The sequence below is a fragment of the Pseudopipra pipra genome, chromosome 2 (assembly GCF_036250125.1).
Source record: "Pseudopipra pipra isolate bDixPip1 chromosome 2, bDixPip1.hap1, whole genome shotgun sequence".
NCBI lineage: Eukaryota > Metazoa > Chordata > Aves > Passeriformes > Pipridae > Pseudopipra > Pseudopipra pipra.
This window is the reverse complement of record NC_087550.1, coordinates 47650440-47794197: the sequence shown is the minus strand read 5'-3', so window position 1 is coordinate 47794197 and position 143758 is coordinate 47650440. Positions and strand designations below refer to the sequence as shown.

General features: G+C 42.2%; 4 protein-coding genes, 1 long non-coding RNA gene and 1 other non-coding gene across 10 annotated transcripts in view; 1 reads left to right on the top strand and 5 right to left on the bottom strand.

The window, feature by feature from the left end:
* Positions 1-3022, bottom strand: part of GTF3A (general transcription factor IIIA) — a 5044-nt gene extending 2022 nt beyond the window's left edge. The window contains exons 1-5 of one of the 2 annotated variants that reach the window (XM_064645420.1): positions 2773-3022; positions 2412-2512; positions 1795-1891; positions 1519-1607; positions 552-625 (exon numbers count right to left, since the gene is read on the bottom strand). In XM_064645420.1, the coding sequence (XP_064501490.1) occupies positions 552-625; positions 1519-1607; positions 1795-1891; positions 2412-2512; positions 2773-2988 (577 nt within the window). In that variant the 5' untranslated portion in view covers positions 2989-3022. The remainder of the gene's footprint in view (positions 1-551; positions 626-1518; positions 1608-1794; positions 1892-2411; positions 2513-2772) is intronic. The other variant, XM_064645419.1, reaches the window with a different exon arrangement.
* A 62496-nt stretch (positions 3023-65518) lies between these two features.
* RASL11A (RAS like family 11 member A) lies at positions 65519-68138 on the bottom strand. 2 transcript variants are annotated; one of them, XM_064645417.1, is made up of 4 exons: positions 68120-68138; positions 67308-67364; positions 67156-67235; positions 65519-66953 (listed from the first exon to the last, which is right to left on the bottom strand). In XM_064645417.1, the coding sequence occupies exons 2-4, from the start codon at positions 67360-67362 to the stop codon at positions 66501-66503; spliced, it is 588 nt and encodes a 195-aa protein (XP_064501487.1). In that variant the 5' UTR covers positions 67363-67364; positions 68120-68138; the 3' UTR covers positions 65519-66500. The 2 variants fall into 2 exon arrangements, with proteins under 2 accessions (XP_064501487.1, XP_064501486.1); XM_064645416.1 differs by lacking the exon at positions 68120-68138 and adding an exon at positions 67453-67638.
* A 5722-nt stretch (positions 68139-73860) lies between these two features.
* RPL21 (ribosomal protein L21) lies at positions 73861-78778 on the bottom strand. The gene is made up of 6 exons (XM_064645418.1): positions 78645-78778; positions 77184-77262; positions 76579-76640; positions 75431-75543; positions 74624-74774; positions 73861-73992 (listed from the first exon to the last, which is right to left on the bottom strand). Exons 2-6 carry the CDS (start codon positions 77248-77250, stop codon positions 73903-73905), a joined length of 483 nt encoding a protein of 160 aa, XP_064501488.1. The 5' UTR covers positions 77251-77262; positions 78645-78778; the 3' UTR covers positions 73861-73902.
* LOC135410555 (small nucleolar RNA SNORA27) lies at positions 75240-75371 on the bottom strand. Its single transcript, XR_010428744.1, has one exon. It is a non-coding gene; the product is annotated as a small nucleolar RNA SNORA27 (small nucleolar RNA).
* A 13262-nt stretch (positions 78779-92040) lies between the features above and the next one.
* On the bottom strand, positions 92041-94817 carry LOC135409614 (uncharacterized). The gene is made up of 2 exons (XR_010428278.1): positions 94728-94817; positions 92041-93095 (listed from the first exon to the last, which is right to left on the bottom strand). It is a non-coding gene; the product is annotated as an uncharacterized LOC135409614 (long non-coding RNA).
* Positions 94745-129564, top strand: USP12 (ubiquitin specific peptidase 12). 3 transcript variants are annotated; one of them, XM_064645411.1, is made up of 9 exons: positions 94745-94879; positions 105229-105309; positions 110862-111075; positions 114851-115077; positions 120132-120208; positions 120391-120474; positions 122885-123082; positions 124826-124904; positions 126911-129564. In XM_064645411.1, exons 1-9 carry the CDS (start codon positions 94832-94834, stop codon positions 127010-127012), a joined length of 1110 nt encoding a protein of 369 aa, XP_064501481.1. In that variant the 5' UTR covers positions 94745-94831; the 3' UTR covers positions 127013-129564. The 3 variants fall into 3 exon arrangements, with proteins under 3 accessions (XP_064501481.1, XP_064501482.1, XP_064501483.1); XM_064645412.1 differs by lacking the exon at positions 94745-94879 and adding an exon at positions 106644-106728; XM_064645413.1 differs by lacking the exon at positions 94745-94879 and adding an exon at positions 107856-107923 and having other exon boundaries at positions 105233-105309.
* Positions 129565-143758: the final 14194 nt, after the last annotated feature.

Genomic DNA, 143758 nt, shown 5'->3' with positions numbered 1-143758 from the left:
CTGTTGAGTTGATTCGATTTGGGTTTTTTCTATCTCTAGAAAGCTGGTTAGCTGTCAACAGTACTGAAAGAATGGACAGGAGTGTAGCAAGATTAGCTCAAACATACACGGCCATGTCATGATGATTTCACTTAAAAACCTTTCACATAGGTTCATTAATAACTAAAAATGCACATGGTTTTGCCAAGGCTCTGTATGAAATTTGTGGCAGAACTGGCAATTGATCCTAAGCTCTGGAGGTCCAGGCTAGCCCCTTAACCAGTAGCCCATCTCCAAAGATGGATTATTGATAAGGAAGCACCTCAGGAGAAGAAATAACTGAAGGAATCATGAGCTCTGTTCAGTCTGCCACAAGTGCACTGAAACTGAACAATGCCTTGCAGTTGTATCCCATTTGACTATTCAAAACAGGTGTTCTTGTTTTTTCTGTCTAGATCACTAGGCCCAGAATACTTCCACATGTGTCACACATACTTGCATACTCTCTGCTGGAAGAAGCCCTTTTTCCTTTTCTGAAACGTGACTGAAGCAAGAAGAAAAAGCTATTATACCTTCATGTGTCTTCTCATGCCGCTTTAGTCGACTTGGAGTAGAAAAGCCCTTTCCACATCCTTCTTTATTACATCTAGGTATAAAATACAGTGGTTTAATTTCTTTCACTGTATCCACATATTTTTATATCTTTAAGTCAAGAACAATCAAAGTGAAGAAAATAATCCAAGTTTCCCCTTGCCTAGAGATCTGTGTATGTCCCCACCCTGTAAAAGAAAATCCTATAATATTTTTCTAACAGAGGACTCTTAACGCTTTTGAGAGTTAGAACTATAGAGTCAAGTCTTCTACCATCCCTACACAGTAGGCTCTTCAAACATAAAAGAGAGAGAGAAAGTGGAAAGTTTAACTGGCTTGTGCAGATCCAGCAGTCAGAGCAACAGCAGAGCACTGATTATTTTTGTGTCTGTCACCCAGCCATACTCACAAACTTCACTTAAGTGGAATGAACACTCATGTTAAGTGTGTTCCACCTGTAAGAAATACAAAACTAAACTTTGCTTTCATCAGATCTATACTGATGTGTTATCTCTATGGAGTTGCAGTGCACAGCTTCTAAGACTGGTGTCCAAGTCTCTCATCTTTTTGAAGGTACTGCTCACTTCAATGTTAGCCAAGTCACTGTTTTTTACTGGGTAGCTGCATTTTTCATTACTGTGCAAGCTCTTATGCTTGATTTCAGACTTCGTGAACTAAAAGCTGGGAGGAGTTATTTTTCCTGTGAACCTGTAATAAACCATAAGAATGCTGGAATTGCTGGAATGCCAAAGTTACAGACCACCGACTGTTGCTCAAAACAGACTACTGAGCAAAGGACTAGTACAAGAAATATACTTGCAGCCATGACTACAAATTGATTCCATTTTTTAATGCCACATTAACAAAAAGGCTAAGAAAAGGCACCTGTTTTTATCTAGAGTGTTTAAATGGAATTGTTGAATTTCATTATTAAAATTATCCACCTACTTGAAGGGAGGTTCATTGGTGTGGTGACACTGATGAACTTTAAGTTGTTGATGCTTCCTGAAAGACTTGTTACAGCCTTCAAAGTTGCACTATTGAGGAAATTAAGTTATCATTAGAAGCCAAATAATGACAGCTCAGTTCACGTGTTTGCTGAAATCCCAGTCACAGTCTTTGAACTTATACATGTACCACATAATAACAAGTTGAAGTATTTCACTAGATACACAAAAAGGAGCTTGTTTACCTCCACTATACAGTACAAAGGTAATTACTCACCACATATTGCTTTTGCTGATTTTGATGCTTGCGCTCAATGTGCTTCTTTAAGTTTGATTTTGTTCCAAATTTCTCATTGCATCCTTCAGCTGTGCACCTGTAGATGAACTGCATTTTTTATTACAGCTCTCAAACAGTGGTTTGTTCCCTAGGCAGATACAGAAATCATTGCACAAGAGGAACGCATGAGGAATAACTGAAACTCAAACCCCAAATATACAAGTTTGCTTTAAAGTCATGAAAAGCCAGAGGCTGTTACAATCAACAATCACATGAAACATATCAGAAGATACTTTTAATAAAACACCTAGGAATTTCTAGCTCCTAATCCATGACATGCAGCTATTAAGGGCTTGATAATAGGAGATAACCTCCCTTACTCCTTTAATAATGTATTCTAGGAAAAGACCTGCCTATGCCTTTAAGCATCTATTATAGATCACTGCCAGACAGGAGGTTTTTGGGCTAAGGAGATCTCCATGTCCCGTGTGCACATGTTCTGGCAGCGCTCACGATACAAAAGCTAAGCATGCATGCCCTGTGCCACCCTCAGTTATAATTCCCTTTCCGTACGGACAAGTGCACTGCCGCTTAAGGAGTAAAAACTTGGGCCTTACTCAAAGGGTTTTTCCCCGGTGTGCGTGAGGAGGTGTCGGGCGCGGTGGAAGTCTCTCGTGAAGCCTTTGCCACAGCCTTCATAATCGCAAACGTACGGCCTCTGAAACACAGGGGCTCTTGAGAGGAGCTGTCCCAAGGGGGCTCGGCTGCTCCCGGGATTCCGCCGTCAGCGGGATGCCCCGGCGGCACCGGTCCCGGCCGCGGACACAGCCCCGCAGCCCCCGCGGTGTCCTGCGACTCCGAGGCGGTGAAGGGCTGCCCGGTGCCCACGCGGGGGCCAATGCCGCCCGTCTGCGGGGCCCCAGCGCGGTGCCCCCACTTCGGTCACACAGCCCCCCGTCCCCAGCCGGGGGGGCTCACCTCGCCCGTGTGCCGGCAGAGGTGGGCCGACAGCCGCCAGGCCTTGTTGAAGGTGGCGTCGCAGCCGGGGAAGGAGCAGATGTACGGGCGGGCGAGGAGGGCGCTCCCGCTCCCCTTGCCAGCGTTTCCCTTCCCGGAGCTGCCGTTCCCGCAGCCGTTCCCGTCGTTCCCGCCGCCGCCCCCCTGTGCGGTGCCCGCCGCCCGCTGCCCGGCCATGCCGGAGCGCACGTGACCGGCCCCAGCCGGGGGGAGGAGGGGGGGGCGGCGCGTGCGCGGTGTGGCGGGTCTGAGGTACCCGGAGGGAGTGAGGGAGCGGAGCCGGCCCCGACGTGGAGCGGCGCATGGAGTCCTCACAGTGCTGCACGGAGTCACGGAAACACGGAGTCAGCTGGGTTGGAAAAGACCTCCGCGATCACTGAGTCCAACCTATGACCGAACACCACCATGGCAACTAGACCATGGCACTGAGTGCCACGTCCAGTCTTCCCTTAAACACCTCCAGGTACGGTGACTCCACCACCTCCCTGGGCAGCCCATTCCAATATCTAATCACCCTTTCTGTGAAGAATTTCTTCCTGATGTCCAACCTAAACATCCCGTGGCACAGCTTGAGACTACGTCCTCTTGTCCCATCACTAGTTACCTGGGAGAAGAAACCCACTCCCACCTGGATACAACCTCCTCTCAGGGAGTTGTAGAGAGTGATAAGATCATCCCTAAGCCTCCTCCAGGCTAAATAACCCCAACTCCCTCAGCCACTCCTCATAGGACTTGTGCTCCAGCCCCTTCACCAGCCTCATTGCCCTTCTCTGGACACAGTTATGCAGAGGTCCACAAGCCTAATTCTGTGTTGCTGCACATCCAACAAGTCTCCCACTGTTTTAGGGACATAGGAGCTCTGCTGCCTCCCTTGAGAAGCACTTCATCATTCTTGAAGGTGCCAGGTGATGTCCTGCAACAAGGGATCGCCAAACGCGTTTGTTTTGGCTCCCTGCCTTGCCTGAAGATGGGTCTGCGTGATGCCGGTCAGCCTCTGGTCCAGACCAGGGCAATCTCATGGACTGACACCAGCCTCTGCTGCGTGCTGCCTACCACCTGCCCCAAAACTCAGGTATTTGCAATCCAAGTTGAGGTGTCCCTGCTGTTGGGGATCCTATGGCAGATGGCCTGTCACCTGTGGTCCTGCTGTGTCCCCAAGCCACCTGAGATCACAGCTAGAGGAAGAAGACATGGGTCTGAGCTGAGCTGAGGGACTGTGATACCTTGTGCAGCTCCTCCCTGGTACGTGACTTGCAGCTGAGGGAGCTGGGGTTGTTTAACCTGAAGAAAAGGAGGTTCAGGTAGGACCTTATCGCTCTCTGCAACTGAAAGGAGGTTGTAGTGAGGTGGGAGGTCGACCTCTTCTCCCAGGTAACAAGTGACAGGACCAGAGGAAATGGCCTCAAGTTGTGCCATGGGAGGTTTAGGTTGGATATTATGAAAAAATTCTTCAGGAAAGGGTGGTCAGGCATTGGACCAGGCTACCCACGGAAGTGGTAGAGTCACCATCCCTGGAGGTATTTAAAAGACATGTAGATGTGGCACTTGTGGATGTGGTTTAGTGGTGGGCTTCACAGTGCTGGGTAAATGGTTGGACTCAATGATCTTAGAGGTCTTTCCAACCTAAATGATTCTATGATCACATTGTCTGCTTTGTTTTGCACTATTTGAGTTGTAACCCAAGCTTTATTTTAGGTGACATCCTCCATCTGCTGCAATTCTCCCCACAGAGTGAGTGTGAGGGACAGGGTAAGAACATGATTGTGACAAGGGAACCATCCTATCGAGAAAAACTCCCAATCCTTCTTCCTTGTTTGTGTCCCCTGAGCTTTAAAACCTGAGCAGATGGTGGTGCTTGGAAATCAGGCTAGGAAAATGGGGGAGGAAAGACAGGAGGAATAAGGATCAGGAATCAAGTATGTGGGGGCTGGATCGGAGAAGGGACACATGAAGTGAGGTGGCATAAGTGCCAAAGGACAGAGTGCCTAATGGCTGTGCAGAGCACACTCTGAGGAGGGAAACTGCTGGTAAGAGGGAGGAGTTCCTGTCTGCCAGAAGCAGATCCCCATGGCCCTGGGCAATGTCTCTTATCTCACTCATCTGTAGGAGGATTAAGGGGAGGGCTGAATCGGTCAAACTCTCACAAAGAGGGAAAGAAATCACCTTCTTTTTGGCAGGGAAGTCAGTTTAAAAAAGGTCTCAGCTTTTAACAAATGTTAACCAAAACACATAGAAGAAAAAGCTGCTGTATTTTTTGGTTGGTTTTTATTCGGGGGTTGTGGGGGTTTTTTGTTTGTTTGTTTGGGGTTTTTTTTGTCTTAGAACTGCAATAAAAAACAAACCTGAAATTTAAAAAAGAAGTTATAAATATTGCTTTTTCAAACATTGCCTGTGACAACATGATATTGCCTCAGGCCTCTCCAAAACAGTTAAGGAAATAGCATGCAGGGGAGAAAACTTTTGGAAAATGTTATTACTAGCTACACAGAGAACAAATATTCTTCACATTGGGTTTTGTGCTATGCCATGCCATTTAAAAATTTCAGCAGAATTATCTGGAAATTTTAATCCCATTTTGGAAGTATATAAATAGAAGATGACTCAAGGCCAAAGAAATTCTCTTGTGTTGTGCTTTAGATGTCTCCTGAGTTGACTACAGAGGGAGGATTTTGAAGAGTCCTCTACTAGAGCTGGAAAGAGAGTGGATTCACTTTCAGAGCTGATAGTATCGTTTTCCACTGTGGGAGGTGGAAGGTAAACCTTCAAACAGGTAGGCATATGCAATGGAGAAAAATTAAGTCTGAAGATCTGCATTTCCAACACAAGGTCTACACTTCAACTGATAAATGTTAATAATGTGTAAACTGAAGGGGAGCAAAAACCCAGGAAAATGAGGTAGTTCATTCCCTCAGGAAAAAAACAACACAGAACTCCCTCACACACACATGAAATCCCCACAGGGTAGTAAATCCCTCAGACTCTGATTAAAATGATTTCTTTAAGCTAGCAGGATCTACTCAGAATTAAGTATCAATCAAGGAAAGGCTTCACATGGTGCTGTGAATACTCATATTCCTCTGAAGAACTACTGAGTGAATGGGCCACGTATCTTCTACGACAGGCTGTTTCATTTTCGCATCCCAGTGTTCTGCTGTAAGTAGTGGTATTTGCTTCATCTCCAAACAGGAGTAAGTATTTTCTCTTCGTGCAACACTATTGAAGTCCAAAGTTCTTGTGTTTATGAACATTACATAAAAATTATTTGAATGTGTACTAAAATGCAGATAAATATGTTTAAATGTGCCTCCATAGTAACTGTGTGATTGCAGAAATTATTCCCCTGCATGAGAATATTTGGAAACTGAAAGATACTTCTTCCTATGAGCCCTGTAAGGCCATCCATCTAGAGAAGTCAATCCATCCATTTAGAGAAGGTCACTCTAAATAAACCTACATCCTGAGGACCTCGCTGCCACCATCCAAGCCCCGGCAGATGAACCTTAGGATTAAAGAGTGGGCTCAGTTCAGCACATACTGTGTCTCACCTAAAAAAATCCATTGCTCAGGCTCGAAGGCCTTACCCGCATTTGCAAAGCCCTGTATCACCAGTGCACTTGAAACAAATGTAGGTGGAGACCTTTCCCAAATCTTCATTTGCGAAGACTGGCCATGATGATGATGATGTTGCAAGTTGGATATTATCTGCTTGAGGCACCATGTCTAAGGTCTCTTGACCTGGTCCAGTGGAGGTGGGATGCAGAGAGACTGTAGCTTAAGAATGACACTAACTGCTATTTATGTATTTTGGACTATTCCCTACAAGTTTTGGGCGCCTGACTGCAATGGTGGTTCAACAGTCCTGCAACAAGACTAAACACATGTCTAAAAAAACAAAAAGGCTTTCTGTTTTCCAGAGTAAGTGGAGAAATGACCCTGAGATTAGCTCAGTTGGTTAGAGTATGGTGCTAATAACACCAAGGTTCTGGATTTGATCCCCATATGGCCCTTTTTCAACTTAAGAGTTGGACTCAGTGGTCTTTGTGGGTCCCCTTCCAACTCAGAATATTCTTCAATTTCTGTGAAATTGTGTTAAAAAGCTCCGTGAAGTTGGCAGTAGTTGTCAGGAAACTTCCTGCAGTTTGTGGAGAAGTCCCTCAGTTATGCATGGTAAACTATCACATGTAAGGTAGGGTGGCAGTGAAATGTAGCAAAGAAGTACTTTTAGCATTTTTTATATAGGTGAATCCACGAATGTGGATGAGAAGAGCAGGGTTTGGGAGAAGGGCCCTGCTGGTTGTTCGTATCGAGAAGAGTCAGCGCAGCCAAACTGAAAGTACTTCCTGCATCTTTGGTATTACTGCTCTAATCTTCTCTGCCATTTCCCCCTGCTCCAGTTTACTGACCTCTTTTCCTCCTCCCGACAACGGCTTTATTCCTTCCTTCATCCAAGTTTGGGCTCTTCCTTTTTTCCTAAATCACAAGCTTGTCCCACAGCTAAGGGAGGGTAGATGAAGTACATGTGAATTATGCAACCTGCATGCTGGAGATGAACTGCAGTCAGGATAATGCTTTCTTCATCTCTCTGTTTACTGAATTATAGCTAGCTTGTAATGGTGCCAGTGTCCTCAGGAGCCCTTTCTAGGGATTTCTGGGAACCACAAAAACATGTTAGGAAGGGGATGGAATTAATCAGTTGGGCTTTCCTGCTGCTATATTCAGCCCAGCAAGCCGCCTCCGACAGATGTTTCTGCTTTTAGGCCACAAGGAATGTTATTGACTGGCTTTCCCTGCATTCAAGGAGCATGTAAAGCTATAAAAACTTGTTTTCTATAAGAGCATTTTCTTGTCAGGTGATGTTTTTCTATCTCAGGCACAGTGGATTTTAATGAATTTCTCCATAGACTGATCCCTGAAGAGAAGAAACAGGAAATCTGCATTACCTGATTCCCTCCTGTCAGTGGGAGGCAAGGGATGTAAGCAGTGGTGAAGTTGCATAGCAGATCTGTGGGGAGCAGCACCCAGAGCCCGCTGCTTCCCATCAACCCTCCCATCAATTATCCTGACCTGCTTAGTTTGAATAAATCTTCTGTATGTTCTGTGGTCATACAGACCAAATTAGAGCCAAGTCCCAGGTGTTTCTTGGAGAGTTTGAGGCCAGTCAGTTCATATTGCTGCCTGGGTCTTGGATCTCTGCCTATTTTCCATGGCTTGCATGAAAAGAAGGGAAAACTCCGACTTCGTTTGCTGGCTCACCATGAGCTCTTTCCAGGTGGGGTGGGGGAAGGGAGGACTTGAGCACAGCTTCTCGGTGGCCTATGGGGTAATGGAGGAACCCTCTTCTAGAAAACACCTCTTTCCACCCCATTCCTGTCCCTGTCTCACTGCATTCACCCTGAAGGATTTGCTTACCTGTGCATTCAGCTCACACAGGTAACTCATTAGACAGGATCAGACAGGATTAGGTTAAAACAAAATGGTCCCGGTTTCCCATATCACCGTTGTAGTCCCCTGAAGTGAGCAGAATTACTCCTCAGTCCCCCAGCTCAACTCTGGGAAGGAGCTGCCTATTAGGAGGACATTGTGCCAAGCAATAGGATAAGAGGCAAGGGGCAGAAACTGATGCAGAGGAAGTTCCACCTGAACATGAGGAAGAACTTCTTTACTGCACATGTGACTTAGCACTGGAACAGATTGCCCAGAGAGGTTGTGGAGTCTCCCTCTCTGCAGATATTCAGAAACTGTCTGGATGCAATCCTGTGCCATGTGCTCTAGGATGGCCCTGCCTGAGCAGGGAGATTGGACCAGTTGGTCCCTTCCAACCTTATCCGTTTTGTGATTCTATGATTGATGGGGTTATCCTCCCTGACTCATGGCACAGCCAACTTTCAGAAGGGACATAACGCCCAGCATAATGTCTCCCCTGAAAATGGTGCCTTTCCTAAGGCACACAACTATGTGTGCTTGCAGCCCTGGCCTCTCAAGGCATCATGTGACATGGGTCAATAAGGACTGCAGTTATCCTTCTGACCAAAACTGCAGATGCAAAATTATGCCTGCAGCTGTCTGAGGCCATAAAAGCAAGGCATCCTCCGAAGGTCAGTTGCAACAGAAGCTGCCACACAGTAGATCCTTCCTCTCTCAGTCAGGCCCCACGGGATGCTTCTCTGGCTCGTAGTCTATTCACTCAGAAGGAGAAACACAGTCATACCCATCCTCTCCTGATAGCAGTGGCTAGGAGGGATGGTTGTTTTAGTGAACCGTAACATTACTGTAATAATTTTTTGATGCTTCATCAGACGGAATTATTAGTCTGTCTGTAATGTGTTAGACAGCAACACTTGTCTCAAATGCCTGTTAATTATCTAAATAAGCAAATTTGCTTCTTTTCCCACCCTGGTCATGAGTGCCTTGTATCATTTGTGCAGCTGAAGCTGTGATCTTTCAAAGACCCCTGCAAGAAGTTGTTATTACAAGGGTTGTGTTCTCAAAGCACAGCAGCTGCCCATGTAAGGAAGAGATGCCAGACTAGTTCCTCAGGACCTGATTCAAATTCTTTCGAAATCAGTAGAGAAATGCTCCCAGTGTTTCTTGGCCTTGGATTCTATCCTCAGATAGTAACTTTTTCCAGGCAGGAATTTTGCTTCAAACATCCCTTGAATATGCTTGAGAGATCCGGCAGTTGATAAAATACTCAGCCTGAAGCCAATACAGCCAGTGAAGGCCCTGAATATATTGTATCTTTTTTCAACAGTACGGTCTTTTTCCTGGGGAAAGCAACAACTTGATCTGCTTGCTTGTCCAGAGTCAGACCTGCAGTAAGTTTTTAGTTACTTGGAGACATCCAAAACATGAAAATGTGGCTTTTAGTGTAAGGGTTTGAGGTGGCAGACATCCACAGGGCTTCAATGCATGTCCTCTGCCTGCCACACAGCCAGGGTTCAGTGTCCTCTCCTTTAGAGACCAACACGCTGCTCCAGCAGGCAGGGCTGCCTGCCTGCCCTACCTTACGGAAGCCAAAATCCCAGGAGAGCGTCCCACCACCACTGATGGGATGACTTCCCTGCGACCCACTGCCCCCATTGCCCCAGACCTTTCCCCAGGCTGCTGTGCAGGGACTGTGGCAGCCAGCTCCCTGTCCCTGAAGAAGAGCATCTTCAGAAGGTAAATTTGTACCTTGAAGCTGCAGCCCTCAGGAGGATGCAGCACAGAAGCAGGTGCCAGGGGGTGAGCATGGGACAGGATGGCAGTTGTTGGCATAGGTGCAGAATCCCCTGGGCAGGGGCCAGGTGACTGGGGGTGGCTGGTAGTGCACAAGGAACCTGCAAAGCATCATTCCCACTGCTTTGTGTCATCTCAAGAGTGTGCTGGGAGACAGCCTCTCTGTCTCCCACCTAATGAAGGACCTAAGAAGGGAAGTTCCTGTCTCTCCACCAGCATGCACCTGAGTGAAATGCCCGGCAGCCACCCAAATTCCCCCCTTTTTGGTTTAAATCTGCACAGAAGCTGAAGTGCAATAGCTGCTGGAGGAGTCTGAGATATGGAAAACCCCCAACTTCTCCCCAAGGGTACCATTTCATACAAATCTCAAAGCATGAAGTTTCTTGCAACAGTGTCCATTATATTCAGGGAAATTACCAAGAACATAATGAAAATCATCATCAAAACCCAGGTGAATTTTTCCACCCCACAGTGATTTCTCTTCCCAGCTGTGGCTGGGTGACCCTGCAAGTACAGAGCTGCAAGGATGTTGCTAACTTGGGGCTGTAAAAAGAAAACCGCGTGCGTTTAGTGAAAGCAGATAGGGCCATCTAGTGACAAGAGAAACGCGTCTTTCATTCTGTGCTGTGAAAGCCTGTGCTGACCACCAAGACTGGCACAGGCAGCCCCTCTCCCAGGGATGTGCATGGCTGAGCCTCATGACGTTCACACTGCCAGAGCTTTGCACGGTCCTTAGCAAAGCTTTTGGGAGCAGGGATAGCAGTGCCAAGTAAAAAGAGTGCTTGGGTCACTAACAAGGTTTGGGGTTGGGAAGAGCTTGTGGTGCCTCGCAGACAGTGCAGGGGATTAGGCGCAGGCAGAGCTTGACCCCAGCTAGACAGTGGGCAGGTGGGACTATTGTGTCTGTTGGGAGATGGTTTCTCCAAGCTGTTTTTGAACTGCTTTTAGCCAAACAAGTTAAAATTCAGGACAGGGGAGATGCTTCTTAGGAAAAAAATTTAAAAAATCAAAGTACTTTGTTTCAAAATATGCGTGAATTTTATTTTTAAAAAATAATTAAAGGATTCTAGAAATTGTGTCCTTTCTAATTAAGAAAATTCTTGTGTATGGCATTCCCTCTGACCAAAACAAAACTCTTCCATAATTTTATATCACTAACGTATTGAAAAAATTTAATTTCTTGGCAAAGGAAGCATTACTTTTTTCTTCCTCCTCTTTGTCTAACAAGTTCCTCCTCTCCTCTGAAGAATTCACACAACTCAGCTTGTTATCAGTCTAGCTAATTATATTACTACACTTCCCAGCAAATTAAGATCCAAAGCCTGCCTATTTACAGTAAACTCCCCAAAGAAAGGGATAATGAGGTTACTTAGCAGATGTTACTCCATGGGTAATTTCCATACACTTCTTAGTTTATAAAGTGGGAGATAAGGTAGCTGGCATAGCTTTTATGTAAGCCTTCCCAAGCATTGTCCAGGTCTCCTAGCGCTTAAAGAATTCTCTTGCTGGAGGCCCAGAGGTGAGGCCATTTACCCCAGGATAGAGAGAGATCGTATCTGTACTGCAAGCAGAGAGCAGACACGGATCATTTGGGTGCCTTAGACTATATCCACACTGCTCAGGGATGGACCCCAGGGCAAAGTAGTCGTGTCCCAACCACAGAGCCCTCAAACTCAGGTCTTCTTCTTATGCCATGAGGTTACCCCGTGGTCAAAAGACAGAGTTGTCACCTTGTACCAGGAGCAGAAACCACTTCCAAGAACCTGAGATGGGTGTGGGGTGCACAGCAGCCTATCAGAGTGCTGCTTTCATAGCATGAGGGTGGAGGTACCTGGGGAGAGTGGCATGAGGCTGTCTGAAGATGTGGGGCTGGAACCACCACACCAGGTCTGCACTGAACCAGCTGACTGCTGCCAGCAGCACCCTAGCTAAAAGCAAGTAGAGACAGACTAAAGCGTACCCAAGCTGTGCTCAGAGGGGAAAGGACTTGACCTCCAGTTTTGCCGGGAAGTTCCAGCTGCGAAGTTTGGTTTGACTCAGAATGGAAACAAACCCAGCACTATCTGAACCACAAAACACCCCAAAGCAAAACAATCTATTTGGGGTCGATCTACATGTTTGGATTAGCCTCTGAGTTTCTTTTAACAATAGAGGCCAAAATTTTCCTTTTGTTGTTCCCACAGAACAATTTCTTTCTGTCAGATGATGTAGTTCTTTGGGCATTTTCTACTTGATGATTTGTTCATACTGACAGTCCCATCCAGGAACTCACCATTAGCATCCTGGTTGTTTCACATATCCCTAATGAAGCTAAGGTGACATGAGCAGATGTACCACAGAGAAGGGCGACATGGAAGGAGTACAAGGATAATGCAGTCATGAAAGAAACAAAAATGCTTTGTGTAGGCCTATAATTTAAACCAAGAATTCCCTACAATTGTTATCTGATTATGGTCAATCTCTACCACACATAGCTTTATTCATTTTGTTATGTGTTCCTCTTCCCAGATTCTCTCAGCTCCCTTTGGCCATTTATGGGTGAAAAATTCACCCACATTTTGTGCCTATTCATAAATTTACATACTAGAATCTGGGACAAGAGGCTGTTCTACTCATGCAGCCCTTGGTACTGTAGGGATTCCAGTCTTTCACTGGTCTGTTACAAACACAGTGCAAGTGCCTTAGCAGAGCGTGGATCTCCCTTACCCTCTCATCTGAAGGTGTTACTCTGGTCACAGCTAATCTATTGTGACCCTGGGAGTGACAAGTTAGTTCACTCAAGTGAACTTTAATCACTTTAGAGCTGAGTCCAAAGCCTGTGGCTGGCTCACAGTGCTGGCTGTGACACATAACCAGGCTCAACATTTAATTTAAAGAACTAATTCTGAATGTATTGAAACAGAAAGCTCTCTGTGAAGATGTAGTCCATCATACCCTCCAATTGCTGGAAGCCGAGCAAACATGCACTGTGCTTTCTTCAAAGAACTCAAAAAAACCCAGTTTTCTGCTTAATTTGAAAAGTCTTGATCTCTCTCCATCACAGTAGAGAGAAAAATGAAGTCCTTCCTCAACTCTGCATCAAGGCAGCAAAATGAAATGTTTTTCACAATTCTGCCTCATATATCTATTAATAAGTCTGTGACTACAAGAAACTTGGATGACAATTTGTCAGTCAGATTTACTCATCGGGCTCTCTGGCTCTCTACTTTCTGCTCCATCTTCTCTACCCACCTGCAAGCTGTTGCTCTGCCCCACAGGGAACAACTGCAATCCCTCTGATGGGTGTTGTGCCAGCTCTCTTAAATACACCATCTGCCTCAGAGGATGCTGCTTTTCCCTGCTGTAACAGATTTTGGGGGAGTGCAGGGCTGCATTATTCAGCTCAGGCTTTGGAGAGAAGTCTTCTCTCCTCATTAAGAGAACTAGCTCTCTTTATAGCTTTTAATTGTGATTAGCACATCTGGACCACATCCTTTCTCTCTTGCATCTCTCCTGTTAGCCATGCTGCCCCTCAGTCCTGACTACTGCCTTTGCTTGTGCCATCCCTGGAAGTGTTCAAGGCCAGGTTGGATGGGACTTTCAGCAACCTAATCTAGTGGAAGGTATCCCTGCCCATGGCAGGGGGAGTTGGAATTAGATGATCTTTAAGGTCCCTTCCAACCCAGGCCATTCTAAGATTCTATGATTCTGTGATCTGAAAACACACATATCTGTGGCACTTGGGTGTCCATCAGAACAGACCAATGTTCACTGCAGGTCCAGTGTCAAGTGTCAAACACCTGCTAAGTTGCATGCTACCCAGGACGGATGGCACTGCGACAGGGATGGGAGCTGCAGTCAGGTTGGGGGTGGTTTGCAGGCAGAAGGACAGATTGCATCAATTAGCTGATGATAAGCAGGGAGGCCAGTTGAATCGTTAAGCATTCATTCAGAGGCACATTTACGTATTTGCCATAGTTCAAAAGCACCATGTCAAGTATGCATGCACAGTGATGTGTTGAGACTGAAGTAGCCCTTGTCAAAGTTCATATTGGTTGTGTTCATCTGTTTGTTTTCTGTATTTCAGTCCATTGGTTGGCCAGCAGCTCTGCCTCCCACTTGAAACAGTCCTGCTAAATAGATGCCTGGTCCCTAACGAGAGGGATGAAAGACCAAGGCTTTGGAGGCCAACACAGACTACCTTTTTCAAAAATTGTCTTAGCAGCATCATCTGTTTTCAAGGAAGAAAATGATGATTAATTAATACCTGGGATCTGACTTGTTGACCATCGCACTGAGCCCAGCGAAGCCGTAGCAGTGCAAGCTAGTTTAAGCAGAAGAGGATCTACAGGCTCTAACAATGGGCTCTGTATGTATACCCCCTCCCCCACACAACTTCTGAAGCTTGTAGGTGGTTTCACTGAAGTTTTATGACAACAACTCAGAAAAAAAACTTTGGGAACTAACATTGCCCAGCAAGACACAGCCTGCAGCATGCTTTTTATGGCCAAGAACTCTTAGTGTTCCTGGCTTCATTTCCTCACCACTCACAGCATTCCCCCTTTATGGCCAGACTGTGCCCCTCCCCCGAGGTGCAAGGCCTCATCCTGGGCTCAGACATAGTGAAGGAAATGACTGGAGCCGCAGAGAGCTGGTATTCAAAAACCTACACAAATTAAAATGATGATGATCAGGGCAAGATAACATTGCTGGCTTGCTCTTACAGCCAGCATCGTCAGGTCTCATGCTCATTGTCTGGGCAGGGCACCAGTGACTTTGAGTGGCTGGTGGGAAGGGGTCCATGGTCAAACAAAGAAACACCATGGTCTTAATGGCTTTTAGTGCTTGAGCTGACGTACTGCAGACTAGCTTGGTTATTTCTGCCAAGCTCTGCCCTTTGTGGTATCCTCCTTGCAAATATATAACCAGCAGATTCACGAAAAGCTGCTGTCATTGATATCACTAGTGTCAGGTTTCCTGGGCTGATGGCCAGGGCTTTTCCTTATCAGAAGGTACTTTATAATGTAGCACTGCTGCTCACATCAAAAGGAACGAAATACAGAAATACATTCTCAAATAAACAGATTTGTTCCTAAAAAGTCAATTAAGTTGCTACCGGACCTAACAGCAGGATCTGGCCTGCAAAGCATGTGGTGAGAATGGTTGGTAATGAAAATGCAGCATTTTTGAGGATGAGGTAAGACCCTACCATTCAAGAAAAAATGCAAGAACCTTGGAAACCAGAAACATGTGTCAGACCTTATTTTCTCCCAAGGCAGTTGAACATTAACAAAACTTACATTAAGCAGCAGTGCTGTGTGGCTGGCAGGAGGAAGTCTGATTCTCACTGCAATGGCCCTTCCCCTCCTTCCAGGTCCACTGGTGTCTCACTTCAGCTACACGTGGCATGGAGACTGCAAACTGTTCTTGCCCTCACTGCTCAGATGGTAAATGTCAGGACAGCATGGATGCCCACCATCCGTGCCAGAGAAAATCTGGATGGAGCACACCTGAGTTCTCCAGAGAGAGGAGATTGCTGTGACTGAGCTTACCTTCCCCTGCACAGGGATTTCTGTGAGTCATAACATTTTCTTTACTCCAGCTTGTAGTAAAGTTGGCTGTTCCCCAGTCATTTTAGCCCGGATTTTTCTAGCAAGTGAGATTTGGCTTTTGCAGACATGCCATCTACCCTGTGAGCTTTTTACCTTGCTCATTTATAGGCAAAGAAAGTACCATTTGTTGTATGAGCATATGAGACAAGCAGCAGCTTGTAGTTTCATTATTAATTATTTACCCGAGAAAGAAAACTTCTCCATCTGGGAACATTATATTTCCCCAGGGTAATGAATTGCACACTGCAGGAAATCAGTCTGACAGGTACAGTCACCCTGATGACACTGCCCAAATAATGGCAGTTCAGCTCTTAATTATAACAAGCTGGACATTTGAAAAATATCCACTCCTAACTTGAGCCTATCCTGCCTGGGATTTAAGTTCATAGATAACTTGGTAAAAGTGTGATCCAGTCCCAATGAAACCCTCCTTAGCTCAGTTATGCTGCAAACCCCCAGGCCAGCTGGAAATATTTCTGTTTGAGCACAAAAGGAGGTGCACAAGTTCCTTGATGATCTCATGCTGCTAGTCTTTCCCATTTCTTCTGTGTGTGGAGGACTTTGTCCTCAGTCCATGTCAGTCTTGATCCATCAGATGACAGTGGGAGGATGGCAGATGCAGCTGGGATGAGCTGCATTTCTCTGCTGGCATCTCACTGCACAGCTGCTTTATGGACAAGATTTTTGGCATAAGACTTCTTAGGAAATGTCTGTTTCTGTCACAGGAACAGAGAGGAATGAGAGATGGTGGCTTCGGCCAGATCTTCCACTGCTGTAAATAGTCACAAGCTCATTTCACCACCTGAGATGCATATTTCCTTCTGTACACTCACCTTAAACCTCTTGTCACCTCACAGGAGCTCACATCAGAGAGTGAAACCAGCCAGCCCCAGGCAGAAGCATCATGTATCCAAGTATCCTCTGGCTGCTGTTAGAATAACATAGCAATTTGCCATCTTCCTTCTCCTCTCTTGCCTGTAATTATGCTTTAGTCGCTGGTCATCTGTTCTCTTCAGACCTATAATCCAGCAACCTTTCCGGTCCTAAAAGTCACCTAAAAGTACTTATTTGTTTGCACATTTAGGAAGAGTTAAGCTTCTTTTTCTGCTGTTTTGGGAAGACACAAACTGCAGCTGTCGACATAACACCAATAATGTGCCTTGCTTAGAAAAAAATCAGTAGGTGCTTTAAGTGTTAACCATATGGGCATGACAGTAAACATGCTCTGAAAGCCTCAGGAAATGTTAAATGAAAGGAGAGCTGCAGTAGGGAAGGCAGCAAGGCAGCCATGACTCGGTGCAGACAGATTCCCCTTCATGTTGCATATGTAGTGATGTCCATCTCCAACATATTTAACAAGATATAAAGTTGTAGTGTCCTGTATGGCCACTAAATTGTCTTCTGTAAGCAACTATGCGTATTTGACTTTGGCACCTTTCTAGCAGTGTGGAAAGTGTTTGTAAGGAACCATAAAAAGTCATTACAAATGCAGAACAATTGAACCTCCTCAGCATCTGTGGTAGGAAACACATCTGTCTTCTGTCCCTTTCTTTCCTAAGTGTCTCCCTGAATCAACTTTTATGGGAGGGTCGTAAATATCCCTTTCTATTCGGATCCAGGAGTTAACAATACCCCCTGTGACCATAAACACAAGATGTTTCATTGAGGAAAGAGGTGCACTCAAGTAAGCAGAGATCTTTGTGACAGTTGCTGCCAGTATGGTCCCCATGCACCGCTAATCACATTAGTGGGAGAGCACAGAGGTGGCCAGCAGACAGCAGAAGAAAGAAGGAGAGAAAAGCAAGACTAATCTTGTTAAAAGGGAAGCAAAGATAGACGCTACTTTTACACAGAAGCTTATAACGTCCCCATTTTCCCAGGGCTGGAATCACCTGGATGCTCTCTGGGCAGCGCGGCTGCTGCCGTTGTGGAAGCAAACAGCCCAACATCTTGGGGTTGGTTTTCCTTGCAGCTCTTTGCCATCCGTGGTCTCTTGGTTTCTGCACAGGCAACCTTCAATCTTTACTGAAGTAGAGGTTTATTTGCCTTCAAATGACTTTAAAAGCAGTAGGACTGTTTTTAATCCCCTGCATGAGATCCTTTTCCACCGGAGGAAGACCCACAATTTTCAACAGATGAAACAAGTGCCTGATCTAAAATATCGCTGTGTTTCCTAATTCTCCCCTGGAGAGGCAATGTCAGATGTTTGAATGTACCTTCTCCCTGAATAAAGTCTTTTGCTCTCTGGCTGTATGACGGTGATGCATGAATTCCAGACGTGTGCTTTTTTTACTTGATGAGGCCCAAAGCACCCGCCCGCCAAGCTGGAAGATAAGGATTAGGCAAGCAGTCACAACATGGCCTCTGACAGTGCCCCCAGTAGGGTTTCATCCTCTGGTCAGGGCACACAACCTTGCCATGCTGTGAGCCATGATGCAGAGATGTTGTCCCAGGGCTCAGGTGCTCTCTGCCCACTCCCTCCTCCCATATTTGGTGGAGATGGGATGAGGGAAAAGGATGGATGCAGGAGGAGAGGTGCTCTTGACCAGACACTTACTGAAGCGTAGGCACCAACACATGCATTAACCTACATGTGCAGTTTGATGAGCAGGATGCTGATGCAGTGTCAGGGCTTTCCAGCCAGCTGGGAGCCCAGAGCAGGCGGTACCCAAGACATTGAGCTTCCAATTCCACTAAGCAAGACATGCATTTGAGGAAAAACTTTCCCCTTTTGGGGAACTAGCGCCTGGAGAGGCAGCACAACAGAGAGGCAGCCTGGCAAGAGGCACGTCAGGGTGACTGCCCAAGCCAGTGCTGGAGAGCTGATGGACACAGCCTTTCGAGTACTTTGCCAGCACCTTGAGAGCAAGACAGGCCATTCTCCCACCATCGATGACTGTATACCTCACAGGATTGTGTCAGTGAGCCCCTTCCCACAGGGTTTAATATTGGAGGGGAAAAGAGCATCTTGATATCTGAAAGAAGCCTTAACCCTGTTTTGTACTCAACCTGTTTAATCAGTACCATACTACAGAGCTGAGGATGGAAAAACAAAGCACTTTTTCAGCGGATGTGGTGTCTGCTGCTACATGTGCTGGTGCCTTGCCAGTTAATCAAATGGGGCAGGGGAAGGAGGACCTGACAGGCAAGCAGGAGAAACCCTTGATGGAAAATCTGATTTGCTGTCGCATAGGGTGGCAAGGGTGGGAGGGGGCAGAAAATGAAGAAACAGCTGGAAATCTGGAAGGACAGTGGTGATGACTTCATAGCTGGGAGTCTATGCCCAGCCAAATGGTGATCAGCCACTTGTTGCCTTGATACTTCATCAAGTTCTTAAATGCGAAACACAAAACATAGACCCTTTTGGTATTAAAGCAATTATTTCAGTATGGATTAGTGGTGGTTAAATGACCTGGAGAGTGGCTGTTTGTCGATGTTCCATGACACTCTTGCTCCCTTTGCCATCAGAGTTGGGGCTTTCAGGAGGGGCAGCAGCAGTGGGCAGGAGTGGAGGCCCTGGGGAGGGGAGAGCCTGGCTGCAAGAAGAGGAGAGACTATGAGGGAAAAGCTTTAGGAGTGTTTTCAACAAGGTTTGGGAATGGCCATTGGGCTGAGGACACCATTCTGGGAAACAGACCCTGTGCAAGGCAGAGACCCCTGCAATGAAGAGGAGCCCAGGCAGACACAGTGTTTCTGAGCATCAGAGAGCAGAACATCTTGGCACCCAGCTAATGGAGAGGGAACCTGAAATTCTTTGCTCTTCCAAAAGATGGATGTTTTGTTTGTTTCCCAGTCCCAGGAGTTGATCAGTGAGACCAGGACACTCCAGCCCTGCTGCTCCACTCTTCTTTCTGCCCCCTTCTTTCCCTGCAGAGGCAATGCTGCACCCCAAACTGGATGGCATCAGGCGTACCTTCCCTGGCCCCTGCAGCCTCTCCCACCTCACATGATACTGGCATTGACCATTTAATCATGGATGGGTTTAGAGCCTGGAACCCACACCAGGCAGGGAGCTGGGAGAGGAAGGAAAGGCAACAAAGGGGGATAAAGGGGAGGTGGCTACAAATGCCAGGAAACAGGGGAGCTTGTTTGGGTACTGCAGAAAGTCAGCATTTATGTCTGTGCAAGCCCTTGCAGTCTGCATGGGACATCCCTGAAAGGACACTGCATTACAACTCCAAAGGCAACAGGCAGCTGAACCCACACCCTGCTCATGTCTTCTGTAGGGGCATGTCTGAATTACTATTACCATTATAATTATTATTACTAGTTGGAATAGTAGTACTGCTATTAATATTATTAGTTATTATTTCCTGTTATTATTATTATAGATTTTCACAGGAATCTCCTCTTTTGTCTCATGCAGGCAAAAAAAATCATCTGTGGTTTCTTTAAAGAAAGAAAACACCTTATTTTTTCTTTGGGTGATGCCTGTCCCTCAGGCTGGGATACAATTCATTCATCTCCTCAGCTAAGACAACATATTGATCTTTCCCCTGGGCTCTGACCCTTCCATGCCTTCTCTGTTTACAGAGTTATCTTTAGCATTCCTGCCCCCTCACTGCTCAGGAGCAGCAAACATTTCAGATAAAATTGATCCAGTGGATACAAGGAAAGACGTCACGAAGGAACCTGGGGCAGGAGGCCATTTGTGGCCTCTCTGCCATCACGTAAGTCTGCTGTGTGTCAGTTCGGCATTAACTGGCTCCCAAGGTGGGTTCTTACGGCGGATTGGGGAGAATGGGGGAGACCTCCAGGCCTTAAGCTGCTTGGCCCATTACCTGCGAGGTGAATGCTCTTCCCCCCACCCCTGCACGTGGCCCGGTGACCCCGCAAGGAGCACACACAGACCACCAGGGAGGGATGGACGAAAAAGGAAGTTTATTGTGGGGTTGGGGTTTATAAGGCTTTTAGGAGGGTCAAAGGGGACCAATCACAAGTTCAGGGTCACACAAAAGAAACCATCAGGTAAGGGGTCAACAGCCAATAGGAAGGGGTTAACAAAGGACCAATGAGAAACACCTCAGGACACCTTCCCAGGACACCTTGTGTGAGAAACAATAGCTTCACAGGAGGTGTCTGGAAGAGGGAGACAGTGACACTGCAGAAAATACACAAACATGTTGAAACATGTTTAAACTACAGTAAAAACTTCTGTTTCCATAAGGTTAGAGCTGTTTTCCTCACCAGTCCATCTCTGACAGGACTTTTTCCATCCTGCATATGGCAAATCCATTGCCACAGGTTCTCATAACAAGCAATGCTGGCTGTCTCTAAGAAGCAGAATGTGGTGTTATTACAATTATCATCATCATTGCTTCTGTGCAATTAACTGGACAAACCCTAATTCCACCTTTCTCCTTAAACATGCTCACAGGTTTTGAAGGCTAGACAAATGTTGCAAACCACCCAGCCTGACCTCCACTGCACAGCTCAGAGCTTCTTATCTTTAGTTTCAGCTTCAGTCCCGCAGCTTTGTGCAGGTGCACAAGTTCCACTTTCAGAAGTGGAATAGGAATCCTCTCAGTGTTTGTCAAGACCTCTGCCAGACCTGTCTTTGCAAGGGCTACTCAAAACAGATTACATCTTCTTGGGAACATGCTGTATCCTCTCCATTTTTTAACCATAGATAGGGTACACAAAGGGTATATTAAAGTAACTACTTGCAGGTCCAGTCCCTCTTCCTTGTTCCTCAGTCCTGCAGACCACGTTCACAGGATTGCAGATCGATACAAGCCATACCAGAAACCCTCCACTTCTCTTAGGAAAATTACTTCACTCCCAGGCTACACTGTCAGGCTCCCATGCGGGTGCTCTGCTTGTCCTCCTGAAATGTCACTTTTTCTTCGGCAGAGAGGTCTAAACTCAACCACAGGTATGAGATGGTGGTACATGACTTCCCTCTCAAAGGAAGGGGAATATTTAACCTTTAGGCACAGCCACACTTAGTGTGGCAGTACCCAATTCCTGGCATGACTCCTTTACCTGCCCTTCCCAAGGTGTGTGAGATCGTAACTCCAGCTGTGCTGTGCTCAGAGGAGGCAGTGGGGAGTGTGGGAGGGCAAAGGACCTACAGTGCACCCCACAGATCACAAGCAATGGCCTCAATCCCCTTGCAAACAAATGAACCTGACAGAATAGTAAACTGACAAACATTAAGTACAAAAAACCCACACACCCCAAACAACTCCACACATCCAAAAATCATGTTTTGGCCACTCTAGGTGATGGTAGCTTCAAGCATCATTAAGTGAAGACTCCATTTCCAGTGGGGAAACCATTGTGGGGAACCATTTACTCTCCAGGTCTCACTCTGCACAGGCACTTGAGTAGCACACAGCTGCCACAGAGCAGGCTGGCAGCAAAGCTGCTGACCGGGACAAGGTCCTCGGCAGCCATTCAAGGGCTGTTTACTTGATGGATGTTCTAGGCAAGCTCATCTGACTGACTTTCTCTTCTGCAAAGAATAAAATTAACCTAATGAAGTGGGATATATAGGAGTTTTTCCTCCATCCTAGTTCTGTGTGGGTTTTTATATGTTTCTTTTTATGTACAGTAGTGACTGTATTTTCTTTGGTGGCCTTTCTAAGATGTTGCCCTGAGTGGGAAGGTCTGTGAAAGGCAGTTGTGATTTTTCTGAGGGAAAGCCCAGAGTGGCTTGGTGGGGTCAAGTTGACTTGATGCATTTCACAGCCACCTCCAGGTTTTGGGTACTTTTGGAGCCCTGGGAATGAAAAGTGCAGGAGCATCGTTACTGGGGTAGAAGTGAGGGTGATGCCCTGACTGATACGGGGACCCATCCAGATCAGTATGAATGGCAATATGAGTGATTGGGTATTATTTGATAAGCATACCAAAGTACCTCAACTCCAAAACCTGATGTTCCCTAATAAAGTGATGTCCCTGATAATACATCACTTAGCAGATTTTGCTTGTTCACAACTTCTCAGGGGAACAGGTCAAATGCAGCCTGAAACAGGTTGCCACCTCTGGCCTGAGCAGGGCATGTTCATGCAGTCACCAGGACAGGGAAGAGTCAGGCAATTCTGCAATACAATTCTCTTGACTAATTTAAATTAAAAACAAACAACAAGCCAAAACAAAACAAAACAAACCCCAGTGACCAACACAGACACTGGGGTGCCTGAGGGAACGAGACTTGTGTTGATGTCTGTTATGCCATCCTCCAGCCTGCAGTCTACACTTTTCTTTCTAGTTCATGTTTTTCCAACACTTCTGGAATTTCTGTCTGCTTAGTTGTGTCTGTACACACATCCCCATCAAAATAACAATTTCTTCCTTGTATTTTCAATTAGAGCTAATAAAAATCCTCTGTTTACACAGCTTGGTTCCTGAGAAGCTTCTCAATTCACATGTTTTCAGAGTTTGTCCTTATTTTTTATATCTCTGACTCTCAAACAGAAGCTTTACTGTATCAACCATGTGTTGTGAGGAAAAGGCAGCTGCCACACTGGCTAGCTTCAACAAGTCTCCATTTAATCTTGCCTTCTGGGCAAATCAGTATATTCCAAGTGTCTCACAATATGCTTGCTCTGCATGTCCCATTCAAGTCTGAAACACTGCTGCCCTTTTGACTTGAATGGCTCTGCAAGGTTTGGGGCTAATACAAAAGCAAACTGAGGAAGATTGGGTGCTTCTTTGAGGCAAATGTGTTTACCCCTATGCTGCTGTAACCTGTTCTGGGATAACAGTGTGCATCTGCATGGTCTGCTCCATGGCTAGAGAGGGTGGCCTGCGATGTGCTGGGTTCAGTGGGAGCTCCCCTGGGCTCTGCCCTGTAGGACAGAAGCCTGACCTTGCAGATATCTGCTGAATTTACTGCTAAATTGTTTCAGTTGCTGAATTGCAAGAAAATAGCTTTATGTTTAAAGCCCTTATAGCCAAGACAGGTGAGAGCTAGGGCAGTTTGGATGAGCCAAAGGGCCAAAGATGGGCTGGCCACCATGAGACATTAGTGATGTCACGCTGTACTCCAGCTCAGAGAAAGTCAGTGGTAGAGGACAGGGTGTGGTAAAGGTCTTTAACCTCCAGGGCTATGAGCACAATTGCCTTGCATTAGAAAGGCTTCATTATGTATTGCTACAACCGAGGAAACTTTTGGGAACTCACTTCCAGGGCTGCAGGATAGGACCCAGATTCCTGCAGTGGTCAAGTCCCTGTTTGCAGCCAGGAGCTGGGTGTCCAGGAGGGAGGGAGCAAACCACAAAACTGTTGGCTGTATGCTGTGCCACCATGAGACTTGGCATGCACAAAGTGCAGAGCTCATACAACTTAACACAGGTGTCTTCAAAGTGTGTTATTCCTGTGGGTGTAATTCACTCAGTACATTATCCCAGAGTGATGCTAGTGTTACTGTCAAGAGCAGTTTTACAGTGAAAAGGAACAGTGCATTGGACAGGCCATGCTTATTTCCTTGTTTGCATGATACATGATAAGCTTCTTTTGAAGTTGTTACAAAAATGCATTTGAGAAGAAGAAAAACGAAGGATCAAATTGCAAGAAACCATTCCACACTGAATCATATGGCACTTCCCAAATTGTCAGTGGGATGTTAGCTGGTTCAGTCTGTGATCTTCCTGCAGGCTTACAGTAGTCAAAAATTTACAGTTCAAATCACAATGCTTATTTTATTGCTCTCTTTGGACCAATATTTATCGGTGTTTATTAGTTGTCTGAAAGCAAATTAATTGCATAAAAGACATGTTATCTTTCAGACTCTAATGTGCCTTGGGCAAGTCACTTATCTCTTTTATGATCCCTCAATGGATCAAGCATCTGACACAGCAAACAGGGAACGAAGCCATTGCACTTCAGAGGCAAAACTCCTTGGGCTGCCACATTCCTTCACTTCCAGAGAAGCAGTTTGATGCTCTGTGAAGGACACTTAGACCATGTCAGGAGGTCCCATTTCCACAGTATCTAAAAGTTAAGAGCCTAACTTCAAACTGAAGTGTAAATCCATGGGCTAACACTTACTAGCTAGTAAAAAAATGAAAAACCTGAACACATCATTTCCAGGGCTCAAGTACATGCAGGAAAACCTAGAATAAGAAAAATATGATCAGAGTAAAGAGCTATTTGAAATGTTTCAAATCAAAAGCAGAGGCACAATGAAGAAATAGGAATCTTTCATATCCTTCCAGCTCAAGTTCACTCAGTGATCTGTGTGTGTCATTATATGGTGTGAGAATATATCAGTCCTCAGTCTGGGAGAGGAGTGTTGTTCTCTCCAGCACCTCCCATGCAGTGTAACCATGTCTCTGCAATGCCTCTAGTTGCCATCAATACCAAGATTGCTATTGTGATGTCTCTGAAATATCCTTTGATAGCCACTCTCTACAAATGATGTTGTACAAAACCAAGAAAATAATCAAAAGTAGCCATATTTTTTATATTTTCTGCCACTGCACTTATGTGATAAAAATTATCTGGCATTTCTCTGCTCATCAAAGTTCTTTACTGGACTTAAATTATTCTGTGTAAACATTCACAATCCAGAACTACCAAACTTTATTAGAAAAAAGTAATCTTTATTTTTTTTAGAAAATTAGTGAAAAATATTTATTTCCTTTCCATTATAGAGGGGGATCCTATTCCTTTTTAAATTGAAATCTTTTGGTACACGTTTTAACTTTTTTGCAGTTATGTTGTAAGTTAACATCAATCTTATATAGGTTCCGTATATTCTGTGGAATGGTGCTTAAATCCTTGTGAACAACAGACTTTGAACTTTGCCGGTTGCTATTGTGAAAGATTTCTTACATGAAGACCTCATCTTATATTGCTTTTATGCTTGTGGTTATTAATATAAAATTATCATCAATGATATTTATCTGTCATTTATCCAACTGCTGTGCAGGCACATAATAAGAGATATGCCCTGCCCATGTGCATTAGATAACCAAGATTACTCGGTAAATATAATTCTCCGAAAGACCATGCAAACTGTTTGTGTTCCATATTGCATTTCCTTAATTTGTCATTCTCCTTTTCTGGTTTCATTGGTTCATTTTAAGACCTTTCTAGGCTAATGTGACTGTCCCCACGTTCCCCAGGCTTTATCCACCATTGACTATTGTGATGAACTGAGTTGCTGCATCAAAGTAAATCCCAGTCTGATAAGAAGCGATAACATGATAAGCAGGTTTTGTGCCTCTTCTGTAGATGTCTTGATTCAGCTGATACAGCCTTAAACTATGATTGACTCCATTTCTCTGGCATGGTCTCTTGGTTCTAATGCCTCTCTGGTGCTCAGTCTGCCTAGTCAGAATGCAGTGATAATAAAGACAGGCAGCAATCTCTCTTAATGTTGAACTCAAATTTCCTTGAAAAGACACCAACATGTGTAGAAAATTAGACTACATCTAGTGGAATGTTGTATCACTTGTACAGAAGCATATTAATTGGAAATGCACCAAGTCAGAGCTTTCCAGTTGAGATAACCTTTCAATACATCAAGAGATGCCACATGACTTTTATGCAACCTCACTGTGTTGCTTCAAAAACACCCTTTGACAGATTCAGATATATGAACCAGAGTAAGTCCTTGCTAAAACGCTCCAGCCCAGAGGGGGTCCCAGGTAAGTTTGAGCTACAAGCTACAAGCCTCTACCTGTGTGAAAAGCCAGCTGGATCGCCTGCAGATGTTAGCGGTGGTGGTATACACTTGCCCAAAGGAACTGGATTGAAGTTACTCAGCTTCCATCAGATAGCAAAAATTTTCCCTTTTTATTGACCCCGAATGCTTTGAAACATGACCATCCAATGAGAAATGGCTCTGGATAGCAGCTCAAGCTCCACCCAAGCTACCTAGCTCAGCCACTCCATTGAGTAGGGGCAAAGTCACCACTGTTTTCTTCCTGGCACTGGATGATCAGTGCAGAAAAAACCCTTTATCATTCTGTCCTCAGCACTTTTGAGCTCAGCCTGACTCTTAAGACAGCACCACAGCCCTTACCTGCAAATTATCTGCATCCAGGTCTGTCATAAACACCACATCCTCATCTCTCAATGAATCACTGTCAGAGGAGGTATCTCAGATAACCTTGACCAGTTATAAACAGTCCAGATTAACACTCTTGGACCTGGACATGACTGTGGAGTTAGCTGAGAGCATGAACCACAAATGTAACAGCTTTGTGCCTGACTGTTTTCAAGGAGATGTGTCCCCTGACCAGGATAAGCCAGGAACAATACTTCAAGACATTGGCAATGAAGTAAAATACCATTACTGCTCTGACTTTTAGTGCATGGTTGATGTATAACAGTCTTTACTCATTCAATGTCTGCTTAAGTGACTGCAGATAGTATCAAGCCAGCTCAGAGGGTGGAGTTGCTGCAGGCACTTTTCGGGAAGAGAACCATGTCTTGCCTTCATCCCCTCTGAAGTTTAAAGGCAGCTACAGCTAGCCCTGCAGCTAAAAGGCAGTGGAGATCTCCTGTGACAGGAAACTCAGAGGAAGGTAAATAATGCATTCTTTGAAGATTCACTGGGTGTTGACTACATGGAACGGCAGACCCAGAATCATAGAATTACAGAATATGCCAAGTTGGAAGGGATCCATCAGGATCATTGAGTCCAACTCCTGGCCCTGTGCAGGACACCCCAAGAATCATATCATGGCCCTGAAAGTATTTATTGTCCAAACACATCTTGAACTCTAATAGGCTTGGTGCAGATCTCCTGCATCTGCCTGAAAGCTAGACCTGCCCTTGAAGATCCCCCCAAGTACTCATCTGTCAGGACACCTGCTTTTGCTCTCTAAGGAACCTGGGGCCAGCTAAATTAGTTGCAATAGGCATGCAAATGTGGACATAGTAATAAATTGCATTCTTTTTTTAGGCAACATCTTGACTGTGATGAAGACTAAGTCTTTAAATACAGTTCAAAGAAACGTGAGCTGGCCTGAGCATCTGGCAGATCTGGCTGGGGTCAGAGGACTACAGGTGTGTGAATTTGGAGGTGTACCTGCCCCTGAGAGCAGAAGTTGTGGGCTCCTTAGGACTAGGAAGATGAAAGCCAAATCTCCAGTTGTAGCCAGCTGGGATAGGCTGGCCACAGTCAGGACCTGCACTCAATCTCTCTGCAAGAAGACAGTGTCCATCCTCAGTACTGTCAAACCAGGGTCCTTCACGAGCAGTACACTGTGGCGAGGCCTTCATTTAAACCATGTGTTGTGGTGCTCAGGTGGTCAGTTCCAGCACACGCACCTCAGTCACCTGGATCCCTCAGCCTCCAGTGCAGCACTTTAGTGAAGCTGTGCAACAGGGCTGTGTCAGTCTGAGGCCATTCAGCATCTCACCTCCTCTCTCAGGCGGTTTCATTTACATCATTCAACCATCAGACACAACTATTTGTGAGGAATGATGGTCTTCAGGCCAAGGCATGGAGTGGGGCTTAAGAGGTGAAAGTGCAGTTGCCAGCTCTACCCCAGGTTCCCTCTGACATTTTGGGCAGGTCCTTTATAGCAGTGTTTGCTGCTTTGCTCTCATGCATGAACTCACAAGGGTGATGAGTGAGCCAGACCACCCACTCTGCAGACCTGCAAGACTCCCTGCAGTCAGTACAGGGACAAGGGTATAATGGCATCTTTAATGAGCAGTTTGAAGAAAATTTCTTGCCATGGATGGTGATCAATGCTTTGATTCACCCCTCTCAGAGCCACCTATATCTCAGACTTTGTAAGAAACAGGGTCCAACACATGTTTTGAATTTCAGTTTAACAGGATGCCCATAGTAGATCATCTGAAGCCCTACTTGGTATTACAGCTTTGTCCACCTTAAACTGAAATATTCTGTGTCAGAATTGAATGGCAGATTGAAAAATGGAGGAAACCAGTGGCTGGATACGTTACCTTACTTGTCAGCGAATCTAGAGTGATTCTTCACAGAGGTGTCCAGAACAGCAGTTCTTGACCTTGGTTGAAGAGAGAAGAAGGCCCTCTCTGAGAGATGCAGCGTGTATCTCAGGACCACTTGTCAGATGGTGAAAGATGGAGGTGAAAAGCCCCTGGTGGTTGTCTTTGCCCTCTTCACTTTTCTGTATCTTCCTCCCTACACACATATATCCATGAAATTTTTTTTCTCTTCAGGAGCTGTGTGAAGACAACACTTCTGTGGAGCCAGTGACACCCTCTGGTAACTCATCCCTTCTCTTGCCATTGGATCAATACATTCCTCAAAGGTTGTATCTCAGGCTTAATTGCTGGCAGACATGAATGAGACTGGAAGGCCAGTTTTAGAATTAGGAGCACAGGCTCCTGTGTGCACAGCGAGACAGGTGTGAGCCATGAGGACTCCAGCACACGCCAACCTATCAGCATTTCCATACCTCCCATGGTGACACCAACACATCACATGAAGGATCCATGCTCAAGCTGGTTTCTCCTGGACATCAGAGCTCTGTCTCCCCCATAGCCTGGGCTCCATCTTACAGCTCTGCAGCAGAGGTCCACAAGCCCTGGAAGTCACAGACAGCCTTGGTTCAGCAGAGCCCAAGGGTCCAGGCTGCTTCACCGCCTGCAAGACAAACTGGCAGCATCTCACAGTCAGATCTGATGGACATGTGCTTGCGCATCATTGAAATGAGCGTACCTGCAGAATGTTCTGGCTCCTGCAGATTGATGTAGAAGCCTGGAAACCCCTGTCATTGTGGAGCTCGCAGCCTGCCCTTGCTCTTCCCTCACCCCTTCTTGCTGGCATCAGGGCAGCCCCTGAGCCTCCACCATCACAGCAGGCACCACTACTTTGGTGTTTCCCAAAGACCATGATTTCATCTGTGTGGCAGTCAATGATGTTATGCATGTGGGAGGCGTGTGGGAGATGTTTTCTGTTGAGTACTGACTTGGGAGGTGGTGACCTTTGTGTTTGTGCTGATAGGGATACATAGTGAGTGTCAGCACTGTATTATCCAAGAGCTTTCACTGCAGGAAGAATTAATAATGTCTGCTTCTTTCTTTCACACTTCTACAAGACTGGGTCAACCCCAGCATCATGATTGATGGAACGAGCAAAGCCTTGTTGGCGCCGTCTCGAAGGCAGGTGCCTATTAATAAAAGGGGAAGGCAAGGATGAAGGTGTCTTGCAGGACTTACAACTCCCCTATCAGTGCTGGGAAGTCAAAGCAAGTGGCTTGTTCAGGGGGGTGTATTTGCTGACAAAAGTCTGAGCAAACAAGGACCTTGCGAGAATGTACAGGGAACAGCTGCTCTGTATCTGGGAAAGGTAAATGCCGTTTGCAGAGCAAACGAACTCTAATTCATTCAAATACTGTTACAAGCAGTGTAGCTGAAACTAAGTATCAAGTCCAGGGAAATAGGGAAAATGCCTGTGTCTGTGAGACTGCCACCTGAAGCAAATAATTCCTGCTAGGAAAACCTTTTTGCAAAAGCATCTTGCCTTGACCAAACATTCTCAATACCTGAGGTGGAAAGGTGTTTAGCATGTGGCAGGATTTGGTGTCCACAGGCCCCTCCAAGGACCAACTCAGTGCTATTATTTGCAAAAAGTGCTTCAGATTTTGGGTGCAGGTTTGAGCTGTCCCCGGGCTGCAGGGGTGGGAGGTACTGAGCACTTAGGGAATCAGCACCTTCCAGGGGGCTGATGCTGAGTATCCCCATGATAAGCACCTTGAATCACTGGCCCATCAAAATTTCATCCCATGTTTCTCCCTTCCCATCTCCAGGACCACTGCCACCATCCTCATCACTTCAGAAGGAAAAGCTGCACACGTTTTCAGGAGAGCAGTAAGAGCTGCAAAATTTGTGGACAGAGCCCCACCTTGTGGAAATTACCTCAGGTCCTGCTCACTAGAGGTCTTTGTGGACTGGCTTGCGAGCCCCAGCACAAGCTCGTGCCTCACATCGTGCCTGATGCCACATTCATTAGTTTAATAAGTGGTTTTATCTCCGTATCAGTCACAGCACAACTTTGGCCCACAGCACACCACACAGGTGTGGGATGGTGCCTGCATCTTCCTGTCCCATAGCTCAAGATATTCTGTGCAGTACATACGAATGGTAAAGATATTAGTTCTACTATTGAAAAGGAAAACTGTTTTATTAATTACAGGCAATGGGAGAGCTGGTTGAAGACCAGGCCAAGAATCTTTTATTGAAGCAAAGAGCAATTAAATGACCTTTTAAGTGGTCCAACCAAATGTCCAAGGGAAGACACCAGGTGGAGCAGCCCTGAGGACTCAGGGATTGCCCACAGCTGGGTCAGCCACCTCAGGAGCACTGGCTGGGGGAGGTGCTCAGCAAGCAACAAGGTAGAGGCTGCAAGACAGCAGCTCTTTGAACCCTGGATACCTCCCTGGGTTTGCTGGGTTTCAGTATATAGAAATGGCCCTCTCCTCATTTTCCTACCTGTACTCAAGGAAGGTAGTCTCCACTAAGTTTGTTCATACATGAAGTGTGACAGTAACAACTGTTAATTTTCCTCCTCCTCCTAGAAGCCCCCCTGAAAGTTCTGTGGCACTGAACCAAAGGGTGCGCTGCTTTGAAATCATTATCTAGTGGCACCCACAGAAAGCACAACCAGTTGGGAGCTCCTGCACCCTTGCAAGGAGATGCAGGATTGAAGCTGCTCCATCAGATTAATTTGATTTCTCTTAATAATTTATTGTTCCTGTCAGGAAAACAAAGTGAACTTTTCCTCTTCCAAAGCTTCTGATTTTGGAGATGAAGTCTAGCTCTGCCATACAGGTTTTCCCCACTCAGGATGCCCATGGCTTGCCTGGGCATATGGTAAGAGGATGTACAGGGGCTGCAAGGGTCACCGTGCATGGCCAGCATGGCCGGCTGCCCTCTGAAAATCCCTGCATCATCCCTGGGCTGCATTTGAAGCAAACCTTCCTTTCAAGCCTCCTTGCCTGGCCTTGTCTCCTGCCTGCATTGGGAAGGTGACTTTTTGGGTGGCTATGGGGGTGAGGTTTGGATGCTTGGTGCCTGGTGCATGGGTGACATCTACTGACCGTGTCTTCAGCTTCATTTCATGCTTTTACGACTCTAGATAAAACAGTGCCAAGAAAGCGATACTCGAGGTTGTGTACTGTTATAACCGCTTGTTTAACTGTGCCAGGGTCAAAGCCAACACATGATTTTTATAAGTGCATGGAGGCTGCATATCCCACACCAGGGACCTTCTCTGAGGTTTGACAAAAGGCCAAGACTTGGTTTTCAAATGAAGTGGTGCAAAGCTGTAGGAAATCTTTAAACACAAATGGAGATTATTCCTCTGCATTTTATTCCCCTGTAACTAAGATTAGATTGCGGATCTGTTTCTTTAATTGAAAATTCACCTAGCATATAATTTGTGAGTGTGTAGACACATTGAGGCAGTGGTAGAGACTTTACAAGCAGTACTTTAGCATTCATACAGTATAATAGAACTCACAGCCTCTGCAATATCTGCAATGTAATGTTAATCCAGCTTGTTGTCTTTTCTAATGTTATCTCTTCACACCTACAGTCAGATCCTAAAGCACAAGATCAGGACAGGAGGAGTCCTGCTGGAGCACCAGCAAGAATAATGTGCCCAGCTGTGATATGGGCCAATTGAGAGCAGCTCTGCAGAGCAGTCTTGGGTGTTTTCGTGGATGAAAAGCTGGACACGACCAGCAGTGTGTGCTTGCAGCCCAGGAGGCAAACCGCATCCTGGGCTGCACCAAAAGCAGCGTGACCAGTAGGTCAGGCGAGGTGATTCTCCCCCTCTGCTCTGCCTTCATGAGACACCACCTGGAGGGCTGCATCCAGCTCTGGGTCCTCAACACAAGGCATGGACCATTTGGAGTGAGTCCAGAGGAGGGCCATGAAGATGGTCAGGGGATTGGAGCACCTCTCCTATGAAGATAGACTGAGAGATGTGGTTGTTCAGACTGGAGAAAAGAAGGCTTCAGGGAGACCTTGTAGCCACCTTCCAGTACCTTAAGGGAGCTTATAAAAAGGAAGGAGATTAACTTTTTATATGGGCAGATAGTGACAGGACAAGGGGCATTGATTCTAAACTGAAAAAGGGCAGGTTTAGATTCGATATTAGGAAGAAATTCTTTACTGTGAGGGTGATGAAGCACTGGAACAGGTCACTCAGAGAAGTTGTGGATGTCCCATCCCTGAAAGGGTTCCAGGCCAGGTTGAGTGGAGCTCTGAGCAACCTGATTTAGTGAGTGGCATCCCCGCCCATGGATGGGTGGGTGGAGTTAGATGATCTTTAAGATCCCTTCCAACCATTCCATGATTCCGAGATTCTAATAAGTGAGCTGAGGATGGGAAACTGGTTCAGAATGGGAGAAGGCAACTTCAGCCCTAAACATGAACATCTCTTTTTCACTGTTACCCATTCCTAAAGCACAAGAACTCAATTACTGTGAATTTCTTAGCACATCTTCCCAGGACTGTAACTTTCCATTTGATACAGCTGAGCACCTAGTCCAGCCTCCAAGACCACCAGTTCTTCCCCTACAATGCCCCAATCCTCCTATGCACTTACTGAACACCTTCACCTACTATCCCAGGGTTCTGCTCTCTGCCTTGACCATAAAGGAAATTCTGTCCATGACCAGTCCCTGAGGAATGCTGCATGTTATCTGCTGCCACCTCAAAGCCTGCCCTCACATATATGCCGTGCTGAATCCCATTGTCTACAAGCTGCTTGAAAATTTCTCCTTGGTCATCTAATGAGATGCTTTCCAAATAGCCACAAAGACTACACACTGCTTTTCTCTTATGAAGAAAGGTGTCAGGTTTATTTGGCGTGACCTATCTTTTGTAGATCTATGTTCTTTTCTTTTTTTTTATTCTTGTTTCATGTCCATTTCATTGTCTTTCATTATTCAGCCCTTCATGGGCATATGAACTAATGGGCCCACAGTTTTTCCAGTGTCCCATACTCCTTCTTAGTAACCTCATCTCAGTCCTCCTTGATTATATGTCTTCTGCAGATCAATAGGTTTAACTGTTGCTGTTAAACCTGGTTAAATTGTTTTTATTGCTTCTTTTATAACTTTTCTAATCTAGATGTCTCCATTCGATCACTCATAAAACTTCCCCATGCTCCAATGAAAGTGTTAGTTCACCCATTAATCACTGCTTCCCCCAATTTAAGTCAGCTCAAAAGATTGGAACACTATAAGCAAGCACAGTCTATTTTACATGTGATACAAATGACTAATGTTATGCTTCATCTTGTGAATTATAAAATAAACTCCTTCTGGAGATACTGAATGGAAATCATGCAGAAAAGTATTTGTTCAGATTGTCAACCATGTGGAAGAAAAGTGTTTAGCAACTTTAATATCTGATCTTAAATACTAGACTGGTTGAAATTTAATGCAGCTCATTTTGTGCTGCTCTTTTGGATCAGATCTATAAGGAAAGCTCCTGTAAGGAAAGCTCCTGCATGTTAACATCCTGCTCTTTTTTTTTTTTTTTTTTTTTTTAAAAAAAAAACAGCATGATTTAGCTCAGATGTCCTTTGGCAAAATTCTCACTTTTACTATTAGATGTTCTGCTCACCTACCCCCAGCTGACATCTTCCAGCCCTTTAATGGTACCTTACAATTATTGCTTTTGAAGTCTCTTGGAACTTATAGCTGTATAAATGTCAATGGTGTTCTATAAAACACCAGTTATGCGAAAATCTTGGAAATCTGCCCAGCTATCATACTGCCAGGAATTTGGATATAATGCATCGTGACTGCTTTGGATAGGAAGGAGATTAAGGGAAGTTTTTTGATTAATAGTTCCTAATAATCATGCTCTGAGCACCGGAATAGGGTTTGCTCTGGTTTTGATTTATCCACTCCTTCAGAGGAAGAAATTGCTCTGGCAGATTCCCGGTAAACCGCATTATTTGGTATGCCACCAGATGGTGCCAGCAAGTCAGGGAAACAGGGGCTGGACGGATCCAGGAAAACCGGCCTGGGTTGAGGCTGGGACGGTTAGCTAAACACGGCTCCCGGGACCACTTCACTCTGTTTCTAGTAGGAGACTTCAATGCCAACGTCTTCCACCTATTAAAATATTTTTCATGCTTCTGCACCATGCTTCAATATCCTATTTTAAGATTCAGCTCAGGATGCTGCAGGGCAGTTGGCATTCCCTCAAAAATGTCCTTTTTATAAAAAGACAAGTACTTCTGTTGTTTTCCCTAGTTCCTAACAACTGCTTAAAATAAACTGACATGGAAAATCTAGTGATCTCTATGTTTTAATCCTTCATGCCTCATTTCTTTTGGATTAATGTTTGGCTGTGACTATTTTTGTTACTTAGTCATTGCAAAATCAAACCAAATTCCAGTGTTTCTTTTTAAAAAACAGTTATTCTAAGTTCTGCATTATTTTGATGGGCTTCTAGAAGGAAAATGTTGATACTCTCCTGACAAGGTGTACCAGACTTTTTCTGCTGAGCAGGTGTTGCCAAATCCTCTTAAACTGCTGTCAGGATATTTCTCATCTTTGAATCTAGGTGTAAAACTAAGTTCTGCTTGGACTTAAACATTAAAACTCATATGCACTTTTTTGGGAAGCCCTGAGGTCCATATAGAGTGGAGCTGTAATATTGTTCTTGCCATGGAGGTGGAAACAGGGCCAGGGAAACACCCTATAGCCCCATCACTTCGCACAGGCTGGGCATAAGGATGAGGTACACAGACTGTTTCTCAGCCTTTGCTCATACAAGCTGAAGTAACAGGAACACTGAACTGGATTGAGGCAAGGGATTACCCCCTCTAATCAGCCCTCATTATACCACATCTACATACTGCATCCATTTTTGTATTCCACAACACAGGAAAGACAATGACCAGATGCAGAGACTTCAGCAGAGGTCATCAAGGCACATTTCTGATGAGCACCTTTGAAGTGCTTTTCTCTCTCCTCTGATTACAGAGGGACCCCAAATACCTAAAACTAAGGTGATACCAGTCTACTACAAGGTGCATAGTGAAAGTCATAGGTGAAAGTCATAGAGGGATCTGAACCACCATGAATGAAAGCCCAAGTTTCTAGAGTGCCCAGCAGCTACTCTAACAACTGACTTGGACTTGGATTTTAAGCTTGCTTCTGTGAGTGACCACTTTGCCAGGCCTTTTTCATTGGTTTCCACATGTGCAAATGTAAACCTTTATTCAATCTTTTCATTATACATTACTCGCTCAACGCATGTAACACCTCTGTATCTACACCACTGTCTTTCAGGTGATCCAATCATCATTTCAACAATAATTTTTGCATTGACCCCAGAAGAATAAGTTAATGTCCTCAGTTGGGTCAGCTTTTATGGGAAACAGACTCCATAGACCAGTAGCATCCTATAGACTTCGTGTAGCACTGAAAGCTAAACAGGTGTGATCGGCAATTCCTGCTCTGTGATTTGCATTTGAGTATCTTGCCAATTCATCTTGTGATGCTGAGGTAGCCATGGAAGTCAGTATTTCCTGCTTCCAATGTTCAGCCCCCTAATCCACTCTCATTTTCTAAGGTGGAAGCTGAAGATGCTTGTAGTGCAGGAAATTAGGCCTCTTGTGCAAATCTGTAAATACAGCTATAGAAGCCAAGATGAAGTAAAGATGAAAACAGATAACAGCTGTCTCTAACACAGCTGCTGTCTTATAGACTCCTGAAAGTACCATTACACAAAGCTTTTGTTGGCCACTATTTAGTAACAATTGTAAATGAAATAGTAACAATACAACAATTGTAGCTGAAAAAAACACACCCTAGTGTCTTCCTCATTGCATCTGCAAGTCATGAGAAGGGATAATAAAGATTTTAAATATTATTTTTATCTCAAAGACACAAAATATATAGTGAGACTCTACCTTTCCCTAAAGAAGCCAGTATTCTTGGAAGTTCAAATAGTTAGAAAGCTGTTTACATTATTTAGTCATCTCAGGATTATTTCAAAACTTGAAAATAATATAAAGAAACTATACTTCTTTTTGTTTATGGTGTTAGCTTGCTACCCCTGCAAGAGGTCTGTGCCAGCAGAGCATATAGTCTCAGTGCATGCGGTCTCCTCCCCTAACGGTGACATTTAGGCAGAGCTTTTTAAGAACTCGGAGTAAAAGACTCTGCTACAGGTTGTATTTGATAACAGAAGAGGTGCCAGCAAGTCTGTGACCTTTAGTGCAATAAAACAGTGGGATAACAAGGATCAAAATTTAAATCCTGAGGACACACAGCCAGCATGAGTGGTGCTGGGTCCTTGGAGGAAGGCATCTCTGGAGCTGTCTGTCATAGCTTGCTTGATATGTCACATTAGCATCTCTTCCAGGCTGACCCCACTGAAATGTCACAGCCCATTTATTTCAGTCCAAGCATCCAGTGCCAATGCTAGTGGCACAAGGTTGCAATAACTCTGAAATATTTCCCGTGCATTGGCCTGAAGACAGAAAGCAAATAGAGGTGCTCTGTGCTCCAGCTTGGTCAGTCAGACTGACCTTTCAGAGCAACCTCACATGGACTTATTCCAGGTTTTTAGCACTGTAATCTGAGGGAAGTTTTGTGCCTTTGTTGCAGAGAAGCAGGCTCTCCTCCAAGAGGGATGGCAGCAATGTACGTGGGCAGCAACCTCAACTAGTTCCTGCACAAGGAATAATAAAATCATAGAATTATTTAGGTTGGAAAAGACCTCTAAGATCACTGAGTCTAACCATCAACCCAGAACTGCCAAGTTCACCACTAAACCACGTCCCTAAGAGCCACATACACATGTCTTTGAAATACCTCCAGAAATGGAAACTTTACCCCATCCCTGGGTAGCCTGTTCCAATGCCTGACCACCCCTTCAGGGAAGAAATTTCTCCTGAGGAAAAGAAGCTCCTTTTCTCAGGGACAAGGAGAGCAGGGATGCTTGTAGCTGTGTAGGGAGCTCTGGGAAATACTGTCACCTTCTTCACAGAGTGCAGGATTTCTTTCTTAGATCTTGCCTCTAGCACAAACATTGGTTTGCCTGCTTGCATGTGTCAGTGTTTATCTGAAACAGAGCTTCCCATTGCACTCACCTCCAGAGGCAATGGGAGAAGAGACATCCCAGAAGACAGATACATAACTGAACACACTCCTCGCTGGTGGTCAATGCTACCGCATGAACATGGCATAAAAACCTACACAGAATAGAGTAAAACTTCTCCAACACTTACATTAATGTAATTTTCTGGAGGAGAAAAAAAAGAATAGTAATTTTATAAAGAATGCTTTAGAAGCAATTAATATGTACATAAACCAATGGCCAGGTTATCCCTGTAAACCTTGGTCTACAATTTTCAATACAAGGTAATAAAACCTGGGAAACAGGAGCCCAGTGTACCTCAGCAAAAAAAAAAACAACAAAAAAAACAAACAAAAAAAACCAAACAAAAAAACAAAAAAACAAAACAAAACAAAACAAAAACAAACACAAACAACAAACAAAACCTTCCTGAGTTATTTTAGAAACTTGAATAGCACTGCAAAAATATATTTTCATCCTTCAAAAGGCAGGTCACATCAGCCTTAATTATCAGAAGGCCAGAATGGAAACAACATAAAAATAAATCCTCTGAAAGTTTGCTGTCATTACCACATTTGGCATGTTTAAGCATAAACACCATCTGTGTTTATCAAGAAACACAGTCATAACTGCTGTCCGATCTCACAGTGACACCAGTGTTTATGGAGACTTACAGTAAGGGGCACGTGCAAGGCTTCCACAGAAACTGAGCTTCCCTGATATTATTTGCTTAGTCACCAGCTGCTCATGTAGATGGAGGCACTTTTGCCAAAAGAAGGATCATCATGGAAATAAAACAGAGCCTCAAACCTCTCATGGAAGTTTCTTCTGGCAACCTGAATAGCAGTGAAAGTTGTTCACAGCAAAGGAACAAGCCGTAAAACGCACTTGGTGTTTTAATGTTATAACTCCCATTGGACAAGGAGGAGTATCTGCTGAGCTTTGCCCCCTCGTTGCTGGAGTGGGGACCCTCTGTCCTTCTGCCATTGCAGCTGGCTGAGGATGCTGTAGGGGACTGCACACATGGGCTGGCCGGACTCTGCCCTTGCCCTCACAGACTGGCTCCGAGGCAGGGAGAGCATGGTCTGTGACTGGACTGGGCACTGTGTCCTTGCACTGGTCTCTCTCACCCAGTTCTGGTGCAACATTTTCAAGAGATCCAGGGCCAGTTTGTAGACAAACAGGAGATGATGTTGCCAGGAGATGATGTTGCCAGTGGGAACAATTCTTCTGCAGGTGCTGTGGAAGCCTGCTCTGCCAGCCACCTGTGCCAGTGGGACTGGACCCTGGATTATGTTTATTTGGGCTACCCTTGATCCTACTGCATGGAGTACTTCTGTGTAGAAACAGAAGCAGAATGAAAAGACAAGGACTGGAGCAGTAGCAGGATATGTCCCACCTAAAGCCGGGATGCAACTCTGCCAAGGGGCGATGTGGCTTCACCACAAACAGTCTAGTTTACTCCTCCCACCAGGACCAAATTGTCCCATGGATCTGGATCCAGGCAGTTACCAACCAGCAGCACAACCTCTGTGAAAGCAAAGCCACGATCTATCTGAAACACAAAGCCATAGGGGACAACAGGCCTGCCTTCACTGCAGGCTGGGGCATCGGCACCAGTCTTTGATTCTCCTTTGATGACACACAAGATTCAGGCATTCGCTCATATTAAAATCCCAGTGTGTGTTTGCTTCACCAAACAAAAGAGTTGTGTGAATTATTACGTAAAATGTCAACTATTTTTAGGTGATAGAAGTAATTATGTGAATATATGACAGGATCTTTGACACTGAAATATTAGGAAAAAAATATGTGGACACCCAAAATACATCACCTAAACCTGAACAGCCTGGAACAGCACCTGATCTCCATTGCTCTAGCATCATTTGCCCAAAACCAGTGAAGAAGAATAATACTAGTACCATTCCCAGAATAATTTGGCTCATTATCTTCCTTCTTTTAGAGGTGGTGTTGTGATCTGATTGTAACAGAGATACATTGAACCATACAAAGATAATCCAATTAAAATTAAAACAAACAATAAATCCACAGGATTAATGTTAATTTGTTCAATTCCGACCTGATGTCTTTGTGAGAAGCAGAACCACAGAAGTTAGCAAACACTGTAGACAGCAGTTTCATAATCTAAACTCTCTCACCAATATGTCCCTAGTATTTAATTTGAATTTGCCTTTTCTTAATTTTCTCTCATTTACCCTAATTATGCAGTCAATGTGTTTGCCCAAGTAATTTTTCTCTATCAACAGTGTTTACTCTCCTCAGATATCTACAGACTATTTTCGCATCTGCCACATAGACACATATGTCAGAAAAACCCTGTTTAGATTTATGATTTTCCCTTATGAGCTGATCACTTTGGTTTTCTCCTGAAACTGTGGCTTTCCTCTGGTTTCTGTCATCCCACCAAGATGGGGGGGAACCAAGTGGTCTTGGTTCTCACTGTACACTCCCAGAAGCTGTGAAGGCAGCAAGGATGACCTGCATGGTAAGCGCTCTGGCCCACAAACATTTTTCAACCTATGCTTAACTTTAAGCACACAAGTAATCCTACTTGCTTCAGTGAGATTACACGTTCTTAAAATAAAACCTTGCTCAGCTGCTGTGCTGGAGTGGGACCAGAAGGCTCTGTCTGTTCTACATCTAGCCCATGAAAAAAAGGTATTTTCCTCTATTTTTCCATGGTGAAGTGCATGTGTGTGAATGGAGTTTAGGATGTGTTTTCTTGCAAGTATTTGGTCTGCTGTCCACTATCACTTCAGTGTCTCTGGATGTGCTCTTGTAGCTGCACTTCTCCTCCCTACAAACATTTGGAGCCTGTGTATCTTTCCAGAACAACTTCACATTCCTCCAATTCAAGTCACATTCTTGTTATTTTCTGTCCGGCTTAAACAGAGCACTTGAGCAAGTGGAGGGGATGAAGATAGCTTTGGTGATGGGTTTGCTCTGAGAAAATATGACTTATGGTGGTAATGCAGAAGAAGTGGCTAGCAGGCAGTGTTGGACTGGTTTCCTGGTGGATTTCTGCTGAGACACTGGATTATATTGTGCCACTTTTTTAGTGGCTGCGTTAGTCCTAATGTGCCTCTCTCACAGAGCTTCCCTGGTATCTGTGAAGACAACCTTTTCTCCTGCTTCCCCATGCAGACATTCACAGGGTCTCTTTCTCCTGTACTTAGCCACTTATTTTTGTGGAAATATTGGGACACATTGGCTTACATCAATCACAGTTTGATACTGCAGGAATAAGGAGGAACACCTGCTCACGTGGCCATGGTATTGGAAGAGCTTCACTTCTGTAGCAAGTCTGCCTAAAAAGAGACTTGCTTGAGGAAACAAGGAGTTATCCCAGAGGAGTTATAAAGAGTAGTACTGTGCTAATCACATTCTCATTCCTTTTAAGTGAACAACTGACAAAGTCGGTGAGATCTGCGATGCTGAGTGCTTTTAAAGACTGATCTACTTTACTTAGATGCCCAAGTATGGACCTCAGTCAATGTAATGCTAGTCCTACAGATCTGTAGCTGAGGCTCTTCAGGGCTGGCTGCACACTGCACTGGTAAGGCAGATAGATGTTGGTGACTGCCTCAAATAAAACAAGCTGGAAGATGTGACACCTATGGTGTGAGGTAAAAACAATATCTGTGTGTTTGAACTCCAGGAGGCCACAGGAGCAATTGCAACACTCACCAGAGGTTTCATCTGCACGAGTTAGATGGTGAAATGGCCACAAGCACAGCTCAGAGAGCTGGAAGACGTGTGGGGGAAGAGTGAAGGGCACCCAGCAGTCCCATGGTGAAAAATGGTGTGGGCCGACAGGGCTGCCATCCTGCCCCAGCTGCAGATGGACATGGACTCACCGAACCAGAGCAGCCACAGCTCTACTCATGGTGAGGACAACCAGGCTTGCTGCTGGCAGCACTGGTGGAACAGTTTACTGGGATCCTTAAAACATCCATACACAGCACAAGGGCAGCCTCACCTCCAAGGTGGTGGTAGGCCTGTGCTCTTCCATCTGTCAGGCTTATTTATCATGAGCTGAAATCTCACAAGTCTTGCACAATGAGCCCAAGAGGCCAAAGAAGTTTTCTTCTGGGATGCCCGATTGCTCCTTTTGACTCTTCCTTTGATCTAGAACAGATTATAGAGCAAACAAGTGTGAGGAGAGTGCAGAAGGATGTACCCCATTCACTGCAACTATATGTGTGAACATGTCCACTGTCTCTCCTCCAGCTTTTGAGAACAAGTGGCACAGCGTGGCTTGTATTTGCTTGGATAACCTGCCCACACCTACAGCTGTGGTGTAGATCCATGTAGTCCATTGCATCTACATGTACACTGAGACTACTGGGAGCTGAACTGTGCCCAGGTATTTGCTGCATAGAGGGGTGGCTACCAGGGCTCAAAACCATACCAGGGAGTGTACTGCTAAGTATCCAATCAGGACAGCTGCAGACAAGTGGTGGAATCCCATGTCCTGTCCCTTCCTAGCTTACTTGCATAGGTGCAGCCAGAAACCAAAAGGAAGCCCAGGAAAAGACGGTCTGTGCAGATGAAAAGCAGGGCAAGGACAATCTCTGGCAGAGGTGACAGCATGAGAGCTAAGCCACATATGGAGTTACAAGCCAAAACACCATCCCACACAGCTGAGCTGCCAAGAGACACTAGCCCCAATCCTTGCAGAACTAGCAGGACACATCAGGGTGGAAGGAGCAGGCAGGCCAGAGGGGGAACGACCATGCACACCAGTCTGGATGAACCCACAATGCACATAGGGGCTGGATTTAAGAAAAATCATCCTCTGGCTCAGAGCCCATGCTCTCAAATCTGCTGTGAAACAAGCTACCCTCTTTCAGCACTGCACATACCTTTCATATCTCTTTCCCTCAAGGAAGTGTTTTGTGATGATTAATGAATTACGAAAGTCACCTATTGGATCTTCAGCTCTTGCAAAACTCCAAAGAAAACAAAATCCAGAAGAGTTCCAGCTGACAGTGTCATAGCAAATGCATTAATTTTACTTTATTTATGATTATTCTCACAATGGACTTATTAAGTACATTTTTAAACAAACAGAACTTGAGACTGCTTGTGAAATGCTGGGGTTTTCTACTTTAAAACATCTGCTGCCTATTTCTTAAGGACCATTTAGGTAACACTAGAGCATGTACAGATGCGTATCTATTTTCTGGAAATTGCTTAAGAACTCTTCAAAAATGTAGAAATCTGTGCCTTTAACACCCAAGAAAACCTAAGACTAAAACAAATGAGTCTGGGTAGTTGCTAACAGAGAAATTCAATAAATCTACCCTGCACATGAACTGCCTTGGTATGTGAGACTGGAAAGCTTGCTGGCAGGAGACAGGGAAGTTGTCTGTAGGTCTGTATAACTCAGACTAATAATTCATGATGTTGCATAAAGAAATCCAGCTATTTGAGCACTGTGCTTTTTCTAATGGTGTGCCTATTTAATAAAAATGTGGAATCACATTTTCTTCCATAACTGATGATGCTCTGGACAGGAATTTCCTTTTTAATATCTGTGTCATTAGATGGTTAATAATTTATATCCTTGGGGAATCTTCTTCTATATGCCAGGTGTGAAAAGGCACTATGAACATCTGCAAGATTAGTTTTCCATGATATGTGATCCTTGTCAAGTATCTCCATGATGTTTAATGTCTCACCCTCTCTCTGTCAGTAAGAGTCCAACTGCACTCTGACTTCCAGTGGTCCTATAGACAGTGTTAGACCTTCTCCAGTCTGGCTGCTTTTGGCTTTCCTTTTCATAGCAATCGTCTCACCACTTGAAAGGAAGTCAGGAAACAAAGTCAGATTCAGCCTTCAAAGTTCATCTGCTGAAGAGAGCCCCTGAAGATTGCTCCACAGCATTTCTTGCTGCTTCCTATTTCCCTATCCCTCAGCCCATCACAGCCTTGATGTCCCTCTGACTAATGGCATACCCTGTCCAAGTTTGTTTAAGCCACACTAAACTGACTTGAAGGATGCAGCTGAGATTGTAAGAAGCCCCTCTGAACCTTTGTCACATGGGATGTAAACATCCCATCACGTTCATTTATAGTGAAAATTACTGTTCTTTTCTAGAAGGAAACTAAAGTCCAGTTTCCAGTGCATGCTGGAAACATTGCTAGACTTCACAAGTACCTGCCTGTTATAGACACCATGGTGAAACTCACTGCCTGTTTTGCTGTATGTTGGTCTCTCCAATAGATGAACAGGGACCATATAAGCCTGTGAGTTTCGGGTTAAAGCTGCCTAGACTACTATTTCCCTCTTACAGAACTACCACACTTCACTGGAAACTAATCTTTCTCTAGACCTGGGGAAAAAAAGAGAGAAAAAAGAAGCATACAAGCTGTAACATAATGTGATGCACCACCTAGCTTGCAAGGGAGGCTTGAGAAACACATGGAAGAACTTTGATAAGACCATGATGGAAAAATACTTTCTTGTCTTAAATGATAACCATGTGATTCTAGCAATGAACAATCAGCCCAACAATTCTTTGGGACATGTGACTTCAAACTGTCTTCAGAGGCCACAGATCACCTTTGTGGCAGAAGAGTGAGCTGGTACCCAGCCACTCACATCTGTTACCACCACTTGACTTGTGAGTTGTTCAGAGGACTTACTTTCTGAAGCCTTTGTATAGGACTCTTCCAGTCTTGCTCTTGAAAGTTTTGTAGAGCATGATATGTGTGCAAATGCTAAATTGATTGCCGGATTTTTTTGTATTTATCTGGGGAAATATAAAAACACTATCACAACCCCTTAAGGATCATCTAAATTATTTACAAATGCACAAATTCAAAGCACTTGGAATCTAAACTGTCTCTCTGTACTTGGCGATTTTGATCTCAGGTCCATTGCTCCCGTGGCTTTAACCTGCCCTTAACCAATTAATTGAGACACATCAGACTTATTCCTTGCCTTGTGAAAGGAAACAGCTTTATGTCAAACTCTCTTATTCCTGCAGATGAAGGATTTGTCACTTGATCAGCCAACTAGCCACAAATGTAAGCTTACAATGTCTGTTTTTACTCTACTGATTGACAGCACATATATTTATTCCTAACTATCAATGTGTCTACAGCCATTCTGTCATCTGTATCTGCCAAGATGGTGCACATTGCATGGCCTCACTGCTGCAGAACTGTGTCAGAGCATAGGCACCTTGTCCTCTGGTCATCACTCCAAACACTTCATATCCTGGGAACAGCTGTAGTGACTCACACATGTCTCTTGAAAGAGCACCAGTCTGGATCTTGCTTTGTCTGAATTTGTCATCAGTAAAAATGCACTGATCATACTGAAGCTCCTTTCCTCTAATTCTTGTGTGGATGATGGGGAGGGTAAATCTGGGCATGACAGCATGATTGATTGTTAGTATTACATATGATGTCCCCACACCTTGGAGCTTCTTGTGCTATGCAGGAAAGTTATTAAACTCTTCACAAAGACATCAGAGCAGTATTCAAGTTTTAGAAAAAGAAGGGGGTCAGCTTCATGCAGGCAAGAATTGGCCATTCCTGTTCCCTTACTAGAGAGAGAATGGAAGAAGGAGGGAAAAACATGGCAGGAGCATTGCCTGCCTTGGCTTGCTGGGAGCAAAAAGATAGCATGATTTGGGATATGTCACTTGGAGAAAGTCCTCTTGGTCAGGGCCTGAGAAAGAGAAGCAAGGGCCCTTTCTTAGATTAATCTTAGCACACATTAGAAGAGACCTGAAGCAATTCTTATGTAAACTGCAGGCTATCAGGTAAGAGAGGTTGCTGTGTCATCCAGGAATTGTTAGAAGAGAGAAAACTTTCTTATTTGAGGGACTTCAGCAGCCTCACAACTTGAAGACTCGTGTTTTCCTGGCAGCAGCAGTTGCCTGCTGATATGATTTCTCTCTCATCTGTGAAGAGAGAATATTAGCCCTCTCCTGGGCATATGTTTGTGATGGAAGTTGTCATAAGAGCAGAAATAAAGTAGAAATGCCAGAGCCTTGGCATCTCTCAGATGCAGAGCAATGGGTGTTCCCCAGCTGCAAATACTAGAATTGGGGTGGGCAATGATCCCCTTCTCAGGCAGGGTTGGCCCATGACCTCACTGCCTGGACTGACATCATGAAAACAGCAGCTCTGTGTCAATGTGCACATAATGCTGGAGATAGCTAGAGAGCTGAGAAAGCAGGCTCGGCAAAATAGCTTACCTTGCCAAAAAAGACCTTCACACAAATCCTCAAATGAAGAGCAAATATAATCTCTAGATAATAAAATTTCACAGGAATTAAACAAGTTCATCTGCATTTATGGGGTAGGAAGCTTTTGCTCTGTTCTGATTCAGTTAAATAATGATCTGTAGCAGCTGCTGTAAACTGGGTGAGTTCACTTCTTTGATTCAGTTATGCCTACGCACTTTGGAGTCAGCATCCTTCTGCACACAGTCATCTTCAGAAAGTTTTTCACCTCCATGGGGCTGAGGGAGCTTGTCTGCTGGCAGCAATGGGGCCATGCTGTCCCACAGCCCACCGTTCGCATGGACACTGCCTCCTACCCGGCCCATTGTGCATGAATGAAGCACAGATACCCAGAGGCAGCAGCTATAGCTTGCAATGAAGTCCCTCTTAAAACCTTGCCTTTGCCCTGATGGTTTCAAAATATTGGGCAATATTTCAGGTGCTGATGTGTTGCATCACCCCCTCGCATATATTCGAGGTTGTTCCCTTGTCTCACTCAGTTCCACACTTTGCCAAGAGATCTATCTCCCACAATGTTCTGGGGCATTGAGCAGGAGGGGACTGTGCCTCTGCACCACTAGCGAGAAGGGGCCCGTGGCAAGAGCTCCCAGCCAGGCTGTTGCAACTTGTGTAGGTTGGGCTCGTTCATATATCACCACTGTATTAACCCATTGACTAGTAATCGACCTCTGTCTGCACTACTGGGGGGAGGGGGGCAGTGGTGTGTGAAGGTGGGTAGTGTGTGTCTTGGTTTTAACCTCTATCACCAAAGCATCTCTTTTCAAGATTTCTTTGTGATCTATTTTTTTCTAGTCACTTAGCCATGGTCTCAGTCCTCCTGCAGTCTGTGGGGTTGATGAATAGTGACCTCTTTCAAGAGTGACATGTACTTTCCTGAAGCATCTTTCACCTTGGAGATATTCCCTTTACACATAGATGACTCTCCTCCTTTCTTCTAAAGAGAAACTCCCTAGGGGAAGGTCTGTATTAATAGATATTTCAGAGCCCGGATGCAGAGGAGACAGAACAGCCATATACAGAGGTCATTTCAATTTGCCAAGTAGGCTCAACCATCCAGGCAGGACAATGAAGTTATTGCTGTCAAGACCTGACTATTTTAGGTCTTTATGCCTAGGTCCCTGTGACATGTACCACGAGTAAATGTTGCACTTCACAGGCATTTTTGCCAAACTCACTGACACCACAGCAGCAGCTGGAAGGGGCACTGATGATTTCTATTGCGCTTTCCAGTTAGGATGTCTTTCATAAACTTTCAAAGAGGAGAAATATAGCAGTAAATAGCTTCAGGTTCTGGCCTTCTTTTATTCTTGATTTGAGAAGCTCCTGCCCTAATTATAATCATTTGCCATGTGATTTTAAAGCAATTATGAATTGACTGTAATGCATGCAGATTACTGATCTCTGTCATGCACAAAATTAATTCATTCTGCCAGCAATTTCAGACACTGAACTTCAGCTTGTGACTCACAGCTTTGCGTAAAAGATTCTACAATAAAACCTGTGAAATAGTAAACCTTCAATACATATTTTTCTTTAACAGAATCTTCAGTGTTATTATTCCTTATAAGGACTCTTTGCCAGTGAAAAAGAAAACACTCCCACACAAACATGAGCAGTTTAATTGGATACCTTTTATGAGGTAGGCTATTGTTTTATACCTGAGCAGATGTTTATTACGATTACACTTAATTACAGCAAAAAAATTAAAAATTGTGTAGGCAGAGGTACACTAGAGAAGAAAAACCTTACCAGATTTCCTTGTCCAAGAGTCATTTGGTCATCTCCTCAGGTGCTGTGCGCTAACTGCTGCAGGTCTAGTAACAGTGACTAGAGGACACAGCCCAGGAGGAGAAGCTATAAAAAACAGAGCATTCCTTAAAAGCTAGAGGCCCTTCCAAAACCACAGGCTGTTGGTGAAACAGGCCAGTTCAGTCAAATCAGTGGACATGCCTGCTTTGCAATCAATAAAGTAGACTTCAGTCTGATGAAATAATTGAAAACTGCATGGAAATCACAGAATCATAGAAAAGCTTTGGTTGGAAGGGACCTCAAAAATCATCTAGATGTCCTTCCCAAAACTTGGTCAGCTTTACTAGATTATTCAAAACAATTGCACACAAGACTGCCAGAGTCCTGTCTCAAATCATTCCATATGCCAACACCAGCACAGTTGCCCTCCAGTGTCAGGGAAGCAGCAGATTCGCTATATATGCACAAAGGCCATTCATCTGGAACTCATGGACATTAGGAAGCCTGGGAAACTAGATCACTGCCCAAAGGAGCAGCCAGCCATTTGAATAAACCAGGATTGATAGCTTGACATAGGAACCTTACAGCTAGTGACACTGTCAGGAGAGGGAACTGACACCAAAACCATCAGTTGCAGTTACAGTTATGCCAAGCAGTTCAGGTTGCAGAATCAGATCAGCTGGTTCCTCAGGATTTGTCATTGCCTGCCCAATACTCTTTTCAGCAGACTCATGATGATAAATTTACTACCATTTCATAAAATATTGCATATAACTGCTTGCTTATGAACCACATTGTGGGTCTTCTGCAGCAGAGGCTGTCTTCCAGCAGGAAAAGCATGTGCTGATTCACAGCATCATTTCGGGGGGGGCAGCCCATGGCTTTGAACATCAAGATCAGCTCCACCGAACAGAATTCCTAATACCCAGCTCTGAAGCAAGTGTGCTTCTGTCTATTCTATACAATACTTCTGAATGCTTGGCTTGTTCTTTTTATACTTACTGATATGATCCACAGTATCCAAGGCTTAATTTGTATCAAAATAAAGTCCTGCTGGCTCCAGAGAGGGCCAAAACAGGCCCACAGTGATCAGAATTCTTTATTTTATGGAAAGCATGTGTGCAGCCGTCTCACAAACACTGGAGTTTTTAGCAAATAATGAATTAGTTCTCTTTTATGTCCCTGTCATAAAGATCTTGCAGCAGTGCAATGAGAGAGAGGAAATATAAGGGCCACTTGGAAAGGAACAACAGCACTACAGAGTGAATTAATCTTTGTTGCACAGAGGTTCAAGCAAAACAGGATTCCAGAGCTGTGGCAGAAGAGTAGCAGCTCAGCAGCATTCAGCCCTACAGGTACACCTTCAGGCAATTACATAAGCTAAGATGTCACAGAATCCAGTGTGGATAACTGAAGAACACCACTATGGAGACAAAGTGTAGGATAACCCTTTGTTCCACAGATTTGCAAATACTTCACGTCAGCAAACAGTCAAAATATCCTGAACTCTTCTTGGTTTTGTGTCCTGAGTGTGTGTGTGCACTCGCTGTCCGGCAGCTCGGGCAGGGACCATGGGCAAGGGCTTGACCTTAAATACAGTCCTTGGGCAAAGGTTAGTTGATATCCAGAGTCCTGATGCTCACCCCACATGAATGTCCCCAGAATGAAGCAGAGGTATTGCCCTCATTTATCTGGAAAAGAGGCAGAGGCAAGTGTGCAATGCCGGTGTATTATAGGGAACCACTGGTAGCCAAGAGGCAACTGTGGCCAATGTGACCGTGACTTTACATTATCTTAGCCCTCTCCATTTTCTTCTCCATTTCTGACAGCTTTAGCTCAGAAGGAGATAAGAAGGACAGAAAGCAACCCAGGGAACATAGCAATTCAGGTAACTAGCACATCAAAGACATTTTGTCTGTCTCTGTGTCTATCTATCCATCCCTTCCTTCTCAGGTATACTCTACAGAGAAGGGCACGGTTAAATTAGGTCAATCAGGAGATCGGACAGGTGGTCATCTGGGACTTCCCTTGTCCTCTGACTACTTCCACACAGGCAGAAATTGAACCTCATGGTACTTTCACTCAAGCTCAAGTGACTCTTACTTGACTCTACACTTAGCACAGGCTGCTCATGTCCATGACCTTGTACAAGGGAGCTAGAGTAAGAACTCTCTACGTTTGTCTAAGAAACAGATGTCCGTGCTGGCCAAGGCCCACACTTGTTTATGTGAAAAACACATAAGTGGACTACAGGTGTGAAAACAAGCAGTCTTAAAGGATGTATATACCTACTCTACTGAATAGAAGAGACTCAGGGAGAGCCCTCAAGTACTGAATCCCCCATGAAATTGTCCATGCTTTGAACTCACTCACTGGCTCCAATTTGGATGTCTTCATCTATCTCTTTTCAAGAAAAATCTCCAACAGAAGGACTAGCCCTGAGCAGTGTGAACACCCAGAGCAGCATGGCAATTAGGCTGGGACTATGTCTCCAGCAGCATTTAGTCTCCAGAAATATTCATCTAGTCTTCACTGCGTTTGGCAGTATGGACAAAGTCGTGCAGAATTTAGGTATTCAGTACATGGATAGCAGATCTATCCTCCAGCCAAATGCATATCCTTAGACTTCCAGATCCAAAAAGGGAGTGAGAATTAAGGAAGTAAGACCTGAAGTTGCTCATGATCCTGGAAATAGAATAGGGTTGAAAGCCTATAAAGGAATCAAGAAAAAAAAAAGAGGTGAGGCTACGTACATAAACATTTGAGAAGCAGAGATTCAGTCCTAAATAGGACTTACCAGGTTTTATGGGCTGAAAGCAAATATATTTCTCTTTAAGGAGATGTTCATAAAATAGAAAGTCACAGAATATTCTGAGCTGGAAGGGACCACAAGGAACATCGAGTCCAGCTCTTAAGTGAATGGCCCATATGAGGATCAAACCGACTGTGGTGTTACACGCTCTGACCATCTGAGTTAATCTCAGGGTCAGTGTTTCCCATCCCTGACCCCTGAGTAGATTTTTATCAAGTCAAAGGCAACTTGAGTTCATCCCTTCTCCCTTGGGAACCGAAAGTGAGATGAGAATCTCTTGGTGGCAACTCCTTCTCTAAAATTACTGAATGGATCTTAAGTAACAGTCATATAACAATTCCTTCTGTTCAGGAGAGATTTTCAGCAGTTGGTTGATTTGGTCATGCTTCACTGCCCAAAATGTGAAGCTGAAAGTGGTAAACCCCAATTTGAACACTTCGTCTTTGGTGATCAGGCAGTACCTTGAATGTATTCCTGAGGAACTGGGAGTTAGAGGATTTTGGAAAGTTCAGCTGCTGACAGGCAGTAAAACCCAGCGGAGCACCCCTTCTGCATGGAAAAGTCTTCCTCCTCCTTCTTCATAGCTGCTTAGGTTTTTTTCTCTCCATCCTTTTAGTGCCTCCCTTACAAAAAAGAACATAGTGATGCTCTGCCCACCTCTGTGCGCTCCTTTGGATGACTCAGAAGCACTGTGTGTAATTCTATGACTTAAAAGATAAAGAGGGAAGGGCAAAGCTCTACAACTTATTACTGTACTTAAAGCTGTAATTGTGTGTAAGTACTTGCAAATATCAAGGCCACCTTTGGAAACAACTATGTGTAATGGCTCTTCTTGCTCTGTCCCATTTGTCCGGTAGAGCATAATGGCTAAATCAATGTAAAGTGTCATGCATTTCTTTTTTCTGCTCTCCTTGGGGCTATTCTTTCCAGTTACGTATGTTCAGCTTTGATCTCTGGAAAAATCAATGAAGATTTAGTTGTTCTCAAAAAAACCCAAGCTAAAAATTTAAAGCTAAAAATTTTCTGTCATCTTGGTGTGGGATACGTAATACCTCTCCCCTTTGGGTAATCTTCAGAGTACCTGACTCAGCAAGCTTTTGTGAAATAAGCAGTAGCATAAAACCAGGTTTATACTTAAATGGCTTTTTTCCTTTGATCACATTCTTAACCATAATCAGTGAACTTGTTTTCACTTGTACTCCTGCAAAAGAAATAGTACTATTTTGCTGCTCCTGAAAAATAAAGGCAGATTTAATCCCCCAAAAAATAAAGTAAAAAAGAGTTGACCTTCTATATCCACCCTCTGACATTCTCTTTGTGTCAAACCCTGACTTTTCAGCTAGCTTCTACACAGTAGAGATGCCTATGATGCAGTCAGCCAATGAGTGCAAGAAGACAGAGCATAGCTATCAGACTGTATGTGGGAGTATTCTGAAAATAATAAGAAAATGAGATAGCACATTAAGTGCAACCCAAAATTTATCTATGTGTACATAAAAATAAATCTTTACAGAAGTTGTAGGAATACAAATGCAATAAAACTTTCATTTTGGCACTTAGGTCTTCACAGTGACTCTTGCCCCAGTGAAACCTTCTCTACTTTCTAAAGGTCAGATACCACAACCAGTAAAAAAATGCTTTACCTCCCAAGTCCCCTTGAGAAGCAGTAAGATTTCATACTCTCTGCTCTTATCACAGAAGAGTCTTCTACAGTTTTCAGGAATGCTGCGACACAGTCAGAACATCTCTCTGCAAAGTGTAGCAGGGGCCCTGGAGTTTAAAGGCATGGCACCCAGAAAGGTTTGACATCACAGCTCATGGGCTGATTGCTCAATGAAGCAGGAGGAACACGGGGCAACTCAGAGGCAACCAAAGCAATTCACTACCATTTTGGAAAGTGCTTGGTTCTGATTTTAGCAGCTCAAATACGAAAGTTGCCTGGATGTTGGAAAGTCATAGCATCTGCTTAGGAGCATCAGGGTTTCAGCAGGTAAAAGCTGTGAAAAGTACCTTCCTGGCACCGCTTGGCCCATTCCTCTCATTTGTATATTCTTGCCATGCATTGTGTGGAGGTTTGGGAGGTTTTGCTTTACAACCAGAAGCAGACTGAATTAGGATTGACAGCTCGGTTTGACCAGTTGCTTGCACTTCTAACGAGGAAGGAAAGAAGCCAAATTCTCCTGCATCATGGGGGTGTATTGGCACAGCAGCTGAGTTATTGCTGACAGTACCAGCCAGGCAAGATGTACAGCGCAGCCATTTTGGTGCTGATCACACCTTCTGTGCCCCAAGCACCCTCAGCTCCCCCAGCACAGAGTGCAGTGTTGGCGTGCAGTTCACTTAGGTCTGGTAGGAGAGATACGTAGCCCCATTTTTGGAAAAAAGAAAAAAAAGTTCTTTATTTGCAGCTGCTTGACAAATGATGTCACCAAGACTGTTTCATTGCTTTAAGTGGAAAATGTTTGTGTCAAGCATCTTCCCTGATTCTTATGTAAGAAAAGATTGCACAGGGTGGAGAGTGCCGGGAACCAAAACACACCTACATCTGTGGTCACTGATGCCATCGTTGTTACTCTTGTCAGCAAGTTTGTCAGCAGAAGATAACAGAGGGGAGCTTGAGAAATGAAAAGATTTCTTGTAATGCCACTCATCAAACCTGGAGTCCTTGCAGGCCATTGGTGGTGAGCAGCTAAGCTAGGAAATCAAGCTGGAGGGTGCACAGTGTTTGCCTCTGTAGGGAAGCGATGGCAAAATAGCCCAAGGCATCATGTCCTGGTTTATCTCGCTCTCTCTCCCAGCTTCTCTGGCTCAGCCAAGCATCAGTAACCATGCTGTAGGAATCTCCTTGCACTTTTCTTAAAATCCACAAGCCAGCTTCTACTTGACTGATGTCTTCAGAGTAATCTGAGGGAAGTTAAACCAGCAAATTACATTCTTTCCTCACCTGACTAGCAGAAATTTCTGGAATGTGAACTGAAGCAACCCAGGTACATGGGCCATCATATCCTACTGACAGAAGGAGGCAAGTCTGGGCTCCATGGGTACTGAGTCCAGCTCTGTCAAAACCAGGCAGCAACTACGTATCAGAGGTGACTCTAAAGAGGCATCAAGCACACAGGAGTTAGAAACATGGTGTTTGAGGTTGCTTAATTCAAGTGAGGCTTCTGAAGAAAGAAATGTCAGCCAGCACTTGGAGACTGTACTGGGAGATGTGTGGGGCCAGAGCATGAAGGTTTGAATAAACCTGGTGCTTTCCAAACCTTGATGTCCCAGCTGAGCAGATGTGCAGGATGTCCCTGTGGATGTGTACAAATGCTTCTCTCTTCCAGAAGGCTCCTGGAGGCTGCCCTCATGAGATTCCTTCCCTCTGAAAGAGCATAGAAGGTCTGTTAGCAAGGGATGACAGCACTTCCTTTCTGCCTGGCTGGACCATCCATCACCCATTCAAGCCACTGCAGCAGAGACAAATCCAATTATCTGCCATCCCACCAGCTCCTCCATTCATCTCTTTCTCCAGGATAAAAAAAAAATTCCACACCAACCTATGCAGCAAATACCACCACCACCGCAATATCTCGCATTCGGGAATGACGGGAGGATGTGGTACCCTGCCCTGCCTGGGCTGGATGGCTGCTGCCCAGCCTCCTAGCACAAACAGGGGCAGGAAGGGGAGCCAGCACCCCAGCAAGGGGCTCAGGAACAGTGATGGGGACAGGGATGGGCAGAGAGTGCAGGCTGTGCAGTTCTGCACCCCACCATAGAGGACCAGAAGTTGTCCTCAGCAGGCCTGGAGCCACTGCCTCTGCTTGGTGAGGAGCTCAGCAGAAAACATTGCACACACAGAACTCAGCTGAGGTCTAACATAACAATATTATACACATCAACATACATGTTAACAAGATGAGACTATATATTTATCATATGCTTGAAAATAGGAAAAACCAGTCTTTACAAGTAAAGACCCTGTAATTTTCTCTTGTACTCCCTCTTTTGTGCTCAGCTTGAGCTGCCCCATGCCAGTCTCTGTGAGGCTGGGGACAGCCAGCAAAATCCCCATGTTGGGCCACCACACAGCCAAAGGTACTCCTTGCTGCAGCAATACCTCTTGCTCAGGTGCACTGAGATTCCTGGGCTCAGTGTTAGCCTGTGCACAGAGGCAAGTAAGACTCAGAAAGACATTTCTAAGCATCATAAATTTCTGGTGGAGATGGACCCTACCAGCCCTGAGGTAAGAGCTTCTCATGGTTGTTCACATCTCATTGATCCCTATAGTGCTTACTGAGCTCATTTTAGGAGATGGGACAAATGCCCATAACCCACCCTCTTTAGAGGCTTATTTTGCTGAGTCAGGGTTAAGCAGTGTCAGTAGCTCCTGTTCTCAGCGCAATCTGCTCCATGCAGCAGCACCCAGCTATGTCTCATGCACACAAGCTTTCTGCTTGCTGCAATTTTCCTCCCTCAGCTGTCTGCTTTGGCTGTCCCAGCTGACCACAACCCTCTGTCCCATGTTGATTGATAGCAACAAGGGTCTGGTTCAAATTAGGGCTGTTGAAAGTAATTACTTGCTCAAGCCTCCGAGCACAGCCCCAAAAAGATTAAACAAAGCTGTCAGAGTCCCCAATGAGCAACATTTCTGACAAGCATAAGGGATGAATCAATGGGCTCAACAATCCTGGAGGAAGAGGGCAACAGGAGAACAGGCAGATGAGGTACAGTAACCAGTGCTTCCTTTCCCAAAGCACACCAGCCCATGTCTGGAACTCCCAGGAGGGTCTTTTTAAGAGCTGCAGCTCCCAGGTTTCCATGAGCCAATGACTTTGGCTGACACCACTTTCCCCAGCTCACTCCCATGAATTGCATGGCCATTCCCTCAAAGTACAGAAAAGCTGGACAAGAGAGAAAAATCACTGCAAGCCATCCTCCCTCCTTCCTTCTACTGTCTCCAAATAAGTAGATTGATTTAAAAATCATACAATTTAAAAGATAAGCTTTGGATCTCAGGATGCTCTTTCATTTTCTGAGCCTTTGGGTCACATTAGATCACGGCCCACCACTTTTCTTTTCATGTGTGAAGGCTAGAAATTTGCCTTTAATGATAGGAGAGATTTGCCTTCAGGAGCCAAGGGATTTAAAGCAAAAGTCATACCATGGGACTTGTGCTGTGAAAACAAAAATGTATAACATTGGAAATAATTTAGAAAAATTGGTAAGAAAAGAAGTCTGGCTTGTCTTTGATTTCTGGTGAGGAAAGTGGCATTTTCTTGAGAACAGCAGCAATGAACTATATGAATCTGTCTTTATTATTCAGAAAGGAAAAATGCTGTTAACAGTCATCAGTAATAAAATCTTCTCTCAAACTACCTGCTTGTGGATAGATTATACAGTTTATGATCAGAAGCAGAAACATAAGAAATAGAAGAAATATAAGATATCAAAGTCTTCTGAGATTCCATTTGCTCTCAAAAATCTTGAATTAAGGAATTTGCTGCTGTAAAGTGTCCTTAGGACAAAAATTGGTATTGTCAAAGTGCAGGAGGGCTCCTGAGGCCTCCACATTTTAAATACTGTTTAAATGCTATAAACTATTACAGCAGTTGTGTTGTAGAGTCCGTAACTTCCTTGCTTGAGCGCATGCTGTTGTATGTACAATACTTGCCACCCAAAAGAAACATCATCATCCTTCCCCTCCACCCTTCGCAGTGTGCAAAATAATATCCCAGGACTAGATCCCACCTTGCTTACAGTTTCACAGCAAATTCTGAGTGTTCACTAAGAACTAAAACAAAGCAGTGAACACCCATGGGTTAAAACTTTTGTAAACCACTTCTGAAGAGCTGTGAAACTGCAGATTGCACAAGCTCACCAAGGCATAGGCTGATTTCATTAGGAAATGTGGAGGTTTGGTGTTGGTTTTGCTTTTATCACATCTGATTTTAGCTAACTGGGGCAGAAATACTAACTTGTGACTTGGGATGACGGTGAGTGTCCTTAACTGTGGTTCCCATGGAGTAAACCTGACCTGCAGGAGGGCTGGGGAAGAGTGGATGTGATTAATAGATGCCGTTGTTTTTTCTGGAAATGCACATGCTGAAGTGAAGAACTTTCAGTCCAGGCTTGACTGAAGCTTTGAGGGAAGAAGAGGGTGGGCAGCACAGGTGGGAGCAGCTTCTGCTCTTGTGAGAGTGGCAGGCCTTGAAGGCTCCCCTGGGGAGTCAAGCTGCACCCTGAGCTCCATGGCTTTCCTCTTCAGCGAGTACAGAGTCCCACATCCCGCACTTGATAATGATTAATGAGGTGGTTCAACATTTACATGATATGCTGCTGAGTGGGAGATGGAGAAAGTGTCCTAACCACAGGACCACAGGGCACAGCTGTGTTGCCTTTTGACATGGGGAGGACAAAAAGGTGTTACTACTGAGAGTGGAAATTACGAAAATTATACCAGCTTTCTGCTGGTATTTGTTGAGTAATTCTCTAAATTAAGTCATCAAAAATGCCCCTTGGCACTGTCCAAGCCACAGCAGATGGTCATGTTTGAGAGCATGGGTAGGCCCCCTGGATAGGAGCAGCTCCAGCATCCAGAGGAAGAGTGCCAGTTCCATCCCCACCCCTGATAGTCCCAGTGGTGGTGGGGGGGGGCAGCCATGCTGGGGGGAGACTTGTTCTGTTTTATTTTTCTAATTCCCCTTCATGCTCAGCAGTGCAAACTCCCTGCATTTCTCTGGGTACTCCAGGAAGGAGCTGATGGGTTGGTGGGCAGCCTTCAGCCCTCCCCAAGGGAGGATAACAGTCCATTTCTCCAAGGAGCTTGTGTGCTCACAGGCATCCACTAGTGTGTCTCCATTGTGTTTCAAACCATGAAGAGATGGATCTCCTGACCATGAAGAGACAGAGCTCCTGATAGTGAAGGAACGAAATGTATTTCTCTAGCCCAGAAAATGTGAGTGTCAGAGAGGGCCCTTGAGGACCTGGTCATGTGGAGAAAGGAGCTGAAATGGGCAGAAACTCACAGGTGAACAAAGCAGATACTACACTGAAGAGATGACAGAAATCTGAGGCTGAGCGGGGCTCAGGAATTCATCCAGCTTTTCCAAACTCAGGGAAGGAACATATAACCACACTGCCCTCTTTTTTCTTTTTTTTTACGTAGATATATATAGAGAGAGACTGTTCTTAAAAATACTGAAGGGTGAAATTTTATGGGATTTCTGTGCTCCTTTTCCAGATCTAACTGTCCAGACCCTTAGAAATTATGTCCAAATTTCTGGCCTAAATCCCCATGCTGGAGTTTATATCAATTACTTGCTGTCTTCTCTACAGTTGACATGGAGGAGAGAGACAAGCCCCACAGAGAAGGAGCTGAGCTATGGAAATGCCTGAGGGAAGGAAGTCTCCTTAACAGTATGACTGTAGTTTGCAAAAGAGCTGGTGCCATGAGCCCAAAGTGCAAACAGATGGGGGATTGCAGTCTGGAGGTGGGATCCCAAGGAGGAATTCTTATGACTTGACACTCTAAGCCCATCTGAAAGCCTGGGAGATCAGAGAATAGTAACCTTAGGCCAGGGAATATGAAAATGACAGTTTAGGAGCAAACCATGCCCCTGTGCAGGAGTTTGTCTAAGCAAGTATCTTCTCAATCAACTGACATGCAAAACAAGAGATAACAACATGGGCAAGGAACCAAAAAGAGCTTGCAAGCATTGTTAATTCACTCTGAGACAAAATCAGAAAGGACAAAGCCCAGCTGGAGCTTAGGCTGCCTAGGGACAAGGAGAAACATGAGGGTTGCTACACATACCTTAGCAGCAAAAGCAAATGTGGAGAAATTGTGAGTCTGCCAACAAATGCATGAGACAACCCACTGACAGAGGATAAGCAAAAAGATCAAAGCATTGAATGCCTTTTTTTTGCATAAATTTTCATTAGCAATGCTTACTCCCATACCTTCACATGTCCAGCATGATTTGAGAAGAAGGGGAACAACCAATAGGAGGAGTAAAAAATGAAGGTCTATCTAGAGAAGCTGTAAGTATTCAGATCCAGGTGAGCAGATGGGATTCATCTGAGGGTGCTGATGTGATTTCATGGCTGCTGTCCATCACCAGGGACAGTTCTGACAATTGGAAACTCTCCTGCAGCATTTTAATACAAAACCCAAGCAAACATGAATTGGATGAACTAATTGTCAGATGGACTGAAAATTAGCTGGACCACTAGGTCAAAGAATAATAATCAAAGTTGTGATGGGCCATCTGGCAGCCAGCAATGAACAGAGGACCCCACAGAATGAGACAGGAGCTGATATTGTTCAATATTTCCATCAGTCACCAGGCCAATGACACAGAGGGCACTTTCAGCACATTTGCAGATGATAGTAGATTAGAAGCAATGACAACTGTTAACATTTGGCAGAGCTGGTAGAGAGTCAGTCCAGAGGGACCGTGAGAAACTCGGGACCTATGACAATAGAAACCCCTCAGAGTTCAACAAGGGCAGTGCAAACCCTATGTTTTGGTGTAGGATGGCATACTTCTGCCTACATAACAGCAGTGCAGGAAAGGATCTGGGTTTTGCTATGAGACTTCAGTAAGAATTCAATGCGAGTGAAGCAAATGATACACTGGAGATGCGTTAAGAGCAATATGACTGGCAACCACAGCGTAGTTATTAATCCCTTCCTACTCAGTGTTGCCAAAACTGCCACCAAAACATTGTCCCATGTTAGGACCCACACTTCAATAGGTCACTGAGAAACTGAAGAAAGTCCACTGGATGGTCAGTGGCCACAAAAAGATGCTGAGGGACATGGATTTAGGTAGTCTGGCAAAGAGGTGGTTTAGGAGAGGTCTAAAACCAGCCTGCACCTACATGAAGGGGAATGACAACGACAACGAAGCCAAACTCTCCACATTAGTGGCAGCTATATAGAGAAATCCTGGGCTTCACTGGAATGAACAGGTTTGTCTCTTAAGGGGCCTGAAGGAGGGTCACGGAGTGGACCCCAGTGATGGAATTCTGACCACCTACTCCAGCTGACAGCTCACTGCCTAGCTTTTCTGTGGGTTGCCCAGCCAGCTCCCTCCGAGCCAGCGCCCATCACTGCCCTAGGAACTGCTGATTCCCACAAGTTGTCTCCCAAAAGACAGCATGGATGAGGTGGTGCTAGGTTCTTCCCACACAACCTTTAACAGGACTCTATTGGGCATTGCACTCTAAAAGGCCTCCATAAGCCTCACACAAGACAACACAAAGCCTGTTTTGCATGCTAAAAATACTGCTCTCATGGGCTCAAACACAGCTTTCAAATAATTTTGGATATTTTGTACTGCAGGGGGTAAGAAAAAAATGCAAAAAATTATCATTAAGGACCTGAGTATCCCAGAGGGCCCAGAAGAGTTCCAAGATTGAATGCTATTTCATGTAGCCCAGCCAAATCTAGGGACAATTAGATTTACAGAGAGTGGGTATGGACCAGTCCATAGTTCACAGGGACCAGAATTCAGTCTCCAGCTCTCTTTCAGCTGGCAGCATAGGCACAATCATGGAGACTTTCGACCGATTGTCAGGAGAAACCTCTCTTGTGGCTAAGTCATGTCTGCCAGCTCAGTTCCCTACTGGGAGGATGTTGAAGACCAGGAAGGGCACAAGCAGAGGTGGAGCCCATTGTGTTGCCTCCACATAAGCAAGAAGGTTTTATAATCGTCAGTTCCCATTGTACAGCTCGCAGGCACATGCCTGTGTGGTGTGGCTGGGTGCAGAAGTGACATCTTCTTACCTCTCCTCTGATGTGCCCCATGAAGGTGGACCCCTGAAAATCCCAATTTCCTCCTGTGTTTTCTCCTTACTGTGCAAGAGGACAATGAAGGTAGCAAGACAGCTCAGTGCCCAGATTAAAATAAAACTCAGTATCCATATCTTGCTTATATTTTTTCAGTTTCATATCTGAACATCTCATTAATGCAGGTAAATAGACTATAATGTCTTCTAAGCAAGCTTGCTCAGAAATCCCTGAAACAATCAAAAGCCATAGAAAACAATTCATTGCATTTGATGCAACAGTTCTTGGAATTGTATCTATATTAGGCAATATCTCTTTGTTCACTCACATTAACCTAATTGCATGCATATTTATTGTGCAGTGTTCTTTAGCATCTAGGCAAAATCAAAGATGGCTGTTTCACTACTGAGATGGCAATTTTGAGTAAGAAATATGGACAGGTTTATATCAATCTGTTAATGCTATTCCATTATTCAACACCAGAGCTAAAATTAGCAGTCACCTCAACAATCAGATGCATATTTTATCTTCAAGGTATGAACCTAAATTAGCACAGACCTCAGCCTCCTATCAGTAGCCCTTAATTCTAGATAGGCTCTTCTACACCAAGATCATTGGCATGAGAAAGGCATGTGAGATTCAGATTAACTGTTTAAATGCTAAAGGGTCTCCAGAAGTCACGCTCCATCTGCATCCATTTGCTTTGTGCTGAAAAAACATAAACATCCAGATATGACATTTTATAAACCTTTTTAATAGTAAATCATTTCCTGGTACCTGTTTGAAGGAAAATGGGGTCAAACCCACCTGCAGAATTGCACCTGATTGTGCTCACTGCAGAAGCACCAGTGCTTTCTTGAGGCCCTCCTCAAAATGATGAGACACCTTTCCCTCTGCTAGGTGGCCAAGGAATGGGGAGCCTCGGGAATAGAGCAGGTGCTGTATCTCATCTGCACAGTTTAATTACAGCCAAAGCCTTGTTGTGCAGCAGCTACAAACCAGCCCATTAGGAGGGGTTTTTGAATAGCCCATACGTGAGCAGTACTTGGGCAGATGTAAAAATTCCCTCTTGACCAAAGTGTTTTAAGTACCGCTAATACACAGGGACATTGCCACTTGAATAGGATAAAGGGCACCTTAAAGAATGAAATAAACCCAAACAAAGTTCTCTGGTTTAGCCTCTATGTGCTGTCTGAGACACGAAGGGGTAACACAAAGGGTAAAAAAAGTCATGGTTCTGATATAAAATCCTGAAATGTTCCTCCTGCCTGTGCTGATGGAGTGGTTACTGGTGCTGGACATAGTGGGATATCATGGCTAGGCTTCGCGAACGAAGATTTGGGAAGGGCTCTACATAGTGGGATAACAGCCAGGCCTTTTCTTTCCCAGCATTTGAGTGCAACCAATATATTTTCACCCAAACACCTAATCACGTCCATGTTTATTGCCCGCTATTGTGTTACAGGTAGGCAACACCACCTTAGCTGCCTCAGATCCTAAGGGGCTGTCGTTAACATGCTGCTGCTGCTGTGGTTTCTCCATGATTCATGCACTGGTCGGGATTCTCCCAGATCTAGGGTTAAAGAGACCTTTGAACTTCTTAATACCAAAAAAAGAAATGGTATCAGTGGGAGGTCTGCTTGCTGAATGTGCTTCAGATAAAACCTTGCTCTTAAAGGCTCATGGAAGGGGTCAGGCTCTGAGCCCCAGACAACAGGCGTATTGCTTTGCCTGCACTGGGGTTTGTTTGCAGAAGGGGAAGGAAGTATCAGCTGCAGGTCCAGAGTTTGTAGTTCACCTCACTGCCCCAGCGGGCGGAGAATGTAGTCCTCTCTTCTCAGAGGTGCTGCCAGTAACAGTATTTGTTGATATTGGCTTACCATCCCAAGGGATAAAATTACTATTAAATGTTTGCAAGGATCATTTGAAACCTGAGAAGAGGATGTTTTTAGTAACGGGGAAAGAGCCAAATACCTCAGAAGAGAAATATTCCAGCTTTAAGAATTAATTACCTCTTCCAAGTAATGCAGGCTGACAAATAACCTTGCACAATTTCCTGGACAGATACATTTTAATGGCAATATTGTGCACAGATCAAGAGCAAAATACAGTTGATGAACCATGACCCTGCAAGCTCGGGCAGATGCCTTTGCCTAAACACTTGTCCAGCAAAGCCCAGAGGAGGAAGCATGGGGCTAAAGCAGCCACTTACACACAACAGCTCACACCATGAGGGCCTCTCATGGCTTCTAGGGATGGCTGTTTTCAGTCACAAAAGAAAAACATGGATACCAAACTACCAAGTACACTTTTCAAAACAGCAGTTATGACATCCATGAAGTTCTGTAATCATTATGCAAAATTCACTACAAAGCTTTTCAGTTGTAAATCAAGTATAATAGGGCAGTGGAATGAATGCTCAATCTCCATATCCTAATTTTTCTTTTGGTAGCGTGGGAAGATAGTATATAATTGGTTATGGTCCACAATATACACTGGCATAACAAGTCACAATATGTATTTGTACTTCTTTCGGTCAAGAGCATCAAGCATTGAATGCAGGAAGAAAACTTCATTAACCAATTTTCTCAAAACCATTTTCAATAAAAAGGCTTTGCTTTCTCCTTCTTTTTAGATAGGTGAAATGAGGAGAGTGGTGGAACAACAAGTCTGAGAATCAGTAGGGTTTTCTGGAAATCTGAATTGTCACTAATTACCCCAGATCCAAGCTGACCTGCTGTTTTGAGAGCCATGCTCTAACTCATAATAAGCTTTGTAGGAACATCACTCTGAAGACACCTCAGGAAGACAGCTCTTTGGAGCATTGTATGTACTTCAGTGCAGTGACCTAACAACAGCATCTAGAAGGACAACTGACTTGTGATCCTCACTTCAGAAGAAATTGAAGAGATCTTGCTGCTATACTGGTGTGAATCACTAGCAGTCAAATGCCAAGTGCAACAACTGCCACGAAAGGTCACCTTCGCATAAAGGACTTTATTCTGAATCTCTTTATACCTTCCAAGATAAACAGCAGATTCGCCAAAAGCTAATTAAGTCCCCCAGGAATAAAATCATTTTATAGGAGGTCCCAGCATGGGATGCAGATTTGCTCCTAGTCATCCATCCATCCATCCATCCAAACCTTGAACACTTTTGTTCCCTATCTGAAGCTTGAACCCACTCTTGCCCTTAGTGTGCACACAGTCCTTGTTCACAGTCTGTCTTGTCTATCCACGGGCCTTCATAGGAACAAACCACAGAATAAAGCATGAACCTTCAGCACTGACAATCGCATGTGCTGAGAGCCAAGTGCCTGTCAAGAGACACCGAGGAAGTAGCCTGGGTCCAGTCGCTTGAGTAGGACAAAAAGTGAAGGGACACCCATAAAGCTTTTTGAAGAAAACATTCCTATCCCTATCTAGGGATCTGCAGCTCCTAAACTGAAGCACACAGAACAGGTTGATGGCAGCTGCTATTTTAAAATTCATGAAGTCTTAAAGCATTACTGGATGATTTCAGAGCTTGGAGCTAACTAGACAAAATAGTCCAAGAGGGGGGAGATGCTGATGTAGTAGCAGCCATAATAATGCATGATGCTGCACACTTTCCTGCTTCTGAAAACCCACTCATCCGTCTTGTCAGGGAAAATTGCTGTGATTCTGTTTCATAGCGGAGGTGGTGGGAGGAAGGAGGCAGTTGCATATTTTCCTCCGATAAAGGAGAAAGGCCAAGCTATGCTCCACTAGCCCTCCTGAAGCCACCCTGGCCTCTGTGTGAAGGGCTTAGAGACTGGTGAGGGCAAGTATTCAGTAGGGAGGGCATAAGTGACTCAGGAAAGAAAAGGCTTTGGAGCTCCTCTGCTAGCACTTTTCCTTCCTGCCCTGGTGTGCCCCTCTTTGCCTGCTCACTCAGGACTAAAGAAGGTGCTGGCGTAAAATGAGCTGGGACCCAGCAGACTCCTTCTCTGCTTTTGCTGTCAGCTCATGGTGGAAAACTGGGTGAAGGTAGATCTGCACCAGCCAGGGCAAATTCAGACAAACAGCATAAATGTCTAATTTATGTACCTGTATTCAAAAGTGTTATTCAGAATGGCCCAAGTCAGCTGCTGCCTTAGGCTAAAGGTAAGACAGAACAGCCCTCCCTCCCTGCCATGGGCATGCTTTAGTCAGCCAGGTTCTGCATTACATCCCCAAGAGGCTCAACCTGCCCCTGATATGTGGCCAGAACAGCCCAAGAGCATGAGACGCGTGAGGAGAGGATGGAAGGGTTTGCACCTTGATCTGAACATGGGTGCCTATGCAGCAAGGGCCATCTCTTCAGCCTCTCCCCATATGAGAAAGAGACTGGGCAAATGACTCTTTACCCTCCTGTTCTTGCCTATCCCTGCCCATCATGTGCCCACTGGCTCCTGTACAAATTCTCCCCATGTACCACAGTGAGGCCCTGAGCTTCTGCTTTGCCAGGGGTAGCCAGGGGCACCTAAAGTCTAATTTCCCCATGAACGTGTGGCCTGTGTGATGAGTGCAAGTCTGCCAGGGATGTGCTCATTCTCACTAACCTTATCCCCTTGCCCCCTTTGACACCCCAGCTCAGCATCCCGGGCCTGGCAGAGCAACTCTCCCAGCAAAGAAATATTTAATATGTGTTAACACATTTACATGTTAACACATGTATTAACACGTTTAAACAATACTTTGATTTGTCCAGGCTGTCACCATGCTTTTGACATGAATTAACTCCAAGTGTTTGACCCAGTTGTAAGTCCCAGTTTCAGTCTGTTCCTGCAGGTCTGGAGCTGCCTCCCTTTCAGCTCTCCTGTTCCCTTTGGTAGAGCAGCACAGGGCCTTCCAGGAAGAGACATTTGGATAACATGCCTGGACTGACATAGACACATATCTCTGGGTGAGAAATAATGCTGCTGGCATCCCATACCCCTACCCAGTGCTAACACAGGCCTCTGATGCTTCTACTAAGAGCATAATCTTTACCTTGCTCAGTCACCTATCCCTCAATTACCACCATCAGGAAGGCTTTCATTTGCAGATGAAGAGTGGAGGTGGCCCAGAAAGGTTCAAGTCTCAGGGGGCAGAAACAACAGAGAATGCCCCCACACTGCAAGGCACAGCAGCTACTTGCCTTTCCATATGAAAGGAAATGGTCTTTGGACCTAATCTATGAGATTTTAAAAAATAAAGTCTTACTTGTGTTGCACTCAAGTGGGGACAGCAGTTTGCCCTGTACAGATTAATCCACTTCCACACTTTCTACTCAGCATGGAACAGTTTTATTTTTTACATAGATATTTCAAAGGCATACTTGAAAAGCAAAACCCACATTCCATGCTCAGACATCCAGCAAACAGTTAATAAACCCCATTCTGGCATGGTTTACAGCTTATGTGAAATAAGAGTAAAAAGTCTGACCTGTTTCCAATAGCTACAAAATTACCCTGGGGAAGATAAAGATGTGATTCCTTTTAAATGTAGCTATTTTCTGTTCAGGGAACCTACGCATCAGTCCTTCCTATCACACATTTCCAGAGAAAGCAACAGTCATCCCACACACTCCTCTGCTGCAGATTGCTCAGCACTTTGTTCCACGGTAATCTGTAGGAGAAACTCAACTCTCCTGTTAAGTGCTTCAGGCTTAAAAGATTAATTCTGTGGAACGGATCGCTAAAGCACATCAGAAATTGGAACTCACTCCTAACAGCTTATCAGCATTGAGGCTATTACAGGTGCAAGCAAAACAGCAGTTTTGAGAGAGGAAATCAGTCCTGTTATAATCAGCATTCTTACAGACAGTTTCATATCTTCATGTTGAATAGAGCTTTTTTTTTCTTCTCCTAAAAAGTTTTCCACCAAAGCTTTCCAAGCACTTTAAAAAGGCAGGTGACTTACAACATTATCACTCCCATTTTACAAACAGGAAACCAAGGCCTCAAAAAAAAAATCATTTGAGTAGCATAATACAGCAAATCCCAGCCCAAAACAGAAATGGAATCAAAACCTCCAGGCAAAAACTCCCCTTCTCCAACTACTTCTATTTAGTTGCTATGCAGCCCTTTTTTTTTTTTTTTTTGGTAAAATTAACCCAACCAGTCAAATGAGAAAATGGCAAGGAAATTGCAAGCCTCGACATACTTACTTCTATACTGCTGGCATTAGTAAAAAAATAAAGATTTTTATTAACTAGTTTACAAAAATAAAGTCTATTGAGTCACACAGGATCTCACTGAGGGGTTTATTTGACTTTGGAAGATAAAGCCTGTTTGAAACGTCTCTTTAGATCTTGCATGTTGGGAGATTTGGGCCGAGGGATGATGGATGACCGCCTCCTGTCCATGCTGCTGGTATGCTGTAGTTTGCTGACCTCCTTGCAAAGATACTGGAAGACATCACAGACGCCTTGGGAGTCATCACTCGTGGAGATTTCCAAGAACAGGCTGCCTAGTTCATTTGCCAGCTGTAGTCCCTCTTTCGCCTGTACTTGCCTGGCATGGAGGAGGTCTGCTTTGTTCCCCACAATAATGATGGGAGTCCTGGCATCTGGGTGGACCTTGCGTATTTGCTGGTAGAGCGGCTGGACTGACTGGTAGCTGCTGTAGTCTGTGATGGAGTAGACCAGGAGGAAGCCCTCTGCCCACTTCATACACCTGGACAGGGAGTCCAGCACTTGCACACAGTCCTCCTGCATCTGCAACATAACAGAGAACACAGATTCGGCATTGGGTGGTGAAGTATAAAGCTTATATCATAGACAACATCGTCAAGCAGGTCCAAAGGGAAGCCTGAGCTCTGCCTCAGGAGACTACGTCTGGGCATGTACGAAATTTGGGCTCAAAAGCTGAGCCTTTGGGTGGCAGAGAAGAACCGATCGACCCAAAGCATCTCCGTACCTGGATGCACCCCGGCGTGTCTTGGATTTGTACGGCAACGTGGTCCCCCTCCAGATGGACCAGCCGGGAGTAGAGGTTGCCTGGGGAGCAGAGAGCCGTGAGCCGCGGCCGCGGGGCCCCCGCCGCGCCCGCCCCGCCGCCCCCCGCCTCACCTGTGTTGGGCTCGTAGTCCCCGATGAACCGCTTCGTCAGGAACCGCACGATCATGGCTGAAACACAGAGCGGCCGCGTTAGGCGGGACGGACGGACGGACGGACAGGGGAAGGGGACGGGCAGCCCCGCGCCCCCCGCACTCACCGCTCTTGCCGACACCGCGGGCGCCCAGCACGGCCAGCCGGACTTGGGCGCCGGGCGGCCCCGGGGGGCACTCGGCGATGGGCGCCAGCAGGAAGGGCTGGGACATGCTCGGCAGGCGCATGGGAGAGGCGGCTCCGGAGGGCTCGGAGGGCCTCCCTTCGGCTCAGCCGGCAGCGCCCGGCGCGGGTGGCCCACGGCGGCTTTTAAAGGTTCCGGCGGCAGCACCGCCCCGCTCCCGCGGCACCGCCTCCCGGGAACAGCCAGCCTCCGGCGGGCCCCCCGCAGCGCTCTCCCCACGTGCCCCTCAGTGGCACCCCCCCGCTGCCCACCCTGGTTGTACCCCTGCCCCTTCCTCCCCACCACCCTCCCTGTTCCCAAGACGTGGGGTGGCCGCGGTGGGCGGAGGCACCAGTGGGCTGGGGGAGAGCCCGGGCAGCCCATGCAACCTGTGGCCCAAGTCTGGGGCAGGCACTGCAGCACCCTGCTGTGCATCGCCCCGCCCCGAGGCAGGCGGACAGATGCCAGCAGAAGCCTCACTAGGTCTGGGATGTGCACTTCCACACCCCAAACCAGCCCCAACCACTGCAACAGGCTCCAGCTTTATGTACCACCCTTGCTACAGCAAAGGACTCGAGTCTGAAAAAAAGGAAATTATTTACTCTTATACCTCAGACTATTTTGTTTTCTGCACCCGGACACATTCCTCCATTCCGTCTTGAAATCCCAGCTTGTGGATCAAGCAACTGCCAGCCTTGAAACCTAAGTGGTCTTGATTGGGGCCTTTGGATTTTTGAAGTGGAAGAATTTCAGAGAAGAAAGGTTCTCCACCACAGGCTGCCCTTAAATGATCCTCAAACCTGCAAGCAGCTGTGGGGATGTTTCAGTCTCTGCAAACCGTTGCCCAGGCTTCAGCAAAGCTGCTTCTGCTGTGCACTGCTTTGTAAACATGTAAGTGCTTACAAGATAACCCATTCAAAGGCTGCTTTCATTTTTATCAAGGAGATAGCACATGCCAGCAGGATACAACACAAAAGAGGCCAGTGGTTGGTGCCCAAAAGGAGTGATCTCACAATATTGAAGGATGGAGTTACTGTGGGATCTGCTGGGCCCCGGCTGTGGGGTTGATGCCCAAGGGCAGCCCAGCTGGCCCTGGATGCCCACACACAGGCAACTGAGCTGAATCTTGGCAGAGGTGGGGCTGTGCACTGGTGCTGCACTAGGTCACCTTCCCCCCACTTTCAATACAGTTCTCAGAAGATGCATGCAATGACAAGTCGTTTTTCCACACTTTCCTCTTGTCCTCCCCCTCCATCTGTCTCCCCACATCCTTGCAAGAGCCTCAGTACCTGACCTCCTATGCACTTCTTCAGACATCCTCAGTCACAGTGCCTCCAGTGACAAGAAAACTCAGAACGAGGGCACCAAATAACGCTGCCAGCTCTGGCCTACCAGAGAGAAAATGTTCCTGAGAAAGTGAACTCTTGGCACTGTGGGGACAGGGATGATGAGGAATTGCTACCTGCTTCCCATGGGCGCAGAGTTCATGCAGGAAGCTAAGGCATAGCTCAAGCTCTGTGCCCTGCAGCAGCCAGAGGACCAAATACCCCCCTGCCAGTGCTCTGCTTTGTTTAAAGATTCGCCCCTGGTGCCCCAGAAATGTTGTACCAGTGACAGGTCCACACTGCTCCTTGTTGAAGGGTTACACACACTCCACAGTAGCCAAAACCATGCTAATTAACATCAGTTAACGCAGGATCTGAAGAAAAGCAGGGCGAAAGAAAGGCTATTGATTATCTGTGTTACTCTAGAGCCTAAGAACCCCTATGGTAACATCAAGGGCCCTTTTAGCCTCAAAAACCCATTGCCTCTAAAGTTTCTACTTCACCCCCCTTCATGCCAGAGACCTCTCTTCTTTCTAAAAAAACATTTCTCATGTATCACTAAAAGCTTCTGATTTCCAGATGTTCCTGCTACTGTCTTCTGCTCCTATTGTCATAGGATCCTTTGTCTTTGGCCTCAATCACAGTGCCTCCACCAGCTATTTCTATACATTTCTTTACGAAAGAGCTCTCAGAGTACATTCAGTATGCCTCTTAGAGAATGCTACTGAAACAAGTCCATTCCAGGCAGATAGTTCCCAGGCATTGAGCTGTAAAGCAGTAGCATTAAGCAACCACCATTCCCAAAACTTGAGGAGCTGCCCCTTTCTGGGCAGCTGCAGAACTCATGCTGACTCACCTGCTCCTGAGAGCATCCCCAAAGGGCAAACGGTGATGGTCAAGCAGAGAGAGAACAGTGTGCAAGGGAGGACACTCTGCGAAGGAATTAAATGTCCAGGGTGTGACAGATTATCTTTCCATCAACACCTACCCAGGTGCAACAGGAGCAGCTCAGTAAATCAAAGCAGTTGAGGCTCAGATTAGCTGCCTCCATTCTGCAGACTAAGCACCCCTGGGATCCATGAGCCTCAAAGCTATTCCAAGGAGCCTTTCCTTTCTCAGCTCTGCAAGTCCCACTTGGAAGTGCCAGGCTGTACTTTCAGCCATCCTATGCAGATGGCCCATGCCACTATCCTAATGGTCTATCACTTATCCCCTTTCCCACAGCAACACTGTGGGTGGTGTTGGTGGGAGCGATGTTCCTATCCAGTGCTTGAGCAAGGATGGTTATGACTGTGTAAATCCCAGCAGCTATAACTTGATTCTTACATAGACCACGGTAGTACATCCACTGAGGCAGATGCATGGACACAAAAAGCTCATTATCCGTGACTTCCATACCACCACCCTCAGCATTGCAGGAACAGCTGGTACCTTCTTCCCATGCGAGGACAAGTGTCTGCAGCAATAGGGAGCCACTGCCCTGTGGAAAACACTACCCACACCTGAGTCACGAGGTCCTACCCAATGATGGGCCCAGTTTAACCATGTCTTTTTCACCACACAGCCTGAACTACAGGAACCCATGGTGCCTTGCAGCCTCTGCAAGGACAGGATGAACCTGACCTGCCTATGCTGGGATAGGGAAAGCCACTTTCTCTGGCAGGTGTGCGGACAGCTCTTGGCATCCCCTAGATGTAATCCCCCCTGACACCCCAGCACAGCATCTGGGTCTGGGATGCCAGCCATCTTTTTGATCATGAGGACCATGAATATGCTGAGCCCAGGATTGCACTGAGAAGGACAAAGAGGAGAACATCAAGACTGTTTACTCCATCCAATACATACAATGGGAAGATTATAAAAGCATGAATTGCTTACATGTCCTCCTGGCAGCTGCTCACCTGCCTCTCCCCAGGAATAGGGCTGGAGGTATCTACAAATCCCTTGCCCTGCTCAGGTCTGCACCCTTCACCTGCCCCCTCCTGGGGTCCTCAGCCCACAGCCCCGTTGCACAGACACAGTTCCTCCTCCTCCCCAGTCCTTTCTGCTCTTTCACTGACCTTCCCAGCCCAACACTGCCTACACACTCCTCAGCAAACCTCAGATCCTGGTGTTGCCACACTGCTAAAAAGGACAAAGCTGGCAGCTCAGAAAGCAGCTTCCTTGCTGCTTCTCTAGGAGACAACAGGAGATTTTGGCAGGGCTCTTGGCAGGAAACCAGCTGCAAAGGTTTGAGGCAGTTAAGGAGGAGGTAAAGGGCAGACAGCTCAGCCCCCATCTCCCAATTAGGCTCCCTGGAACAGACACAAAGCACTACACTGAAGTGTAACGGCCTGGTGAACTCCCAAAGCAATACTCTTTCCATATATTGCATAGGGACAGCCTGTCCACCAGCTCTGGGATAATGAAGTCTCTGTGTTAGAAGGGAACTGGAAGACACTGTGAACCTGATAAAAAGGATTCCATAATTCTGCTAGTTCAAGGCGTCCCCAGTTATATGAAAAGCCTATAGCTTAGAATTGTGGAGAACTGTTGAGAAATCTGCAAAGTACCGTGGAATGAGAATTCAGCTGTCACAGCATGGAGAGGAAACACCTAGCCTGTAGCTGGCACACTCACTGCAAGCTTTTGCTTACTAGGCACAGCCTTAGAACATGACCACAGAGAATCGGTTACAGCTTATGGTTCTAGTGTGTAAAACCCCTTCCAGAGCAAGTAGGAACTTGTGACTCCAAACCCTGTAAAGAAACATGCTTCAGCTCATGACTAAAGATGTCCTGACAGGCAGTTCTTCAATACCTTTTCCCAGTTCACAGATCTCCCTCTTTCATCAGGACTGTGCAAAAACAGGGCAGCTGAACACATGGTACCAGCAGGTACCGATACCTGTAAGTGTCTGGGCTGCGCTTCTGCAAACCTCAGATAACCACGAGAACCACCACCACTGCTGCACTGAGTGCAACTAACAGGTGATGTCTGTAAACCCAAGACAGGTTACACCTTGGTTAATTTGTCCCATTTCCAAACACTAAAAAACCCCAAAAACCCTACTCTCTTCCTGTACAAAACCAGCTTCATTTTTGGTCACTTCTGGGAATCCTGACCATGGAAAGCATTCCCTCCTTCTCTTCCCAGCCCACATGCAGATTTCAAACACGTGTTTATGACCAACTACTGTTGGCATAGTGACCTTAAAAACACAGACACTAAATAGAGAACTGTTGCAATGCACAGCGCCTCTGGGACCAGGGCTTTTAAACAAGACCACTGTAATACTATCCAGTCTCATTATTCCAAATAGCTGAAAATAAATTCAAAAGTTTAGAACTACGCACCACTTACGATGTTAATCATTTCATCATACTGCTACAGCTAATCCACTGCGATTCTGAAAAACGAGTACAAGCCAAACACAGAACCAAAATAGCTTAGACATGCATGAATGAGAAGCAAATTTAAAATACCATCACCAAAGTTTGTACCCAATAAAGCCTCCCACTTAATTCCTACAGACACAAAGCCTAGTGGAAAACGATGCTTATCTTGCTTGAGAGGCAAATTCCAATTTTAAATGGCTGTGGAAACCGACAAGCCAAAGAAGCTGAAGAAGGTTTTAATACATATTTAGCTACTCCAAGCAAAGCCCATAAAAGCTAAGTGCATAAGCTGCAACAGAGGGCTTCTGGAGATGGTGATGCATTCCACGTCCAATACATATGGCGTCAAAATACAGCACTAGTGTCATGTATCAGTCTGCTAGTGGGTAAGCTTTGCTCCACCTTCTTTAACTCACTTCCAAAGTCATTCCATCTACAGAGCCTGCTCCAACTTCAAACAGCACCTGCTCACTGGAACCTGGAAGCTCCAGCACCTAAAGCCTGTCACCCTTAAGCACCAGACCAAGCCTGACCAGGAATTCAAGGTCTGAAACCTACATTTCACAAGAATGGGAACACCCACAATTGAGTGTGTTAGGTAAAAAACAAACCTCATCATTTCTCCACTTCTTATGCCCAAACTCACCAGCTGCCCTGCAATTCACTGTTCAATAACTTTCAACAGTCAATACCTACAAATGGAATGAGGTCACCTGCTTCTCTAGTATTTTACTCTTTACACAGACGTTATTTTTAAATCACTTACTCAAAGTAGCTAAGCACTGCTCAACACCACACTTAAAGGTGAAATATTTTTTAGCTGTATTTACAACACAATTAGGCTTGAATTTATGCATTTTCAAGGCTAACCAAGCAGGTTACCTTCAGCAGTCTCTAGCAAGCTTCACTCCCTGTTTCAAACAAAGCTGACAAAACCAGCACTTAGTAAGTAAGTCAGCTGAAGGTGACTTCCATTCAAGAAATGTGCAGGTAGCACTGGGCTTTTGTGAGGTATCAATAAATCTGGGATGAGAGGAATGCATTAGGGCATCCAACAGGCATGCAATAAACATACAAAATGCAAGTGTTTAGCTATGCTAGCCAATTAAAATGTTAAACATCAAAATATAAAGGCTGGCAGGTTTGGAATTAAAGCCTTGTTTCTAAATGACTGCTATTTTATAAGAATGCTTATTGGCACGGGGATGTTCTAAACATCCTTCTTTTACAAGTTACAATGATGAAAATCCAAATCCACCCAAATCTGCCCATGGGCATTTCTCCAGAGGTTGTTTTCAAAAATGGCTTCCACAATTCCTTGGTATTTGTGAGGCCCCTTACCCAAAAGCTTAACTTTCAAGAGACTCTGGACAGTTCTTGGTACATGCTCTGAAGTCTGCTGGTGAAATATTCCATGTCCTCTCATATTACCTCATGATCATTACTAAGCACTAGCAGATTTCAGTGTTCCCACAATGTATAGTCTATATAAATGACTAAACTCGTCAGCAAAAGCTGCAAATGATTTAAATGACTAAGCATCGTGGTAATGCAAGTTAAATAAATAAACTTCAATAAAAGAGAAGGTTTCTAAAGCATCTGTTCAAACATAAAAAACCCCTAAGTGAATCAGCCACAATCACATACACTTGTCCAAAACCAGATCTTTAATTTATTTTTTTATACATGCATCATGCCATGAATTCATAGGGAATTGGCTCCAGCAGTTCTGGATCCTTGCCATTAGTTCTCACAAAGTGTGCTTCTCTTGGTGGAGCAGGCTGTAAACAGAAAAATAAAAAAGAAAACTCATGGCACTAAAGCTCAGAAACAAACTTACAAAAAATACATTCTGACAACCATTTAACACCTTATTATATAAACATTACAGAAATTTTACCATTCCTAGTCTCTAAAATTTGATTCAAGGAGTAGCAGTAAGAAAATTATCTGCTAGAAAGTGTGCTTGACTCTCACTGCTGAATTAAAAAACCTACACTTTACTCTCACCAAGTCACCAACCCAATGACCGTGGAGTGATGTACCCTGTGGTTCCAGAAGCAACAGCTGCTACCTGCTTTCTGAAGTCTGGTTATTAATTCTTTTCTTAAAGGGTTACAACAGAACCTGTTGCAACTAAAAATTCAACTAAACCAAAGACACTACTACTGATCCTAGAAATCATCCAGAGCTGCTGCTGGAGATCAGCAACAGAACAGGAAGCATCAGCCCCTTTGTTCACCGCCAAGACTACAATTTTCAGCCAAGACTACAATTTTCATCCTGGCAAGTGCAGTTCTGTTGCGGCACCGAACGTATCACACAGCTCCGATCCAGATGCACTGTGTGCTGCCACTCTACTCAAACACTGAACCTCCCTCAGAAGGACTGTGAACCCAACAGACACATTACCTGACGTTTCAGTTGAACCCAAATGCCTTTTTCTTTTGCTTCCTTTTTCTTCCTTTCATTTTCCTTCACACGCTGCAGAAAGCTGTCTCTGCTCTTGGAATGTTTAATGTGCTCAATACGCACATTAATTCTCTTGGCAAGAATCTTGCCCCTAAAAAAGGGAATCAGTTTTCAACTTACTGCACTTGAAAAACAGGTCCCTTTAAACCTAGAATTACAGCCTTTACACGAGTAACTTCATAAGCTCAATTACAGATAATTTTTCTTTAAAGGGCAATACCTCAAAACACACAGCTGCAGATGCACATCAGATATAATGAAAAGCCTATTAGTATATAACAATGTGTTGACCATTTCAAATTAAAATAGTGGAGAATACATAATTTTAGCCTTGTAGCATACAAACAAATAATTTTATCACCAATATACTCCAGTCCAGTTCCTGCAACGCAATACCAACTTTTCTTTTTCTGACTAAACTGTACAAAATCCAGCTGAATCTGGCTGGATACAGCTACAAACTAATATTTGAAAAGGGCTTCAGTACCAACATGAAGGTTTGGCTGAAAAAAACCCATTAGGTAATGTCACTTAAAATGCCACTCAGAAAAATAAAAACTGTTTCCTCTGACAGGATCCAAGTCAAATGAGCATCATTTGCTTGGGTTTTAAAAGGAAATACACTTTACCCACCTTGAATGACCAATCAAGACAATAACTGTCTAACTGGTAAAGTGAAAGGAGGGTGCAATTACAGAACAACCTTCTCAAATGCGAAGTTTCAATACACAGAATTTGATTACTTACTTAACCTGCTTGTTAACAATAATGCCCACAGCGTGCTGAGTAACATTATATACCCTTCCAGTCTTCCCATGGTAACACTTGTGGGGCATGCCTTTTTGAACAGTACCCATACCCTGTTAAGAAGTAAAATAAGAAAGGAAAAAAGAAAACAGAAAAAAAAAAGGAAAAAAAGTAGTATTAAGGATTTTTCTTTCAGAAGTAATTTAAAGTATATGTTTCAAATTATTTGAGATTCATGTTAGAATTTATAACCATGCATTTTCTATCTGAAGACTACCAAATTTTGCTGTCAATTCTGGTTGCTTTCAGTGTCGGTGAAATGACTGATCACTTTGCTTTCAGCAAAGGCAAGCAATCACAAGAGACATTCATCATCAAGCTCCAGTGCATCAAGAAATGTCAATTCTGAAGAGTGCGTTCTCCAACAGCCAAACAACAAACAAGCAAATTATACACCATCTTCTGTGTGACTGATACAAGAACAAAGCATTTCAAACAAAACCAAAGGATTCAACAAAGTAGGAGTCCTTGGTGAAACGTTTTCAGATTCACTACAATCTAATTTTGAAAATACAGCTGACTTTAAAAAACAAATTCTAAAAAATATCAAGTGATGGAAACACCGCTTCACTTTTCCCCCGTATTAATATATATGATGTATCCTTACATTTATTTCTTCATTTCTACTTTTAATATGGCTTTGCAATTACCACCCCTGTACATATTTATTTTAAGAGAGGTAACTATGAGCTCCACCACCATAAATCACACCTCTTCGGAAGAGCAGGCTCAAGTTGGGCAAAACACAATATCTACTGAAGGGACAGCTGAGGCTCCTACAAAAGTAGTGCCAAAAGGCACCGCAGAGCAACTCGAGCATTAGATATGGCATCTCTGACTCACGTTTTTCAGCTGAACACAGCATCAGCCAAATTATACATAAAAACCCCATGTAAACCAGCATGTGATACTGAAGCATTACTACTGTATCAGTAGCACTGTCATTCCAGTATTGCTCCAAAAGTGAGCAGGGGGTACTTGTGTTGACACACACGACCCAAGTAACAAAAAAAGACACCTCAAGAAACTGGAGACTGAATAGTACTACACTATTTTAGCTTTTAACCACGAAGCACTGCAGAAAGTACCTTGATATCAACTATATCACCCTTCTTGTAGATCCGCATATAGGTGGCCAGAGGGACAACTCCTGTTAAGAGATACAAATTTGGATAATTATAAAGCCAAGAGTTTCACATTCACACATAAAAAAGGATGGGGGACAGAAATCATGCATTTGATTTTCTTAAATACCCCAAAGATCAAACTTTTTAAAGCAGTAATTATGTTTTTACACATTTCCAATTTTTAAAAAATCCAACTCGAGAAAAATAACTTTTAACTGTGTTCCTAGTGCCAAAGTTGAAAAGGCATTAAACTATATACTACGTCATTATAAATGCAAATGTTATCACTGCTTATTGCTCAGACGCAAAAAGCTGTATGTCTAAATAACTGTTGAAATATTTTCTTCACCTTCAAATTAATTTTCAGGCACTGACAGAATCAGCATTGTTACTACTGACAAGCAGTCAGAGTACTAATGTATTTGCAGTAAGAACTGAGGGTTTATCTGCATACTGTTCCACAATTTTTAGCCCAAGTTGTCAGAAATCCTTTAGCACAAGACACTGCTTCACAAATGCTCCCCAGAGTAACCTGATGCAGTGTTCTTACTGCAAAGTATACTCACCATGCTTGCGAAACGGCCTTGAGAACATGTAACGTGTCCCCCTCCTCTTTCCCTTTGTGTTCGTCATTTTGGCCGATTACTGTAAAAGTTAAGGAAAATTATTCAGAACTACTAGTTCACTCCCTAAAATTTGACAGCACTTCACTTTCAAGTATTTCAGAAAAATAGAGTCTTTAAGCCTACTCAGAATGACACTGCTTCCAAATGGCTGTGTCAGTCCAAGTAATGTTATTCATTTAAGACATCACCAGCAATCAGTTACCACAGGGTAACTCAGGTTAGAATTGATGCTAGCAAGTCACCCAGCTCAAGCTCCTGCTTAAAACAAGGTATACTATGAGATCTCAAGGCTACTCAGGGCCTTGTCCATCAGGTCTTGAAACCCTTAAAGGATCATAAAATATTCTGGGTTGGAAGGAACCAACCAGTCCAAATCCTGGCCCTGTACTGGATGACCCAAGAGTCACATCATGTGCTTCAGAGTATTGTCCAAACACTTCTTGAACTCTGTCAGGCTTGGTGCTGTGAGCACTTCGCGGGAGAGCCTGTTCCACTGCCCAACCACTCTCCAGGTGAAGAACCTTTTCCTGATATCCAACCTAAACGTCCCCTAGCACAGCTTCATGCCATTTCCTTGCGTCCTGTCACTGGTCACCACAGAGATCAGTATCTGCCCCTCCATTTCCACTCATGAGAAAATTGTAAACTTCAATGAAGCTTCCCAAGTGACCTCAGCCGCTCCTCCTATGGCTTTCCCTCTAGACCCTACTGCACAGCCTCCCTGGGCAGCCTGTCTGGAGCCCTGGATGTCCTCATGATGAACATTTTTCCCCTTATATTCAGTCCGAGCTTCTCATTCTGACTTCAGCCGGTTGTCTCATGCTCCTGCCACGTGCCCCTGCCAAAGACACCTTCCCACTCAGAATATTCTGTGAAATCCGTGAAACCTCTGCCCCCGGTCGGCTACTCCCCGCTCCCTCAACCTCTCCTTACGAGGTACTCAAAAGGCACGATCTCCACTACCACATTTACCGGCCAGTATTAAATCTGACACCAAGCGCACACGCCGTTCCTGCCGCCTTCCTTGTCCCGATCTCCCGGCGGAGGCCGCGCCATGTCCGGCCCCGCCGCCACGTGCTGCCGCTCCGGCGGGGCCTCGCTACTCCGCTCCTGCACCCACGGCCGGTCTCGGCGGCCCCTTCCTCCCTCCCTTCCTCCCTGCATCCCTCAGCAGCCGCCTGCCCGGCCACCCGCCCGCACCGCAGCCCGCGGCCTGCTCGCTCCCTCCCGCGCCCTAACAAGGCCGTGCCACCCCCAGCGGAGCCAGCGGCCCCCGCCCGCCCCTGCCGGCAGCGCGATTCCCCTGGCCGCGATCCTCCTGGCTACATTCACCCCCCCGGATCCCCGTCCCCGTGTCCCCGCCGTGTCCCCCTGGAGCGGCAAAGCAGCCCCAAAGCTCACCTTGCGTGCGCACAAAATGGCGCCCGGCTCCAAAAGAAGGGGGCGGGGCGCCGCGCCCGCCCTTAACAGCGGGGCCCTCACGCGGCTGCCCTCGCCGCGCCTGACGGGAAGCGCCGGGGAGGCGCCCGCCCGCCGGGGCGTAATGGCCTGGGGAGATGCGGCGGCCCCCGGGATGGTGATCCCCAAAACAGTCGCGGGGCCGCCCCAGTAGGAGTGTGACTCTTGGGCTAAAGCGGGGGCAGCCGCTGGGCGTTTCATGGCTGTGCGTGTGTTTTCATGGCCACGGGCAGACACTGATGCCCAGGAAGTTCCGCCTGAACGTGAGGAAGAACTTCTTAGCTGTGCGCGTGACTGTGCCCTGGAACAGATTGCCCTGAGAGGTTGCGGAGTCTCCCTCACTGGAGGTATCCAAGAACCGTCTGGATGCAATCCTGTGCCATGTGCTCTAGGATGACCCTGCTAGAGCAGGAAAATTGGACCAGATGACCCACTGTGGTCCCTTCCAACCTGACCCATCCTGTGATCCTGCGATTCTGTGACACGGGGCTGGCTAGTGGGAATGGCAGGGAAGTGGGAAAACGAGCCAGGTGTCTATCAGGGATCTCGAAGAGTGAGTCCTGCGGTGAGCAGCCGGATCGCCTTTCATAAGGAATTAAGTTTGGAAATGTAAAACATAAGCAGCCAGCAAGTTGTTTCACGACATTAAAGTAGCACACTGATATTTAAATACGCGGTAGTGTGAGCCTGCTGCCGCGGTTGTGTGCCAGTCACGGCTGCCTGACCGAAGATCCCGGATTCCCGGGCAGGGAAATGGGGTGGGAGAAGCCAGCCAACAGCAGAGGTGAAGAGGCAGTGCAGATCTGGGGTTTCTTATTATTGTAATGGGTTTGCTCCTTATTATGATGCCATAATCTCCAATTTGTGTGGCAGATGTTCCCAGCAGATAAATAACACGTGAATTCTCCATAAAGAGCCTTTATAGGGCCACAGGTGCCTGAAAAAGAAGTGGATGGTGAGCAGTTTCCAGAGCTGGCAGAGTGACTCATTGTGTTTGTGCATCCTCAGTATCTGAGCAGACAGGAATCACCATGGGAAGCTGATTGCTGTGAGACAAGAGAGGGCCTCCTTCCCCGGAGCCAAACAAGCAGGGATGGTTCAAAACTTGTCTCAGCAAGGAGTTGCCCTACTGCAGAAATTTTTGTTTTGAATGAACAAAGCACATATTTAATCTAGGGGAGGGATGATTACTTAAAGCAGCATATAAAAACATACTTGATCCTCTGACTAACTTCACAGTTGTACTAATGATGTCTTGCAAAACTCAAGCCCTTTCCATCATCACTTTAAAGCTAGTTTAATATTTATGGACCGAAGGAGTGGATATGGAGGATTAGATACACTATCAGGTTCTGCTTGCAGAGCTACCTGGCAGAGCATGTTCTGACAGACAGGCCCTGTCTCCACACGAAATCTTTTGAAGCAAAGTGTTATATTTAGAAAAACATGTCTGTACTCCAGCTCTGCACCATGAAAAATCTAGAATTTAAAGCACCTGATATCTATGCAGAGCAAAACTATATAATTTACTATGCATTCAGCCTAGGTACTATGAAACTTTTCCAAGCATGATGATCGTTATAAACCTGAACAGCTCTTAGATAAGGAAGTGTATTGGCAACAGATAGGTTTCAGGGAGGATATCAAGCAAAGTAAAGACAGGAAGGCCAGTTGTAAAAGGCACTATTGGATAAAGGAAGCTAGGCATTTGCAATGAGCTGAATGCCTTACTCTTACCAGTGATTTACATAGTAGGCAAATCTCCACATCAACCTGGAAGGAATGGAGAAGCAATGCCACATCTTGAAACTCATGTCCACATACGGAAGATGTATGGAAACATATACAGAAAGTGTAGTTCATAAGGGAGCAGTAACTGTGAACTTTATTGCACTCTGCTTTATTTGTGGCCAAGTAAGACATTCAGGATGTGCTACATATTTTTTTCCTGAATAAATTGCATGACAGGTTGATTGAAAATTTCAGTAATGTTTTTATTCATAAATTTACCTTGATTGGCACATTCTCAGGATCCTTTAGCTCCACATTTTAAAGAAACCATCATGTTTCACAGTTTGCCTCCATTGAATCACTGCCTAGGCATGCTGTCTGGGTCTGATGCAAAAGTCCAGCAGTCCATCCTATCTACCAACATTTGATACGTGGTTTCCCAAAACTGTGACCTGATGAGCAGTTAAAGACTGCAGAGCTTTCGTATGTTGCTCACAAAAGGATTTCTTAATAATGTCTGTCTCCAGCAGATAAAGCTGCACTAGCTGTGGGGTGAGTTCTGGTCTGCAAACCAGAGCTAGCAGCCAGGCAGATGTGGGGGAGACCTGCACCTCTACATTTCAGACTGCAAGTGCCCCTTTTACTGCCCTGCCTCATCCTCTCAAAAACCCAGTCTAAACTACTCTTCCCTGATCAAACTGCAGTTGTAGGATGCAGATTCCAATTTTTTCTAAGCTATAGAGCAAGCACCGCATCAGGTTGTGCCTCAGAAACACCAGGTACTCAAGACTGGGGTAAACACAAGTAGCAACGCCCAGCTTAACGCAATGATCCAAAACACCATGAATGTCCCAGCCTGGTGCTCCACCCATTATTGTACTCTGAAAATCTTACTGCACCATGGTAGACTGTTTCCCTCCCACTCTCCCTGACTTGGGAGGTAGAGCAAGACAGGGAAAACAGCTTCAAGGGGAGCCAGTTGCTGGGGAAAGGAGCTTGAAAGGGAGAGCTCATTAGAAGTCAGAGGAGTGGGGACTAGATTAACATAATTTTGTTTTTCAGAATGGAAAATATCATGCCAAAAAACAACCATTTTCAGTCTCCAAGTCAGGATTCTGGTATTTTCTCTAGGAGCTCTATTTTGTTTCTGCCTGGATAACAGCTCTCTCTAAAGAATAAATGTGCTATGATGATTCTGCACGTGGGGTTGTCAGGAATCCTTCACTGAAATTTTAATGCACAGTGGGATCTGGCTCGCTCCTACGCTCAGAGGACCAAGTGATACACACAGAGATCTCAAGTGTGACATTCAATTTGTGTCGGGTTATTCAGCAGAGGTATGGAAGGAATTTAAATTAATGAGAGTTTGTAAAGGGCTTTGAGGTGAAAAATGAAAAATATTCCCTTTCAGTAGGGTGTAGGTCTCCTGTGTCTCACATAATGCATTTAGTACATGAAAAGGAAAAAAGATAGCTGATTAGGACTGGAGCAAAATTTTAACAGAAATAACTGAGAATAGGTATTAAATAAAGAGGACTGAAATCTCCAGCTCCTCTTGTGATAATGCTGCAAAATCAAGAATCTAAATTAAAAATCAAGAGTGTGAAGTTACCCTATGCACAGAAACACAGTGTCTACACTGCGCTTTTGATCAAAAAGCTACTGACCAAAGTAATCTGTGTCACCTCTTCAGTTGACCCTGTTATTCCATTGTTCACTCTTTCCAGAATGATCGTGTTATATGGCATCTCAGAGTCACGGTCCTGTCCCTTTCATGGTCTCTTCAGCTCCCCAATGATTCTAACTCTAACAACATTTTTAGTTCTGTAGTCAGTTCACCTCTTCATCCACAAAACCCATTCTGTAAATACAAGCCTGAGCCTAGTTTCATGGGAGCTAAAATCAATAAAATTTGTGTCTAAGCAACCAATTGCCTTCCAAAAATGACAGTCCAGACAAACTTCTTCAAAGGGCTGACTCTGGAATCACACCAGTGCCAGTACAGGTGGCTGTACTAAGCGCATTGCCAGTGAGGCACATCATGGAGAAAGGAATGGAAAATAGCCTTTGAGAGAAATAAAAAGGCAAAAACTGTATAGACCAAGAATTGTGATGAGGCCCAGTATGTCACACATTGGTGAAAGTTTTTATTACACTAATGTTATTCAGACATTAATTGCCAATTCAAATTGTTACTAGATGCAGGTAGTTTGACACTAGAGGCAAACAACTGGCCTTTTTTCCATCTTTATCTAGACTGCCACATAAAATCTGAAATGCTGAACAAGTTCTGTGATTCAACTGCTTATTTGGTTAACATGGTATTCTACTTTCTATATGTACATCAGTGAATACTGCACTACTGCCCATTCCGAAATCATTAGGAACTTCCAAGGAAGCTGTTGTGTAACTGTGACCAGCTTCTCATGGGTACCAAATAGTATAAGCCATTTATCAAACTTCAGATATATCAGACTTCATTTCAAAAGCAATTAATGTCCCTTTCCTCCCTTGCTAACAGAGTGCCTTCTCAGTCAACTGGTTTCATTAATGCAGTGTTTTCTAAAACTTCTTGCATTGCTGCCTTTTTGTCTCTGAGTAACCTCTCCTGAGTCCAAACCATCTAGCCAGGAACAATCAACTCCTCATATTGTCACTGTCAGCTTCACTGTACATTTACTTGTTTTGACTAAAGGTGATCAGCCACTGTTTGGTCTGACGCAACTGGTAATTACAGGTAATTCTGCTCCTTTGTCATGGAGGAACTGAGCTGCTGCCAGCAGTAAATCTGCAAAATGTGGGGATTTTTGCGGGGATTTTCTTTTGATAATGTAATGAATATAAGTATAGAATTAATATTAAAATATATTTTTAAAAATCTGATCTTCCGCAATCCAGCCTTGAGCCCTTTGCTAGACCTCTGGGGAGCTATTAACTACAGTTTAAGAAATAACTGGCTTAATGATTAGGATGCTATTTTCTCTTCATTTGTTTATGTCTGATCTCATGTGTACTTCTAGCTGGAAGAACAGCAATGCTTGCCCTTTTTCTGTAATGATTTACACAGAATGATACCTCCTTTACACCCTCATTTTACTAAGTAACCCACACTCTTGAAGCCTCCACACACATAGCAGGCTTTGTGCATTTGCTCCCATTCCCACACACCTCTCTTGATTTTCAGTGATCCAATTTGTACACAACAGTCCCAGTTAACTTTCTTATTGTACACTGATTACTTCTGAGATACTTTCTGTTGTTACTGAAGATGATCACAATCCATGAAACATGAAGCTCCTGGGGTTGATTTTTTTTTTTTTCTGGCTGTAAATGTTTCAGTGCTTTCCTTAACCTGCTGGCCTGGAACTAGGAGACAATTTTTTAGACCAACACCTGTGCAAAATCAGGCCCCTCAGTGATTTCAGTGGCACAAAGTCAGTTATTATATATTGATGATTTTTGTCAGGCAAAACTTTCAGCGTCTTCAAAGAGATTTGTCTATAAGTAATAAACAGGACAGAATTGGCCCTTAATCATTTTAAAATAGATAGGCTAAAGCAAAACAAATACACTCCAGGAAAAACTGCAAACTGGCGAGTGCCAGACTTAGTTGACCTTTTCCTTATCTGATTTCTAGTGTGAGTGTATTTTTTTCTCTATAAAGTATGATTTTGACAGAAGCTTAACCTATGCCAATGCATTTTTCAAGACAAGCTTAACTTTGGAGGGCAAAGCGGTTCAGCTTTAAGTAGATCTGAATATGAGCTTTACTGCTGAAATGTAATGCCTGATGTAAGGCATCATAGATAAGAACAGGTTATCGAAATGGCACACTGGGTTTGAACTGGTGAAATCTCATTGAAACTATATTACAAAACAAATTTTTGGTGCTATCTCTTTGGTGATTTTGCAGGTGATAACTGCAACTGTTGGGAGCAGTCAAATCAATGGAGAGCAGGGCTGCTATTGAGAGGGACTGAGACAGTCTAGAGAAATGGAGTGACAGGAGTTTTGAAGTTCAGGACGGGCAAACAGAAAGTCCTGCACTTAGGTTGGAATAACTCCATGCAACAGGACAGGCTGAGGGCTGGCTGTATGGAAAGGGGCTTTGCTGAAAAGGGCCTGAGGATCATGGTGGACCGACAGCAGTATGCCCTTCTGCAAAGGCAGCTACAGCCAGGACTGTGTTAGCAAGAGGTCAATCAGCAGGCAAAAGGGATTCTTCCTCTTTATTTAGCACTTGTGAGACCACATATGGAACATGCATCCTATTCTGGGCTCCTCAGGGCACAAAAGACATGGATATTCTGGAGCAAGCCTGGTGGAGGAGCCACCAAGATAAGATTTGTGTTGGGATGAAAGGACAGGGACATATGAAAAGAAGCTGAAAGAGCTGGGTTTGCTCGTGTGGCAGAGGAGAAGGAAATCTTGTATCTTTCTGCTGCTGTCTCACACAGAGAAGATGGAGACAGACACCTCTCAGGGTGCACAGTAGAAAGACAAGAGCCAATGCACGGAAGTTATAACATGGGAAATTTCTGACTCAAGATAATAAAAACATAATATAAAGATAGTCAAAAAACTGAAACAGGTTGCTGAGACAGAAGATGGAATTTACATCCTTGGAGCTGTTTAAAACTCAGCATGATCCAGAACAACGTGATTTAGCTGGATCTGCTTTGTTAGACTAAAGACCTGGCAGAGATTTTTTCGAGTCTATGATGCTTCCAACTTCTCAACATCAGGTGCTGTAATTTAAAAAGGCAGCATGTCTGATGGATGCAATAGCATAAAGCAAAAATGTGGGTGGAATTATTTTCTATTCTATAAATACTCTTTGGCATTGTATTAGCATATTGGCATCTGAGGTAGCCATTTGTGTTTCTCATTGATTGTTCTGATCACAGCCATTAACATAATTGTTTTTAATTGCTTATAAAGGGGTAAAGAGCCTTGCTGGAAGGGCTATATAAAATATCGCTAGTTTTATTTCAGGTAAAGGAATGTTTTCTACTTCGCGTTAGCTGAATTCCAGTAAGCACAAATTTAAATTTATCTCTCAACTATGCCAGATTAAATTTGTTTTTCTGTATGAGTACACAAAGACGAAGTAGAATGTTTACAATTTTAGGAGTGCTACAAAATGCTCTTTTTAATAATGCATGAAGTAACCAGAGTTATTGCAAACTCATTGTAACAATCTTTCAGTAAACATTATTGTCTTGACTCTAGTTCTACATATCTTCTGGATGCCAAAAGAAAATCCCAGCCTGCCTTCATAGCATCTTCTTGAAAGGAAAAGAAGAATCACATACAGAAACTATAGGAGTTAAAACCACACTTTTATCTGCATTAAAGCACTTCACATGTGGTTGTAACTCCAATTCTATATTTTTTCCTTGTTGCTTTAGCAGTGTTTGAATCTGTGATCAGAAAATGTCGGCCTTCACTGAGTGATTTGCTTTCTGCAGGCCAGCCACCTTTCCAAAGTGGGAAATGGTCTGTAGCTCCTGCAGTCTTACACATACCACTACCTTAAATGATGAACCTGAGACAGACCCCTTGACATCACAGATGCTTTAAAATAGTTGTACGTTTTTAAAAGTACATGTGCATTTATTTTCACGCAGTTTTGAACATTTTCAGTCCTGCCATCACATTTTTCAGCTTTCTACCTTATTGAGCCACAAACTTGTTATAATAAGCAAAAGGTGAATTTCTCACGTAATCCTCATCACCTGAACCCAGGAACTGTGGTTGCAAGGGAACTATCAAATATCACAAGGCTTGCGATAAAATAATGAGAGTTGGCTATGCTCTGACAACCCCTGTCAGTGAGACAACAATAGCTGCTCTGAACAAACACTACATCCAGAAAGGAGCAAATTAACAGTCGGTCAAGGAGAAGTGAAACAGAGAATTGGCAAAGGAAAAACTCGACCAAGCTATGACCAACCAAGGATAAACTAGACCAACTTTCCTGCCTATGTAATAGGAATAACAGCATATATATACGGAGCAGGGTTGTTGTTAAGGATCAATAAATTAATATTTGTGAAATGCTGTGGAGTACTACCTGGAATATGCAAAATAGCAATGTCTGCTAATCAGAGTATGTGCTGCTCCAAGGCAGCCACAGCTTATATGAGGGAGAGAGGCAGGTGAAGGGATAAAACAGGGAAAAAAATCCCACGGGCAAATGGCAAGAAGTGCTGCAGGGAGAGAGAAGGAAATGAAATTGCAGGGGAAGTGGAAGGAGGAAATGAGGCTATACAGGATAAGGAGGTGATGCCTGGATTACTGCAGTGTAAAGACACAGGGCACAAACCCATATGAAATTGAGCTTTATTAGTTCTGCTGCTCATCCTATAACCTATGGTTTGTTGTTGGATTTGGGTTTTTAATTGGTGGGGTTTTTTCCCTTTGGTTTTGTGGGTTGGTTTTTTTTGGTTTTGGTAGGTTGGTTTGGGGTTTTTTTGGGGGGCGTTGGGTTTTCGGTGTGTTTTTTTTGTTTTGTTTTGTTCTGTTTTGTTTTTAGAAAAAAAATAAGTGTAACCAGAGAAAAACAAGTATAACCAGATGGGAGTATTTAACTGACCATCTGCAAGTATGTAGGGGAACTGCGGGTTCTCCAGGGTCTAAATCTTGCAAGAGAAGAAATCAAAATCATTCTACTTCTGTATTGCTGACAAAGAGAGCATTGTTTGAGAACTGATTGCAATGTGGACTTGAACAATAGCTTTAGATCAGCGGAAGCACAGAATATTGCTGTTTCAATTAAAACAAAAGTAATTATCCACCCATTAGTGTCGTGAAAAACACAGGCTGTTAACAGTAGATGCTCTTTAGCAATTTTATTATCTCCACAAAGCTGTTTCTGGTATTTTTTCTACCTCTTATTGATAATTTTTTCTACTGCATAACTATCTGCATGCTGGTTTACATATTCCTCCTCAGCTTCCTTTATATCTTGGTACTGTAGAGAACTGATTAGGGGGGAGACTGTAACGATACAAACTCTTCACCTGGAGGCTGCCTGTTATCAGACTGTGCGTCAGTGTTGTTATTACATGACAGCTAATCTGGCTTTTGGAAAACTGCTGTGCAGATCACAAAAATATGATCTTGCTGACTGCAGTGGGAAGCGTTGCTTGGTATTCTAGCAGAGAACACAGAGACTGAAGAAGTGTCTTGCACTTCTCACTTCTAAGAATGGATTTTCTGAGTTAGTGTTAGAGCACTGTCACTGACTTCTGAAGTTTTCACAATGAGGAGAAACTAGAGTTACTGAAACAATGGATTCTCTAGTGCCTGTGTCAAGAATCAAAGCCATTAATTTTTAAAGAACAGTTTCTATTATTGAAAGCATTTCATTAGAGTATTAAAAAGCCCTCTTTGTACCTATACTTGTGGCCCTATTTATCCAAAAGATTCTGTTCAGAACAATGTGAAAAAGCACACAGATACTGTTTTCAAGCCTAGCCCATGTCCTTTTATAACAAGATCACTGAGACGTAGCTATATACACTTCTCTTGCAGAATACAATGACATCTTTCAAAAGAGTTACCAGTTTATAAATGGACTATTTTTCTACAAATTGTAACTTTATTTTCGGTTAGAATTCCACATTCTACTAGGAGTCTAAAGACTCAAACAGTGATAACAGTTTAGAAATTTACTGTTACTTTCACCACAACTAAATTTTTATATTTTACAGTCTATTGGACATGTCTCTTAACTGATGTATATTTTACATTTATAGAAATTTTTATTTAGTTTAGTCGCATATTTTGTCTTTTAACTTCTCAGATGCGGAGATTGTTATACAATCTGTATAATATTACTCATATTATACTATTATATAATATTATACAACCTGTAGAATAACAGGTTAATTGCGTGCCAGCTATACATATATGGCCAGATGCCTAGTATCAGCTGAGTTGTGAAAATGAAAGTATCAAAATATCTCCATGTATGAACTCTGCAAGAAACAAATACTACCCTCTGCTTAAAAAAAAACAAAAACCAACCAAACTAAAACCACCAAAACCACCAACCAACAAAAACCCAACACCCCTACTGAGGAAAGCTTTGGTTTTCCAATATGAATATAAGGGGAAAATCATCATGAGCAAATTTTACCCTGTCAGAGAACTCTCACCTAATTCATTTTGTTTACGGATTTAGTCTAATAGTGACTATTTCTCACACCTCTTTGTAAAATATTATGAAATTTACTGATGAAAAGTGCTAAGGAATAGAACAATATTTATCTATTGTACCATTATATATTATAATTTGTGTAGTTTCCTGTGATAATAATTTATTAATGTCTTGCCTATGATTACAACTAAGACTGAATTTCTGCTTTTGAACCTATGAATAAAATGCATAACTACTTGCTCAAATCCTCTTATATCCAGTTAGTCTACCATCATCCCTGTTATGGCTCCCAGAGAGCATGTACAACTGTTATGAAAATAGTTGTATTTTCTGAAAATGTACCCTCAAAGTAATTACAAATATAATTTATTAATACAGATGTTTCACTATCTGTCGGTCAGCACAAGATGAGTTGATAACATGATTTTCCAAATATATTTCCTGTTTGTCTCTTCTGTTCCCCTGAAGGATCCAATTTTACTCACATAATGTGTTAAGGCTCTCATTCTGTATAATTTGATGAAGCATCAGGTTTTCTTGGAATTATGAAGTACAAGCTGGAGAAAATGTCTTTTATGTCTTACTCTCTATTACCTCATAGCATAAATCCTGGAACACCTGTTGCCCACAAAGTAAAGGGTATTTCCATAGCAAGGCTGATTAATCTGTCATGAGAATGGTGGATAACCTTCACTGGGATATGTGTCAATAAAAATACCAGTGGTGAATTCAGATGGCTTTCTTGTAAGGACCAAGCCGCCTTCCCTCCGCCCCCACTATTACGTCTGGATCCAAATTGAAGAGGTTCCAGAACAAGTAGAGGTATATAGTATCATAGAACCATGTAGATTGGAAAAGACTCTTCAAATCAAGTCCAATCATTTACCCAGCATTGCCAAGTCCACCACTAAAACATGTCCATAACTGCTATATACACAAAGCAACCTGCTCTGACCTCAGATCTGACTGTGCTAGGAGGAGAAGGTTGGACTGGAGACCTCCAGAGATTCCATCCCAACTGAATTATCCTGTGATCTTATTGTACTATGATCTTGCAGTCATACTGTATATTAGTCCAACATCAGGTGTGGTGTGTCTGCGTTCAGACGATGCAGCAATAGTCCAGCCAGCTAGTGGTTTGATTGGTTAGCAGAGGAGTATATAAACTCATGGGACTTATTCTGTTGTCAAGAAATATTAATGAAAACCTGACATGCCCCAGAGTCAGCAAAACCATCTACAGTCGCAGATATATGACAGAGGCACAAATATACCTGTACCACGCCTACTCTTCAACTTCTAAAGCCAGACTACCCATGCACACTAGTGTAAGCTGGGTGCTTGCCAAACCACAAGATTATGAAACAAGGAGAGGCACAGGACGAGCAACAGCAGTTTACACTTGTTATATTTTCTCTTTGCTCCTCTGTATCTATTGGTGCCTCTGTACATTTGGAATGTAAGTTCTTTAGAAGATAGAATGAGGTTTTCTCTCAGTGTCTTACACAGTGACTCAGGAGGCGAAGCACTCTGGCCTGTGACTCGTGTTTCTAGGTGTTATGGTAGTACAAATACTGTGTAATAACAACTACGTGCTCTGAGAGATTTCGAGGGTAGGAAATCATTCCTATCTGCTCAAGTAATATACCTCTGTGAGAAGAATTCTTTAACTGAAGCCCTTAGGAGATACTAGATGTGCCATTTCTCTTGACAGCCTATTCCAACCATTAATGTCTTCCACTGTTAAAAAAAGTCTGTAATTTATAATTAAAATCTGTTTTATTTCAGTTTATATGTATTTTTCTTGGTATGCCTCTCACTGTTCAAGATTAAAGATTCCTGTAGCTGCCTTCCAGTCTTCTTTTTGATAAGTCAAGCAGATTGTGCTCTTTAAGTCTCTCCATGAAAAGAATTTTCTCCAGCCTCAAATAATTTCTCTGCTTTCTTTTGGCAAGTACACCTGAGACTAGCACAGTATTACCACAAAAATCTGTTCAATGCCATACATAAAAGGACAATAATTTCTCTTTCTACTTCCTACATCTCTGGTTTTTTAGGCAAAGATTCCATTATTTGCTTATACCATAGCATTAGACTGGAAATTTGCAGTTGCCGCTCTCCACAACACATCCTCTCATCTCAGCAGATGTGACCCGCTTACTGTATTTTTAAGTAACTCTGCTTATGTCTATATTAAAATACACTGTATCTGAATGGGATGAATTTACTAAGCAATACAAATCTTATGATAACCCCAGCCTGAATTTAATTTCCCATTTAGCTACTCACTGCCTCTTCACAGCACATCAGTTTTGCTTTCTCATAGATGCATTAGCATTTTCAGCAATTTGTTTTTCTCTTGGGATGCCTGCCCTCTCCTGCCAGCTCTCCTGAGCAACTTCACCCTTCCATTTTGCTGTTCAGGGCATCCCATCTACCAGTTTCCTGAATAAACTTGTCTGTTTCCCTAAAGCCAGGGTCTGTGGTCTCCTGCTCTCCTTCCTCAGCCCACATAGGATCGTGTACTCCACTCTTCAGTCACTACAGCCCAGGCTTTGATAACAAAGCCATTGATTACTACACCCCTAGTTCCTGAAGAGCAGATCCAGCTGGGAATCGCTCCTGGTTGGTTCAGTCAGGCTCAATAAGTTATCCTTGATGCCTTCCAGAAATCTCCTTGTTTGCTTGCATTCTAATGTAATGTTGTACTTGCAGCGGATGTCAGGGAGATCGAAATTCCCCCAAAACCCAGGGTCTGTGATCAAGAGATCTCCTTGTTCCTAATTAAAGTTCTCCTTGAAAGGTTGGCTGGCCAGTTGGCAAAGGTGGTCCTATTCCTTTTGTCAAGTGGATCTTGTCTCTCCTCAGTGATACAAGATATGACTAGTATCTTTTCTCAGGCAAGGTTGGTTACCATACTGATCTATATGCATTACACTCACTCTGTTTTCAAAGCTCTGTTTCTTCAAGCATACCCAAACACATGCACAATCCTGGTCTACCCACCCTTTTTTTCCTTTAGCTCATCAAACATCTGGCATACTTAATTAATTTCAATGCCCCAAGGGGCTTAATGATGACAATTAAGTGATAATTTCTGATTCTCTTCCACATTTCCTCATATTTTACTTTAGTTCAGTGGTTGAGAGTATAGAAAGTGTTTCTACATTTCCTCTTGTTCTATGGCATGAGTTTAGTTTGCTTATAACACAGCACCTCAGTTTGCATGGCATTTTAGAACAAAATGAGTCTCTCTGTAGGTTACTAATTTAGCATCTTCCCAGCTGCTTTGCTTAGTCTCCAGTCACAATTAGCCCACATCTGACAGATACAAGCCAGCATAGCCACTTATTCCCCATTCTTTTTGAAATGTGGTCCAATACTCCACAATATCTAAATTTTCCCTTGGAACTACAAACAGAAAGAGCACATCACGACAAGCATATTTTGTCTTCTTTCTTTAATTTACAGGCAGGAAGAAACTTCTAGGCAATCTCTGACTTTCCGTTCAAGTGCCTTTCAAGATTTTCTGCAGTATTCTATGGCCTGTATGGTTCCACTTGATGCCACATAATTGGTTCCAAACTGAATTATCTCCCAGATAACCATATCAGCTTCTGCAGTAGTGCAATTGCTTTTCCTGTTTTTTGCTTCAGGGAGACAGCACGCTCTCTCATTTTTCTGGTGTCATGTTTTAAAGATTTTGTCTACTCTGGATGATAGAGGAGTATCTGCTGTGGTGTGTCTGATTAATAATGTAAGGAATTATTGTTTTGGAGATGTATGGTCAGCACTGTATTTCAGTAAATGAACTGCTGGATATATGAATGTTTGACTCTTCTAGCCAGCTAAATACCCATGCTTGCTTTTTTTTGCTCATAAATGGCCAATCAAATACTTTTTTCTATTCTTTCCCATTCCCCTGATGCTGTCCTCCCCCATGGTTTCTGTGGCAACAAATTCAGAATGTAGTCATCCAAGAGGTGTTCATTTTCTCAGATACTATATTTCTGAAACATACAACTCTAGGCCTCAGACATCATATAAAAGAATTTTATATGATATCTCAGAATATTTCAAGTTACAATAGAGTTTAGTTGTAATACTTTCTAAAGTCATATTCTTTATGTTTCAGCTGAAGGAAAAGTTCCTATTCCATTAACTTAATTGCTAAAGAACTTTTACTTCTGAAGATCACAGAATATGCACTGACATATTTTTAATAATAATGCATCTTAATCTGCTAGACATTTCCTCTATATGAAAAAAGACAGATTGGTGCATATCTTGGCTAGCTTTATGCTTCTTTAATGCAGGTATCAACGTCTTGAACAAGTTATCCAGATTTCTGTTACAGTCTGCAAGCAAAGACGTGATTCAGCTCTTCCTCAAGCAGATCCCTCAAGTAGTTGATATGACTAGTCTACACATCAGCTTTATTTTCCAAGACTGGGGCATGCAAATCACAGACTCTCAGAGACAAGTGGGTCAGTCATCTAGAAATAAAGCAAGAAAAAGAAGAGAGAAATTAACAGGCACATGCCCCCCCTCTACATCCCCATATTCCTGGGAGTGACCCTGGAGGGGCAGCTTTTCCAGCTGCTGTTGGGATGCAAGAAGTCACTTGGAAGTTAGCTTGGCATGAGTGACTGAGTTGATAGGAAGCAAAAGTTTCCTTAATGCCATTCCCTAACTTGCTTTTATTGTTTAGCTGTGAGTTATGCCTATTCACGCTCCTCACCTCTCCAGGCCACACAGGAACTCTTTCCCTGGACACAGATCACCACTTGCATTAAGCCATCATGCACCAACTTCCCTCTCGCCCCCCAACTCTCTCACTGCCAGTGCTTGCTCAGCACTCACCCGTTAGATTTCATGTCTCTTTTTAGTCAAGAGAACAGGAGGCTCAGGGGGGACCTCACCATTCCTTACAATTACCTGCAAGGTGAAGGTCTCTTCTGCCATGCCTACAGCAAGAGAATGAGAGAAAATGGCCTAAAGCTGAGACAAGGTTCAGATTACATATTAGAAAAAAATTTTCACTGTTAGGGGGGTCAGTATTTGCCAGCAGGTATTGCCAGCAGGTTGAAGGAGGTGATCCTGCCCCTCTGCTCTGGCCTGGTAGGCCATATCTGGAGTACTGTGTCCAGTTTCAGGCTCCTCAGTGCAAGAGAGACATGATGCTCCTGGAGCAGGTCCAGCAGAAGGGCTACAAAATTTTTCAAGGGACTGGAGCATCTCTTTTATGAGGAAAGGCTGAGGGAGCTGGGCCTGTTCAGCCTCAAGAAGAGAAAACTGAGAGGGGACTTCATCAATGTCTGTAAGTATCTAAACGGGGGGTGTCCAGAAGATGGAGCCAGGCTCTCCTCGGTGGTGCCAAGCAATAGGACAAGAGGCAACAGGCAGAAACTGATGCAGAGGAAGTTCCACCTGAATACCAGGAAGAACTTCTTTACTGTGTGAGTGAGCAAATGCTGGAATGGATTGCCCAGAGAGGCTGTAGAGCCTCTCTAGTCTCTAGAGTTATTGAAGAACCATCTGGATGCAAGCCTGTGCAATGTGCTCTAGGACAACTCTGCTTGAGCAGGGAGGTCCATACCAGATATGGACCTTGCTGTGGTCCCTTCCAGCCTTACCCATTCTGGGATTCTGTGGTCAGACGTTGGCATACCACCAGGGAGGTGGTGGAGTCACCCCTGGGGATGTTTAAGAAGCGTTTGAATCTGGCGCTGGGTAATAGTGTTTAGTGGTTTAGGGGTTACTGCGGGTCACAGTGGCAATGCTGAGCTGACGCTTGGACTGGATAACCTTACAACCGTGACAATTCTATGAGCCTGTGACTTTGTAACTCCCACGCCACCAAGGAACACCCATCGGCTCTCCTTCCCCGGCGCCGCCGATCGAGCATGCCCGGCACGCTCGGGGCGGGGCGGAGGCGGGGGCGGAGGGGCGGGCGGGGAGCCGGGCGCTGACCCGGCGGGAGGCGGGGCCGGGCGGGGCGGGATCCCGGGAGCCGGTGGGTCGCGGGCGGAGGGAGCGGGGCTGCGCGGCGCGGTGGGAGCTGCGCGCCCGGCCGTGGGGGCCCCGCGCCGGCGGGGGCGGGGGGGCTGCCCCCGCCGCCTGCCTACCATCCTGCTTTCCTTTCCCTTCCCTTCCCCTCCTGATCCCGCACGGCCCGGCCCGGCTCCGCTCGGCTCGGCACTGTGATTGGGCGGAAGATGGCGCTGGGCGGATGGAAATCCTAATGACAGTCTCCAAAATCGCCTCCATCTGTACCATGGTGAGGGAGTGAGCGAGTGCGGGACCGGGGCTGCGCTGCCCTGCCGGGTCCCGGGGGTGGGGCGCGGGCGGTGGCGGCGGGAGGCGTGCGGGGGGCGGGCTGCGGGGGCGAGGGGCGGTGTCCGCGGAGCGGGAGCGCTGCCGTGGGTGGTGATCGGGAGCGGAGCGGGGTTAATCGGCTTTGGGAGACTCAGCCTGGATGCGGGCGCTGAGGGGGCTGGGCTGGGGGAGGGGGGGGAAGGCGGGGTCCCGGCTTTGGACGGGGTAGGAGTGCGGGATAACAAGCACAGCCTTCCCCGGGGTGCGCCCAGAGCAGGGGACGAGAGCTCCAGGGCATCGCCTCCAGTGCGGGTCTGCGTTTTGTAGGTGTGTGGTGGTCACAGTCGGGTTTCTGGAAGCGCCTTCCTCCTCCCGGCACACTCCACAGCGTCCCCGGCTCTCCGAGCGCTATGCTCCTGTGCTGGGGCAGGAATCGCCCATCGGCGGGCGAGTGCTCCCCCAGTTATCCGGACAAGTGCGAGCATCCCGTCCCGCCGGGTCGGCTCCTCGCGTTGGCATGTAATCCGGCTTGTTTGCATCGATTCAAGTCCTGCTAGGAGGCTTCTCCCAGTGATTGCTTTTTCGTTACTCCCTCTCGTGATAAGTTAGAGCCATAAGCAGATGTACAGATGTGATATGGCTCTCTTGGGTTATTTTAAAGAGGGATGGGGAGCTCAGTAGATTCGCTGATGGAGGAATGATGAATTTAAGGAAGGAAATATCCCTTAGTAGAAGTTACTAGTTGTCATGGAAGAGATGTGTTGATGGCTCATAGCAGAAGGTCTTGCATTTGTGCTCTCTTCTGCCTGTTCCATGACCATATGAAAGTTCTTGTTCCCAAATCTATTGCCATGGGGGAAGAGAAGAGATGGTTAGGGGGGAAGAAGCTGAATTGCTGTTATAATGCCTCATAACATCAAGCACTGGGAAGTGCTTACATTTTATACTATTGGGAACTGCTCTGTGGTTTTCATAAATCTCGTTGTGAAGAGGCCTTAGCACCTCAAACAGACATTTCAGTGGTGGCCCATGAGAATTTTAAATGAATGTCTGTAAGCCCATAGGATGGGATTGCTCAGGTGGTAGCTGGTCACTGGAGTAGTGTATTTTTGTGACGTGGGAGATCACATCTTTTAGTTTGGACTTGAAAAGTATGACTTCTTGAATTAATCAGCTGTATACCAACATCTTTATATGGCCAAATGTTGTAGGAAATGTACCATGTACTTCAGGAGTTTTCCTTATCTGAAGTAGTCAGGTTTTACTTTAGATTGTTGAGGAATCAGTGTGATTGATCCCTTAGCTAGGGTGAATCTCGTTTTATTGCAGGTCTAGCTAACATCTTTTCACCCAGAGTTGACCCTTTGCATCAATATAAATTCAGTGCTGACCTCTTGATTTAGGTCGAGTATGAGACCTCGCTCCTCTGCTTCTGGACTGCATTAAAAACTGTAGGTCTGGACTGGCCAAGCAGACAGTTTAAGATTATGTGAAGGAGCACTTGGTGTTTACTGTGGAGTAGTTTGAAAGGTATGGTTGTGGTAAGACAAATCTCTTTAATTTTAGGAAGAGTCAAATACTCATGTTTAGGCATACATTTTGCAAAACTGTAAAGGAACCTAAGTGCTGAGTAATACTATTTTTTTTTCTGTCGACGCTTCTTTGTGTCAACACACTCTTTGATAAAGTGCCAGACAACTACCTAAAAATTCTTTCAAGTTTTTCTTGCTTTTTCACATGCCCCTTACACAAACTCTCGGGCTGTTACTTCTCTTCTTGTGATTGCTTACTACAAAACCAGTAAGAGGCAATTTTTGTCGAGACAGTTTGTGCCTACACAAACCTAGTATGCATGTAGACTTATAATGTGTAACAGAGCAGTCCAGAACTGTATCGAAGAAGTTCTTCCATTGTGGTTCTGTGTTTCATAACTGTTTTTTCTTTTTTTAATCCAAATTCAAGTTTTTCTTCTGCTGCCTCAGTTATATTTTGTGCATCTTACCCTTGTCGTTCAAGCTCTGAATATTAGAAAGCAATATACTATGTTTTACAGTACTGGCAGGTTGTGTGGGTACAGTGTAGGTCAATAACCAGTATTTTTAGTTTGTTATCTATGGTGTCTTTTAGGGATGATCTTCCAAAAGGACGTTCTGTCTACAGGATTGGTTACTTAGTATGCTTCATTAGTTTATTGATCTATACTCTAGTGTTCATAGCAGTGGTGGCAGAGCTCTTTCTGTAGGATTGTGTCCAAGTGTTGTATCCCTTTAAGTTTTCTTAAAATTCTTTGCTCTACATCACCACTCCCATGGTCTTTTGTGCTGTAGTAATTACAAGGCTGGAGATTGTGGAAAAGCACTGGAAGTACCTTTGCCCTTGAGTGGTTTAGCCACTGTTCTTTTTGCAAAATGGATGGGGTTAAAATTGTGTGATTTTTTTTTTTAATTATTTTTAATCTCTTCACAGTAAAAGTAGAACTTGGTCTTTTACCCTTACCGATGCATGAAACTGCAGTCAAAGTCTTACCTGACTGAATTATGTGGGGCTTTTATGCATGGCTGAGGAGTCATAAAGTAACCTGTGCTAACTGCAACAGAGATGTGTCCCAGTTTATGTTTACCATAAGTACAGATTGTTTCTAGTACTTCTAACTTTTTGCTTCAGGAAAACAGGAAACACTTGTTAGCAGTTGAAAGGTATCAAGTCTTAGAGTAGCTGAAACAAGGAGAAGACATAAATTATCTTTGTAGCTTAAAAGCTACAAAAAGACTCAAAGATGTCAGTCTCAGACATACTGAAGGAAGTTGTAATGGTAGTAGGACTTGTTTTTTCAATGTTTCTACTAGAAGGTGGTTGATTGTGTTAGCACAACCTGAAAAAGTGTGGTGATATTTAAAAGCAAGGCTAATCTAGAAGCTGTAGCATTAGGTGTGAAAATCTTCTTTGTGTTTCAGGTATTTGTCAGTGCATTCCCTTCTCTATCTGCCAGAGCAGCATCTTGTATACCGGATCAGTGTCACTGGTTGTCTTCAGTGACCAACTCAGCCCCCCAACACTGACATCAAGTGCATAGTTTGTGCCTAGATGTTGATTGCGGGATGTAACTGTGTGTTCTGACTGAGAAGTCTGTCTGTGTCTTAGAATCCAAATGTTTGTTCTGTTTTTGAAAGGATTAAGACATATGGAGTTATGCTGTTGTCCTTTCCCTGTCTGTCTCCTCTAAGGGTACTGTTACCAGTAGTACCTTTTTGCCCATTTCAGTCACACTTAAGGGTGAAAAGGTTTCAGAGGTACTAAAGTTCAAACACGCTTGTGTGGAAAAAAGGCAGCTTAGCAGAAAGAGACGCTGGAAGAACCCAGCTGAGGGGAGGTTGCAGTGCACTTACCTATGGTGTCATAGCAGAGAGGCTTTATTAAAACTCTAAATTACATGAAAATTTTATAGCTAACTGTGACATAAGTATGCATATATGGGCTTTATTACTGCTTAAGGAATCATTAGTTTACAATGGGGTTTTCAATCCTGATTGTGAAATCTGCACTTAATGTAAATTGATGTTTTCCAGAGTCTGCAGCCAGCCAGAAATGGCTATGATGTACTCAATCCTGTTCCTTCTAATTGCACCGTCTCCTCTGAAGCACAAATTATAATACTTAAACATTAATCGATGATCAAGTTAACAGATTCCACTGGAAAGTATACAGAGGACTCATGCTGGAAGAAATGAGGATTGAGAGTTACATGAAGGAAAGAAAAGTTGTGGGAAAACATAGCTTCAAAATGAGGAGGTGACAGAAAAGAAAGCAGAGGAGGAGAGGGCTAAAGTGACACAGAATAAATAGCAGTATTGTGGTATTCCTTTATCCAGCTGTCTGACTTGCTCATGTAGCACGAGTGGCAAGAAGGAACATGTGCTGTGTCTCAGCCACTGCATTTCACTTTGGCATGATGACCTGAATCTGCCGTGACCAGTGGACTGGAGTGTTCAGGCACGTGTTTCCTTGTGGTGGTTCTATTGCAAGCATATGAAATTTTGGAGAAGTATTTGTTAGGCAGTTGGGGTAAGAGCTTAAACCACATTAGGGAGGTTCACTCATCTGGTGGGAGTTCTTATCAGGAGAATATTTCATGATAAACATGACACTAAGATTCAAGTAGGATTGAGACATTTGTCATCATCATTTCTGTAGATGCAACATGCTGCAATATGGTAATAAAAGGATGAGTCTGTGTATTTGCTCTTTAAAATACAGGATTTGTGACAGGGGCTAGTATACTAATTAATTTAGACAAATTTGTTTTAAATTTTCACCAAAATAGGAATTTGACTCTAATATAAAATAAATGTCAAATATGAGACACAAAGGAAAAAATTCCTGAGGTTGTGTAGCTGTAAAGCAGCCTTTATACCAGCACAGGGAATTATTTAGTTGAGATATTACTTAGTTGGATAATTTTATTTTTATAAATGTTCCTTTTTCTTTTTACCTGTGTGTATGCTTATATGCATCTTGCAAGTCCTAAGCACAAAGAAACAGTGAAATGCAAACTTGGACTCTAGTCTTGCCAGCAGAATTTTTAGCTGTGTCAGTGGGAACAACTAATCCGATTACTAGACGGGGCTTGAATATTTAGGTTGGTCATTTATGTAGTCCTTTTTATTTACTTGTTACATTTCCAAAGCAATTAATTTGCATTAAAATTTCTAGGAATGATTCTGTAAAAATGTGGTAAAAGGATGTCTGTTCATTAATGATATTGTCTGCTTTTCTCTTTCAAATTTGTTGAGGGGAAGAGGTGTATAAAAGCCCTGTGTAAGGGGTAACTTTTGTTTTCCTAGCTTAGGAAGATTGCCAAAGTTAAATGCTTTTGACAAATGATTTATTTCAGTAAGGTCTATCTGATCTTTTGGTTTAGCAAAAAAAATCTAGGCCTTTTTTGTAGCATAGACCAGAACTGGAAAACATTTTTACCATTTTTCATAAACTCAAATTCTTTTTATGATTCCATGAAAATGGGAAGTTAGAAATATATTTATTTTCTGAAACTGGAATTATGTGGGTTAAAAGAGCATCTGAAACACACCACAGCATGCAGTTTATCAACAACAGCAGTTGAGTAAGCTGTTCTGCCCACCCACCCCGCATTTTGGGTAGTTAGGTAAGTTTAATTTTTCTGAAATATTAGCTTATCTTTAACTTCAGTATTGAAAACACAAAGAAGTATGACTACATCTAGCTGGTCTGAAGGCAAATAGGTTATGCATGCTCAGTGAGCATGCCTCAGTGAGGCTCAAAAAACTGGTGTAGTAGACATACCAAATGTGAAGAGAAATTAATTTTGTGCTATGCTATAATTTTCCTTACTCAGGGACAGTTTTTTTCACTTTGTACTCAATGAAAAACCTTTTGTCTTAGCTTCACATTATAATAATATACAGGACTATGCCTTTAACAAATTAGTTAATAATATAACACTATTTTGTTAAGTATTTTAAAAATATTAACTGAAACTATCCAGGTATTTCATAGTTAAATTATCAAGTTGTATGTTACAACGCATGTTCTTCTGCAAAGAAATGAAAAACAAGGATTATTGAATCCCACTCATATTTCACTTCTGCTTCCTGGCTAGAAACACTATCAAATGAATTATGTTTCCATTTTCGTTGTAGTTGAAACAACAGATATAAACTTATTTAATATAGCTGTTCTCTTTGCTCTTAATCCTGATTCATATAAATACACAGAAACGTATGAATTCACATATTCTGATAAAACATAACTGGAAGAGTAGAGTTACGCATTTCTTCTTTAACAGAAGATTCCATCAATCACAGTGCCTTCATTAATGCATTAGTCTATGAAATTCTGTATACCTTCGCTAGTTGCATGGGCAACTAGTAAAGTTCTAATCCATAGTAAAAAAAAAAAAAGTGAAATCACTAGTAAGTGAGTGCTTCTTTACCAAGATTTATTTTTGCAAATTATAAATAATTACGTTAATTTGTTTTAAATGTGAAATTTTGGTTTTACTTGGGAAATTTACAACTCAATCAAACTAGAGGATAAAGCTGTTAAGTAAACTGCTGAAAAGATGACCCACCATATTATCAATTGATATTTATTCTAGAAAGGGATAGATCAAATTCCCCTATTGCACACCAATAAGATTAAGATCAGTGTAAGCTTCCAAGCACATTAGGCTGGTTATGAATCAAGCCTTCGTAAGAGAAATTCTGCTTGCTAGGTTGAATGATAATGACAAGGTAGGACACTTTAAAACTGCAGTTGTTTCCCTGCTTGTTAATGGTTTTAGACAGTATTTTTAATATAGGGAGGCATCCCAAGTTACTATACTTTGGTTTGTGTCTCGGGAGTGGTTTTAGAGAGCACAAATTAGATAGCTTTTGGAGGGAACTAAATCAAACAACATACTTCAGCTGCAACTGGTGCTCAGTCACAAAGCCAGCCCAGAACTAATCTGGCAAAACCCCTCTGAAGCCCAAAGGGTGTATGACAGATCCTAAGCACCAAATGATTTGCTTTACAGATTGGCTCCAGTTAGCTTATCCATACGTTAGCTGTTAGTGTGTCTCAGGAGTACTCCTTTGACATGTAACAACACAACAGTGTGGCCGCTGAGGCAGTGAGAAAAGGCAATAATAAAAGTGGAAACAGCATTTAAATGATGTTATTGTTTTAGCAAGTGAAAAACTAATCAATCAAAAACCAGCATCATATGTCTGAGCTGTCTTTTTTTCCCTGTTTTCCAGTGAAATGTACAATATAAGTGGGGGTTTTTTTATCTGTGAAACTTGAAAATCAGGAAAATCCAACTATACTCAATACAAAGATAGTACACTTTCCTATCCCAGTGTGTTTTCTGGGCTTTGATTCTACTAAACTAAAATCAAACACTCATTTGGTTAATGTTAAATGTGTTGATTTGTAGAAACCTCAAGCTCTTTTGAAAATAAAAATTGAGAAACTTAATTAAGGGACTTCTGTGGCAAACACAGATTCTTATCCCTTCGTTAAAAAATTTGCATTTAAGGGGATATTTGATAAAACCAATAGTATGGCTTTTTTTTAACTTGATGGGGGGATAAACAGTAAGTGTTCAACTGATTTGAACATGATTAAGTTAAGGTTACTCATGATTTATCTCAGTTTGAAGTTAAACACAGGATTAAATGTACAGTAGTTCACCTTTACACCTAACTTTCACTGGGTTTGTGGAGATTCTTTTATAATCACTGATAGTTTAACATTGTTTCCAAGATAATTTTCAGTAAAAAATAAAAGTTAAGCAGATCTTGATTTCATATTGTGTCGTTGTAAACACACCTTAGTTGCTGAACTTTCTACCTTGTAAAGCCATATTGTGTTAACTATGACAAATGAGTGTTCTCTCTGCCTGTACAATTATGTCTGTGCTAGAAGGGGGGTAATGTAAGGCAGTACTTGCTGATGTATAGCTTTTATACTAATATGATGCAAAAACTGGTAAATCCCAGTACTATTCCAATATTAACTTTTTGGACTTATCTTTTGCCTCTGTTCCTTCCCATTTCTGGGTAATGACCTTGTGTGCTTCCACTCAGGACAACGTGGGAAATCGGAAGTGGATGTACTAACCAAATTTGATGATGTTCCTTTCTATCCCATGTATAATATCAAAGCCAGGTTGCAGTGTGGGGACTGAACATGTATGTGTTATTCAGTGACTCCCTCAAAAAAGAGATGTTTATTTTGTGGTCTTCCCACATACCAGCTAAGTGGCAGAGGAATAAATTCTATACTCTGCAGCATACAGCACAGCCTGAAATATCCTAAGTCCAATTCCCAAGTCCAATAAACCCATCTTGGCTGATGGAAAGAGATACATTGCACTTCTGCCTTAAACCTCTTCTGTCCTCTTGTCCAAAAGGTGATATAGTGCCATAGTGGTGATGTCTCAGTGCTCCCCCCTGCATCTGTATTTGCATAAGAGTCAATAAGAGACTGGGACTGATAATGTATGCTGTAATCATGATTGGGAAGCATTTTGCAACAAGGTGTAGTTAGGTTTTAAAATAGCTTTTATGGGTCAGATGTGAACATGCATTTTACTGTACTATTTCAGTGCTTTTGCTCTCTGCAACCAACACACTGTGCACAGTGTAAATGATTACTTTAGAGGGAGGAATAACATCCTTGATGACAGACAAAAAGAGAGCTGTGAAGGGAAGTCTGAGTAGCCTGAGGTTTTTTTATATCGATGTAAAACATCCATGCTGGTTTGTACTAACATTCATAAACAACTGCATTCAAACATAGGTAATGCCATGCTTTGAAATCATGTGAAAGTCTAAGCCTTGAATGAAGCATCTTTGAATTATTGCCAAACCATAACAATTTTGGGGTATCTTAGCATGTCTTTCTTATTGCCAAGTCAGGATCTTTATTGTGCTAGAAAACTAAATACAGTGTTCAGGTCTGTACAAAACAGAAACATCAAAGTTTATATCATAATATTTTCCTTCCAAAGATAAAGCAGCTACTCCACCCTAGCTTTGAAAAGAGGAAGTGTCTCCTAAGAGCCTGCTCTTGAATTTATTTATTTTTAAAGAAGTAGAGAATTTAACAATAGGATAAAAGGCCTTCACAGTTTCTTCTTTTTCCTAGTTTATTTGTAAATAACACCCCCCTTGCCAGAGCTCATAGAGGCATTTCAATAAAGCTGCAAAACTAAATATTCAGAAGTCATTGAGTGATTTAATGTTAAATGAGGGTAACCCTTTTCCTTACCACCAACATCTGTATTTGAGAACTGCTTCTGAAGTAATAAGTTCTGCAGCTACATCCCCAGTAAAGGAGAGGCTTTATCTTACTGGATAATTGGAGGAGATGTGACTGATGAAAACAGCAAGGGCTGTGCTGTGAATGGAGCAGAGCTATACTGTCTCAAGTGTGAAGTTACACTATCTTTTGCTCTATTATCTCCTAATTGGCCTTTGACCATGCGTTTCCAGTTTCAGAACCACTGAGGTAGATTGCATAAGTTCTGCAGTACTATGATCACATCATGGCAGATGCCACATCATAGTTTCGTTTTAATTTTATACATATTGATACAGTTCTGATTTTAATTATGTTCCCCTTCTCCCTCTCTGTAATTAATCCATAAAATCCTGTGTGCTGCTTTTAATGCAGTCTGTGATTTTGATTTAATTCTCTTGTTGTAATGTCCTGTGTAATGGCTATTTGATATAGCCTTGGTGTAAAGAAAGAACTTGTTGGGAAGGAGTCACACCTGTTTTTAAGGTTCTTTTCCATATATTATGTGCTACATTAGCTGCACTTAGGCCTGCTGGAATACTCATGATCATGTATTAGTTTGATAGAGGAGATATATATCAGTTTTGTTTTTTGCAACAAAAGGGATTTAGAGTTGGATACGTTTGCTTTTCTCTAAAAGCAGTCACCGTAAGAGCTCATAGAAAGCTAGGTTTTTTGTTCTCTGAATATTCCAGAGTAGAGGTTTTTCTGTCTCTAAATAAAAAAACCCAAACCTTTCCTTTGAAACCCAGTGTTTACTGTACAAGTTCAGTCAACAGCCATTGGTAGGAACCACAGTTTCCTTCTCTGACTTCGTTTTGAAGATCAAACCTGACAGATCTGTTGGGCAAAGGCTGCAGCATTTGTAATGCATACCATCACTAGCTGTACTACATTGTCTTTTAATTTTACAACATTCAAGGTGTTTAGCAAATCACTTTGAACATTTTGTATTTTCACTGTAAGTGGAACAGACCAGTCTTTTGGTTTCTTATAAACAATCTACATCTCTTAACTTTTTCTGAAATGTGCTATACAGTATGAAAATTACACTTACTAAGAGGACCTCACCATTTGGCCTTGTATCACCTGTTTTGCAATACTGTATTAATGCAATTGTTATTAAAGAAGCTCAACTCTGCAAATAATAAATATGGAATATCAAAGCAGTGTGATTGCATGAAAATACTTGGAAATTATATAACTTTGAGATGTTTTTGAAAACATCATATTTGGAAATACCCGTAACTTATTTTCAGATGTTTTTGAACAAAACATTTTTGGAAACATCTCTAAGGTATTTTTTTAGTTGTGGCCAGGTGTTTTGCAGGTTTGGTTTTTGGGGTTTTTTTTTGTTGTTGTTTAGTTGGTTTTGGTCGTTTATACTTGCCAGAAAACTTCTGGTTTTGTTTTTTTTCCTCAACTAGCTAAATTCACTGGGTATGTAGTTACAATACTAATATTTTACTGCTTTTGATTTTTTTCTAGGGCGCCAATGCCTCAGCTTTGGAGAAAGAGATTGGTCCGGAACAATTTCCAGTCAATGAGCACTATTTTGGTTTGGTTAATGTAAGTTTCAGACCATAACTTCATTGCTTCAAAATGCCAGGAGTGGGTTTGTTAAATTGCAGGATTGCGACTGAGTGAATAAGTGAAACACTGAAAGATACAGTCATTGAATATACATACTATTGAAATACGTTTTCAGTATTCAGTGCATTTGTTGAAATATGCTGCTGAAGTAATTGTTGAAATGAACTCAGCGTTGAATATTTTATTTCATTTTACGAATTGTAGGATATTAAAACCAAGTCTATTGTAGGCTGTTAAAATGTGTAAGTCTTAAAAAAAGCTATTTAAAATATATAGCTTGTAGTTCATAATATGCCAATCTAAGTGAAATAAATACATTACAAGAAAAAAAAATTGTGAAAGACTATTGATAATCTGAAATGTTTATATCTGCTATTTGTATTAAGGTTAAAAAGAAAATACTGGGCCCAAAAAAGCAATGGTAGAAAAAACATAACAAATTCTTTGATTCAACAGTTAGTTTTATTATTTAATTATTAAATTATTTATTAGGGCTTCAGAAAGTACATATTTAAACAAAATTGATTTAACAAGAGCCATTGTCCTGCTTTTCTTAATGAAAATAATTATTTAGATGTTGTCCTGCTACTGTAACATATGTCTCTGCCTCCGGGCTTGTAGCACTGACATTGTTCAAGAGTCTGCAGTCCTAACTGTGAAGTTAGTAAATACTTCCTGATAAGCTGACTTAGATGCCTCTCAGACACCATGACTTAAATTAATGATTTCTTTTCCTTTCTCACGACAATTGAAATGCCCTCAGAATGACATGTTGTTTCTCTCAAAAAAGGAAATACATCAGTTTAACTGTTAATACTTGATAGTTCTGCACCAGAGCTTAGGCTTTCCATTTTTCCACAAACAGATTTCTCAAATCTGTTACTCTATTGACAGATAAACTGTTTTCCTAATTTCTTGTCCAGGTCCTGAGAGGTTTTAAGACTTAAAACAGTAAAATGGTGTTGTATACCAAATCTTGAAGTTTTACATAGTTTGTACCCTTAAGAAAAGTTTCAATAGAGGATAATCTTCTGAATATATAATGACTATCAACAAATTCTGGCTTTCTGTACCCAAGAGGGAGTAGGAAATTCAAAAGGATATCTGCCTTTAAGTCATTGCCCTCAGCCATACATGTAAGAGACAGGCAGCAAGATATCTCAGAGTGCTTTCAACTTTCTGTGTACTACAGGAATGTTGCTTATTTTAGCTTCAAACAATAAAAGTTTATAGACCAAAATTCTTTGAATTGGAACAAATAGTAAAATGGGATCCCATTGCATTTATGGTACACTGATGCTGTTTTTCAGATACAGTAGTTGGCTAAATAAATTCAGTCATATTGTTCCTTGAATGGTTTTCAGACCTGTTCTGTGGGTTGTGTTTACTAGCACAGTATGTATACACAATATACACAATATAACGTGTAATAAGCCTGCAGAATGTAAATCTATCAGGAAAAGGAAAAATAACAAACTATGGCCAATGGCCATTTAGAAAGAATGACAGAATGAGAATGAATACTAGATAATTACATAATAAATTGAGTACTGTTAGATTGAGAAGTGATAGAAATCACAACTTTTGCCTTCATTGATTTCTCTGATTGTTTTGTAGGAACTGCAAGAAGTGAACCTCTTAGAGGCTCATTAACATTTACTGCTAAATTTTTCTAATTTGTTTATCAGTTTTGTTTGTCGTAAGTTTTCCACAGTAATGGAAAAAAGGGAGATAATGTGAAAGTCAGTAGCTCTCTTCTAACTGTGTGATAACTAGACATTTGAGATGTCTGGAAGACAGAAAAGGATTTTAGGTAAAGATGACAATTCTGAAATAGAGGGCTGCCAATTTGTCCGGAGGTAGCGTAAAAGAAGAGGAAGTAGGAGCACTATCTTCTCTCTTTTCCAGCTTGTGGCAGAATCTAGGGATTATTCTGAGGATGTGCCGAAAGAACAACTTAAGGAGGTAAAAGAAGACTTAAGAAAGGGCAATTATGGGAAACATATGGAAGACCAGATGGTTGATAGGAAAGGAAAATTCAGTTTAGACTTGAAAGGACAATACCATCTACTAAATCAACAGGAATTATTTAAGATATATGGTAAGATGAAAGTGTTAATAGTGTTATGTCCCATGCATAAGGGACAGTGAGGAACATCAAGTCTGCCTATCGTTGTTGTTTTCCTCTACAGTGCAGTAATGTAAACTATTCAAATCTATGTGCTTCACAAATTAAAGCATTTTATCCAGTGAGCCTGAAATAGGATTTTTAATCTTGAAGAGCTACTCTGGTAGCTCTTTACCAGTTTACCGGACTTCCGGAGCAGAAAGGTTGGTTATTCTGTCTCTTGCAATGGATCTGTGTGTTTTGGAGAAATCCTATTTACTGGAGTGGCCCATTGCAACAGCTAGAAGTTGCCAGACCTGTCAGTGCATCAGAGCTGTGAGGAACCCTAGAGCTGCACAAAGACAGTGTTCCAACCAGATCTGAGTTCTTGTAAACTTCTTGTTTGTTTTTGTAGATTTGTGAGGTTCAACAACCAAGTTTCTTCCCAGTTGTATGTGCATCAGAAGAGTAAACTATAAGACTGTAAGCATTTGTGGATGTGCAGTGTGTTTGTTGCAAATTTCCCCATTGTGTCATTTCTATTATTTCCACAAAGGTTTGGGTGTTGTAATCTTGATTTCAGAATTTAAAAGGAAAAAAAATTCTGTGGAAAACAGGGAGAATGCAGTATTTTTGTTAAAGGAAATAATCTAATTTCTCAGAATTCAGAACAGAAGAACAACACAGACTGATGAAAGGAGAAAAGGTCTTTTTTTTTACTTTCCTTAGACATGCACAACATAAGATGGTCTTCACAGAAACAAGAAGGCAAGCAATAAACTAGTTGAAAACACTGGTTAAAATAACCATACTGTACATGGTCTCTCCTCTCCCCCAGATGAGATAGAGGAGTTTCTGTATCCCATACAGGCTGACAATTTAAGATACAAAATTATGATGATGGTCTTTCTTACAGTTTTCTGCTGCTATTGTGAGGCAAACTTGAGGCACGAAGTTACACAGTTCAGCACTTGCACTCACCAGTGTTGTGCCACTGAGGCAGTGCTGGCTGTGGAGTGGGGAGAAGGAGAGTGTCCCTTGCCAGGTTTGCAGCAGAGCCAAGTATTGAAGACCCAGAATCAGAAAACAGAGTATAGGTGTTTAGCGGGTGGTGGGGAGACTGGATCAAGGTGCTGGGTGTTTTTCTGTAATGGAGTCAAAGATGCGAACTAAAGTAATAGTGGTGGTAAGACCAGCATTAATTAATTTATTAAATTCCCTATTTGCTTAGTCTAGGAACCTCCCTACCTTTTCCCCCTTGTTGTTCAGTACAGGTGTCATTATAACTTTTTAATCATTGGAAGCATTTATTTTAAAAAGATTTGAAAGGTTGATGCAATAAAGACTGATGCTTTAGACATAAATGTGAACTAATTACATTTTCTTCAGGAGTTTGTTTTCAGTCTTCTATTGCCTACTATCTTTCTGAATTTGGTTGAAGAAAACCTTTTATGAACTTAATCTGATTGCTTTTATTTCATACTCACAGGCATGTAGGTTAACATACATTCATATTAAATTAATCTGAATTTTGTTCGTATCCTGAGTTCTTCATATTTTGGTCATCTCTCACTGCATGGTTACCATTCTAATTAATTTATCATCAGACTCTTCCTTTTTAAAATTGGAATCTTATGAAATTTCTAATTTGCTTCCTTTTCATCTTTTGACACTTGCTGTAGAAATTTTAGCACTTTTCCAATTTGATTAAATTTTAAGAACTTTCTGAACACTTTAATGTAGTTCTCTTTTGATGGCTATTTCTAATTATAAACTTATAAATAGCTTACAATATTAAATATTTTGACGTAGTGTGATTTCATCTGCTGCCTTTAAAGGAAAAAGCCCTGGTTTTCCTCTTAAGTTCATTGACTTACTTGATTGCAGATTTGGACCACAAGGAAGCTAATATAAGCATTCCCCTAGCTTTAATAAATAAAAATAATAAGTGTTAATTTCTTCACTTTTTAATATGGATATCGTATGACATCTTAATATATTTTTTAAAATACACTTCTTACTTATTCTTTGAGTGTGTCTTGGTTATTTAGAAAGTAGTTCTTCATATTTCATTAATTTAAAATAAAGGAAAGCAATTAACTTGTAAGTTTTGTGATTAAATCACATGGTGTTCTTGTTTATCATTGTCTTAGTTGAGAGAGAGCAAAAAATAGTTACTTCCCTGTTATTCCTAAGATATAAAAACTTTTAGTTCTTTTTCCCTATTGAAAGAATCTGCTCTTAAAATATCTCTAAATGCACTTTTTGCTATAAAAGTCTCCCCATCACAATATAGTCTCAGAATTTGCTACTCCTATGTGCTACTATCTTTATATATAATGTAAATATGAACATTATTTTCACATTTTACAGAATGTGTGTAGTAGGTTTGTGCTTCAATTTGCAGGTTGCACGACTGCAGCTGAAAGGTTGGATTACTTGCTGCGGGCCTTTATAAAGATTTTTTCCACACTTTCAGTGTTAAATAATAGGTTTCACTAGAGAAGGGCAGCATAAAATGAGAACGACTTTATCCATCAACAGCTCACGATGCCTTCATAGACATGATGGGGAGGTTTACAGTGTTGGGGTGAGCTGGAGACAGTGTCAGTGAGCACAAGACTCAAATGCTTAAGAACTCCAAGGAGTCTGGGGAAGAGGAACACCTGGAGTGTCTCATCTGGAGTGTCCTGGTACAGAGGGGGTTCCGAGTGCTTTTCTTGCTGACTTCTCATGCTCCTTTTCAATTCAGTAGCTTGCCTCCTTCAAAATGCACACATCCAAATTGGGCATTCTTTTCTTTGCAGCCTTGATTTGAAACTACCAACTATCATAGGTTTAAATCCTAAACAAGCCATGTCACATTGGTTTAAGAAAACACTCGAATACCAATCCTGTCACCCTAAAATGAGAACTGAAAATGTAGGAACAGGTTAAAGCAGTTATTTCTTACTTTGATGACAGCTATTAAGATTGAAGAATCCATTTTCTGAAGTGTATGAGAAGCTCTCCATTTACAGCTGAATTTCTTCACAGTACAAGGTCATGCTGTGCCTGTTCTTTATTGTTGTGGCAGATGTGTCATAGACAGATATTTTTACCTGAGCATATTTTGGGAATTGTGAAACTGGGGGTATTTGTTGAACATTTTGATCCAAGTAGATGCAAAATATTACCAATAAATTAAATTTACAAGTGAGACAAACAGTATTGTTCAGGTTTACCTAGGTTTTTCTTGTATTTACATACAGTGTACTAGGTAATCCTTTGTGAAACAGTATTATGCTTTACTACCTTAGTCAGGAAGAAATGACTTGCAGAAAGTTGACCCCTGCTTATGCACTCTATTATACTTTGGATTTAATTTTATCTCTCTACAGTAATACAATGCAAACTAATAGATCTCTCTCTTATTTTATAGTTCGGGAATACATGCTACTGCAATTCAGTTCTTCAGGCACTTTATTTTTGTCGACCATTTCGAGACAAAGTCTTAGCATACAAGAGTCAACCAAGAAAAAAAGAGAATCTCCTTACGTGCTTAGCTGATCTTTTCCACAGTATAGCCACCCAGAAGAAAAAAGTTGGAGTAATACCTCCCAAGAAATTTATAACAAGATTGCGAAAAGAAAATGGTAACTTTTATCTTTTTCTTGTGTAATAATCATAGCAATTATGATTTAATTCTAAAGCTGACATAGTGAAATACCTACATATTTGTTCCACAGAGAAAGTGTTCTTGATGCTGCAGTATAAACAAGAGGTGACCCTAGAATAAAAGTGTAACCCTGGAGCCATTTTGAGAGAGAAACCTTGTCTTTCTCTGTTCATATAGAACTAAAGTGTATTGTCGCTGGTTGCTTATGAAATTGCTTGCTAGTTTTGCTGCTCTGTGAATTTTAGATTTATAATCAAAATTCACTGTAAAACCCTTACTCTTTGTTTAAAAAGAATTTTTTTTAAATGCAGGAATCAGTCTCCCAAACCGAGTGTGTGGCAAGGATGTTAAGACTTCCCTGCAAGAATCTGGCTTAAAACCCCCCACATTTTAAAATTAATTTAGAATTTTTGCAATCCGTAGCTTGAACTGCTTTTTAAAGGATTAATGAATTTCAAAATCACTAAGTAATTTTTGCAAAATTTTTTTGAAATGTAATTGATATCCTAAATTTCAAGAGATTTCTAGAGATTTTTAACATTTCTTGTTTCCTGTCTGCAAGGCTAATTGGTTACTGACTGGGCTCATAGCCCTGAGAGGCCTGTGATATAACACTGTGAAGAACCTCTGAAGTGTTTTACCTCAAGAGACTTGTAGCTCTTGTTCTGCCTTGATTTACTCAATTAAATAAAGACCTTACAGTTGGCTAGATTGAACTTAGTGAAACTAAGTTCATTTAGTAAGCAACATGGTTCATACTCTTGGCTGACCTATTGTGCTACTTAACCTCTCCAAATGATCTAGATTAGCATCAAGTTTTCCCTACTCCAAAAATAATTCAGGATTTTTTTTTCTATTTAAAGTTTACTCCTTGATGTCATCAAGTGAATGACAGTGAACTTCCATGGAGTGCCTGTATGCATTTCAAAACTTAACCTTCACTGAGTATCTTTTTCATTCATTTTTCCAGTCCTGAAGGCTTGTCTCTTAGTACATTCTTAGACTGCAAGCAAGTTGAAGTAATTGCACATTAACAGACTTGTATGATATTAGCCAGTGATATAGAATGCTTTTTAAATTGGCAGGTAAATTTCCTTGTAACAATTCCTGGTCAGAGAGAAAGTAAGTAATTATTACTCAAGCTGATACAATACCTTTATGGTTTTCTTAGTCTCATTCCTCATGTGAGAACTTGTACCAGCAGAGGATTTCTCAGATTGGTATCCCAGGGGACTGCAATTAACTATGTTTTCAGTTTGAACATGATCAAGAGAGTAGATTTGTAGGAAAGATCAGATTTATGCTTTAATCTGTGTCATTGCTATACATTGCAAGTATGTCACAGTGAAACTATCCCTTTCCACTGAATTTGAAAAATATTGTGCTTAGAAATGTTGACGAACTGAGGACATGAAGCGGAAAGCGTAGTGAATCCATTATTATCTATCCACAAGTTCACCAGTAATAAAGTTGCCACATATACCAGTCTCCAGAAGCAGTATTTCAGATCTTGAAATGACAGATCTACTTACTGCTGTAAGTCCTAATTTTAAACCTGTTTTCTCTTGCTGTGGCTGGAAATTTAGGACAATATAACATGACTTCTGCAAATACTACCTTGCTTAAGAGCCACAATGAGGTCTCCCTGGAGCTTTTTTTTCTCTCCATTCTGAAGAACCCCAACTTTCTCAGCCTTTTTTTCCCAGGAGAGGTGCTCCAGCCCTCTGATCATCTTTGTGGTCCTCCTCTAGACCTGTTCTAACAGGTACATATCTTCCTTGTGCTGAGGACCCCAAAACTGGACATAGCACTCCTGGTGAGGTCTCATGAGGGCAGAGTAGAGGGGGAGAATCACTACCCTCAACATTCTGGCCATGCTGCTTTTGATGCTGCCCGGGATGTGGTTTGCCTTCTGGGCTGCACGCACACGGTGTTGGCTCATGCCCAGCTTTTCATCCACAAGAACCTTCAAGTCGTTCTCCCAGTCTATACTCCAGTCTGGGATTGCCCTGACCAAGCTGCAGCACCTTGCACTTGGACTTGTTGAACTTCATGAGGTTCTCATGGACCCACTTCTCAATCTTGCCCAGGTCGCTCTGGATGGCATCCGTTCCTGCTGTTGTGTCAGCTGTACTGCTCAGCTTCATGTCCTCTGCAAGCTTGTTGAAGGTGCACTTGATCCCACTGCCTGTGTCACTGGTGAAGATACTGAAGAGCACCGGTCCCAAGACAGAGCCTTGAGGGACACCACTTGTCTCTGGTCTCTATATGGATATAGAGCTGCATCCAGCCCGCCAATTCCTTATCCACCAAATAGTCCACCCTTCAAATCCACATCTCCAGTTTGGAGATAAGAATGTTGCGTGGGAGCATGTCAAAGACCTTGCAGAAGTCTGTGTAGGTGACAACAGTCGGTCTTACCTTGTTGACTGTTGCAGTCACTCCATCATAGAAGGCAAAAAAAGTCATTGAGTACTTCAGCCTTCTTTTCCATATCCTCAGTAAGCAGCTCTCCCGTTTCCTTCCAGAGAGGGCCTACGTTTTCCTGGTCTTTCAGCTTTTCTTGTTGCCCTTGATGTCCCTGGCTAGGTTTAATTCTGTCACGCTTTAGCTTTCCTAAGATGATCCCGGGCTGCTCAGACAATTTCTCTGTATTCCTCCCAGACTACCTGTCCTTGCTCCGACCACCTGTAGATTTTGGTTTTTGGTGTTGTACTTTGTCCAGGAGCTCCTTGTTAATCCATGCAGGCCTCCTGGCGTTTTTGCTGGAATTCATCTTTGTTGGGGTGCATCATTCCGGAGCATGGAGGAGGTGATCCTTGAATATTAACCAGCTTTTTGGCCCCTCTTCACTCCAGGAGGTTATCCCACGCTTACCCCCAAATCCCTGAAAAGGCCAAAGTGTGCTCTCCTGAAGCCCAGAACTTGTTGTGTGCCCTCCTTGCTGCCCTGAGGATCTTGAACTTCACCATTTCATGGTCATGCAGCCAAGACTGCGCTTGAGCTTCACATTTCCCACCAGCCCCTCTTTGTTGCTGGGAACAAGGTCCAGCATAGCACCGTTCCTCATTGACACCTCTATCTCTTGGAGAAGGAATTTGTAATCAATGCATTCCAGGAACCAACTGGATTGCCTGTGCCCTGCTGTGTTGTTTCTCCAACAGATCTTGGGGTGGCTGAAGTTCCCCATGAGAACCAGGGCTTGTGAACGTGAAGCCACTCCTATCTGTTTGTAGAGGGCCTCATCCCTCTTATATGGACAATGAAGCATCATACAGATAATGAAACACTTCTTATTGTGAGTTCTCAGGTAATTTCTGGGAAATATCAACATCTGATGCTATTTGAGATGCCTGGTGATATCCAAGACATTGACCTAAGCTTGGCAGAGATAGCATAGTGCCTGTAGGAGATCCAGTGGCATCTCGAAGCTGGATAGGATGAACTGTGACATTTCAGGTGGCACTACATGTACACCTGTGTTTAGGTAGTTGAATTGTACCCTAGTTTTCTTGCAGAATGATTCAGTCTTCTGTTAATTCTCATCAGCTGAGTTAATTCTGTTCCCTCTTTGCACCCCTATATTTTTGACATAATTTGTCAAGTATGCATTTTGAGTTGGTGTTGTATTGTCATGAATGATTCAAGATATGAAATAAAGGAATGGTTTTGAAATTTGACTCTAATCAAATCCTTTTTTGTAGCATAGCACTGACTGATTAATTAAAAAAATCTTCTGTTTTATCTTGTAGAGCTTTTTGATAACTACATGCAGCAGGATGCACATGAGTTCTTAAACTATCTGTTAAATACAGTTGCGGATATCCTGCAAGAGGAAAGAAAACAAGAGAAACAAAATGGTCGCCTGCCCAATGGCAACATTGACAATGAAAATAACAGCCCACCAGACCCAACCTGGGTTCATGAAATCTTTCAGGGAACATTAACTAATGAAACCAGATGTCTTACATGTGAAACTGTAAGTCTGTATATACTTTATAAAATTAATTCTGCCATATTTCACTACTTCATGTTTCATGATTCATTTATCCCAACGGACTAACAGAGTAGATTAGTTTTTTTCCTTAGTAATCTTACATTTGTATAAATATTTTTTTCTTTGTTAGCGAGCACATTTCAGCAGCTGATGCATGAATTGTAGGAAAAGACATTTGGGCAATATTAGGGAAATGCCCAATTGGATTTTTGTCAGTGTGATCATAAATTCAAAATTCAGATAAGAATATTCTAAATTGATGCACTATTTAGAGAAAAAAAGCCTGCTATTTGAAGGTGTGAAATTCGTCTCAAATTTAATGTCTTAACATCATGCTTAGTGATATATTCTATAAATAAGTATTCTGAATCAGTTTCCATCGATTTCTAATTTTTAAATTTAAAGCCATTGAAATCAAGGTACTATGGTTGGCTTTTGGCACTGAGACAGTAGATTGGGATTCTCAAAAAACACAATTTAATGTGCAAGAAAAGTAATTCTTTCCTAAATGTCTGTCCAGAGGAATTCTTCTAATACTACACCCTGAGAAATAAACTCTTTGAGTATGCTATACTAAAATTTTCTTTGAGAAGTTCTACAATAAGAGAAAGAATGTATTTCATAAAAACTTATAATTGAATTTTACCATTGGGAAAAAGTAGAAGCAGCACAATTTGAAAATTACAGTAATTCTGTCATGGTCTGTGCCTTAGAGATTGTAAAAAGCTAAACAACTGTGGTTTCTGTATGACTCTTCATCCCTATTTTCTTTAACTAAATTAGTAATGCACATATTTTGGCATGACATTGGAAAGGAGGAATTCATCGAATCTGTATATTTCACATGTAATCTTTTCTGTCTTCTAGAAATACCCCCCTCTTTTATTTCAAAGAAAATAGCTTCATAATGTTATATGTAATGTAACTGCAAACTTTGAGTAATTTAGGTACTGATTTCTAGCTACCATATTTTCTTTATGGTAGATTTTCCCTCCTTAATGCGTATTTCTTGGCAACTGTCAATTGCTTCTCTTTTAGTTCTTGAACTGTTTTTTTTTTCTTCTTCTTGAAATGTGAGTTTAGTTTAGTCTTTTCACATGACTGACATCACTACCTTTCTTCACTGTGGCATAATGAATCACTGCTGTCAGAATTTTGATCCAGGCGCAGTCTTTAATGCAATTTTAAAATGGTCTTTGCCAGTGTATTTTATTTGTTATCAGGCCTGTCACAATTTTGAGAATTTTACTAACATTGATTAGTTCTGTTTTTCTATTAGGTATTGCTGAACAAGATGCACCATATAGGTTTGCCACTGTGCCTCCTTGGACAGTTGAACTTAAAATTCAGTGTTTTAATATACATTGGGTCTTAGATTATTAGGATCTTTCCAAACCCTAATAATCTGGAAGCTATTTTATCAGCTTCTGTCTATTTAGTATATCAGCTTGTATCTAATTAAAACACAGCTACCTGAACATGAGCACTTTTGGATGCACTAAATAAGTAATATTATTGTGACTGGTGTCTTATTGTCAAATACAGTGAATATATGGGGTTTCTTAATGTTTATTAAGAGCTGTTGGCACTTAGATTCTTTCTGTGTTTAGAAATATAACTTAAAATGTCAGGAGTACTTGGATATAGCTCTTGTAGAAGATTACATAGCAAAAGTGGATGAATTAGTGCTTATTAATGATAAGACAATAACCTTAGCATATTTTAAATTTAAATTTGGAATTTAGTGCATACTTAAATATGTAAAGCATAATATATCTTTGCTCAAAGTGACAGTGATTATATTCCAACTGGCCAAACCTACTCAATGTTCCTTAAATGAGCATGGCAAAATTTTATTCTAATTTTAATTGTCCTGATTATAGGAAAGAGCATCTTTCCAGGAAGCATTGTTCATTAGCCCATCTTAAAGATAAAAAATAGCTGGCTAAAGATTTATCTTCTATTTAAGTATGGACAGTGGAATATAAGGAACATAGATGCACTTAACAAAGTTTTATCTTGTGGAACAAGGCATGCTATTAAATGAATATGTTACAAAAGAGATTGTAAGTTGTCTTTACATGCTTTTAATGTGATTTCTTGTTATAATGCTTTCACCCTTCCTTGATAGAGGCAGTATGTTGAAGTGAATGGAAATTTTGTGGCTAATTGCTAAAAATTATTTAGAAGTTAATTGGTTTTACAGATTTTTCTCACAGTTTAAGGAGTAATAACAGTAAGCCAGAAAATAATGTAATCGACTTCATTAAGATTAAATTTGAAACAGCTAAATGTGGCCACTACTTCTACAGACAAAACCAGGAAATTGTCTTGGGTCAAAAGCACCATACGTATCAGTAATGTTTTTCTCCAGGTGATGGTCTTGTTCTTGTGTCCAAACAACTCTTCAATGCATAAAAATCTTTGGCTCAATTCCATTTGGGACTGAGAGGAGGCAATAAGGAAAATCTCAGTGCTCTTTCTTACTATAGAAACCTTGACTATGCCCCTGTTTTCTTTTGCTCTCTTTTTTCTTAAAACTAAGATAAATAATGTCCTTTGTTTCAGCTTCTTTTAAAACTACTTTGTGTCTTAGCACACATGCGAGTCTACAGCTGCAAAAGCTCTATTGCAAGTGAGCTGATTCACATTGCTAGTAAAATTCCAAACTGTAAGAAATAGCAGATTCTGAGTGTCAGCCTTCTGAGCTTTCTGTTCTGTGCAGCTTTGGCCATCAGAGTACAGCTGAGCTTTGTGAATGCAGATCATGTCCTTGATGTGAGAACAGCTACCACCCCCTTTAGCCAGAACACCGGAACATCTGAATTCTTCACTGTTACTCAAATGCTCCTGTTAGGAGTACTCAGATGGCTTTTTGAACACATCAGGCCTTGATTCTGCAAGTGATGAGGTTTTCTGATCATGGCCATCTTTTTTAATTCTATAGATGACTGAGCATTGGTGATTGTAGTCTAGATGTTGATTGAGTCTTAGTGATGTGGATTTGAAAGAGCACCTTTACAGAAGGAGTGAATGGGGGGCGGTAAGAGTGGAGAGTGGCTTTTTTATATTTTTTTCTCTTCTTTTTTTAAAATTAAAACTTTTTGATTTAATGTTAAAAAAATCTGTTCAAGTACTAATGTTCAAAGAAACTTAAAAATTAAGGAAAGCAAATCATAAATTATCAACATAAATGGAAAAAAAGTCCACTTGGCTATTCTTAGAATAAAGCCTTTAATGGTTCTTCATGACCCAAGTGCACAGTGGACTGGCTAACCTAAGAGAGGTTTTTTAAGGCACTGTTATCACAGAGAATGGAAATACTCCTTTTGCAAACTTCTGTTTTCAGTGCCAATCTCTTTTTAACCAGGTCCAACACATCTCTTTCTTCTTGTCCATATTCTCTCTGCCCCTACAGCTTCTGCATGGGATAAAACTGCCTGTGAAATCTGTATTGTTTCATGGAATTTTCTTTGATTAGACCAAGAGAGGAAGAATTATCTAATTGCATGTCTGAATAACACTGATCACATGACTCCTTAATTCCATCTGTCCTAGCTGAAGACTGCAGCAGCAAGAGTATTTTCTATAACTGATTTTTTTTTCTGAGCCGTTCTTAATCCCTAGGCTAAGATGATTCCCACCAGAGTTCTTAGTGTTACAAATTCAGGTTTGATAATTCCAAAAGTGGTTTGCCGTGGCATATTTTGAAGAATTGTCCACACAACTAAACCATAGTACATCCCTGAAGACAGGAAATGTGCAGCACACTGAAGATGCGGGTGGCTTTTTTTTTTCCACTCTAAATATATTGGAAGTTTTCCATATATGTTTTGTGATCTGTACAGAAGTATAAACATAGCACTGAATGATGCAGTAGATATGATGTGTCCTGGCATACTGGCATTTTTTTACATGCACACTTACTCTTGGAAAGACAAGGTACAGAACAGTGGGAGGAATCCTTGGCCAGTCCTCTCACAGATATTAACAGAAGCTTTCAACCTAATTTCTTAAGTTTTTGGATTTGCCCTATGGTATCAGTTCTCAAAAATGGTTATCTTGACCATCTGCTTTTATCCTTTTTTTTTTTCCGTGTATGGCACCTTAGGAGCTGTGTGTCTCATCTCTTGATAATCAGAGAACAACTTTCCAGTTTTTTTTATTCTGAATTGAAAAGGGAACATAAACCCTGTATGTTTTAAAGATCAACTTACATTAGTTCTCCTGTAGCTGTTTCATTTTTCCTGCTTTCAATCAAGAAATTGCAGCCAGGCATCTTTTCTAAAAGCATTTATTTTTGTACCTAGGCAGAAGACATTTCATCAGTGACATTGAGTATCTCTAGACACAGAGAGGACACGCTAGCAGACAAAAGTTAAGGTTGCAGATCGCTATTTCCTGAAACTTTAATAACATAGTTGGTTTTCAGAGCAGCTGTGGATTTTGTTCATCGTTTGTCAGGATTTGTGGTGGAAATTTATTTTCTTCTTCTAGAATTTTCGGGTTTGCTTAATTGTTATTCTTGCATTTTTTAGAGAACTGACTATGCATTATTCTACCTCTATCAGACCAAGCCCCAAGCTCTCATTCACGAAATTTACTGTCTGCTGTTCATTTCAGAGTATGAATCTAGCCAGGAGCAGGCTTCAAAATATTTGTGCTCTTTATTAGGTACACTATGATATGCAAATACATAACTTTCAATTGGAGGGAAGTGCTCTAAATAGAAGAATCCCAGAGATTCTGTTCTTTCTAAAAGAGTGAGGTCTAGAAGAAACTTGGTATTAATATTGTTGAGCTGAAATCACAGTGTGATATACACCCACAGACACATATACACTTCCCTCTTCCTGAACAAAATCAGAAGCAGAAATCTAGCAAATCTCTGAAACAGAAAAGCCACTTGCAAAAATTTTAAAAGGATGTTATAAGGTAGAAGATTAATTCCATCAATAGAAAATGGTACACTGAAAAACAGGTAAATCAGTATAACTTGTTTTAATTGTGTTCTGCTGGTTCTTCTTTTCATTCAGGTAAGCAGCAAAGATGAAGACTTCTTAGACCTTTCAGTTGATGTGGAGCAGAATACTTCAATCACTCACTGTTTAAGGTAGACAAAAATCTGAATTTTTGTAATTTGTATTGACCTGTTACCTGGAAAGCAGGACATAAAACTAGAAGCTCACAGTTCTATCTTACATAGATTTAAGTGTATAAAATTATGTTTATATTGTACATTTATTTGAATAACTCATATAAGAAACTAGTATTTATAGCTTTTTTTTTTTTCAGGGGTTTCAGCAATACAGAAACTCTGTGCAGTGAATACAAGTACTACTGTGAAGAATGTCGCAGTAAGCAAGAAGCGCATAAAAGGTACATCACACATAGGGAAGGAAAAAAATAACCCATGCATTTCATGAAAATACTCTTGTATTTCCTTTTGTATGTGTATGTCTCAGGGAGAGAACATCCTTTTTCCCTTAATTTTCCTCACTCTTCTTCCACTTAAGAATAACTTGGTTGCATTCCTCTTGCTAGAATTCAATGTGTCTATTTCCATGAGTAATGAGAATCCATGTAAAGTATTTGGGCACTCCTTTGATCCTTATTTATTTTACAAATGAGAGAAAGAATGGTCTTAAGACCAAAAATGAATTAAAAAGCCAAGTTCAACTGCCAGTGACTAAACAAAGACTACTGGCAATGATGAAAAGTCATGGATTGTATGTGACTTTTTAAACCTGATTTTGTCTTGAAAATAAAATATTTTTTTCCAGTTGCTGAAAGAATCATTTTGATAGCGTTTTTTGTAACTATTTTTGTTAGCTGAGTTTCTGATTTCTTAAAAGTGTTTAGTTAGTCGTGCTAAACTTCTGCTTGACAGTGCTCCTGAAAATCATCAGAAGCTCCATTGGAAGCCTGAAATTCATTATGTTTAAAAACAATTCTTGTTTGCCTAATAATTCTTCTAGTCTTGTTCACAGATTTGAAAAATCTCTCATTTTGTGCACCGTGTGGCATTTATTATCTGAGAAAGTATTTGATTGAAGGAGTGGGAACACTGACATGCTCTGCTGGTTATACCACTGATACTGGTTATTTGGTTTACCATAGATTCAACACACAGCTTTTGCATATCTCATCTCCCAAGTCTGCCTTAACATGCTGCCTAAGCTTACAAATTGGTGTCTATTAGGTTGGGAATCCGGGTCTGGCCTGTTGTTTTCTGTTGCTTTAGCTCTTTTTCTGTGTGGTGGATTATGTAATCCCTGACCAGTATAAGCTGGGTTGACATAAACCTGTACTGTAGGCACTTCCTTGGCAAAACACAGCTTTGATTGTTTATATTTTGGTTTTCATGTGAAGCTTAAGTTCAGTTTCACTACAGTCATATTTTTCTTGTATCTCTATAACACAGTTTATCTGTGTTGGTGTCTACTCAACTAGCAAAGATGGTGTACCAAATTTCTTCACCATTGAAAGAGCTCCTATTATCAAAAACAGTTGCATTATAAGGAGAGGATTTAATTTTGAAAAAAAGGACTAGAGCAGAAATTATAGTCATAATATAATAAAAAGTAACTCTCCCTAAAAATAGTTACTTCTGTCATCTTTCTGCCCCTCTCCAGTCGTTTTTATTTCGTAGTTCTCTTGTGGGCATGGAGAAAATTTGAGTCTAGCAGAGTTTCCTACAGGTTGTTGTCAGTCTCAGTTTAATGAGAAAAAGGGAAGAAAAGTGAGTTTTCAAGGATTTGTTCACAGTCTACTGTCTTTTGAAAAAGGATTGTCTTGTACAGACATACTTCCTGACATTCTGAAAATGTGGTCTTAGTAGACATGTCTCAAACTGGGGCTTTATTGTTGAGACTTTTGAGCTATGTGTCGGGGCGGAAAGCACTTGGGAAAATTCATCACTGTGCTGATCTAAGGCAGTTGGCTGTGCCAAGAAGCAGAGCACTCAGCTTGGAGGTTCTGTTAGTATGGGCAAATTTATTGCCCAAAGGGTGGAAGTCTGTGTTTGCTGCCAGGCCAGCTATGGTTGGCTGAGGAGCGTTTGTAGGCACTGATGTGAGATCTCAATACCTCAAACTAGGGAAAGGGGCCAGTGAGCCCTCAGTAAAACTAGATTATCACTTTCTGGCTTTGACTGCTGTAAAACATTGCTGCAACATTTGTACAAAATTATTGTGCTAGAGCACAGCCTTATCTTGTTTGGGTAGTAGGAGGTAGCTGTATAACACTGGGCTATTTGTATCCCTTGGCAATTTAAAATGAATGGCTTGATAGGAGGATTTGGGGTAATACTTATGTGACAAAGTGGTGTAACAAAGCTTATTTTGAAAAGCTTGTTTGACTTGGCTGGTTTACTGAGAAATTCAGCTGGAACAGCTGAAACAACTCTGTTGCAATACCTCCACTGTATAGCAAGTGGGATCTAGGTTTTGCTTTTGGGAACTCAGGAAAGCTATGGGTAGATGCATTTAAAAATTGAATTCTGTGCTATGTGATCTAAATTATTATGTGAGTTCATCATGGCTGTTCTTATATATTGTAGTTAATTGTTTTAAATATATTTTCAATTCTCTCATTTGTTAAAAATTCCCCTTTAGTTTAGCAACACAGGACTTATTTTTAAACAGCTGATTATTTGAGTTTCTTTTAATGGTTGCAGAATTTTTAAAGACTTCAGTACAATAGGTTTCCTATTTGTTGATGCTGACTGAATGTTTTGGATGAATATTAAAAATACAGTTGGGTTTTTTGTTTGGTTCTTTTTTTTCAGGATGAAAGTAAAAAAGCTGCCTATGATTCTAGCTCTCCATTTGAAGAGATTTAAATACATGGATCAGCTCCATCGATATACAAAACTCTCTTATAGAGTAGTTTTTCCTTTAGAGCTTCGTTTATTTAACACCTCAGGAGATGCCACCAATCCTGACAGAATGTATGACCTTGTTGCTGTGGTAGTTCATTGTGGAAGGTAATAACTATGTTTTAAGCAAGGGATTTTTGTATAAGCCTAACTATGTTTAAAGAAACAACACCAAGCACCCAGTATCCTATAAATCAATAGTATTTAAAGAACTCGTAAAAGAAAAGTTTCTTAGGAAAAAAAGTGTTGTGGGGAGAAGCTACCAGTCCTTGCAGAACATATGTCTTTGTTGCTGTGACAGTTCATTGTGAAAAGTGATAACTGTATTTCACATCACAGATCTTTGTATGAACTTAATTATGTTTAAAAAAACAGTTTCTAAAAGAAGAAGTTCCTTTGGAAGGAAAGCATTGTTAGTTTATCAAGCATTTCCTTTAGGGTGGGTATTTTTCTTAAAGCTAAAGCAACATTTTCTGAAATATATCCATATATTATGAGTTTTGTTGATTGATTTGTTTTATTGCTTTCAAAATATGATGCTAGGTTTGTATTTGATTTTGTTATATTCAACAAATGTTCTTGTGGCTTCAAGGCTTAAAATCAGGCTGCTCTACAAGCTGCTTATTTGAGTAGATGAAAGCCCCAAAGTTGAAAATTACAATTGGACATGTAGAATCACAGAATAATTTATACTGTGAGGTCAACCACTTAAAGCTCAAAGCAGGGCTAACTGACATTAGGTTAGGTTGCACTGGGCTCAGTTTCATGACTGGGAATGCTGATTTCACTACATTTTTGGGTGATTTGCTCCAGTTCATCAGTTTTCTCGCAGTGAGCAGAGAGTAAAGATAATTAGACCTCAAATTGGCCAATTGTGGACAGTTTTGGAAAACAAGCCTTTGTGCCCTAGTTTCCTGGGACACTCTTGTTCTGGATTATAAGGAAAATTCTTTCTGACTGTTCTGACCATTATCTGTCTCCCTCACTCGAGCTGCAGTCTTGGTAACTTCTCCATTCTCAGAGCCATGGCAGGAGATGAACCATGGTTTTGTTGTGTTAGTGATTTGGTACACAGGCATGTCCCTCAGAGATGGCAACCTTCCCTCCCTGATCTGGACATAAAAATTGTATGAGCGCTGTTAGCCGGTTGGGGCAGTTCCAGAACTGCTTTAACTAGTTGTCCACTATCAGTTGTAAGGTTCAGCTGTTTCAGAAAGTGTATTATTTCCTTACTTGAAACATGATGAGAAATAAGACACTAAAGTTTTGGTGGATTTTTTTTCTATCACAACTGTGGAGAAATTCCTTGTCTGCCATAATGGAAGAGCTGAGCATTATAATAGTTTTAATTGGAGGCCCTTCTCATTGCTATGCTTCTTGAGACTTCTAAACTGCCACTTTAATTCAGTTTTTGCTTACAGTGGACCAGATAAAGAGATTCATGTAGATGAGGAGCAGTTCTATGGCCTTTTCTTTCTGAAGATCAGAAATAGTTTGGGATCTGTTCTCTATGAAATACTTGGATGTTTTCTTGATTTCACTTCTCTGTCTCTTTTTTAAAATTTCATTTGTATTTTCAATGCCTGTGCTGCTTATTCTTCATTTGAAATTATAATCCTTTTTTTAGCATAGTATTAAATATAAAGGTAAGTAAGACCTTATGAAGATAATGTAAGTGGACAGTAAAAAAAAAGGAGGGGGGGAGAAAATCCAAACAGAAATTGTAGTGGTAGCCATTTTAATTACTGTTAAGTATTGCTTTTCTACAAGAAAAAAAAAAAAATTAAATGAAATACATTTCTACATACATATGTGTTATTGTCTGTGTTCTTTTCTAATTTTATTTTACAGTGGCCCTAACAGAGGACATTATATTGCAATAGTGAAGAGTCATGATTTTTGGTTGCTTTTTGATGATGATATTGTTGAGGTAAGCACAACCAAATTGCTTGTAACCCCCTCGTGTATATGCTTACTTAAAGTAAAATGACTGGGAATGCTAATGAGAAGAGGTTTCAACCCAATCTAAATGAGCAATAACTGTGAGTGCAGAGCTGTCCCTTACAATTTGACTGTACAATTCTTTGAATTGCATTTAGGGTTTTACACTTAAAAGAAGCGCCTTTGTTTATGACCACGATCTTCCACCTTTGTTTAATAAGCTATTCTGTGGCCAGAAGGCATGTCAAATGAAGATACAGATAAATTAGTTTTACTGCAGTTTTTTCTGAGGACAATTTGTTGTAGCAAGTCCTTTGTTCATACTTTCTAGGAGCTTATGATTTAATGGAATAGATTAGTCTGTTAGTCTGTTTTATCAAGTATCCCAGATTGTTTAGAATAAAGGTGCAACAAATATAAAATAGGCAGATTTTTGAGATTTTACCCTAAAATTTAAAAGTTAACCCCTGAAGCAGGAACCTTTTGCTTTTGGTGGTATACTTGCTAATATTAGCCATGCTTTCAGGAATTATTCTTAATAGGAAAAAAAAGAAAAAAAACTAATTTGGAATAGCAGAATTCCCTTCACCCATTTTGACTTTCTGTTTCATCAGTTATCTTTTATTCTTTACTGAGAGTATTGTTCTGTCATCTTCCTTTTTTTTCCCTTTTCTGTGCTTGTGCATGAACAGAAGTATGATTGTGCTGTCCAAGTGCTTTTCATGACTTTATTTGTATTAATTAAATCTATAAAATTAATCGTTTCCATTTTCCTTACAATACACAAGAACCACATAATTAAAAAAAAAAGAAACAGGTATTGGACTTACATTGTTAATTGTCAGCATGAGTCAAAGGTATGGAAGAGTTCTCTCATGCCACATTATGGACAGTTTTTCACATGGGAAAAGGCAAACACTGAAATACACAAAGCTGTTGGGAAAGTAAAAGGATTGCCTCTGCGTCCTAGCAAGATACACAGTAAATTGAAATGTCTTGATAAGGTCAAAAGTTCACTTTCCTCCAGTGAAAAGAGAGAGGGCTGTAGCATATCACATCATTCACAGTCACTGCTGAGTTGGAAGGGACCCACGAGATTATCAAGTCCAACCCTTAGCCCTCCACAGAAACATCAGGGACAATCTCTCTACTTCCAAATCAGTAACACCTGGCAGTAATGTATATTTTTTTCTCGTAACTGATCTGAAGAGAAAGGAAAGAATCCTTTTGTTCTTAAGTCTAAACCGTCTCATTAACATTTAGGCCCATAGTTCATCAAGTTGAAATAGTTCACTCCTTCTTGAGAGAGGTTTTATTTCAAGTGATGGGAATGAGATTAAGTAAAATCTAGCTAAGCGAAAGAAAACTTATCTCTTCATCTTTTTATAGTTTGTACCCCAATTCCCTTTTATTTAAAATGTGGCAAGAGAGAGCTTGCTTTCAGTTTCTTTTATAGCTGAAAATAACAGAACCAGACAACACTCTTCACCTTCTCAACAGAAGTTTTCCATTTTTCACTCTAAATCTTGCTTATAGGAGGCTTTCTAAGCTAACAGTATCACAAGCAAACAGTCTGTGCAAAAAACATAGAAAAAGTTAGCCTTCATTCTCTGCCGCCTTTTTATTCTCCTCTGCACTTGTTTGGATTGTGCTGCTTAGAGTTAGAAATGGTAGTTTGTATTTGCATTCTTCATATTGATAAAAAGTCTCAGTAGGATATTGTTGTCTCTAAAATTTCTCTGTGTGAAATTTGTGCAAGCAATGCACATAAAGATTGCACTTACAGTAAGGTCACTTAATACTTAAAAATTTATATATAAAACATATATAGCTGCTGCTCTCTGTGCAGTTGGTGGCAGAGGGGAAGCCAAAACATAAAAAGTTTAAGAATTATTTGGATTTTATTATTTTAGGGTGGAACTTAATTTTATGTGTATATTATGCAAGATATTCCTACTTTAAAATTTTTGTGGTTTTTTTTTTTTTTACATACAGAAAATTGATGCACAAGCTATTGAAGAATTCTACGGGTTGACATCAGACATCTCAAAGAACTCTGAGTCTGGTTACATCCTCTTCTATCAGTCTCGGGACTGAGGGGGAACTGTAGTGAAAAGAGATTTTTGTGTCTCACATCCTCTCTATCCTGGAATGGAGCAAGCACTGAAGAGACAGAAAGCAGAGATCTCTAGGGGCAATAGCACAGTTTGCACACAACTAAGCAAAGAGTTTGGGGTTCTTAAAACTTTCGTATCATTTTCATTTTATTTGCTCAGGTATCATGCTGACTACACATCTCCACTGCATCCCATAAGCAAAAAGAGAGATACCAGCCACTCTTGCAGGAGCTTTCATTTGGATAATACTGTCTCTGTGATCCTAGTTCAAAGCCCATTGAAGCCACGGAGAACCTTTCACGGACTTCATTGGAGTTTGAATCAGGTTCTAACTGCACTGCCAGATTGGTGCAGTAGGAGCACAAGAAATCTGTATTTTATACACAGTTTATGTATAAAAGGTAAAGGATTCTTTATGAAGTTAGTTTCCTGTGCTTAAGTTTGAAAAGGTTAGGATCAGAGGGTTAACATGTAAGCAAGAAGATATATCTGGGCCCAACACAATTGCCTTCTTGATGGTAGTAGTTTAACTGAAGGTGTAAACTGGTGTCAGGGAGGCAAGTATGTTTTGCTTCTCTGAAGAAGCTTACATTATTTATAATGTATGATCGGGAACAATCAGTCAAGATTATGGCTTTTAATCTCCGTATGGGGAAGGATTTAGTTTGTAATAGTTTATTTTTATTTATAAATTATTGTAACTTAGGATCTTGTGTATTGTCCTTTTTTTCTAATGAGTATTGGAAATTTATATATTAATTTGAATTAAAACTAATTATGTTTAAGTATAACTATGTTTAAGAAGAGCCAATATAAATTGTAAAGACGATGCCTACAATATCTGAAAAAAATTAATAACACAGGAGAGAGATTTCCTTCTGGAGGAACTGGTATCTAACTGAGGTACTTTATTTAATAAAATTAGAATATCCTCTTTTCATTAATGAATGAAAAAAAGTGATCAAGTTATGACATAGAAGACTTTTAAGAATGCATATTGTAAGAAAGTGGTGGTGCAGTGGTGGTATACTGGTCTTTATAGTTCTTTGATAATTTGTAAATGGTTCATATGCTAAGTAAATTAGAGTGATTTGGATCAAAGTAAACAATTTTAAGAATATTATTTCCTCTCCAAAAAATGGATCAGCTTCTGTTAAACATTAAATTATGTCTGAGTAATAAGAAGAAATAGGCTTGGAATTTCATGAGCCTGAAGATACCACATTGCTTTAAAAGTAATTATACTTAAGACTTGTAGAGTGAAAATTTCTGAAACTAGGCAGTTTACCTTGCTTTAGGTTTGTGAAACAGCATTAACAATTAAATCTTGACAAAACACCTGATCTGTAAGAAATGTGAACTGTTGTGATTTGACATTCTTCACTTAGGAGTACATTGTCTGACAGTAGCTGAATGTAATTTCTGGAAGGTCATAGGATGTGCATTCCAGATTATGGCAATCAGGTCTTGGATGTCCTTGTCACTCCCTCTTCAGCTAGTGATTTTTACATTACTGTAATTTTCTAACATTATTTTATCGATACTGTTACAACTTTTAAAAAGAATGTCTCCTGTCTGCTGCTATAACTGACTATTTACTTACCTGTATCTTTTAGCTCAGGAAATGACTTCACCTATTCACTCGGTTGAACAAATCTTTAACAGGGTCACTAAATAAATTGGGCTATTTAGCAACTGTCATACTGTAACAAATTGCTTTTGTAAGATGCAGAGTTTCTAATGCCTTGGTTTGGCTAGAATTCTTTTATAGAAGATAATGTACCATGATTAATCTACCAGCATTGTAAAGTAAAGCCTAAATATTGTGGGAGATGCAGAAAAATATGATTGAATTTTCTTGAAGGATTCAAATAACGTTAAAACCTTTTTTCGGCTTTCAGTAGAAAAAGGGTTAAGGGGGTAAATCAGTTGGATAACAGTGCATGTTAGAAGGATGAATTCCTTTGCATACTTAAGGTACAGTATTGCAAAAGAACTGTCATATTACTTTTTGCTAATTTAAAATGGTTTATCTTCTTTTTCCTTCTTTTTTTTTTTTTTTGTTTGTTTGTAGTTAGAAACTGAGGCTAGTTGTTAAATATTTTATACTCTAACAAAATTTAAAACATCTTTGTTGTTTCACTGGTTTTAATCCTGCTATGTATTTTTATAAGATAATGACTTTTATTTTATATAGGATTTTGAGATAGTATTCCAAATTATGTATTTCATTTTTCTTTTAGTGCAGCTGAAATAATTGTAAGTTCTTAATTTAACTGATATCAGAAACTGCAAGTTAAAAAAAAGTTAAAAGAGATGGAGAAATATGAAATATAACTGATTGGTATGTAAAACATTATAGGAATTTTTCTTGACTGTAATACAGTGAGGAGTGTGGGAAGGTTATCAGTTGTTGTAAATGGTGGAATTATTTGCTGTGTAACTATGTAAATGTTAATTGGGACTACAGTCCTTTATTTTGTATATTGGAGCAAAAAACTTCTATTAAATAAAGTATGTTCTCTAAAGATACGTACTGTATCCTTTGTGGAGCCCTAATGGTCAGTCAGTCAGTCAGCTGCCTTTTGTGCTTTGCAGTGTTTTCAAACTGAAAAAGTATCTGGAACTTCCTGTATTAAGCTGACTGCCCTGAGCTATGGAAAGTGAAGTGTGTTTATATACTCTGCATTATGTATCGTACTCAATATGTTGTTACGAAAACCGTTCAATGGCAGCCATATTTTGGGTGATGTGAGTCTCTGGGGTTAGTTTTTTAGTAAGTCATTGGTTTCTGAGATAGAGAAGAAGGGAGTGTTTCAAAATACCGTTCTTTCTGGACTTCTGTTTCCTTAAAAAAAAAGTGTATCTTGCTACAAAATATGCCTCCAAATTACCTAAGGGATTTCCTGGATCACCACCATGTGGGAGGAAATACAGAAGAAAAGAAAAATAGGAGTGTTTCCCACACTAACATAGAGAGAGACTGACAAAGAACAGGAGTCCAGCATCAGAAGAAAAAGGTGCAGCTGGTTACGGTATCCTTGTATGATTTGGTATCATTCCTCACTTGGAGTACACAGTTCAGACCTTGACATATTTGTGTTTTGACGACCACATCCATGGCCTTTCTTTGCATCGAAATGGTGACTTTTAGGTGTACTTGTATGAAGGGTTAAAATTAATTGTGTTTTCAGAAGTTAGTCATAAATCAGATTGCATCTGCTTAGGTGACACGTAGGGATTTGGTACCACCTCAGATACTCTGCCAGTCTTTGACATCTGCACAGGACTGTCAGATATAACACAAGATCCACAGAAGATCTGCATCCTTTTAGAGCAGCAGCTTGAAGCTTGACATCCTGCCTTGTTCCCCATGTCTCTGTCTCAGTGTTTGACAAGCACTCTTACATGTGCAGTTTTTGGATCATATACAGATGAAAGTCTGTATTGCTTAGCTACTTTTTTGGGGGGTGATGTTTGTAAAGTTTAAAACCTGAAATATCTGAGGCCTCTAGTTACTTTCCTAATTCCCTTATTAAAATTAAAGGAACATTATCATGCACTATTTGGTCTGGTCTCTCAGCTGTAGGTTAAGGTGATAATGTATAGTCTTATTATCGGGGTCATCCTTGTAAGTAAAAGAAATTTTAATACATGAAATCTTCAGTCTTCGTTTACCAGAACTTATGTAGCTTTGTTTCTTCTTACCTTTTCCTACAGGAATTTCCACTTGCCCTTACCAGAAAGATCTTAACTGTGCACAGTTATGTCATAAACTCCCCATAACTACTTCTTTCTAGCTCTCTAACTGTTCATTCAAAACTAATAGTTGTCCCTTAGCGTACTGTACCTCCACAATGTGGATTATAAAAGAAGAGGGATGAATTCTCTTATGCACAAAGCTTTGTCCACTTATACACGTGAAGAGGTGACATCTTTTTTTCTGTTTAACTGTTGACTTTGTTCAGTGACAGAATTCAGTCTGGGCTGAAAAGATGGAGAGTGGGGGCTTCGAAAAAGTGTTGAAAATGCATTAACAACTGAGGATGCCAAAAAGGGTTGGGTGGTGTTTGGGTTTGTGATTTTGGTTTTTTGTTTTCATTTTTGGGTTTGTTTGGGTTTTTTAAAGTTGCGTGAGAGCATTTATTTGAAATTGTATCCATAGATGAACCCAGCAGTCCATCTATTTCTTCAGTTACCTTTACCTGTAAGAGAAGAAAACTTCAATGCAGTTAATTGTCATGCATGTTAATTATCTGTGCGCTGCAGTATTACATTGAAGATACTTTTGTGACTTTTCTGAAAGTTTAAACAATCCAGGTATGGCTTGTTTGCTTTCAAAGAGTGGCCTTACTGTGTAAAACGTCCACTTTCCCCCCCATATTTGTCTGTGTTGATCTTAAGTCCTAGAAATTCAAGGGGTTTTTTCTCTCTTGATAATGCAGTATGCACATTTTATGTTTCTGGCCTTGTAAGGCTTCAACGTCCTCTAACCTCTCACAATGTGAGATGTATAATACATTAGTCTCTTTACATGTCAGACTCCCAACTACTCAATTATTACCGAAATTAATATTCTACATAATCTCTATTCAAGGGTTGTTCACTTTGCAGCAGCTTTGCTACTGATTGATTGCTATAAATGAACTATGCAAGTCAACTACCATGCAAACAAACACAAGCTTCATCTTTTAAATACAGAGGTCTCTGGAATCCATTGTTTCCAATTTTAATGATAGAGCGTGGTGAAGCAGAAATGAACTTTTCTTTGGTCTATATTAAAATTCTTTTTGGGGGGTAACTTTAGTAAGAATGCGTTGGATATATAAGGAAGATTATTTGCAGACATCACTAGTTTTGAAATGAACTAATAGCTTCTAGTTTCTTCATGAAAGTACAAATAAATTACATTCTTTTGCTCTAGTGGCTTGTGATTGCTGCTTGCATGAGAGATTGTAAGGGCTCAGAAAAGAGCAAGGTACTTTGTACCTGGCTCTTTGTTATAGAACCTGTGTTGGCATCATTAGGGAGCTTTAATTACAGAAGGATCATCAGTCGTGTCCTTGATCTGCATTCTGCAGCTTACATTATCCAGGAGAGAGAGTGCACAGCAGGAATCTGTCTGGAAATAGAAAGAAGTAGCTTTACAATAATTTATTAACACACTAGACATGAAAGCAGCATCCTCCCAAAAGACAAAATACTACATTTAATGCAGATTTATGGTATCTGGAGAATTTAGGAGGTGCTCAAAACATCCTACCATTTTAGGCTTTTTCATGCCTTTGTGTGAGTGTGTTTAATTTACTATTTAGTCTATAGTCTATATTTGAAATTTACATCTGAACACAGATTTGTTAAGTGGATATGATTATATTGATGAGTGCTCCTCCAGAAACAATTTATGTGTATATGTGAATCACATGGAATGTAATCTTTTAATGGTCTGATCTACAAAGAATTTTTGACTATTCACTTGGACTCATTTTTCTGTTTTCCATTACTGATTTAAAAAAAACCAAATACTGAAGATCTCCAAATATTTTATTAGCCTGCTCTGTTATTAAGTGATTCAATATCCAGGGATGACTCAAAATCTCTGCTGTCAAGTATCAGCTGAATTTGTATGTCATCACATCATAAGGCAGGTTGATAGACATCAACTGCTTTGAGGTGTGATTGTTACATTACTTCAACTCTATTTCCCTGACTGTCTCTTCATTGTAATGGCTGCTTTAATCAGCTCTGACGAGATGTGCTAACGACATTCAGCTCAAGTTACCTACTTTCATGCATGCACATTCCTTTGTGTTTCTAGAGGCTGATTATCCTAATGTTATGTCACATCAGTCTTCTCTCTGCATCTTCCCTGTCAAGGAAGATTACTGATACGCACCCTCAGACAATGTTTGCTAAACTACTGAGTTGTATTTCAGTAGTTCAGTTTAAGATTTTTGCATCAGAAATACCTGAAGCTTTTTGTTTTCTAATCTTCATGCCTCTGTGGTGAAAATACTCTTCTATATTAAAAATTTTTAAAAAAATTGGAATCACGGGATTGAACAAATATGACCTTGGTGTACCCTTTTCCTCTTCTTTTTAAGCAGACTGTAAAAGGCATGCAGTGTTTCTCCCTAAGATTGTTACATAATCAGAAACATATTTTAAAAATGAAATGTTTGTTTTACAGAAGATGACCTTAGACTATTTTTGAGTTTGTTTATGGTTCAGTGTGAAGATATGGTGATGTCACACAGAGGTCTCTCAGAATGAGAAGCACATTATGAGAAGAGCCGTTAGGAGCTAGATACTAAGGAGATCTCACTGTGATTGCCAATCCCAGTGTATTCTAGCAGGACCCAAATTTTGCAGAGCAGCCATCAAGAACCTTCAGTGAACATCAGGAGAAAAATCACATTCAGCAGGACCATACTTGCTGTGCATATGCAGGTCTCTGAGACTGGCCACTGCTCTTTTTCGTTCCCTTTTTTTTGAGTAAAAGGGAGATAGACCACTTTGAAGATACAATTTCAATGTGTATAGGCTGTGTATTCATTCTTTTTTTTTTTTTATCTTGCAAAATAATTCCAGTAACTTTCACTGAACTGCAGAGTATTAGGGGGAGGCACTGCAGGCTAGATCAAGAAGTATGTTCCATACGTATACCACAACACCAATTACCCTCTTTTTTTCATATTTTGCATATAGAAAAATTCATAACTCACCAGAGGAGAAAAGAGACAAAACTTACTATAGTTCCTAAGATGTCTTTTGCCTTTATTAATTATGGGATTGTGTGCAAGGTAATATATATTTGTGGGGAAAAAAAACAGGTTAAAAAATAACTTGGGCATTTAAAAAAAAGTAGAATGCATGATAATTCTGTGCTTCAGTGAGTAATAGAAATTGTTAAAGAATGTGAAACAGTGGAATGTTGCTTCTGGGCAAGTTTGATAACTTTAAAAAACAACAGCGTACTGAAAGTTTAAGAAGGATTAGAGTGAGATGAAAAAAGGGTCAGAGCCTTGAAATCTCTTAGAACAATGACCATCCCACCAGACTGGCTGGTGAAGCAGTGTGTATTATACTGATCATTGGCTTGCACTGTGAGCTTGTGTGTCCAAAAAATGGCATCTCCTGGTGTTTACATTTTACGTCAGATACATCTACATCCATGAGAAGACACAGCTGTTTGTTCAACTGAAGACTTCCGTAAGGAACATACCTGGGATAATAATAACAGCATGTCAATATTTTTCTTTAACTGCACAAATACAAACTTCCATTTTGGAAACTGAGAAGGAATAATGTGAAAACACAGCTGCCATGTGTCACCCCAAAAAAGATAAATCTTGGGTTTATGTGGAGATGCTGACTCCTGAGTAATCTAATCCCACTTCAGTGTTTCCCATCAAGAAAATGTGTTTCAAAGAGCTGCCACAAATCTCAGGAGGACCATGGCTTGCCTGCCACTTGTTCTGCTGTATTCTAGTGTTGCAGCCACCTACGCGAAGTGTAGATAAAAATTCCATCTTATAAAACGTTCCTTGCAAAATTAGTGGTATACTTGTGTAGAAAGCTGCATAAGCTAATTGCCTGCTCTTCCTCTAGTGTGCAACAGGCACAGCAGCTTCAAGAACTGAGCATATCCTCGGTGGTTTTCATAGTCAAGACATCCTTGTTCTAACTTGCTCTGTTTGGTGGATTTTAACCGAGGGGCATTTAGCATCTGCTCATGGAGATTATCTCATTAAACCATGATCTGACTCCAATTTCCATTGCTGGCAGGGCATGGATAGAAAACATTTCCTGATGTTGCATGGCTGTTTACATAAGTACTAAGAGCAACACTGCATTTTTTGTTTAGTTCCCTCAAGGTTTGTGTAAGACTGTAGGGGTGAGCATGCAGAAAAGTTACAAAAGTCCAATTATTAAATTTAATATGAGTTATGGTTTTTTGTTGATAAGGACAACAAATCATGTAGTGTAAAGGAGTAGTAATTCATGTGGAAGCAAGGAGTGCGTGAAAGTTTTTGGTCTTGAATATCTGAGAGAAGAAACCTTCCAAGTGCTCCTTAAGAGCATACAGACCCACAGAAAACAACATCTCTGTCTGAGCATTGTCTTGAAGATGCTGATTCAATGCAGATAACTTATCTTTTCTCATGAAATGAAAAGCAATGAAACATTTTTCCCATTCTGCTGGCAAGGTCTACAGAAATTTTGAGACTCAAGATGTTTTTCACTGAAAATTATTTTTATATTTTGTGATTGATTTCCTGGAATCCTTCTTACAGGTGATTGAATTTGGTGAATTAAAGTTCTAAGTCTCCTTGTATCATGGCTGGTTTCCCATTGTTGCTGTTATTTTTTTAATTATGGTAAGGAAGATGTGGAGATTAGAAGTCAGCTGTCACATTAGATTCCATTTATTTGGCAGATTGCTCTGTTGTGGATGTCAAGGTAATGATAATGTAAAACACTGACTCTTGCTATTGGCCAGCTTGAGGGGGTTTTCCCACAAATCTGTCAGTTCTTGAATGTTCCTCCCAAAGTGTGAGGAGGAATTAAAAAACATTTTGACATATTCATGCAAATGTAAGCTGAATGTAGACGTGCAAATGCTTGAAGTGTGGTATCTAAATGTGGATGTTTTCAAACTGCTCCTTTTATACTGGAAATCAGACTACATATTAAAACCCAAAAACTGTTGAAATGAAAGTGCCTGAAACTGATCATCTCAATACTATTTAAAATCCTATTTGTCTTATGAATATTTTTTCAGTGTTAACAGTAAAAGTCTCCTGAAATGAAAAGAAGTGTCTCTGGAAAGATCATTACAATGTGGGTGCCTAGTAGACATTTGGAAGCCTAACTTTTTATACAGAGTGGACAATTTTGGCCTAACTTATTAATATAAATTTTCAGTAGATTCACATAAGGTAAAGAATCCATCTTGTGGAAGGTGATGAAAATCTACAGGGCCACAGGACTGAAAATAAATTTTTGCGTTATAAAATCCTTATTTTCTTTAAATCACTGGAGCTAGTAATAACAATGGTCAAAGTATTAGGAGTGTTCTAAGTGTGGCATAACAGCATAGCATATTCAAACCTATGTGAGCACAGGTTTGTGTTTATGGATGACTAATGCTATTCATGCAAAAAGACTAATATCAACATCAGGAGCTTTGACATACTAAGTGTGGGAGAGAAGTTCAACTTTAAAGGGTCTTTGGAAAGCAGTCTTTGCTCATAACTTTACTGTGCTCAGCTAATTGGACAATTCTTTCTCCAGAATTTAATCTAGTCTCCTTCAGGTACCATTTGGGGCTTGGAGAAAACATTCACAATAAATTTGGAGGCCTTTGTATGAGTTTCAAACTAAAACTGAGTGAAGTTCATTCACAGGTCAGTAATAGCCTATTTATTTTATATAGAATTTTAAGTCTTCAAAACTGAACTAATGAGCCATAGAGAGTTGTGCTTCGTCTGTTTGCTTTTACTATTGACCTGAAGTTCATTGGTTTTGATAAGCATCCAAGTATTTGAGAAGAATAGCCCCCCCCAGTGATAAACTAAATCACGAAGTTATATAGACATATACATGCAATTCTGTAAAACTGTGTATGTTTTTCATAAACTACTGGAATAAATATTGATGATGATGTTGACTAATAGAGTGCAATTCTGAGCTACAGAATGGCAAACTAATTGAAGGGTTTGGATTTTTTATTTTGTAAGTCGTGCTTTGGTTAGTGGATAAAAATATGCACCTATCCCTATGCGTCTGTTGTGCCCTGAGAATAAGATCTAAATCTGGTGTTCCTGTTGCTGGATTAGAACTGATAGGAAAAGAGGAATACTGGCCACTGTGCATAATACACGAGGTCAGTTTCAGTTATGACTGAAAAAAGCAGGTGGTCCCATTAGGATTTCCTGCAACCTGGACTCCAAGACTGGCTCTGACTGTACTGTAGAAGGACAAACATTGGACTGTGCTACAGAATTCAAACACTCCTGTTAAACCAGTCCTCCCAAGGCAGTGCCATGTACGATATGTCGTCAGGAATTTTGTTGATGACTAATGGTATATTAGGGATTTTTTGGTTTAGAGTGCTGTTGTGAGGAAAAGAAATTGCATTCATGTCAGTGATACACGCTTTTAAAAGCAGGGCTGCAGGAGCAGCTTTGTGGAAAAGAGAATCTAGTTCTGTTGAAACATATTTCTCTTTCCATGTCAAAAATGAAACCCAGCAATTTGCTTGGGAAACAGTGGGACTGCAGAAGGGAGCTTTGAAGTAGTTCCATCTTGCATGCAGTTGAGCATGCAGTGGGCCACCTATCAAGCAGCACTTGTCACAGTAAACATAACATCCTGGCACTCTGAGCCCTGTGCTAGCTTCCAGTAGGATACTGGCTCAAATCTGTCATGCTGTTCCTGGTCTTCAGAGCAACAACAGAACGTGTCTCAACTTCCTCAAAGTCCATCCTTCTCTCTCTGCGAGTTGATGGAATTGAGATCACCAATCCACCAAGGACCAGGGTGAAATCCACTAATGGGGTACAGCACTTTCCGAAGAGGTCCTGCTCCTATTTTGCACTTGCCTTGTGTCAGAGACACACGGGGTAGGAATTTTCCAGCAATGATAATTTTGTTACAGATCAATGATTTGTGAAAACTGAAACAATTTGTGGGAATGTAATTCACCAATTTGTGGTGAAACAGCTACAGAGTGAAGACAGCAATATGGTTTTGCTTGCCTGCCAGCTCATCGGGTGAGTTTATGGGAAGCCCAGGTTTTAGAAGCGCTACAGGGTAGTCATGAGGGTTTCAGACAACATAAATATCTTGAGACTGCTGTGATTGTTTAAGTTCTCCCCAGGATAGAGTGGCTTCAGCCTAAGCATTTGGGTGGTATGTGTATGCACTAGGAGGCTGGACTAAGACTGCCTTCCTCCCAGTTCAACCCTTTGCATGCTTGACTTTGTCTGTAGCTTTCTGGATTTCAAGGAGAGGCGACAGGGAGAAGCAGAGGTGGCTTACTGTGCTGATAATTTATCGGTATCTAGAAGGACTTTGGCTCTGTCCAAAAACCCTGGCATTTGAGCTAACAGAGCAAGAGATTGGATGGTTAACTTCTAAAGAGTTTGGTATAAAAAGAAATTAGTCATATGAGATAGCATGTGAGCTTCAGAGAGACTTATTGAAGAAAATAGGTGACCTTGGAGTGATCTTCTCACTCCCCAGGCTGGACAAGATTGCTTCCCACTTAACCCTCTTTTCTCATGCCTGCCCATGGCAAGTTTTTTGAATTGCTTTCCCATGCCATCCTCTTGTTTGCTTTTAACTTTGGGGAATTAAAGTTTGTTAGTGAAAGAGCAAAGACTATTCCCTTCCCAAAGCTGTGTTCTGACAGTATCTGTGGTCAGGCTGGGTTGCTCAGGGCTTTCTCCATTTGGGTCTTGAAAGTGCCCAAGGCAGAGATGCTACAGCCTCTCTGGGCAACCTGTGCCACTGCTTAACTGTACTTGCCGTGGGAGTTTCTCCTTGCAAATCTGAACTTTTCTCTCTTCAGTTTATGACAATGATCAATCATCCTTCCACTGTATATCACAGACAGTAGCCTGGCTTCCATTTTCCATGTTTTAAAACAAAAGACCTATTATTACTTAATGTTACCCTTTATGTATCACAAAGTTATAAATTTCATCCTGCTGCTCCTGTGGGACACCTGTAAGTGGTGCATGCCTCCTCATTTAAAGTGCCTCTTACTGGCTTTCTTATGAGGCTGCTTACTGAAACTCAGTACCCTTCTATTCATCTACCTTCAGGATTTTCTCATGACCTCATGTATGGTCAGTCTGAACCAGCAATCTCCTTCCCTCCCATATGACTAATCTCTCCTTACCCATGTTTGCCTTCACCTCACTCTACCTCCATCCAAATTTCTTTCTTTTTGTGTAAGTCTCATTTTTCCATATGACCACCTTCCCACTTCTGAACTCTATCTGCATCTCAGGACAGATGTCTGCATTCACATGATTCCTCTATTTCTGCCTCTTCCTTCCTCAGCCTCAGCTCCCAGCCTAATTCATCCCACCAGCTCCAGTCCTCTCTCCTCTTGCCCTCTCTCCCTCCTCCTCCGGGGTGGATCTGAGACTTGCTTCCTCTGCATTCAGACTAGAAGGTCTTGGCCTCTCCCTGCTCAAGCTCAGCAGCAGGATGCTTCTGCTGCAGGTTCAAGTCTAACTCCCAACCCCAACCTCAGCATTTAGCTTGTGACTCATGAGTTCCACCTTTGAGACCTGCAGATTCACTGGCTCAAGGTAGTCCATGTAACATAGGGTTACCCTTCTCCAGAGCCTGAGCAACACTGCCTGCCAGAGGGGATACTACCACTTACTCTATTTTCAGCTGGAAACTCTGTCCTGTGCAGTGCTTTTGTTGTACTATACAAAGCTATATGCTTTAGTTCCAAGATCTCCTACCTGTCAGTGGTCTGCTTCTCATCTCTATCTGCACTCTGGCTTGGACAACCATGTCAGCTTAATTTTCCTGACAGAGTCACAATACCTTATCCTTCATTTCCATTTACACATAATATGAGTGCTCTGCTTAAAGTTTAGTAATTTGTAAACTAAAAGCAGTGATTTCAGTTCATGATCTCCTTCTTAAGAAAAATTATCCTTGAAACACCTGCAAAACTATCTGATGTACTGTGCCTGCTGCTAATAATATCCTATCTTCTCTCATTTTCTAATTTTAATTTTGCACTGTTCATATCCATTTATAGGTCTCAGTGAGTTACTGTGTTATCCTGAAATTGTTGGGGGGCCAGGCCATTGCTACCTGTTTATGCAGCATGAGTCCAGTGGGGCTGGGGCCCTATATGCTGGGGAAGGTCAATCATAGCAATTGTTATTTATGGAGGGTATTAGACACTCAAATAAGAGGCATTCATTACTCTTGAACTCAGATTTATACTTGTATTCCCTGCAATAGTGATGGAAGCAACTTTTTTTTGTGATAAATTTAGTTCAGTACTATTTCTTTTTTTTTTCCTTCTTTGTTGATTGTGGAGATTTCTATCTGCCAAGAGATTTCTTATTCTCAGCTGCATGTAATGCATTGCCGTTTTAATTTTCTGTCCTGCATAGTGGGCACATCAGGGGTTCCTGATGCTGTGATTAAACCGTGGTAGTGGAGGTGGAGGGCATTGGGGGTGTCCCAGGGAGGCAGCTGTGTGGTGTGGTGCTCCAGCTGCCCTGCCATGACCCCTAGTCTTTCAACAGGGCAGTTTGCCTAAACTACATCACCTTGAAACCCAGCAGTTTCTGGGTAAGGAAAGGAGGAAAAGCTGCAATAAAACAACCTCTGTCTTACAATAGCTTTCTGTTTACAGCTGTCTTACTGCTGTTGGATTTAGCAGCAGGTCTGTCTCATCAGTACTGCAATAACAAACCGAGCTTGCAGGAGGACTGCTTTCTGCCCCTCAAAGAGTGTACAACCAGCCCTGAGAATTTCTGGTTTTCTGTTAACAAGTAATGAGCGGCTGCAGGATGGACCCCTGAGAAGTTGTGCTTTTGTGCTTCTGATGGAGAGTAAGTTGTTAGCCATCCATCCAAACAACGTGCCAGTTTTACACATTGGTTTTTGATTAAGAAAGATGGAATTTCCCAGCCACTTGCTGAGCAGGGGTTGCTGATGGGATGATGCTGATCCTCTCCTTCGGTGGCAGCTGCCTCTCCAGTGGCTCCCCCAGGACAGGTAGCTGCCGCCTTGGGGGGCATGGCTCCCCGGCACCCTCCTTCCTTTTCCTTGTCAATATATGAGCTCTTGTCACCCCAGGGGAGGTGAACAGCTTGGCAGCAACACAAAAACCTGCGGAAACAAACTCTGGGGGAAGTGTTTTATAAACATCGCACTAATTCTTTACAAAACATAATCAAGAGTAATGAGAGGAGGTGCAGTTCCAGCATGCTGCTAATTAGGCTCTAAAAATCTGAGCACAGTTGTCAGCACCTCTGTCCCCAGTGATAATTTAAAATGTCGTATTTCTCCCCTTCCAAATCCCCCTTGATGAATAAATAAAGTGACATTCGGTTGTAATCACATAAAATTATGGCAAAACCCATTCTCTTCAAGCTGTTACACATCTAAGAAGTCTCTGGCAAAGTCAAGAGGACTCATTCCAGTTACACTGAAACCAGAAAATATATTGCTATCTTTTTTATTAAGTTACTGAAAATTGCACTTGTTATTTCCCCACAGCTGATGGCAGTAGTGCCACTTCCTCACTTGGCTAGAATCCAGCCCCGGCCGATGCTGTGTGCCTGCCATGGCTTGTTTGGGAAATTAGCTCCCAAGCTGTAATTTATTCCCCCAGCTGGTGCCTGAGCAGTATCACTGTAGGGATGTGCTAATTACCTGCTATTAATTCAAGCAGAGACAAGCAAACTGTACTTTGTAATTTGTAGGGAGAATGAAGATAGTGGACATTAGCAGCCTTTTGGTTTGCTTTTTGATGAGGACATTAAACAGGGCTCTGCCCCCTGTACTGAGCCTTGGGGAACCCCTCTAGTGACCAGCCACAGCTGGATTTATCTCCATTCCCCACCACTCTCTGGGTCTGGCCACCCAGACAGGTTTTTACCCAGTGGACTCATCTAAACAATGAATAGCCAGTTTTTCCAGGAGAATGCTGTGGAAAACAAAGGCCTTACTGAAGTTAGAGCAGACAACATCCACAGCCTTTCCCTTATCCATTAAGCAAGTCACCTTCTCATAAAAAGAGACCAGGTTAGTTGAGCAGGACCTGCCTTTCACAAACCCATGTTGATTGAGCCTGATCCCCTGTTTGTCCTGTGCATGCTGTGTGATGGCACTCAAAATGATCTGCTCCATGACCTTCCCTAGCACAAAGCTCAGGCTGACAGGCCTGTAGTTCTCTGCATCCTTTTTCTGGCCCTTCTTTTAGATGAACATCACACTTGCTGACCTCCAGTCAACTGAGGCCTCCCCAGTTAGCCAGGGCTGCTGGTAGATCACAGAATTGTAGAATAGTTTGGGTAGGAAGGGACCTTAAAGATTACCTCATTTCAACCCCTTGCCATGGGCAGGGACACCTTCCACTATACCAGTTTGCTCCAAGCTCTATCCAACCTGGCCTTGAACTCTTTTGGGGATGGGGCATCCACAGCTTCTCTGGACAACCTGCTCCAGCACCCCATCAGCCTCACAGCAAAGAATTTCTTCCTAATATCTAATTGGTCGCTCTGTTGGAAAGTGGCTCAGTGAACACTTCAGCCAGGCCACTCAGCACCCTTGGATGAATCCTGGCCAGCCCGATAGACTTGTGCCTAAATGGTGTAGCAGGTCTAAGTCACTAAACATTTCCCCTTGGGATATAATGGCTTCATTTTACTCCCCATCCCTGTCTTCTATCTCAGGGGGAATCCTGTGGTTTTGGCATGCCATGTTGCAAAGGTTGCAGACTATTTATTGCTGAGATCATGGAAAGAGGTAAAGTGACTGCTTTGCTTTAGGAAATCCTCGCTTTTCTAGATCACACTCCCATCTTCTGTGTTTCCAGAAGGAAGGCACACCTGCCAAATGCAGGGCTGCACAGAGGTGCTGGGTTGCACTGAAGCCATTCAGCATATGAGATCTGTCCTTGAGGCACTGGTGATGCTCAGAAGGCTTCTGGCCTTTGGCTGCTGCTGTGTTGGATCCTCCCTGCCAGCCAGTGGCTCCTCAAGGGCCTGAGCCTGTCCTGGCTAATTGAGTCTCCCAGTCTGGGAGAGACTTAACCATGAATGACAGGGAAGGGTTTCATGCTTGATTCCCATTGGATTGAAAATCCCTAAATGATGGTTGCCATTCCTGTTCTTAGTAACATTTCTGCAGGTGTTCCTTTAACCCCTTAAATCACACTAGCTCTGAGGCTAGACATGTGTGTTGAAATCCCACCAATACTTCAGCTGTCATCAGAGGCAGAAAGAACTTGAGTAGGCAGTGACTGATTTTTAGTCCTGATGATAAACCCATGGAAAAGGTTTCATATTTGCCTTGTGAATATCTTTCCACTTAATAAGAGTTATTCACCCACTCTGCCACAGTTTCCTTGTCTGGAGTATACAATGACTCGGAGTTCCAGGCATAAATCTTCACTCTCCACATCTGAAGATCCCTCCCAGCATGGTTTATACCAGCCATCTTTGTGATGTGCTTGTGTCAGCCCCTCAAGTATGTCTGACAAGGCAAGGGAAAGGGAAGTGGTCTGTCAGCTCGCTGTCATCGGTGGAGAGGGGGATTTGGTGCATCAGAGAGTGGGGACTGGGGCCCTTCCAGAGGCAGCTGAAGGTTGTGTGCTACTTGTTGTTAGCAAAACAGATTGTCCCCTTCTTCTTTAACTCTGAAAAATAATCTGTTCTTCTGGCAAATACTTCTAGAAAATCAGTGACTGCAGGGAAATACCCAGGGAGAGGAGGAGAAGTTCTCCAGGCAGCAATGTAACAGTCTCCCTAGTAGACAGGCACGCTGGCATCATGATGGCCCAGGTCCACGTAGTTAACCAGTCTCTTAGATAATTGATGGATGTTTATCAAATTGGTGGAATATAAAGATGATTCTGTTATTCGAGGTAGGAATACTAGAAAGAAAGTGGGAAAAGGCCTCTGGGCTGTGGTGAGCAGTGGGTGTATGGTAGCTGTGGTGATCAGTG

Excerpts from the sequence above, each read along its gene's own strand:
- RASL11A (XM_064645416.1), bottom strand. The coding sequence starts at position 67,573 with ATGCGCCTGCCGAGCATGTCCCAGCCCTTCCTGCTGGCGCCCATCGCC. Across the intron at positions 67,365-67,452 it reads CCGCGGTGTCGGCAAGAGCG|CCATGATCGTGCGGTTCCTG; the intron begins GTGAGTGCGGGG and ends TCTGTGTTTCAG. Across the intron at positions 67,236-67,307 it reads GGACTACGAGCCCAACACAG|GCAACCTCTACTCCCGGCTG; the intron begins GTGAGGCGGGGG and ends TCTGCTCCCCAG.
- RPL21 (XM_064645418.1), bottom strand. The coding sequence starts at position 77,250 with ATGACGAACACAAAGGGAAAGAGGAGGGGGACACGTTACATGTTCTCA. Across the intron at positions 76,641-77,183 it reads AAGGCCGTTTCGCAAGCATG|GAGTTGTCCCTCTGGCCACC; the intron begins GTGAGTATACTT and ends ATCTCTTAACAG. Across the intron at positions 74,775-75,430 it reads ATTGTTAACAAGCAGGTTAA|GGGCAAGATTCTTGCCAAGA; the intron begins GTAAGTAATCAA and ends TCCCTTTTTTAG.
- USP12 (XM_064645411.1), top strand. The coding sequence starts at position 94,832 with ATGGAAATCCTAATGACAGTCTCCAAAATCGCCTCCATCTGTACCATG. Across the intron at positions 94,880-105,228 it reads TCGCCTCCATCTGTACCATG|GGCGCCAATGCCTCAGCTTT; the intron begins GTGAGGGAGTGA and ends ATTTTTTTCTAG. Across the intron at positions 120,209-120,390 it reads TCAATCACTCACTGTTTAAG|GGGTTTCAGCAATACAGAAA; the intron begins GTAGACAAAAAT and ends TTTTTTTTTCAG.